This window comes from Mus caroli, unplaced genomic scaffold, assembly GCF_978045245.1.
Source record: "Mus caroli unplaced genomic scaffold, Mus_caroli_1 scaffold_2, whole genome shotgun sequence".
Lineage (NCBI taxonomy): Eukaryota > Metazoa > Chordata > Mammalia > Rodentia > Muridae > Mus > Mus caroli.
Genome location: NW_028227257.1, coordinates 153,998,881 through 154,137,415, shown reverse-complemented (window position 1 = coordinate 154,137,415; position 138,535 = coordinate 153,998,881). Strand labels below are relative to the sequence as shown.

Below are 138,535 nucleotides of genomic sequence, written 5' to 3'. Positions count from 1 at the left end.
ATTTTACTGGAAGGGTTAAGATTATGGTATCTTCCCCTAGAGGCATCATTGCCATTTACCCTGGTGATAGAATAGCTCAATTGCTCCTTTTGCCCAGCTGTCACTCTCAATTTCCAGCCAAAGATTCAGAACAGGGAGACAAGGGATTTGGCTCTACTGGGACCTCCAATATATTTTGCTCTCTAAATCTTGATACCTGGCCCCTATTGAAGCTCAGGATTGAAGGAAAAGCTATATTTGGTCTCCTAGACACTGGTGCTGATCATAGTATCATCAGTACCATAGATTGGCCCTCTGGTTGGCCTAAGCAACAGTCAGAACAAACTCTGAGAGGACTCGGGTACACTCAGATGCCCAAAATGAGTTCCCGCTTCCTATATTGGAAGGACAAGGAAAGACATTCTGGACAGTTTCAGCCATATGTGTTGGCTGTTCCAGTCTCTCTGTGGGGCCGTGATTTGATAACTCCGATGGGCTTTGTTCTGACTAATGAAGGAGGCTATGGCAGCAAGGCCTGTGACATGATGCTGGACATGGGATATATTCCCGGAAAAGGGTTAAGGCAATTTCTGCAAGGTAGAACCTCTCCAGTGCCGGTTAATCAGGCCAGACTGGGTTTTTCCTAGGGGCCACTGAGGGAGCATTACCTATTACATGGAAGACTGAGGATCCAGTATAGGTTCCTCAGTGGCCACTCCCCTCAGAAAAGTTAAAAGCCGCAAAAAAGCTGGTACAAGAACAATTGGAGTTGGGACATATTCGGCCCTCTACATCTCCCTGGAATACTCCAATATTTGTTATAAAGAAAAAAATCAGGAAAATGGAGACTTTTGCATGATTTGAGAGAAATAAATAAGCAAATGATCTTGATGGGGCCTGTACAGAGGGGACTGCCATTGCCTTCGGCCTTGCCCCAAAATTGGCCCATTATAGTTTTATATATTAAAGATTGTTTTTTCTCTTTCCCATTGCATTCAAATGATATGGTAAGATTTGCCTTTACTGTCCCCTCCCAAAATCATGCTGAACCTGATAAAAGGTTTGAGTGGACAGTTCTGCCACAAGGGATGGCGAACAGTCCCACTATGTGTCAACTCTATGTTGATGCAGCTCTGAAAGGAGTTCTAGAGTGATTTCCAAATGTGAAGTGTTATCACTATATGGATGATATACTTCTTGCCACTCCCAGGGATGCCTTGCTTGATGAAGCTTATAGCTTTGTGGTAACACAGTTGAAGGAACAGAATTTAGTAGTGGCCCCATGCAAAAGGATGTTGTAGTGAATTGTTTAGGAACAAAAATTACGCCAAAATATGTGTCCCCTCAGTTTCACACAGATGGATTATGCACCCTGAATGATTTTCAAAAGTTACTGGAAGATATTCAATGAGTCCAACCCTATCTCTCTTTGACCAATAAACAATTACAGCCATTATATGATATCTTACCAGGCAATACAGATTTAAATTCTCCCAGATATCTTACTGATGCTTCCAGGAAGGCTTTGTTGTTAGTAGAACAGCGTATTCAGAGTGCTGCTTTGAAATGCCAAGATGAGTCCAAAGAGTTTATCTTGTGCGTACTGCAAACAGAGTCGCAACCCACTGGGGTTTTATGGCAGGGAGCTCCCCTGTTATGGATACACCCAAAAATCTCCCCAGCCAAGACACTTGTTTATTATCCTGCCTCAGTAGCTCAGCTGGCTCTGATTGGTATACAGCAAAGCATGCAGTTATTTGGAATTGCACCTGAAAGACTAATAGTACTGTATAATGCTAAGCAAATTGAAGTGTTAACAGCCAGAGGATAATTGGGCTATTTTGAGGTATAGTTTTCAAGGCCTTATAGATAATCATTACCCCAAGGATCCAATATTACAGTTGGTTAAATTACATCCAGTAATCTTTCCTCGTATTACTGCTAGAGATCCATTGCCAGATGCTCCTGTTTTTACAGATGGTTCTAAAACAGGACATGGAGCCTATTTAATAACAGGATCATCCCCAGTTACCATTCAGTTTCCCCCTGCATCTCCACAAGTCATTGAGTTGAAAATTGTGATTAAAGTATTTGAATTAATTCCAGGTCCCTTTAATTTGATTTCTGATAGCCAGTATGTTGTAAATATGATGCAGTGTTTGGAGATAGTAGGCAAAATAAATTTGAGATCTATCATTGGAGAATTAGTTATTAAGTTGCAAAGAATTATTTTGAATCAGCATTCACCTTTTTTTATTCAACATATTTGTGCTCATACTAGATTTCCAGGACCCCTTGCAGAAGGGAATGATATAGTTGATAAAGCTTCCAGAAAATGCACGGCCTTTTTAATGGCCTCATCTATTGATTTGGCACATGATGTTCATGCACAATTTCATGTTAATTCAAAGACTTTGTCATCACGATTTAAAATTTCTCAAGCAGAGGCAAGAGAGATCGTGAAGGCATGCAAAACCTGTGCCCCTTTATTGCCTCAAGTCAGTGTGGGGGTTAACCCCCGGGGATTGCGCCCCCTACATTTGTGGCAAATGGATGTTACCCATTTTCTTGAATTTGGAAAATTAAAATATATTCATGTTTCCATAGATACAGCCTCTGGCATTATTTTTGCCTCCTTACAGACAGGCAAGAAAGCACGCCAGGTCATTGCTCATTGTTTTGAGGCTTGGGGTGCCTGGGGACAGCCTAAAGAACTAAAGACTGATAATGGACCAGCCTATACTTCAGCCTGTTTTGTTTCCTTTTGCAAGATGATGGGCGTCAGTCTGGTGCATGGGTTGCCATACAACCCTCAGGGCCAACGCATTATTGAACAAGCCCATTGTACTTTAAAAGAATGTTTCATTAAACAAAAGGGGGGAATTGCCCCTGCTGGGTCCACACCAAGAGAGAGATTAGCCATTGCCTTATTTACTTTGAATTTTTTGAATGAAGATAAACAAGGGCATGTTGCAGCTGAGCGACACATTAATCCTGATATTTCTCCAAAAGGCATGGTCATGTGGAAGGATGTCTTGACTGGTTGTTGGAAGGGCCCTGACCCAATGTTGGTTTGGGCAAGAGGGTCTGTTTGTGTGTTTCCCAGGATCACCAACAACTGCTGTGGGTCCCAGAATGGCTGACCAGAGCAATTCAAAACAAGCAGAACGATGAGGACGTGGATATTCCTGTGGCTGGGAATGCTCCCTCTAGTGAGAACCAAAGAGCTACGTTGGGGAATTATGTCTGTGTTCCCGAAACCCATGCCATTGACGCATTCGGCGCAAGTGTTTCCTCGATTCTTTACATTTAATGCTTCGCTACAATTGCCTTTTTTACCATGGGATGGAGAGATAGCTCCAGTGCAGGAATCTATGCAACCTCAGCTAAAGGGATTGTTGTGTTTTCAGATGATTCAAAATATTTCACAGATGAGTGATTGTGTATAATAGACTGCAGCAGGGTTTGATATGCCAGTTAAGAGTTCTAATGAGGGCTGGTGAGATGGCTCAGTGGTTAAGAGCGCCGACTGCTCTTCCAAAGGTCCTGAGTTCAAATCCCAGCAACCACATGGTGGCTCACAACCATCTGTAACAAAAATCTGATGCCCTCTTCTGGAGTGTCTGAAGACAGCTACAGTGTACACACATATAATAAATAAATAAATAAATAAATAAATCTTTAAAAAAAAAAAGAGTTCTACTGAAGCCGGGTGTGGTGGCGCACGCCTTTAATCCCAGCACTTGGGAGGCAGAGGCAGGCGGATTTCTGAGTTTAAGGCCAGCCTGGTCTACAAAGTGAGTTCCAGGACAGCCAGGGCTATACAGAGAAGCCCTGTCTCGAAAAACCAAAAAAAAAAAAAAAAAAGAGTTCTACTGAAGCTAATGCTACCTGGATTCAAGGGGTGTGGCCTGCCAGTATATCCAAGGGCAATGGCACTATACCCTCCCAATCTAGATGGGCCCCCTTTTGTAGGGGTGTTCGTGATTCCCTTCCATCTTGGAAAAGTAGCTTGGGAAGTGAAGACAGCCCATAATAGTTCCTTTTCAGGGTATAATTGGACATATCAAAAATCCAGCTCAAGTAGGAGCTAGTGTTATGTGGGGTGAATGGTAGTTGCACTGATCTTTCCCCCTTAAGCATGGTGGCGGGAGGGGCCTGGGGCAATGCAAGTTTTTATTGGAATGGTTCTAGTGTGTTTGAGTCTTCGGTATTTCAATTTACTGGAGGGAGGAATGTTTCTTTTCAGGCTACTCCTGTTTGTTTATGAGAATAATGTTGTTAATTGTAGTAGTGATATTTGTTATTATAGTATGTGCTGGAATGCATCTGAATATCATTTAGCTGTTGTTACTAGGATGCCTCGTTTTGTACCCTGGCCTGTTCAAGCTCCTTCTACTATGACTTTGTTCAGACCTAAAAGGGATTTTTGGCATCATTGCGGCCATTGTCACTGCTATAGCAATTTCTACCACCGCAGCCACAGCTGTGGCCATATCCCTTATTGAGACAATCCATCATCTATATTAATTCCATTCGTGTCGACTTGTCCATGGCTGAGGGATTGACCAGCTGGATCACCACAGCAGTCTCCCACCTGAAAGAGTGGGCTGGTATTGGTGGATTTGCCATGTGCCCAATTCTCATCGGCGTCCTGGCCTTCTGGTGCATCTGCTGCATGCAGCGTCATCAGCACAGAGCCCAAGCCTTGATGATACAGGCTTTTGCGACAGTGGAAACAGGATAATCTCCTCAAGTGTGGCTTGGCATGCTAGAGAAGTAGTCAATGATGGGTAAGACTCCCTGGGCGTGTCACCAACCTAAGACAGGGATCAAACCAACGCTGTTTGTCTCCCAATGACGGGTAAGGGGCATTGCCGCAAGGGGCAACCTAAGACAGGCATTCTCTCTGCCAATAAGTAAAGAAGGGGGAGATGTGAGGAGCGGGTGTGGCAGCAGTCCCAAAATGGCGCCTGGGACTGCAGCGAAGTCTCATGACTTGCACCTGACTTACTCATACACCCTGATTAAGCCACGTCCACTGGGTGAACTGTGCAGGTGCACCATGATGCAAGATCGGACCATATGACAAGTGATGATCCTGGCCAATGGACTGCTGTTACGTGGACTGGGCTGATGGGGCGTGGTAGAGGGGTTATATAAGGGATTGTGATTGGGGATGAGAGAGATTTTTCCTGCACGCATGTTGAAAGGTTCCTGAATAAACGGCTTTGAGAAGAACGCTGTGTCATCGCTCTTTTCTGCTGGTAGGAATCAGAGGCGACAAGAGGCAGAGGCAGAGGCAAGATCAGGAGCACAAGGCCATCATAGTAAGGCTGAAACCAGCTTGAACTACTAGAGACTGTATCAATAAAAATATAGTAGATGTAGCACTCATCAAGTTCAGTCAGTATGTGTCTCTAAGATAGAGTCTTGAGGGAATGCACCTCCGTGGTGGCGTGCCTGAGTAGCATTCACGAGACACTGGGTTCAATCCCAAATACCTCAAAACAAAAGGGGGGAAACTAAAAACTTCCTATACTTCCTAGAAATTTATTTATTCCCTAGAATGGATAGCTATATATTCCCAAATAAACAAAAAATGAGCAGAGGTTATGGGCACAGGGTGCTGATCTGCCCCAAGTAAGCTATGCCCCTCTGTGGACTGCAGGCTGACGCTTCCTGCCCTCCTGCCTGGTCCTCCGTCAGCCTCCCAGCACAGGAAGGGGCAAGCCTGAGTGAGGATGCACATGCCCCCAGTTAACTATATGACAAGAATTTTTTCATGTTCTGAAAGCTCCATTTACCATGTCACTCAGTAAAAAGAGCTTAGGGACACACAGTGGAGCTGAAGGTGGTTGCCACTCCAGGGCTCAAGTGTGTGGTAAGCCAAGTGATACTGGGCCTGCTGGACTCTGAGGTGGGACAGTGGGTGACAATTGTCTCTCAAATCCTTTCAGTTTCGTCTCAGCCCAGAGTGCCACTGGCTATCAGCCTGTCCTCTCCAATAGGAATTTAGCTATTAGTTTCTGATTGCCTGATGGTCCTTGTACACAGCCACATATCTCAGCTTCTTCATGATGGGGGGCCAGCCCAGCATGTGCTGGTCCCACAAATACTCTGGGGATAGCACCTTTGTAGGCTTATGGTAAAGCAGGTATTTGTTCAAATAGCTCTCATCATGCCACACAGGCTCAATGCCGTTGGCCTTGTCCTCCACCATAGCTTCATGGCAGGCCTTGGTGGTATGGTACACTTCTAGCACTGAGCCCCCAAAGAAGGCTCCCCCGTAGTAAAAGTCACCCTTGTCCCAGGGGATGTAGGCCTGGGACTGTGGCCGGCGCTCATAGGTAAAGGCCTCTCGGCTCTTACTGTAGAAGCCAGGGTGCAGGGTGCCAAAGAATGTTGAGAGAATCTCCACTCCCACATGGTCACTGAACTTCATGTCCACATCTGCACACACCAGGTAATCCACCTCACGGAGAAAGCGTTGCTCTGAGAAGTAGCTGATCATCTCCATCCTGTGCATGGACACATCCTGCCATCGAGTATAGTTGCGCACAGTTAGCACCACCAGTTGCCGTCCTGCACCCAGGATCACCTGTGGCACATCAGCTGGATGGTCAGTGAAGACATAGTAGATGACCTTGTGTCCCACCATGAAGTGTTGTTCTGCAGTCTCAAGGAACCGCTTAAGGAACACTACATACCTGTGAGAGAGGACAACGGGGTATGGAGAGGTTTAACACAGCTAGAACAAGACTTACCAGGGCATAGGCCCAGGTTGCAGAAACCATAGCTACCTGGAGGCTAGAGCCCTCCCCTGTCCTGGTAAGACTGCTGTCCTAACCAGTCTACAAGGCTGTACCTCACCTTACCCTCATTTGCTGCAGAAGGCTGCAACACCAGCAGCCCATCTTAGCAAGGAACACTGAGCCAGAAGCCTGGGAGCTTTCAACCAGGCAGCAGGGCTAACTCCTCAACTGGAGTTCCAGGCATATCTGCCACAGGTATCTGTTGTCTTGGCAACTCTAGCAGGCCACCTCTCCATGAGTCTGTCACATACACCCTCCAAAAAATGACAGCTTCATCCCAGTACATTCCACACTTCATATACTTGCACTGACCTGAGCAGAGCCTCTGCTCATAGAACCCCACTTTTAAACCCTAGTGGAACTGAATGGATCCTTAAGGGCCTGGAACCTGCACCCCTCCCTTGTGGCATGCTGCAGGGCCCTGTCTCAGGAAAGCAATGGGTCTCTATATCCCAGACTTCCCCCTCAGAAGACTTACAGTGTCTTGAGAAAAGGCACACAGGAACTCATGTATATTCTTAAGAGTCACCCCCCATGAACTGCCCCAGAACAAGAACTGGTCTCACAGGGTGCAGGGGTAAAAGGCACCCTAGAAACAAGGGCAAGCCTAAAACAAACCCTCAGGTCCAAGGACAAAAGCCTTAGAACCCAGGTTCTAAGTCATCTCCCAGCCCAAGATTTTACCTGATTCAGATGGCTGCCCCTCCCTGGATTACCCCCAGGGCCATGTGTCCCCACCATAGAAACAGGGCTCCCCATCACCTGGCAAATGTGCAAAGCCCCCACTTAAATGTCAGAAACAAGCAAGTGGCAGTTTTCCCTGCATAAAGGTGACCATGGGGTTCCCTGCTAGTCCCCTCAGAGGCCTTCTTTCCACAGACAAAGCAGCTACCCACACCTGGCAGGGTTCTTGCTGATGTGCCCAGCCTCACCCAAACAAGGTAGTGTTTGTGTCTTCTTACTGTAAAGTCCTTTGTCCCTAGGAGCTGCAGACATTCTCAAGGTGCCTAAGATCCCTCCAACTAAGCCCCAAACATCTCTCAAGTCTGCTTGGTTCAAAGGCCTCAGAACTATCCTTGGACCTCAGCCAGGAAGGCACAATGCTCTTCACATGTGCCAGCAGCACAGATGGCTTCTCTCAGCATTCACAGCCTTCCACACTATCATGTTACCCTGTCCTGCTTCCCACAGGCTCCCACAGGGCACATTTCTTGCCTGTGGCCTAAAGGCAGCCTGACCCAGAGTCCCAGGGCTTCACAGGTCTATTAATACCTGCTGTCCCCAGGGCTAAGGCTAAATGTTCCACTCAAACCTTGATGTCCACCTTGTCCTGCATCTGAGGGCACATCAGTGGCCACAGATGACAGCTCTGCTGGCATCCTGTTCCTTCCTGCCAGCTCTAGGGATGAAGAGACCAAGCTGAAGTGAGTGCTGACAGATGCAAATGTCACCTGGCTGAGAGCACAGTTGGAAGGGCAGCTGCCCTGAGGCTCTGGGAGAAAGCAGGGCTGGGTTCATTCACCTGTGAGCCCACCAGAGCTCAGGAAGGTAGCAGAGTGAACAAGTCCCTCCCTCAATTCAACCTAAATACAAGCATGGAGCTTGGTATGCCTGTGCCTCCACTTGATCACTGTGTGTGCATATGTGAGGGGGTGTGCACGTATATTGTATATATTCATGTTTACTTGCCTGTGTGTATGTAAAGGCCAGAAGTTGGTTTGGGGTATCTTTTATCATTCATTTTATTTGTTCTTCAGACAGGGTCCCTTCATTGACTCTAAAGCTCACAGTTTGGCTAGACTGTCCAACAAGTGGGCTGGATCCACATGCCTCTCCCCTCTACCCACGGGGTTGAGATTACAGGTCATGCCACCATTCCCAGCTTTTCCATGGGTGTTAGGAATAAAACTCATGTCTTCATGTCCCTCAAGCAAGTGTTTTACCCACTAGCCATCTCTCCAGTCCCCACTGCTTACTTTTTGATAGCAAACACAGTCAGTCCAATCGTGGTATTCCGAATCCTGAACTGCTCATTCAATATGTCGATGTTGAAGGTCCCCTCCCAGATGATGGGCGCCAGCCAAGGAGTCAAGACAAGAACATCTTCCCTACTACATGAGGAGAGAGCCACCAGCAATGCATGACCAAACATGCCTACAGGAACCCTTCTCAGATTCCCAACCTTCAGCTTCTCCCAAGGCTGGTCACCCTCCCAGAATGGGGTTCTATCAACCAGCAGCAATTCTTACTGACTATCCCCAACCCCAGCCATAAAAGCAACTGGGTTACTACAACTGTACCCTCCACATCTCTAAAACTCCCTGATGATAGAAACCAAAATAAGGAGCAGAAGCCCAAATGTGAACGAAGAGACAGAAGATGCTCTGGGCCCCAGACCTGAAGCAGACACCTCTAAAACGGTTGGTGAAGCAAGGTCAGGTCTTTGGTTTCTCCTGAGTTTAGTTTTTTCCTTAGACTAACTTGGGCTTTCAGGGTTGCTACTGAACTATTCCCCCAGGGAAGCAAATCACCCGTTAGTGCTTTAGGACTCTTACACTATACACGCAGTGACTAAATCTACTCACGTGGGTTTTAGCACCCTTGGCTGCAGATAGACATTCCTGAAAAAGAAAACACCAGAACTCAAGTTGACAGAAAAGTCATTGGATGCACATCACTGGCAGTCATGCACCAGACAAACAGACCTTCATGAGCAGTGGAAAGCAAGCCACCCTGTCTTCCCATGATCCTGGGATCCAAGGATAAACCAAAGCAGGAAGATCACAGTCTTGCTTGACACGAGACACATGCCCACACCCAGCCCTGGTTAAGACTGGGAAATCTAAGGACTACTTCAATTCACAAGCTGTCCCCACAAAAGATGCCAATCCCCAAGGGACAAGAGCCACTTCTGCTAGCAAGATGCATGCCCTATGATGGTGTGCGAACCAGAGAGCAGGGCTGGAATGACGATCGGCAGTAAGAGCCCTGGCTACTCTTGCAAAGACCCTGAGTTCAGTTCCCAATGATAGCATGGAGACCTACAACAGTCTATGACCCCAGTTCCAGAGGACCTCAGGCCCTTTTCTGACCTCTTTGGGCACTGGCATGAGTGTGGTACACAAACATAAAAGCATGCAACACACTCCTACACTTAAAACCAGAGACCTCTAGAGACATAGCCATAAAAGATGTGACTGTCTCCCAACAGAAATGAAGGTGAGTGCTTTGCAGCAGTGTAAAGCTGACACAAGAGTGAACTGGTGAGGACAGCAACAAAGAGTGCTTGGGAGGCCATGTAGTCTACTGAGAAGCACAGCATAGACAAAAAACAAGGTCAGAGCTCCAGTCCAACAGCATGCATGGCTTGTGAGGGAACACAGAGGGACCGGCTGCTGGAAAGTGTCAACAGGTTGGATCCAATCTCAGAAAGCCTCCTACCTTCTGTTCTAAAGGATTATTCGCTACTAGAAGGAAAGTAGGGTTAAGACAGACAAGCATGTAGCTGGTGCAAGGCCACAGAAGGCTCAGGAAAGCAGGCAAAGTCAGGGGATGCCTTCCCAAAAGACAGCCTAACAGGATCTGGAAACGGTAGGGATGGAGAGGGTCTCCAACTTGGGTTTGGTCATAGAAGGCCAAAGACTAATATTTCACTCAGCAGACTGCTGGAGAGGTGGGTGGGGAGCAGAAGCCATTCTTGGAGCTGCCCAGGTAGGTAGGTACATAGGGAGGATGAGGCTGAAGCCAGAGAAGAATACATATGCCCATTAAAGACAGCAGGGGGCAGCAGAAGCTGCTCTGGGCAGCATAGAGAAGGTCTAGAGTTATCCAATCAGGAGGTGGCCACAAGGCCACAAGGCAGCTTGCAGCAAAATGTCTGTTCAGACAGTAATCTACCCCCCTACACACGATCACACATATGACACATACATACAAACATGACACACCTCTCTCTCCCTCTCCCTCTCCCTCTCCCTCTCCCTCTCCCTCTCCCTCTCCCTCTCCCTCTCCCTCTCTCTCTCCCTTTCCATCTTTGTCTCTGTCTGTCTCTCAATGCCCACTCACCTAGTCACAGCTCCTGGGTGACCCAAGTTCTGGCTTCTGAAGCTCAGGAACAGGTAGCTGTAGGAAGGATGTACACAGGGGTAGCTGTTCAGGACACAGACCTGACATCAGCTATCTGTCCCTCCCTCCAAATGCACCACTGAATCCAGCACAGTGAGCTCAGATCCCAGTGGAGCTGCAGGCTCAGGTAACAGAACTAAGAATGTTCACCCCACTGGAAAAGATGGCAAAGAGGAAGTGCCCTGGGAACAAGGGCTGCATGCAGACAACTGTAGACACTGCAGACAGCCCCTACTCCATGCCAGGTACCTACAACCCAAGACTGTATCAAAGAGTATTTCCTGGCTGTGTCTACAGAAGCTCTGGTAGGCATGACAGTGTCTTGCTCTCTGGGGGCTCACAGACCATTTGCATTGAGAGAGAACTGAAATCCACCACCCCCAATCCTGCCCTCCTCTCCTTTCCCAGGCCCACCCTCACAGCTAGAGCCAAATGACTGGGTATCCAGTCCCAGCCCCCTTTTGTGGAATCAAGCAAAAGCTGTTCGTGCCTCTGCGGGTGCTGAGGCAAGAGCACCCTCATCATTGCTGTGCTAGTAAGGATGCACACAGCTCGGGCCCCAGTCGTTTCTCATCAGCCTGGGTTCTTACCCAAAGAAGACTAAGACAAACACTACGAAGGGAAGGATTCCAAGGTGAAGGAAGTTGCATTTCGGTCTTCCTGAAAAAACAGCAGCACAGGATCCAGTTACTCATTGGCTTCTTAGGCCTGACTTCCCTCCAGAACTGGCCTGAGATTCAGAGGTCATCCTGTGCCCTGCAGCCACTCTTTCACAGGCAGTCCCAAGCGGAGCTGGAGCTCCAGCCCCACTGAGCACACAGAGGGAAAAGAAGGTTGTTCTTTTCCAACTCATGACTCCAGCTGCTCCCCTAAATCTTCGGGGTCCACTTGGGCCTCACATCCTCATGCCCCTGAGCAACCCTCCTATTGTAAACTGAAATAAGTCAAAATGAATACCTTGGGCTCACTGCTGGCTCACAGGGGGCTGGGACCCGCTCCCCCTCTGGCCCCATATGCTTACATCCACAGAGACAGCAACTCATCTTTGGCAGTGAAATTTTCTCATGTGAAGGTTGAAACCCAGAGGTGATGTGTACTAGGTAAGTGTCCCACCACTGACCTATGCCCCCAATACTTCAGATGACTTTGATGTCTCTCCAAGTTATGCGTTCTCATCATCAAATCCAAATCTTCCTAAAAGACATCTGTGTAAATCGTCTCATATGCCAGCTCTGGAGAAAGCTCAGTGGGTGGTTTTTACCACAGCCATACAAGCATGAGGACCTCAGTTCATATCCCCAGAGCCTATGTAAAAACCAGACATCAGGTAATCCCATTGATGAGGTGGGAGAGGAAAATGGCAAAACTCATGAAAGCTCACAGGCCAGATAGCCTGGCATAGACAGTGAGGAGGAACAGAAGAGACCCTGCCTCAGACAAGGAAAAGGCAAAGATGGATACCCATGAATGTCCTCCGACTGTCACAAGCACACCAACACTCACATGTTTTAAGGCTTATGTCTAAAAATGCTTACCTCTCCCTGTCCCAGCCAGTAACTTGCCCTTTTCACCTACCTGATGTGGCAATTTATATTTATCATTTTATGTATTTATTTAGTTGTATGTGTGTGCACCTGTGAATGAAACAGAGCACATAAAGGTCAGAAGTCAAGTTGTGGGGGTCATATTTCTCCTTTTATGATGTGGGTTCTAGGGATTGACTCCATGCCATCACATTTGGCAACAAAGACCTTTTACCCCTGGGCCATCCCATGTCTCACTTCTTTTTTTTTTTTTTTTTGGTTTTTCGAGACAGAGTTTCTCTGTGTAGCCCTGGCTGTCCTGGAACTCACTTTGTAGACCAGGCTGGCCTCGAACTCAGAAATCTGCCTGCCTCTGCCTCCCGAGTGCTGGGATTAAAGGTGTGCACCACCACATGTCTCACTTCTTATGTTTTTTCTCCATGTCTCCAAATCTCCCCACAATGGACCAGCTGATTTCTAAAAGATGCTAGAATCATATAATGAGAAAGCAACATTTAAGCTGTATTTGTTCTCATTATGTTCTGCCCACCCCCTTGTACAGTTACTGTGTTAGCTATACAGAAATCTAACTGACAGTAGTATTAGTCCAATCTTGAAATAGTTGCTCCTTTTAATTTTTGGATTGAAGAGATGGCTCAACAGTTAAGCGCACAGACTGCTCTTCCAGAGGACAAAGGTTCAATATCCACCTGTCAGCCCACAACTATCATTACTACCAGTCCCAAGGTATCCAATGCCCTCTTCTGGCCTCCACAGGCACTAGATACACATGGTACGCAGCTATATATGCAGACAAAACATACATACACATAAAATAAAAATAAAAGATGAAAAAAAACTTTTTCCTTGGTTGAGACAGGGCTTCTCTGTCTCAAACAGATCGATCTGCCTCTGCCTCCTGAGTGCTGGGGTGGTGGGATTAAAGATGTGGGCCACCAGCAGCAGCAAAACAACAACAACAACAGCAAAACTCCTTTGGGGTATAATTTCTATCTAATAACATGTGCCCATTTTAGTTATAGTTTGATAAACTTTGAACAATCCCCTTTTGCTGTCTGTGCCTCCCTACACAGGAGGCGCAAGACACACATGCCTCTTGTCTGCCTGCTTAGATAGCATGATGCTCTGGAGACTCACCACAAGGTCATGTGAACCCTTGGAGGATCACTGGGGTTTGTTGTCTTCCAGCCTACCTGAGAAAACTGCGCCTCAGGATCAGAGACGCCCTACCTCAAGGGCATTGGTAGAGCGTGATAAAGAAGGACACCTGATGCCTTGCACTGGTACTCACAATCACGTGCACACGCGTGCACACAAACACACACACACACACACACCCGCATCCACGCATGCACTCACACTCATGCATACACACACCTTTCTTAAAAAGCCACAGACTGAAAATCCCAGCATGGGAGGTGAAGGGCTCATGAAGTCCCACCTCTATCTAAGGAGCCATTGGTCACTCACAGCTGCCAGGGAAGGAAGACAACACCTGAGAAGCTGCTCATGCCCCCATAGATGACCCTACATCCAAGCACATACAGGCAGTACTAAGTGGACTAAATGAGTTTGAAAAGAAGCACACTCGTGTGGAATCTTGTGTGGAATGTGGCTGCAGGCAGCAGGAGAAGAACAGAGGACGAGCCCCAGGGATTTGATCAAAATACGTATGTACATGTATGAAACCCTCAGACAATAAAAAGTAAATCTAAAATAAGACAAATTATTTTCTCTAAGCAATCAAGCTGATGAGACTGCTCAGCAGTTCAGAGAGCACATCGCACAGCAGAGAAGCCAAGTTCAATTCTCAACACCCCATTAGGTGGTCAACAGTCTCCCGTAATTCTAGCTCCAAGAGGGCCCACTGACCTCTGGTCTCCACAGGTACCTGCGCACATAACCACAAACAGACACATATGCATTCACATATTTTAAAATAATAAAACTAAGTCTTTAACCACTTGACTAGCATGTGGGTCTAAGACTGGACTGTGCATCCAGTCGATGGAGCTGTGGTCAACCCGACTCCAACCTGCACTGACAGCTGTGGCTGTGTAATACACCTTGGGGGTGGGAAGACCATTCCTCCAGCTGTGCTTTTGTTTTTCAAAATCTTTTGGAACCTTTGAATATCTGTCTACTTTGGAACCTTTGAATCTTCATATAAAGTTTAAAGTCCGTTTGTTGATTTCTATAAAAACTCCCCCTGGAGTCTTGCTTGGTGTTATGCATGCTCCAACCACCAGCCTAGGCAGAAGGCAGCTTAGCAACATCAGATCTTCCCACCTCTGCATGTGGTGCTAGGATTCAGTTCTGTAACCAATATTTAACTATTATAGACATTAGTGCAAATTGGGTAAGTTTGTCCCTAAAGCACTCTTGTTTCCAGATGTCACTGAAAATGACATTATTTTTATTTTGATGTTTAATGAAGTCTTAAAAGTATTATGCTAATAAAAACCAATTTAGGCATTGACTTTGGTTCATGAAACCTTGTTCCGCTGACTTTGTCGCTGAGCCTGTCACACGTAAAGAAATGAGACATGAAAACACAAGTACAAAGGATCAGGGGAAACTGAGGCCACAGCACAGAACGGGAACAGCAGCAGTCGGGAGCCTGAGGAAAAGAAACTCAGAAAATGAACAGCAGGTGTACAGTTTCACTTAAGGCAGAGGGATATTCTTTCTTGTTGATTTGAAAAAAAGTGGTGACACACTGTAACATATATAAATGTACATTCATGGCCCTGAAACCATAGATAAACATGTATGGCAAAATTAACAAAGAGGAAATAGACATAGACAAAATAAAAATGGAGGTGAGCGGCTACAGTCAAGCTAAAGGCCTGGGAGGGACAAGACTCCAGATTAAGAAAACAGAAGTCTGCAGTGAACAGCTAAGCTCCCTTCTGATGCCACCACGAACAGAAAAGGAAGAATATTATACCCAAATTGAAGGAAACACACAATAAAAATGAGAACAAACTTTAGCGAGCCAGAAAAAAAACAAAGACATAATCAAAAACCCCAACATTAATTCTTTGAAAACATTAATAAAAATCAGGAAATGGTAGCTGAAAAATGAACCAGGTAGTGGTGGCGCACACCTTTATTCCCAGCACTCAAGAGGCAGAGACAGATGGGTCTCTGAGTTCGAAGATAGCCTGGTGTATAAAGTGAGTTCCAGGACTATACAAAGAAACCTCCCTGGAATAACAAAAACAAACAAAAAAGTTTATGAAAGATAAATGACTAAACTCTAAATGTAAGAGCAGCACCAATGCCAATAGGAAATGCTCAGAAGAAAACTCAAGTCTCTGTGACAGTGATTGAAGCCAAGACATCCCAGACGTGATCCCAGATGCATAATCAGAAACGGGAGATAACTTCAATCAATAAGGGCTTTGAAGGGCTGGAGAGATGGCTCAGTGTACTCGACTGCTCTTCCAAAGGTCCAGAGTTCAAATCCCAGCAACCACATGGTGGCTCATAACCATCCGTAACGAGATCTGACTCCCTCTTCTGGAGTGTCTGAAGACAGCTACAGTGTACTTACATATAATAATAAATAAATCTTTTTTTAAAAAGATATCTAAAAAAATAAATAAATAAGGGCTTTGAACATCTAGCCTCCAGGAACAAGATATGCTAGGAGGGAAGGGGAAATTTCTTGTGATATATCTGCTTTCATCCATACTTTGTGTCCATTAAGATTATAGGAAGAGCTAGGCATGTTGGCACAGGCCTTTAATTCCAGAACTCGGGTGGCAGAAGTATAAAGATCTCTGTGAGTTTGTAGTAGCACAGAACTTAAGTTCCAGAACAGCCAGGACTACACAGTCTTGTCTCAAAGGATAGATGAAGAATTCTCAAAACTGAGGAAATACAACAGGGGAAAGCTTAATTCCTTTAAAAGGCAAAAAGAGGTTACTAGGCATTTTACCAAAGGAATACAAATGCTTACTCTTAGGAAAGCACAAATCAAAACTAGTCACAGCTGGGTGTGGGTCTCTGTGAGTTACAGATTAACAAGGGCTTTGCTGCTCTTGTGTGGTTTTCTTGAATTATTACCAAGTATCAGTCACTAATTCTGAAAGACCCACAACGTGAGGACTCCCCCACGTTCTGACTCAGGAGAGGCGACACCCCAAAATCACCCACAAGAAACGATCTTGCTGCAACTGCAAGAGGATTTTTATTCGAGAGCGTTCTCGGGCCCATGGCCATACACCACACAGGGGTAGAGGACCATGGCGCCCCGAGTAGCTGAGTAAGGGGGTATTTAAAGGAAGAAACCACAATTCATGGAGGTGGGGAGGGCGTTGTTGGAAAATACCAAAAATACCAGTTAAGAGTCACAAGGAAGTATAAAGTCACAAGTGTCAGGTTATCTCTCAAGACAGTTTCTAAGAGCCCCTAACAATCTAAGAGCCCCTAAAGATAGCACATTTGCATTGCAGGTTCCAGTAATGGTCAGGGTGCCATTCTTTGAATTGAACCCAGGAAGAGGATAGGTGGAGGAATGTCGCTATCTGTTTTATGACCAGTACCTGGAGCACTAAGCCACAAAGGCTACACTCCCAAGCCTGGGCCCAAAAGCCTCGAATTTTGTTTTTACATTGCTATACTTTTTTAATACTTCTTCATTCCCCACTTCTTCTAGTTAATAGTTCTAATCTTAGAACTAGACACTATCTTCTCCCTGACATAGTTGATCCTTTAGGGCATGGTACTGTTATCTCAAAACTAAAAGCCACACTGCATTAATTCTTGTTTTAATAAAGGTGACTTGCCTATTTAACACACATGGACCTATAATGAAAAGCAGTAGCAAAATCAAAAGGGGTCTCATAAAGGTAGAAAGTAGGGTGGTCAAGAGTACAAGATAAGGGCCTTTCCACCCGAGTCTCAAGGTTTTCTGCGTGGAGATGTCTAGCAGGTCTTCTGGAGCAGGCCTTCTGGAGCTGCTTTTTCACTCGCTGTCTCACTCACTGGAGCACCTTGAGCCTAGAGAACAAAGGCTGGGAAAGCAGCATGTCAGCACTATGTACAGAGGCTATTTTTACCAGTGGAGGGGGCCCCCTGTAGAGTAATTCATAAGGGGGTCAGTCTAAACTAACTGTCCAGGGGTGTTTCTAACTCTGAAGAGCAAAGGGTAGGAGAGCTATCCAATCATTAGCGCCAGTCTCCGCTGTCAATTTGGTAAGGGTCTCTTAATGGTTCTATTTATTCTCTCTACCTGTCCTGAGCTTTGGGCCTGCATGCACAATGTAACTTCTAACCGATCTCTAATATCTTGGCCAGTCCCTGATTTACCTGGGCAACAAAGGCAGGTCCATTACCTTGGGAAGATTTCTTTTAGGATCTTTAGTCCTGGTAGGAAAAGCTTCTATCTATCTTGAAACGGTGTCTATAAACACTAACAAGTACTTGTTGCAATATCTAGCTGGCTTAATTTCTGTAAATTCTACCTCGTCATAGCACAGGCCTTGCAGCTTTTGGCTATTTCTTCTGCCAAGTCAGAGAGTCCTGTAACATAGCAGTCAAAGGACCTAACCACACCTTTGAATTTCTTGGCCCCCAGGCGAGTCAAATACTGTCCAAACTTGATAGTGCTCAGGGGTGTATCTAAAGCTGGTCTCTCTGATGTCATAATAATCTTTAGGCTCCTTGACTGCCAGGATCATTGCTCCTTGAGTCACCTGTTTGGCAGTTAGATCTGCTATCTGATTTTCTTTAGCCACAGCATCTTAGGTCTTTCTGCAGATGTCAACAGCCCTCTTTGTCTGTATATTGCTCCGTACAGTGGCAAAAGCATACCTGCTGTCAGTGTAGACTTTTCTTTTGCCATTTATGGACCTTGTCTCAAAGTCACAAGTTCAGCTTTCTGGGCCGACGTCCCTTCAGGGAGGCTGCTGGCCTAGATCACTTGCTTTCTGTCCACCACCATACTGCTGTCCCCGCCTTCTGCTTACCTTTAACCTTGAGGCTGCTGTCATCAGTGTACCAGCTCGAACCCTCAGGCCAAGGCTGATCTGATCCTTCAGATCATTTCAAGTACCAGTTTCTCAGCACAGTGATGAGTAGGTGCAGTCTCACGCAGTGGGACAGCAGGTGGAACGAAGCGAAGGTCACTCGTTCAGTCAACAAAAAGCTCTGATGTGTCACAGGAGCGTTGGTAGTCATCCAGTCAGGGGGCTTTTGGATAATGCTTTCAAGAGCGTGGGATGCCATTACAGCTAGTTGCTGTCCCAGAGTGAGCTTATCAGCATCCTTGACAAGCAGATTACATCCTTGACAAGCAGATTATGGCAGCAATAGCTTACTGGCAAGAAAACCACCCGCTGGCAACAGGGTGTAACTTTTTGGATAGGTTAGGTAAGCCACTGGCCTTTTTCAAAGTCCCAAAGTCTGAGAAAGGACTCTTCTGGTGACCCCTGCTCTCTCTTTTACATAGAGACTTTCTGGTGATATGGGGTCCACAAAACATTTCCCCTTTCTTGGTTAGGGGGTACAACGGGCAGCTAAGGTCGCCAACCCAGGTGTCTAGAGTCAGTAGAAGCCAGCAGTACTCAAGAATTTTCTTACTTGCCTTGGCGTAGTTAGCCACTACTTCCCGTCTCGAGGGTGTATCTCAAATAAGTAACTTCAGTTTGACACAGCTGAGCCTTTTTAGCTGAGGCTCGGTCTTCAGTTGCCCAGGTTTCCTGTCTAGATCCTGTCTTTTTCTTTCTCTCCTATCAAATTTCTCTCTTGTCTAAGATCCCTCCTGTTTTCTCTTTCTTCTGCCTCCCGCCTCTCTCTCACACACACACACTTTCTCTGCCTCTTTCACTAGATCACATAACTGTCTCTCTCTTGTAATATACCTTCTAATCTCTGAAGTTTCTTCCTAGGTAAGATCAAAGGGAGTGAACTGCCTGAAGGCTTCCATAAGCCTTTCAAGGAACATTGAGGGAGGTTCAATCGGCCCCTGCATTACCTCTTACCTTAGCCAAATTAGTGAGCCTGTCTCAAGGCACCTTGGAGACCAGAGCCTGGCATTAGATTTTCAAGCTCTCCTTACCTTCAGCCATGTCGCAGTCGCAACTGGGGCGAGTCAAAAGGAATCCCATGTCAATCTCATTTTTTAGCTGTGTAGACCGCCTGTTGGCTCCCGGGCTATTTTTCTAGCCTCTAACAGAATTCTCTCTCGCTCTTCGGTTGTTAAGAGCATCTGCAACAGCTGTTGATAATCATCTCAAGTAGGCTGATGAGAAAACATAAGGAACTCTACCAACCCTGTGAGGCGTTGGGGATCCTGAGAAAGGGGGTGGTTAGTTTTTCAGTTATAAATACCAACAGAGGAAAATGACCAGTACTGAAGGGTTTAAAGTTTGGGCGGGTCCACCAGAGTCCGCCCGGACTCTGTGCTCTGCAGTTCCATGTACCCGCAGCGGTCCGCCTCTTGACACCCTGAGGGGTTTAGGGTTCCCTCGGCAGCTGGGGTTGAGGCTGTGGATAAGGGGAAGGTTGTGGACTAGGCCACTCAGGAGGCTTCATACAACCACAATTTTGAGAAGCAAAACCAAATTTAACAGTGAAAACAATCTATTTTTTCTTTAAAAATGAACTCCAAAAACATTACTTGCTACAAATTTTGGTGGCCTGTTCCTGCACACAAACACAAGAAGGTGTAGCCGCCAATATTTCAAAAAGACAATACCCTAAATCTTATCTTTTATAAATCGGATTTCTAGGATAAGAATTACATAGAATATTACTCAATTTAGGCGTATCTTTAGAGACCTGTTCCCATGGGTTGTCTCATGCTGCATGTTGTAGTTCTAAATTACTCTAACCCAGAGTTACCAGTTTTAAGTCAACTTTTTGTTGCCAATGTTACAAATTTTTAATCATAACTAATAACTTATGAGCCACTAATCTATAACCAAGACATATAAAACATATTTATACTTTTGAAACTATACAAAAATGAAATGGCTGCATACATTTGCTCATTTAAACCAAACAAAATTCTTAATTTTTCTAGCTGTAACTTCAAGAGAGGAGCACCTTGTCACCTGATGAATCTAATTATCACAAGCACAGAGATTTTTGTAGGAAAAACAGCCATTTGTTTCCTTACCATAGAACTTTAGAAGCTGCTGGTCCCTATAAGAGCAGTGTTTATAATCAGCTCCTAGCAGGGCTTCTCCAGCCACACTAGATTCCTAACTACAGGTGCAGGGCTCCAAAGACCAATTAATACTGTTTATTTTATTTTATTTTTTACCAAATTATCCCCAGATAGTCGGAGAGTACTGCTTTTCTCAAAACCCATTCTCTCACATCTCAGGTTTAAACTATCTCTAGTCAGGGTATAAAGCACCTATGAGAATTACCTTTGCTTTTCTAGATTTTCACATAGCTCTAAACACATACACAAAAACACATAAAACAGAAACCAACAGATCCAGACACATTTGACCCTTTCTTGTCCTCTACAAGCAGGCAAAAGAATTAGACGATTTTGGAGGGGGAAGCTTCCGCTTCAACAGAACTCGGTCCCTCTGACCGATCCGGAGACGGCCAGGCGTCCCTGGCTCTCCTTACCTCCCAGGGCGTCCCCTGGGGCCACAGCCTGTGGTCCTCCTAGCACGTCTGCCGACCACAGTCCTCCGGTCCTTACGGCCCAAAAGGACAGCTGCAAATACCGACCGCGCGCACATTTCAGACCCCATCACCCCATCGTCTACAAACACCAGCATCCATTTCTACCTAGACGACCAAAACCAGAGAAGCACACTTGTTCCTCACTCTGCCAGGTGTAAAACCAAGGCACGAGGTGGGACTCGAACCCACGATCTCGCAACCCGAAAACCAAGACACAAATTTAATAAACTCAGATGGATCCGAACTCAGACTTCGCCATGCTTCAGAAACATAGGACAAGACACAAACAACCCAACACAACAAGCACATGTTCCAATGTTCGTTTCAGAAAACAGACACTCAAAACAGAGACACCGGCCGGCACACACACAAGAGGGGATCCCCATACCTCCAAGTCGGTTCTCAGGTGTGAGGGGTGGTCGCGTTTCCCGGCCAACGCACCAAATGAAAGACCCACAACGTGAGGACTCCCCCACGTTCTGACTCAGGAGAGGCGACACCCCAAAATCACCCACAAGAAACGATCTTGCTGCAACTGCAAGAGGATTTTTATTCGAGAGCGTTCTCGGGCCCATGGCCATACACCACGCAGGGGCAGAGGACCATGGCGCCCCGAGTAGCTGAGTAAGGGGGTATTTAAAGGAAGAAACCACAATTCATGGAGGTGGGGAGGGCGTTGTTGGAAAATACCAAAAATACCAGTTAAGAGTCACAAGGAAGTATAAAGTCACAAGTGTCAGGTTATCTCTCAAGACAGTTTCTAAGAGCCCCTAACAATCTAAGAGCCCCTAAAGATAGCACATTTGCATTGCAGGTTCCAGTAATGGTCAGGGTGCCATTCTTTGAATTGAACCCAGGAAGAGGGTAGGTGGAGGAATGTCGCTATCTGTTTTATGACCAGTACCTGGAGCACTAAGCCACAAAGGCTACACTCCCAAGCCTGGGCCCAAAAGCCTCGAATTTTGTTTTTACATTGCTATACTTTTTTAATACTTCTTCACTTCTACATGGGATGAAGAGTTAGTAAGTGTGTTCAGCCAGGCTCTGAATAGCACATCTCCTCACGGAATGATCACTCCCAAGATGTTCAGCCAGCTACCAAGCACTAAGGAAACCCAGAGCGGAGAGGAAGACCCAACAAGCAGCCACTTTCCTGGTTGGTCCATTCCTGCTTACTCACCAGGGAGGGGAAGTATTTTAGAAAGATTAGGAAGTGTGGCCTTGTTGAAGGAAGCTTGTCACTGGGTATGGGATTTAGGGGTTCAAAATCCTATGCCAGCCCCAATCTCTTTCTCACCCTCTGCCTGATGTCTGGGGATGAGGATGTAGCACTCAGATACTGCTCAGGTGCCATGTGTACCACCATGATGATAATGGACTATAAGGCTCTGAAACAGTAAGCAAGCCCCAGTGAAATGCTTCCTTTTGTAAGCGTTGCTGTGGTCATGGTATCTCTTCTCAGCAATATAACAGTGACTAAGTTAGAAGTTGACACCAGAAAAACAGGGTATTGCTGTGACAAGCCTGACCATGCTGCTTGTTGGCTCACTGTGAACTCTATGGCTTTGGACTAGAAAAGTGGTTGAATTCTTAAAGGGGATTTAACGTGCATCTGAGTAGGTGCAGGGAAGACAGCAGCTGAGAGTGATATAAACTATGAGAGCCCAGCTCACGTTTCAGAGGGTAAGAATATTGGTGTGCAGCCTGAGGACCATTCTTGAGATATTCTGGCAAAAAATGTGGCTGCTTTGTGCCGTTGTCCGAAATACATACCTAAGGCTAAATTGAAGTGTTTTGGATTAATGGTGAGGAAGAGGAGATTTCAAGACTGCCTAGTATTGACCGGGTGGTATGACTATTAATAATCACTTATGCAGATCTATAATGAAAAGGAGCAATCTGGACAAAGAGAAATACAAACTGTCCCCTGTGAGAAGAGAAGCACCGGAAGGTGTGATGGAGCTAAGCCCAGTGCTCAAGGAGACGAAAAGTTTAAAGAAAAGCCTGATGCTCCGCGGGTAGGGGAAGATCCTCACCCGACCGGCAGAGATCCCCTCTGTCCTTCTCCCTTCCTCTGTTCTCATTATGGGTGTAACTCCCAGTCCCCTGCTGAAACCAGAAGCTTTTCCAGGAGGATGCGTGCGACTTTGCTCCCATCCGGATGGGACTAGAAAACGGAGAGAAGAGTGGAGAGGACCAGATTGGCCTGAGGCCTCAGACAATAAGCAAAGCAGATCCTGCAGCTTACCGCAGCCCTGATGGAGTCACTCACCCAACGGCAGATCTATCGTCGCTCTGGCGCACCTGCATTCCTCTGCTGCAACATCTGAGTCCAACGCCCGAAGGATGTAGGCAGGGAGGAACGCGTCCAGGAACACAAGCCCTCCGGCACCCAGAGCTTCCTACGAACCACCGTTCCGCAAATAGGACCCAGGGTAGCTGCTCCAGAAGTCCAGGTGGTGCCAAGAAACCCCGCCCCTCCCAGCCTGTGGAATCCAGACCATTGTCGTGGGACACACACGCCCATGCTCCTACCCCACTGGTCCCACTCCTGAGTGACCTGAGCAGTTCCTGCCTAGAGAATCTCAGCTCCCTGCAAGGCCATTAACACTAGCGGCTGGTTACACACCGCAACTTCAGTTCACAAGACTCAGCAGCACCCCTCTGCATCTCCAACCCCATGGTCCTGTCCCATGACCTAGACTTTGTCCTCTGTATGATAGAGCCTCTAGGCACGCAGGGACACTATACCCTACAGGGAGGAGCTAGTGCTCAAAGACCATGGTACCAGTAGGTGCCCTATTCTGGCTAGTACTTCCAAGGCTATTAGAGACCTGTTTCTTCTGCTTCTTGGCAGTGCTCTCCTCTACCACTTTCAGCAGGTGAGAACACAGAATCACCCAGAGGTGACAGGGTCAAGCAGAATGGAGTTTGGTGGCCCCACAACTTGATTAATTTTTAATCCATATTTCTTACTCTCCTGTCTTCTAATGGCTGTCAGCCGGCATACTCCCACTCCTGTTGGACGTGGGACCTAGGGCCTCAATCTTGATCTGCCTACTGTGTGCCAGAAACCTGGAGCCTTAAGGCCATAGCATATCTCACCATCAACCTTCACTTCTCTCCTAGGCAGCCACTCCTTCCCAGGCTTCTTACTGCCTGGTTGAGAGCTAGCTGGCCTGCTCACGGAGGGAACTGGATACCAGCCAAGCAAGTCGCAAGGTTCCATTCTGCCTTTTCCCATCATATGGCACATTAGGAGAAAGAGATCACAGTTTATATATAAGACATCTCAAAGCTGTCAAGATACCTGTCCATCCCAGCCTTCAATAGAGTCAACAGAGCACCATCAAAATCCTAGCAAGTTATTTTGTAAGAATCAAGACTGATTTAGAGCTGGAAAGTTGACTCAGTTGGTAGTGTGGCTTTCCTAAGATGCACAAAACTAGGTAGCACTTTGCAGGTGTACAATGGTTTGTATATGCTTGGTCCAGGGAGTGGCTCTATTAGAAGGTGTGGCCCTGTTGGAGTAGATGTGTCACTGTCGATATAAACTTTAAAACATTCATCCTAACTGCCTGGAAGCCAGTATTCTGCTAGCAGTCTTCAGATGAAGATGTAGAACTCTCAGCTCCTCCTGCACCATGCCTGCCTTGATGCTACCATGCTACTGCCTTGATGATTATGGACTGAACCTGTAAACCAGCCCTAATTAAATGTTGTCCTTATAAGAGTTGCCTTAGAGCCGGGTGTGGTGGCACACGCCTTTAATCCCAGCACTCAGGAGGCAGAGGCAGGTGGATTTCTGAGTTCAAGGCCAGCCTGGTCTACAAAGTGAATTCCAGGACAGCCAGGGCTACACAGAGAAACCCTGTCTCGAAAAACCAAAAAGAAAGAAAGAAAGAAAGAAAGAAAGAAAGAAAGAAAGAAAGAAAGAAAGAAAGAAAGAAAGAAAGAAAGAAAGAAAGAAGGAAAGAAAGAAAGAAAGAAAGAAAGAAAGAAAAGAAAAAAGAAAAAAAAGAAAAGAGTTGCCTTAGTCATGGTGTCTGTTCACAGCAGTAAAACCCTAACTAAGGCAAGGTGAATGCAGGAGAATCATGATTTCAAGGCCATCCTTGGCTACCTCGTGACTCCAAAATCAACCACAGATAAGACACTCTGTCTCAATAAAAGACTGATTTTAAATTTAATGCAGGGAAGCAAAAAGTCCCAGGACAAACAACATAGTGAAGAGGGATTAAATCCTGAGGACTCACACTACCTGAGGGAGCATGGTGTTTGAAATGCTGGACAAACAGGTCAGTGGGGCAGAATAAAGAGCCCAGAAATAGACCCAGAAATGTCAGTGCACTGACATTAAGCAAAATATTGAGGCCAATATTGTGGAGAAGTAACATATCTTGATCACTTGAACATTCACATGCAAAACAAACAAGAAAAGCACTACCCAGACTTCATACAAGTTAATTCCATACGGCTCACGGACTTACATGCAAACCAGCTACTAAAGTCACTCAGATATTCAGGAGGAAATGGGGACCATGAGAGGTTTGTTTTGTTTTTAAAATATTTATTATTTATTATTTATTTATTTAATGTATGTGAGTACACTGTTTCTGTCTTCAGACACCCCCGAAGAGGGCATCTGATCTCGTTACAGGTGGTTGTGAACCACCATGCGGTTGCTGGGATTTGAACCCAGGACCTGTGGAAGAGCAGCCAGTGCTCTTACCAGCTGAGCCATTGCTCCAGGCCAACCATGAGAGTTTTGATGATGATGCTTTAGATACAACAGGAAAGACAGGTATGTGAAAGAAATGACTAAAAGCCACCCTTCCTTAAACATATTTTTCTGCTCTAACAAAAGAGCTAAAAGACAACCCATGAACTGATTGCAAAAGACATTATCTGATGGACTCTCATCCAAAGTACACAAAGAATTCATAAAATCCAGCCACATAAAAGCTGCCAACCTGGGGCTGGTGAGATGGCTTAGTGGGTAAGAGCACCCAACTGCTCTTCTGAAGGTCCAGAGTTCAAATCCCAGCAACCACATGGTGGCTCACAACCATCCTTAACGAGATCTGGTGCCCTCTTCTGGAGTGTCTGAAGACAGCTACAGTGTACTTACATATAATAAATAAATAAATCTTTAAAAAAAAATAAAAAAAAAAAAAAAAAAAGCTGCCAACCCTGCTGGGTGTGGTAGCGCACACCTTTAATCCCAGCACTTGGGAGGCAGAGGCAGGCGGATTTTGGAGTTCGAGGCCAGCCTGGTCTACAAAGTGAGTTCCAGGACAGGACAGTCAGGACTATACAGAGAAACCCTGTCTCGAAAAACCAAAAAAAAAAAAAAAAAAAGCTACCAACCCTTCTGTGGTTGTTAAACTTAACTGTCAACATGGTGAGATCTAGAATCAACCTAGAATCAACCAAGACACATCTCTGGGAAGGCATTTCCAGGAAGTATTAACTGGGTGGACCCAAATACAGAGGGTCCAGGGAAAAGCCTCACTGCACACTTTTCTCACTTAGTTTCTTGCAGTAAGTGTGCCTGTGTTATGGCTGCCACTGCCACCAACACCACTTGTCAAGAGCCTCATCTGAGAAAGAGACCTATTTTAGTGGCTGCAGTGTGAGCATGACAAAAATTGCCTGAAACCTACCCAGACCTTCCTCGATGTTAATGGTCCTTTCAGAATCTTTTGTTGACATTCTTTTTTGGTTGCCTTACAAAGGTAGTAAGAAAAAAGACAGGGGGTGGGGGGCTGGGGCTAAAAGCACTGACTGCTCTTACAGAGGTCCTGAATTCAATTCCCAGCAATCACATGGTGACTCAAAACCATCTGTAATGAGTGTGTCTGAAGAGAGCAATGGTGTACTCATATACATCAAATAAATAAATCTTAAAAAAAAAAACAGGTGGTTGCTCAGCCAACAAAAACATTTTGTCTGTTATTGGCAAGCACTGAGACCAGGTGGGCTGATTTGCTTTAGATGTGGGAAGCCAGGCCACCCACAGAAGGACTGACTATACCTTGGCTCCCTGACAGGCTAATGGTAATTTTAATATGCCAGTTCTGCACGTGTTGGCTAATCAGTGGAGAACATGTTTGATAAAGATTGGCAGCTCCTTTCTTCTATGCCTGTGACCCCAGAAATAACTACAGTTATCAACAAGTCAGGGGCACATACAATGGACAATGTAATGTTTCATCTCTCCAAGCATCTACCTCAGGGGATGCAGGATTAGACCTGCCAGCAGCTGGAAATATGTTTCTTACAAGTGCAGTGGGCATACAAGCAATGCCTACAGAAATTTGAGGACCTATTCCCCGAGCCCAGTGGGATGACTTGGGGGGAGGTAGTATAGACTTAATGGGGTTTCCTGCTGTCACTGGTGTAGTTGATGAAGAAGTTCATAATAAGAATTCCAGGGGGTGAAAAGTGCCACGTCACGTGGTCACTGAAGCAGTAGTAGGTGAATCCACTCTAAACTTCCCAGCTGGTACACACCAGCGCCTCACTACCTGCCCAAATGTTTTGGATTCAGAAATGAAAGACACACGCACAGCCTTCTATTTTAATATGCCTTACACTGCTCAGTGGCTAGGCACTTTTAAATCTCCCCACAGTTAACACACTCACCCCTCTGATATCCCTGAATTATCACTTATTAAAATCTATATTCTATTGGCCACCACAGAGCCAGGCCTGTAGCCCTCATGGGCCACTATTCCCACTCTTATATGTTGACCGTGTCTCTGTCTCTCTGCCCTACATTTCTCAGGCAATATCCTTCTCCTTTCCCAGCAATGGTGACTCTCCAACCTTCTCCTTCCTGGTGTTCCCTTGCCCAGAAACCTGAAGTCCCACCTCTGTCTCCCTGCCAAGCCATTGGCCACTTTATTTACCAATTAGAGCCAACAGGGGCAGGAGCCCTCATCATCTTGCAGGCAGGTTCCTGTGTGATTTGGGGAGCTGAATTAATACAAATAGCATTAGAACCAACCTACAACAGATTACGGCACATTACCAGGGAACAACCCTCTTTAATTCTTTACGTAAATGATGAAACCTTGTCTGGTCTTACCGATACTGGTGCCACAAAAATGTCATATTCTGTCACAGCCCTCCACTTTGATTGGTATTGCTAATGGTATTGATATTGGGTCTCCCACTGGGTGAAAACAAGGAGTTCTGAATGCTAAAATAGAGAAGTCATAAAGGACATACAGAATCTATACAGCTGTTTGAGGCAGATATTCCTGTGGATATTATAGGTATGAGATTTGTTGTCTCAAAGACAGAAAGTTACTGTCTATTCTAATAGCATTAAGGTACCTAAGCCCCTAAGACTGGAGGGAAAAAAAGAAAGTATAGTGTTACCTCTTGAGATTTTGGGTTGAAATGCTCAGTTTGGTTTAGGATTTCCAAATTTATTGAAATGTTCACTAGTGATGTGTGCTTTTCCCTACCACAGTGTTGACTGATTCCTATTTGTGTTGATCAGTGGCCAACAAAAGAAGGATATGGAACATCTGAACATATTGCTATAGCAAGAACTGGATGTGGAACATAGAGAACCCTCAACGTTCCTTGGAATCCTCCTATTTTCACCATCCCAACAAAATCAGAAAAATGATAGTTACTACATAACTTGCATGCAGCACACGAGTCCTGTGAAACCAGGTTTGTTTGGTTTTTTTTCTCCCCCACACCCACTCCTACAGATTAGCCTCTTGTCATGAAAGATTTAAAAGAATTTTTTTTATATTCATTAGCCTAACAGGATAAAAAGATGTTTACCATTCTGTGCCTGCTCTCTCAACAACACACAACCTCTACAGGGAGATCAGTAGAAATGTCTTCCATAGGGAGTAATTAACAGCTCCAACAAAGGTCAAAGTTTCATTGCCCTCGCAGCAAAAGTACCTTCAAGTTTATGTTATATATTATATAGATAATATTCTTTTTACTTACAAAAGAAAACCTGGCTGTTCAAAGATTTCCAGTATGTTTTGAAAAGGTTGTTCTCAAAATTACACCAGAAAAATAAAATAAAATAAATACCACTCTTTCAAATAGCTGATGTATATTGTGGATGCCTGTACTCTACCTATACCCTCAAAAAGGACAGCTTCAAACCTCGTCCTTTAAAACATGAAATAATTTTCAAAAGCTATTGTGCGATATTCCACAGCTAAAGGCCACTCCCCTTTTTTTTGATGTTGCTAATGGAGATTCTGACTTAACCTCTATGTATATCCTCAGTGCTAAATCTCATGCCATTGTGTAATGATTAAGAAAGCTTTTCAAAATATTGAAATGACAAAAGCTGATTCCAACTTAACTGTATATCTTTATATTTTGAACACACTTGGATATGCTACAGGCACTCTGGTGCAATTGACCCCTGAACAAATTTGTCATCTCAATCTCAAAGATCTTTTACAGTGTATATTGATTTAATTTCATATTGCGTAAGAAAAGGGTGTAAATGATCAATTCAGTTATGAAAAACGAGAAGTTATTGTCCTTTGGGTGTCTCCCAAATTACTTCTTTATATGTTTTTAGTCTCCCATAACCAACACAATTATCCTCTTTTACAGGATAGATCTTGTATCATTAGCCAGGGAGAAGAGTCTACAACACAGCGCACCTCTTTTGTTGTTCCTATGGCTCCTTCCTCTTTCCCTCTAAGTGACGCATTCACACTGTTTACTAACTTGGGCTACAGCTCAAGAAATGCTAGGCCATTCCCTCTGCCTTGCTACATTTGCCATTGTAGTAGTTCCTCACATGAGCAAAACAATAATGAACCTGTTCTGTGGTTTTAAAAAAAGTGGCATTTCCTCTATATACCTACCCCACCCATGCCTTGCCTTTGTAGGAAAAAAAAAAAATACTGAAAAATCTGCCCAGCGCCAGAGCCCCAGCCTTTCTCCCATTTGTCCATCCTCCCTACCTGCCTCTAAACCAGCTGCCCTGGCACCTGGGCAGCTTTGATCTACTTTTCTCTTCTGTCCTCTGAGAGTTTACCCACCAACCAAGATTGACTTCCAGTCCTCCATACACCCCTGATTTTCCTGCCCAGGTCACTTCTTTGCATTATCTTTGCTCCCTTTCCCCCACAGCACCTTAGTAGATTCTTGGAGCATCCCCACCTCACACCTGCTACCCAAAAACTTGAAAGCAACTTGTTTTCTAACCCAACCTCATCCAAACGTCCATCCCAGAACTGAACCATACTGGGCCCTGCCTAGAAATTATGACAGTCTTGCTGCATTCCACACTGGACCAAGGTACTTGTCAGGCGACAGTGCCCCTCCCTGAGGTATTGGAGAGCAGCACCGAGCTTCCTCCCCCTCCAAATTCACCAGAATAGAAAGTTGTGCCGTCCTACTTAAAATGAATGTACTTAAAGATGCTGAACTTTTTACTTAAAATTGCTAAGATTGGGGCTGGTGAGATGGCTCAGTGGGTAAGAGCACCCAACTGCTCTTCCAAAGGTCCAGAGTTCAAATCCCAGCAACTACATGGTGGCTCACAACCATCTGTAACGAGATCTGACTCCCTCTTCTGGAGCGTGTGAAGACAGCTACAGTGTACTTACATATAATAAATAATAAATAAATCTTTTTAAAAAATTGCTAAGATTGGCCAATAAGATGGCATAGTAGGTAGAGCCTTCCTTCCTGCATAAGCTTGACAACCTGAACCTGAGCTCGGGAACCCAGGAGTTAGAAGAAAAGCACCTCCACAGAGTTTCCCACTGGTCCCCTCGCGCATGCCAATGTGTACACATCACACACAAAAATAAATAAGAAAACTCTATCTTCTTTGTTATGGGGAAAATGTTTCAGATGGTTATTTTGTTTTATGTATTTTTACCACAGGAAGAAAGGATGGAGAGTGAGAAGTGAGTTTGCCCTGTCTAAGGTGGTGAGCCATCAAGGGTCAATATTCCCGTGTTCATGCCTGGGGATTCTATCGTGCTCATCACCTTTGTGCTGACTAGGATTTAGACAATGGTGTCAGTCTGTAAAATCCGGGCCCACGGGTGGGGTGAGGCACAGTCACCAGTAAAGCTAGAATAGAAACTAAGTGGAGTTTGTACTCTCTTGTATTCCTCACAGGTAGCTCACACTTTTGGCAAAAAGAAATTCTCTTCCAGGATTAATTTTGCTTTGTTTTGTGTGTTTCTTTGTGTAGTACTAGGAATATTTCTTTGCTATTGAATTGACCCTGGCTTGACCAGGTGAGGGCTGGGGAGCCAACCCCACTCTTCCTCCCAATCACCCCTTCCCTCCAGCCCTGCAGGATTACTGGGCTCAGCCACCTGGAGTCTCCTGCCCTTGGCCTCCTTCCCCTTCTCTCCACAGGTGGCCTGGACTCCTAGGAGCTCCTGAAGGGCCTGATTCATGGCCACTGACCACCACCTGTGTTCTGGAATACCTGGGCATGTGGGAAGAGGATGTCCAGTAAAGGTACAGACAGACCACGTACATTCAGTGCCCTCCCTCAGCAGCTTTGCCTAGTCAGATCAGAATTTTCCACTGTGACTCTAGCCCCACTTACCTACATTTTGACAGTACTCATGAACAAACACAGATCCAGGGACACTCGGGGCTCCTGCCAGCCCAGCCTACCTGGTCCTGCCCCATCCCCATCTGAGCCTCTGACCCCAGCAGCAAAGAAGCCCGGTCCAGATGGTAGACAACCAATGGAGGGTGCCCAAAGCCAGCCCCTTATTCCTCAGCTCACCTCTGAGATTCATGTCAGAACCCAGGACAGTTCAGTGTCTGTGCAGCAAGCTGTTAGTAACAGGCCAGGTCTCAGGCACACAGGAGAACTCACCCCCAGGAGAGATAAAACACAGCTCTGAACACCTGTGGATGGGGAAGAACTCTGGCAGACTTCTGATTTGCCCAGGCATGTGTACAGGAACCTGCCACGAGCTCTGGTGGAGTCAGCTTGACAGATGAAAGTCTGGAAGCTTTCTCATGAGGAAGAGTTTCAAGGAAGCTCTCCTCCTGGAGTCTGGCAAAAGCCAGCTCTCCAGTTGGGTCATCTTGACAAGCGAAAGCTTGGAAGCTGCCCACAAGGAAAAGAGTTCCACAGAAATTCCCTCCTGGAGTTTGGCATTTCCCCTAACCCATAAAATTAATTTTCCACTCCTGCATTAGTCTAGTGTATGGATCCACGTGCCCTCTATTAAACATTATCTTATAATAAGTGCCTTTTAAGATTGAATTCTAAATTAGCTAAAGTCTCTCTCAGTGTTCCAAAATTCCAGACTACAGCAAGGAGTTTAACCTATTCAGTAACTAATTAAGCACTACAATAAATCAGAGCCATTAACTCAGTTGTCTGCAGAAAGAGCCTGGGAATCTCACTGAGATAAAAATTTTTACTACAGGTTACATTCCATACCAAGAGCTAGTTGATATACTATCCTGTTAAATGAGGATTCTCCAAACAAGATAAGATTTAACAAGGCCTAGGAATTTTAGGGGTCCGTGACACCACATTATTCTTGAGGCCTGTCAAGAGTTAAAACCCCCTGGTGCTATTAACACTAAAGTGTGAAACTCTTGCCTGGCACAGGGCTGATCCTAGGCTATCTAGGAATGCTAATCTCTATTGTAAACATTTATCTAGTTTCTGAAAATTCCGTTCCCAGTCATTCTCTTGTATCTGGAAAACTTCAATGTACCTTATCTGTTATGATTTGCAATTTATGTTACACTCTGTATTATAAAAAGTCTGAGGCTCGACCAGAGATTACATTCAGATTCAACACCTCTCCTGTGTGTGTCTGTTTGTCAATTCATCCGACTCTTTGTCCATCTGCTCGAGAGACTCGTTTCACGCAAACAAAGGGGCCCAGAGGGTCTGCGACAGGAACCAAGTGTCCTCAGACAGGTATCTCCAACCACATGTCACATCACAGGGATTGTGGGTGATTCTCCTCTGCTGTCATGCTCTAACCTGACTTTGCTATGGCCCTCAAATCTGTCCCACAGTCTTCTTCAGCTTGCTTTGTCTCTCCCTCCTCTCTCTCCCTCCCCCCTCCTTCCTCTGCCTTTCCTCTTCCTCCCCCTCATCTCTTCTGTTCTTTCCTCTATCTCTCCCCTCATCTTTTCCAGTCTTTTCTCTCACTCCATCTCTTTAGTTTTGTACCTCTCTGCAAGATGTCATGTATCCCAGGCTGGCCTAAACTTGACTATGTAAATCATGCTGTCCTTAAACTCACATAGATCTTGTCTCCACCTCTCAATCTTCTCAACTTAATCTAGAAAAATGTCATGTGAACCAAAGTTCCCTCAAAAGAAGCTAAACCTTCCAAGTACCTTCTACAAGGCTAACTGACTGATGATGGAGAAGTAAGACTGTCGCCATACCAGTCTAATTACAGTTTACCTTGGGCTAATGTCACCTTCCTTAATAGCCATTATTTGTCCACCCCTCTGTCTGAACTAATATCTTTGTAACTAACAAAAAAGTGTTAATGTATTAGCCTAACACATGATCCTTTCTGTCAATCAAAAGGCTAAGAACTGGGCTGGTGAGATGGCTCAGTGGGTAAGAGCACCCGACTGCTCTTCTGAAGGTCCAGAGTTCAAATCCCAGCAACCACATGGTGGCTCACAACCATCCGTAATGAGATATGACTCCCCTCTGCTGGTGTGTCTGAAGACAGCTACAGTGTACTTACATATAATAAATAAATAAATCAAAAAAAAAAAAGGCTAAGAACTGATTGATCTGCCCCAAGCTTTTAGATGAGGAAAAGTCAAGTCGACCACGTGTACATGAACAGTCGTCGTGCTTTTACTACTGGGCATGCCCATTGCATGATCTATGGAGCTCATGCATGCACGTGGGGGTGGGGGGCTGACAGGGAGAGAGAGAAAGAGAGACAGAGACTGAGAGAGAGTTACAGAGAAAGGCAGAGAGAGAGAGAGACAGAGACAGAGAGATTGATTCTCACTGCTGGGTAAAAGGACATTAAAAACAAGGAAAAGATTCTTGGCTCTCCTACAGGCTATTTGGCTTTCCCTACAAATTGCTGTCTTCCACTGCCAGGGTGCTGACCTGTCTGCCTAACAAATTATAAATGGTCCTAGGACCAGTGGGGCTAATTAATATTCTGATGACATACCCTGACCCAGTTCTGCCTGAGACTATGGTAAAGAAGATACACACAAGTTGATGGAGGATACCAGAAAGAATGACCAATCTCCCAAAAACCACTGGCAGGTCTCTGGTAACTGACGTTCTTCACCAGACTACTCATCTGGGGTCCACAAAACTTACTGAGTTCCTCAGACCAAAGTATGTTAGACCAAGACAGAATAGCATAGTGCAGTGTCTCAGCCACATGCTGGGTTTGTGCTCAAGTAACTCCAAAACAAAATACAGTTACCCAGAATGGGGTCCAAATAAGAAATAAACATCCTAGCAGTCTCTAGAAACGCTGTCTTCAGCAAGATCAAGATCAAAGTATTCCCCACATGAACGGAAACTGCTCAAATAGAAGCTACAACACTACAGAGGGGCTGAAGAGATGGCTCAGCGGTTAAGAGCACTGACTGCTCTTCCGAAGGTCCTGAGTTCAATTCCCAGGAATGGCATGGTGGCTCACAACCACCCGTAATGAGATCTGATACCCTCTTCTGGGGTGTCTGAAGACAGCTACAGTGTACTTAGATATAATAATAAATAAAATCTTTTTTTAAAAAATTGCTACAGAAACTGGTCCTCTGATTTGGACTCTCCCTAGCAATGAGTCCAACAACAGCCTGGCTTTCACAGACAAAATACTGTTAAACCTTTAGACACAGATTGAAAACTTTATTGTGTATACAGACATCAGAATTCCTGGCAGTCCATAGTTCTGGGAGTCTCTAAATGCACTAACCATGCTTTTTGGTTTCTCTAGTTATGCTTCTGGCTGTTCTTGTTAACTGAAGTATGTCAACCTAGAACATGGGGTTTTTCTTTGTTTGTTTGTTTGTTTGTTTTTCTCTGTTTAAAAGTGAAAGGAAATAAAACTTGAGGCCTGTGATTCATGTAATTTATGTCAAATAGCCCAAAGAGTTGTTTGTGAGCTTTGAAACCTGGGGCTGAGAACATAGCAGAACAGGCCAGAACATGCCCGGGCAGGCCCATCATTGAGACATTCCTGAGGCTGCTTGGCAATAGAGATAAAGAGAATGACATGCCGGACTGGCCCGGCGCCTCCCTATCTCCCGCCCTTCTGACCTAAGTTAAATGTTAACAGTCTGCTGATGTTTAAATGGACCAATCATGTGAAACCACGCCAATTCCTCCCCCAGCCCCACCCCTTTTCTATAAAAACCCCTAGCTTCCAAGCCTCAGGGTCAAATCTACTGTCTCCTATGTGAGATACAGTTCAACCTGGAGCTCTGCCATTATGGCTCCGCCATTAAACGGTCGACACCTCTGTCTCCTGGGTGAGACACGTGTTGGCCTGGAGCTCCGTCATTAAACTACCTCATGCTTTTACATCAAGATGGTCATCTGTTTGTGATTCTTGAGTGCACGCCGAACAGGAATTGAGTGGGGATTTTTCCACTAGGTTCTTTCAAAAGCTCACCCTGAGAAAGGCTTGGGGTTGAAAGACCCACAACGTGAGGACTCCCTCACGTTCTGACTCAGGAGAGGCGACACCCCAAAATCACCCACAAGAAACGGTCTTGCTGCAACTGCAGGAGGATTTTTATTCGAGAGCGTTCTCGGGCCCATGGTCATACACCACGCAGGGGCAGAGGACCATGGCGCCCCGAGTAGCTGAGTAAGGGGGTATTTAAAGGAAGAAACCACAATTCATGGAGGTGGGGAGGGTGTAGTTGGAAAATACCAAAAATACCAGTTAAGAGTCACAAGGAAGTATAAAGTCACAAGTGTCAGGTTATCTCTCAAGACAGTTTCTAAGAGCCCCTAACAATCTAAGAGCCCCTAAAGATAGCACATTTGCATTGCAGGTTCCAGTAATGGTCAGGGTGCCATTCTTTGAATTGAACCCAGGAAGCTGGTAGGTGGAGGAATGTCGCTATCTGTTTTATGACCAGCACCTGGAGCACTAAGCCACAAAGGCTACACTCCCAAGCCTGGGCCCAAAAGCCTTGAATTTTGTTTTACTTTTTTAATACTTCTTCATTCCCCACTTCTTCTAGTTAATAGTTCTAATCTTAGAACTAGACACTATCTTCTCCCTGACATACTTGATCCTTTAGGGCATAGTACTGTTGTCTCAAAACTAAAAGCCACACTGCGTTAATTCTTGTTTTAATAAAGGTGACTTGCCTATTTAACACACATGGACCTATAATGAAAAGCAGAAGCAAAATCAAAAGGGGTCCCATAAAGGTAGAAAGTAGGGTGGTCAAGAGTACAAGATAAGGGCCTTTCCACCCGAGTCTCAAGGTTTTCTGCGTTGAGACGTCTAGCAGGTCTTCTGGAGCAGGCCTTCTGGAGCTGCTTTTTCACTCGCTGTCTCACTCACTGGAGCACCTTGAGCCTAGCGAACAAAGGCTGGGAAAGCAGCATGTCAGCACTATGTACAGAGGCTATTTTTACCAGTGGAGGGGGCCCCCTATAGAGTAATTTATACGGGGGTCAGTCTAAACTGTCCAGGGGTGTTTCTATCCCTGAAGAGCAAAGGGTAGGAGAGGAGAGCTATCCAATCATTAGCGCCAGTCTCCGCTGTCAATTTGGTAAGGGTCTCTTAATGGTTTTATTTATTCTCTCTACCTGTCCTGAGCTTTGGGCCTGCATGCACAATGTAACTTCTAACCGATCTCTAATATCTTGGCCAGTCCCTGATTTACCTGGGCAAAAAAGGCAGGTCCATTACCTTGGGAAGATTTCTTTTAGAAATTCTACCTCATCATAGCACAGGCCTTGCAGCTTTTGGCTATTTCTTCTGCCAAGTCAAAGAGTCCTGTAACATAGCAGTCAAAGGACCTAACCACACCTTTTAATTTCTTGGCCCCCAGGCAAGTCAAATACTGTCCAAACTTGATAGTGCTCAGGGGTGTATCTAAAGCTGGTCTCTCTGATGTCATAATAATCTTTAGGCTCCTTGACTGCCAGGATCATTGCTCCTTGAGTCACCTGTTTGGCAGTTAGATCTGCTATCTGATTTTCTTTAGCCACAGCATCTTAGGTCTTTCTCTGCAGATGTCAACAGCCCTCTTTGTCTGTATATTGTTCCGTACAGTGGCAAAAGCATACCTGCTGTCAGTGTAGACTTTTCTTTTGCCATTTATGGACCTTGTCTCAAAGTCACAAGTTCAGCTTTCTGGGCCGACGTCCCTTCAGGGAGGCTGCTGGCCTAGATCACTTGCTTTCTGTCCACCACCATACTGCTGTCCCCGCCTTCTGCTTACCTTTAACCTCGAGGCTACTGTCATCAGTGTACCAGCTCGAACCCTCAGGCCAAGGCTGATCTGATCCTTCAGATCATTTCAAGAACCAGTTTCTTCTGCCAGAATGTCAGCGCAGTGATGAGTAGGTGCAGTCTCATGCAGTAGTGTAGTGAGATTGAGGACAGCAGGTGGAAAGAAGCGAAGATCACTCGTTCAGTCAACAAAAAGCTCTGATGTGTCACAGGAGCGTTGGTAGTCATCCAGTCAGGGGGCTTTTGGATAATGCTTTCAAGAGCGTGGGATGCCATTACAGCTAGTTACTGTCCCAGAGTGAGCTTATCAGCATCCTTGACAAGCAGATTATGGCAGCAATAGCTTTCAGGCAAGAAAATCACCCGCTGGCAACAGGGTGTAACTTCTTGAATAGGTAAGCCACTGGCCTTTTTCAAAGTCCCAAAGTCTGAGAAAGGACTCCTCTGGTGACCCCTGATCTCTCTTCCACATAAAGAGTGAAAGGCTTGGTTAGGTCAGGCAAAGGCTGGCCATCAGTAGGGCCTGTTTTATTTCTCTAAAGGCTTTCAGGTGATCTGGGATCCACACAAACACTTCCCCTTCCTTGGTTAGGAGGTACAATGGGAAGCTAAGGTCGCCAACCCAGGTGTCTAGAGTCTGTAGAAGCCAGCAGTACCCAAGAATTTTCTTACTTGCCTTGGTGTAGTTAGCCACTACTTAAGTAACTTCAGTCTGATACAGCTGAGCCTTTTTAGCTGAGGCTCGGTCTTCAGTTGCCCAGGTTTCCTGTCTAGATCCTGTCTTTTTCTTTCTCTCCTATCACTGCGGCCAAGATTCTAGTCAAAATTCTCTCTTGTCTAAGATCCCTCCTGTTTTCTCTTTCTTCTGCCTCCCGCCTCTCTCTCTCACACACACACTTTCTCTGCCTCTTTCACTAGATCACATAACTGTCTCTCTCTTGTAATACACCTTCTAATCTCTGAATATTCTTCCTAGGTAAGATCAAAGGGAGTGAACCGCCTGAAGGCTTCCATAAGCCTTTCAAGGAACATTGAGGGAGGTTCGATTGGCCCCTGCATTACCTCTTACCTTAGCCAAATTAGTGGGCCCGTCTCGAGGCACCTTGGAGACCAGAGCCTGGCGTTAGATTTTCAAGCTCTCCTTACCTTCAGCCATGTCGCAGTCGCAACTGGGGCGAGTCAAAAGGAATCCCATGTCAATCTCATTTTGTAGCTGTGTAGACCGCCGTTGGCTTCCGGGCCATTTTTCTAGCCTCTAACAGAATTCTCTCTTGCTCTTCGGTTGTTAAGAGCATCTGCAACAGCTGTTGACAATTATCTCAAGTAGGCTGATGAGAAAACATAAGGAACTCTACCAACCCTGTGAGGCTTTGGGGATCCTGAGAAAGGGGGTGGTTAGTTTTTCAGTTATAAATACCAACAGAGGAAAATGACCAGTACTGAAGGGTTTAAAGTTTGGGCCGGTCCACCAGAGTCCGCCTGGACTCTGTGCTCTGCAGTTCCATGTACCCGCAGCGGTCTGTCTCTCAACACCCCGAGGGGTTTGGGGTTCCCTCCGCGGCTGGGGTTGAGGCTGTGGATAAGGGGAAGGTTGTGGACTAGGCCACTCAGGAGGCTTCATACAACCACAATTTTGAGAAGCAAAACCAAATTTTAAACAATCTATTTTTTTTTTTAAATGAACTCTAAAAACATTACTTGCTACAAAGTTTGGCTGTCCGTTCCTGCACACAAACACAAGAAGGTGTAGCCGCCAATATATCTGTTACAAATCGGGTTTCTAGGATAAGAATTAAAACATATTTATACTTTTGAAACTATTTAGAAACAAAAATGAAATGGCCGTATACATTTGCTCATTAAACCAAACAAAATTCTTAATTTTTCTAGCTGTAATTTCAAGAGAGGAGCACCTTGTCACCTGATGAATCCAATAATCACAAGCACAGAGATTTTTGTAGGAAAAACAGCCATTTGTTCCCTTACCATAGAACTTAAGAACTTGAGAAGCTGGTGGTCCCTATAAGAGCAGCATTTATAATCAGCTCCTAGCAGGGCTTCTCTAGCCACACTAGATTCCTAACTACAGGTGCAGGGCTCCAAAGACCAATTAATACTGTTTATTTTATTTTATTTTTTACCAAATTATCCCCAGATAGTCGGAGAGTACTGCTTTTCTCAAAACCCATTCTCTCACATCTCAGGTTTAAACTATCTCTAGTCAGGGTATAAAGCACCTATGAGAATTACCTTTGCTTTTCTAGATTTTCACATAGCTCTAAACACATACACAAAAACACATAAAACAGAAACCAACAGATCCAGACACATTTGACCCTTTCTTGTCCTCTACAAGCAGGCAAAAGAATTAGACGATTTTGGAGGGGGAAGCTTCCGCTTCAACAGAACTCGGTCCCTCTGACCGATCCGGAGACGGCCAGGCGTCCCTGGCTCTCCTTACCTCCCAGGGCGTCCCCCGGGGCCACAGCCTGTGGTCCTCCTAGCACGTCTGCCGACCACAGTCCTCCGGTCCTTACGGCCCAAAAGGACAGCTGCAAATACCGACCGCGCGCACATTTCAGACCCCATCACCCCATCGTCTACAAACACCAGCATCCATTTCTACCTAGACGACCAAAACCAGAGAAGCACACTTGTTCCTCACTCTGCCAGGTGTAAAACCAAGGCACGAGGTGGGACTCGAACCCACGATCTCGCAACCCGAAAACCAAGACACAAATTTAATAAACTCAGATGGATCCGAACTCAGACTTCTCCATGCTTCAGAAACATAGGACAAGACACAAACAACCCAACACAACAAGCACATGTTCCAATGTTCGTTTCAGAAAACAGACACTCAAAACAGAGACACCGGCCGGCACACACACAAGAGGGGATCCCCATACCTCCAAGTCGGTTCTTGGGTGTGAGGGGTGGTCGCGTTTCCCGGCCAACGCACCAAATGAAAGACCCACAACGTGAGGACTCCCTCACGTTCTGACTCAGGAGAGGCGACACCCCAAAATCACCCACAAGAAACGGTCTTGCTGCAACTGCAAGAGGATTTTTATTCGAGAGCATTCTCGGGCCCATGGTCATACACCACGCAGGGGCAGAGGACCATGGCGCCCCGAGTAGCTGAGTAAGGGGGTATTTAAAGGAAGAAACCACAATTCATGGAGGTGGGGAGGGTGTTGTTGGAAAATACCAAAAATACCAGTTAAGAGTCACAAGGAAGTATAAAGTCACAAGTGTCAGGTTATCTCTCAAGACAGTTTCTAAGAGCCCCTAACAATCTAAGAGCCCCTAAAGATAGCACATTTGCATTGCAGGTTCCAGTAATGGTCAGGGTGCCATTCTTTGAATTGAACCCAGGAAGCTGGTAGGTGGAGGAATGTCGCTATCTGTTTTATGACCAGCACCTGGAGCACTAAGCCACAAAGGCTACACTCCCAAGCCTGGGCCCAAAAGCCTTGAATTTTGTTTTACTTTTTTAATACTTCTTCAGGGTTACACCGGGATCCTGAACACTAAATGTAGTTGCTTGTTGGCTAATAAAGTTTTTCTATTGCTCTAAACCCATGTCTGAGCAGTCTACGCTGGTGAGTACCACACAACAGTATGTACAACATCCATGCTAGATGCCCAAGGAGGTCAGAAGGCTTGTAGGTTTGGAGATAAAATCCAGTGTCCTCTACAAGAGCAACCCTTGCTCTCCACCACTGCAGCAACTCTCCAGCCCCTAGCCATTTTTCATTACTTCTGATTTCTTTTTTAATTTTTACCTCATTTTGGTTGCTTGTTTTTCTTTTAAGGGGGTTGATTGTTTGTCTGTGTTTACATATTGGTGTTTTGCCAGCATGTTTTTCCACGAACCATGTGCATGCCTATTGCCAGGAAAAACAGAAGAGGGCATCAGACCCCTGGAATTGAATTACGGTCAGTTGTGAACTGCCCTGGAGTGCTTGGTATTCAACCCAGGTCCTCTGGAAGAGTAGCCAATGCTGTTACGCAGTTGACCACCTACCTAGCTCCCTCCCTGCCCTCTGTGAAGTGTGTGTGTGTGTGTGTGTGTGTGTGTGTGTGTTAGAGAGAGAGATAGAAAGACAGAGGCACAGAGGTTTGTGTACATGAGAACAATGCTCTCATGGGTGTCAACAAAAGGAGTTAGATCTCCTAATGTTGGAGTTACAATCAGTTTTGGGTTCTAGGAACCAAACTCAGCTCCTCTGCAAGAGTACTAAGAGCTCTTAACCACGGAGCCTTGTCTCCACCCATTTCTTTTTTTTAAGAGTTATTTATTTTATGTATATGAGTACACTGTAGCTGTCTTCAGACACACCAGAAGAGGGCATCAGATCCCATTACAGATGGTTGTGAGCCACCATGTGGTTGCTGGGAATTGAACTCAGGACCTCTGGAAGAGCAGTCAGTGCTCTTAACCACTGAGCCATCTCCCCAGCCCCACCCATTTCTTTATATGTGTGACTATCTGTGAAGGTCCTTAAGAGTTTAGGGAACAAGGTCACATGTGTAAGATTTTTTTTTTCTAAAAAGATGCAACACATGTATGCTACTTACCCCAGGAGGGGAAACATGCAGTGATTAAGACTGAAGTAATGAATCCAGGCATGGTGGTGCATGCCTTTAATCCCAGCACTCGGGAGGCAGAGGCAGGCAGATTTCTGAGTTCGAGGCCAGCCTGGTCTACAAAGTGAGTTCCAGGACAGGCAGGGCTACACAGAGAAACCCTGTCTCGAAAAAACCAAAACACCAAAAAACCAAAACAAACAAACAAAAAAAGATGTAATGACTGCAGCAAAGACCAACTAGGTGCTAACCAGAGCATGTATGATGTATGAGGCCATATTCCCCTAGGGTGAACTTCAAAAGCCTTCTCTCTTCCCTCATCACAGCATGAGCACCAGGGGCCAGAGCAGAGTACTCACTGTCAAGATAAACTGATTCACCTTTCCCACAGTAACGCGCTAGTTAAAGTGAAGGGTTTATAGGGAGATGCGCTCTTACGGAAGGGGAGAGGAGAACACAGGTATATGAATGAACAATATAAGGAGATTGATGGAGAGGGCGTTAAGTGAGGAGATGGAGGGGAGGGTGTGGCCTCATAAAGTTGCTCAGCTGTGATTCCAAACTGTATTTTTTTAATAAATCTCTTTTAAAGCATTTCATGTGTGTGGGTGTTCTGTTTGCATGTAATCTCAGCACTGCTCATGTACCTGGTATCCACAGAAAAGAATCTAGAATTAGAGTTACAGATGGTTGTATCCTACCATGTGAGTGCCGGAAAGTAAACCCTGGGTCTTCTGTAGGAACAACATGTGATCAGCACTGCTGATTCAGTCTCCAGCCTTGAGACCAAACTTTAAAATCCAAATTCAGCACAGCCTAGATGTTTCTAAAATGTATCAAGTTATCTTTTCATTTGGAGGTTTCTGTAGTAAGTTTTGTCAATTTCATACAAACCTAGATCTGCCTGGCTAGAGGGAACCTCAACTGAGGAAGCTGCTTCATCGATTGACCTATGGGCATGTCTGAGGACAGTTCTTGATGGCTGAGTGATGTGAGAGGACGCAGACTAATGTGGATGGTGTCATCCCTAGGCAGGTGGGCCTGGAACATATAATAAAAGTGCCTGGGCAAGCTAGCAGACACAAGCCAGTAAGCAGCATTCATCTATGGTCACTGCCCCACTGCTTCAGCTTCTGCCTAAGGTCCCTACATTGGCTTCCCTTAATTATGGGCTGTAAGCCAAATAAATCGATTCATCATAGGCAGGGAGCTGTCAGACCAAAGGAACAATTGCACCCAAGTCCCACTTCATGAACCAATGAGATTTTATTGGCAGGAGAGTAGCTGAGGGGTTACAGAAAAGAGCAGGAAAGGCTCAAAAGCAGCTGCATTGTGGTAAAATTAATACACTCAATACAGGCAAAGAGTGCAACCCTGGAGCTGTCTGCATAGACTGAAGGCAGCTCAAAGCTTCTAGAATGTCCTCCGTGAAGCTCAAGAGCTCAAAGTTCACTCCCTTAGCTGTAGTCTTTTGCTCCTATGACCATGAGGAGAGGCTCCCTTTTATTCGGAGTCTCAGGAGCCTCCTCCTCCTCCCTCCTGAAAGAAATGTTTCCATTTGGAGGAAATTGTCATACAAGAGAGCTCTTTTCTTTCTGTGAGTGCACTGGTTACTTTTGGGCAACTTGACTCAATCTGGAGTCATTGGAGAAGAGGGAACCTCAATTGAGAAGATGCCTCCACCATACTGCCTGTAGGCAAGGCTGTAGGGCATTTTCTTCATCAACAATAGATGTTGAAAGGTCTCGCCCACTTTGGGCACTGCCATCAGTAGGTATGTGTCCTGTATTGTACAGGAAGACAGGCTGAGGAAGCCACAATGAGCAAGCATCTTTTTATTAGAATTACTAACAAGGCAAACACATGGAGATACATTGTCATAAGATCATCTGGGGGAGGATTAACAGCAGGAGGAGGAGGAGGAGGATGAAGGGGGAGGAGGAGGAGACTCCCCTACTGACGAAGTACCTGAAGCCAGTTATCTGAGTATGGATGAGGAGTTATCTATACATGAGCAGGGAAGACTCAAAAGCAGTCACACCACCAAAAAGCCTATCCCAACATCAGTGACAACTCAAGAAAGCTGCAGTCTTGATGCTCCCTGCACAGCTTCAGACATCTCTTCATCCTAATAATGTCCTCTCTCTATGGATTGGTTGCTCAGAGAACCTCCTAAAAACACCTGTTTATTCCTTTTATAAAGCTAGGGAGGAGACTTCCAGAATCTTCTAAGTTTCCATTTCCCAGACTTAGGACCTTGTTTGTCTTCTGAGCTTATTACAACCTCCCAGAGGGAGTTGTTCAATTCAAAGTAAACTGCCGAACAGCAAATACCACCTGCTCCTGTGTAGAATTATATAGGAGGTGTGGGAGGCGCGGACAAGATTTCAGGTAAAAATCCCACCCCTTCTTTCCATGAAGGACCATCAGCCTGATCCTGGGATTCTCTTACAAAAATTACAGCTGCTCTGATGACGATGACAGCTGTCATACACAGAGGACAGAGTTCTATGACACTGGGTGAAAGAGTGACAGCATTGTCTTCATTCTTCCTTAATGTTAGTCTTTCTTTGCCTTGGGAGGATCTAGGTTCTTCATTCTCGCTGACTCTTAGGATTGAAGTGTGGGGTTGTGAGCTGTGCACAGATAGCCTGGTCCCCATCGAGCACAGGCCTTGAACCCCAGTGATCTGGTGGGCAGTGACTTCCACCTGCATGGGACGGCAGGTGTTCAGCCATGCCTCCTGGGCCCCTGGCCACAGCCTCCCACAGCACCTCGCACCCCTGGTATTCCGTCTAGACTCCACCCCCACAGTTACCTGGCAACAGGCAAGTATGCTCCTCCCCACAATTACCAGGCAACAGCCAGGTAGGCCGGGTTCCTCCCTCTCTTACCTCTTCCTCTCTTGCTCCTGCCTCTCTTGCTCTTGTCCTCTTGCTCCCCCTTTTCCCCTAATACCATGTGACCTCAAATTCCTACATCTAGGAATTCACCTTTATAGACTGTACACACCAACCATGAGCCAAAATGAAGCATCTTTTTTCTTTCACCAGGTATGTTACCATAGCAACAACAAAAGAAACTAAGACACCCCTCAATCTAGTACACAAAATGCACCAAGTCTATCACATGGCAATAGAGTCTCAGGAAAGAACACTATTGTAACCACATTCCTTTTGAAAAAGATACTAAAATTCAGTGTCAGTGGCACACACCTTTAACCCCAACACTTGAGAGGCAGGAGCAGGTGGAGCTCTGAAGTGAAAACTTCTAGTTTCTTTGGAAAGTTAGTTATGTCATATGATATTTTGCTGGGACACACAGGTGAAAGGATGTCTTGCTAAAGCAGACACATAAAGGAATGTTTTTCTGAAGCAGACACAGAGGAAAGGGTGTTTTCCTGAAGCAGACGCAGTAAGACTATGTTTTGATATAGCAAACATGTAAAAGGATTTGTGAAAGGACCCATGGTGGAGTATAGATGTGGCCCCACAGACAGTGGGAGAGGAGCACTGAGCATTGTCTTGGTTTGCTCTGTCTCGCTTGTCTTCCTTCACAAACAGCACACGTGTATTGGTTTGTCTTACAGAGCATTGTTGAGCTCAACTTCTGGTGATAGGACCACTGAGAGAACCTCACCCAAGAACTGCTTGTGAGGTTCCTGCAGCTTCTTGCTGCTTCTACAGCCTTACCTCAAGCAAGTTGGTGAACCTGGTGGCTTCTTCAGGATTGATCAAGAGCTGCCAGTCCATGCCTGGTGTCAGCTTGATGAAAGGGCTAGGCTAGCTACTGTTCATGTGTGGTGTCTGCCTGCCTAGAGGACTGGACTGCAGCTGCTGAGTCCTATTTGGTGTTTGCAATGGGACTGAATTGCTGAGAAAGAAGACTGAGCTTGCCTCCAAAGAGCTATTGCTAAGTGTAGCCTCCCCCAGCCTTGAAGCAGGCTGACCTTGCTGCCACTGAGAATTAGACCTGGGGTGGAGCCTTCCTGCCTAGAAGGCTCTATTATTCAGCCACTGCCACTGCTCTCTCCAAGACACTGCTACCTGCTGAGAGGCCCCTGAGATATTCTGGAGACTACACCCTATCCTGCACATCATCACCTGCAGCTGGTTCCAGGCACCAAGAATGGATTAGCGGGGGATAGGCTCCCCCCCCCCTTTATAAGCACAGTTTGCTATTAAACATTTGAGATTTGATCCGGAACCTTGTCTTGGCTTCCGTTTTTCTCTCAACTGCCTAGTTTTGAACAGGATTTGTAATAATAAAATAAAATAGAGGAAAATGGATTTTGAAACTCTTCCAGAGACAGAGAGAAATTGGGGGACGCCCTGCTCTATTCTCTCTGGCTCTATAGCAGAAGTTCTCTGCCCTCTTTGTGTTGTCTAATGTCTGGTGCACCAGTCCTTTCACATGTCAATCCATGTGTGTTTATGTTTAGCTGTCTGAATGACTGAATGTTCTGTGTTTCAATTTGGAAAATAAAGATGGCTAAAACTTTATCTGCTGGTTCAGCAAAGCCGAGAGTGGACACACGCGTTAGCCAAGGATCAGGCACAGCAGGGGAGCCACTGCTGGAAAAGCTGCTCTCAAAGAAAGGGAGTCTGCAGCCTCTTAGTTTTGGGGCAAAAAAAGCTGATAGATGTTTTTTTCCTGGAGGGTTCTCTGCAATTGTGATTATTGCATTTAGCTAGGACAAGGTGCTTTTTGTCTTATAATTATATCTAGAAAAATTGAAATTCTTTGATTGGCCTAAATTTATAAGACTCATGTAGCCGGGCTTGGTGGCGCACGCCTTTAATCCCAGCACTTGGGAGGCAGAGGCAGGCGGATTTCTGAGTTCGAGGCCAGCCTGGTCTACAAAGTGAGTGCCAGGACAGCCAAGGCTACACAGAGAAACCCTGTCTTGAAAAACAAAAAAACAAAAAAACAAAAAAACAAAAAAACAAAAACAAAAAAAGACTCATGTAGCCGCTTCATTTGGTTTTTTACTAGTCTTAGAGGTGTATTATGCTCTGTGTGTCTTCATCGTAGAGTATTAGCTTATAAGTTATTGGGTATGGTCATATAGGTGTAACACTGGTTACTAGTAAGTTAGCTTTAAATTGGTCACTCAGGTTTGCAGTCTTTCCAACACGTGGCATAAGGCAGGCCAAGAGGCTGGGCCTCTAAGGATACTTCTAGTTGAGATAATATTTAATGTGATTCTTATCCTAGAAAGTAGAATTAAAGGTAAGATTTAAAGCAATGTCTCTTTAATGAAGCATTAAAATTTGCACTGTTATGCATTCATAGGTATAAATTAGCAGCCAAACTTCGTAACATGATAGTAATGCCTCTAACATTTATTCTAAGGTGATAAATTGTTTTGAAATTGGGTTTTGCTTTCCCAAAGTTGTAGTTATAGTCTAATATTGCAAAAGAAATTTAAAAATTCTAGAATCTGTCCTCACAGCAAGGGGAACAAAGCTCAGAGCAGCCTCTGCAGGCCTTGTGTGATTTTCTTTTGTCTTGCAAACGGTGCCTAAGGAAGCTCTTGAAACGTGCCTCTCCTTGCCTTCAGGGAAAATTCCTTTTAGCTAAAAGAACACTGTTGCAGATCTGTCCAGATGTTCTTCCAAATAAAGTTCAATTTCAAAGTTTATAAAAGGGTCAATCAGACTGTAGAACTTATAAAGGCATTACAATCTGGCTTGCCTACTTCATGTAAAGTTATTATAGGTTTAAAAGTTTGTTTTTTCCTTTGAATCTGATAATTGTAAAGAATTTTGCTTCTAGTGAACTGGTAATCACTAGAAAATTTTGCCTCTGGGTTCGACTAATATAGCTTTGAAGAAGTATTAAAAAAGTATAGCAAAGTAAAAACAAAATTCGAGGCTTTTGGGCCCAGGCTTGGGAGTGTAGCCTTTGTGGCTTAGTGCTCCAGGTACTGGTCATAAAACAGATAGCGACATTCCTCCACCTATCCGCTTCCTGGGTTCAATTCAAAGAATGGCACCCTGACCATTACTGGAACCTACAATGCAAATGTGCTATCTTTAGGGGCTCTTAGATTGTTAGGGGCTCTTAGAAACTGTCTTGAGAGATAACCTGACACTTGTGACTTTATACTTCCTTGTGACTCTTAACTGGTATTTTTGGTATTTTCCAACAACGCCCTCCCCACCTCCATGAATTGTGGTTTCTTCCTTTAAATACCCCCTTACTCAGCTACTCGGGGCACCATGGTCCTCTACCCCTTCGTGGTGTATGACCATGGGCCCGAGAACGCTCTCGAATAAAAATCCTCTTGCAGTTGCAGCAAGATTGTTTCTTGTGGGTGATTTTGGGGTGTCGCCTCTCCTGAGTCAGAACGTGAGGGAGTCCTCACGTTGTGGGTCTTTCATTTGGTGCATTGGCCGGGAAACGCGACCACCCCTCACACCCGAGAACGGACTTGGAGGTATGGGGATCCCCTTTTGTGTGTGTGCCGGCCGGTGTCTCTGTTTTGAGTGTCTGTTTTCTGAAACGAACATTGGAACATGTGCTTGTTGTGTTGGGTTGTTTGTGTCTTGTCCTATGTTTCTGAAGCATGGCGAAATCTGAGTTCAGATCCATCTGAGTTTATTGAATTTGTGTCTTGGTTTTCGGGTTGCGAGATCGTGGGTTCGAGTCCCACCTCGTGCCTTGGTTTTACACCTGGCAGAGTGAGGAACAAGTGTGCTTCTCTGGTTTTGGTCGTCTAGGTAGAAATGGATGCTGGTGTTTGTAGACGATGGGGTGATGGGGTCTGAAATGCGCGCGTGGTCGGTATTTGCAGCTGTCCTTTTGGGCCGTAAGGACCGGAGGACTGTGGTCGGCAGACGTGCTAGGAGGACCACAGGCTGTGGCCCTGGGGGACGCCCTGGGAGGTAAGGAGAGCCAGGGACGCCTGGCCGTCTCCGGATCGGTCAGAGGGACCGAGTTCTGTTGAAGCGGAAGCTTCCCCCTCCAAAATCGTCTAATTCTTTTGCCTGCTTGTGGAGGACAAGAAAGGGTCGAATGTGTCTGGATCTGTTGGTTTCTGTTTTATGTGTTTTTGTGTATGTGTTTAGAGCTATGTAAAAATCTAGAAAAACAAAGGTAATTCTCATAGGTGCTTTATACCCTGACTAGAGATAGTTTAAACCTGAGATGTGAGAGAATGGGTTTTGAGAAAAGCAGTACTCTCCGACTATCTGGGGATAATTTGGTAAAAAAATAAAATAAACAGTTTTAATTGGTCTTTGGAGCCCTGCACCTGTAGTTAGGAATCTAGTGTGGCTAGAGAAGCCCTGCTAGGAGCTGATTATAAACGCTGCTATTATAGGGACCAGCAGCTTCTAAAGTTCTATGGTAAGGAAACAAATGGCTGTTTTTCCTACAAAAATCTCTGTGCTTGTAAAAATTGGATTCATCAGGTGACAAGGTGCTCCTCTCTTGAAGTTACAGCTAGAAAAATTAAGAATTTTGGTTGGTTTAAATGAGCAAATGTATGCAGCCATTTCATTTTTGTATAGTTTCAAAAGTATAAATATGTTTTATATGTCTTGGTTGTAGATTAGTGGCTCTTAAGTTATTAGTTATGATTAAAAATTTGTAACATTGGTAACAAAAAGTTGACTGAAAACTGGTAACTCTGGGTTAGAGTAATTTAGAACTACAACATGCAGCATGAGACAATCCATGGGAACAGGTCTCTAAAGATACGCCTAAATTGAGTAATATTCTATGTAATTCTTATCCTAGAAATCCGATTTATAAAAGATAAGATTTAGGGTATTGTCTTTTTGAAATATTGGCGGCTACACCTTCTTGTGTTTGTGTGCAGGAACAGGCCACCAAAATTTGTAGCAAGTAATGTTTTTGGAGTTCATTTTTAAAGAAAAAATAGATTGTTTTCACTGTTAAATTTGGTTTTGCTTCTCAAAATTGTGGTTGTATGAAGCCTCCTGAGTGGCCTAGTCCACAACCTTCCCCTTATCCACAGCCTCAACCCCAGCCGCGGAGGGAACCCTAAACCCCTCGGGGTGTCGAGAGGCGGACCGCTGCGGGTACATGGAACTGCAGAGCACAGAGTCCGGACCGCTGCGGGTACATGGAACTGCAGAGCACAGAGTCCGGGCGGACTCTGGTGGACCCGCCCAAACTTTAACCCTTCAGTACTGGTCATTTTCCTCTGTTGGTATTTATAACTGAAAAACTAACCACCCCCTTTCTCAGGATCCCCAACGCCTCACAGGGTTTGTAGAGTTCCTTATGTTCTCTCATCAGCCTACTTGAGATGATTGTCAACAGCTGTTGCAGATGCTCTTAACAACCAAAGAGCAAGAAAGAATTCTGTTAGAGGCTAGAAAAATAGCCCGGGAGCCAACGGGCGGTCTACACAGCTACAAAATGAGATCTACATGGGATTCCTTTTGACTCGCCCCAGTTGCGACTGCGACATGGCTGAAGGTAAGGAGAGCTTGAAAATCTAACGCCAGGCTCTGGTCTCCAAGGTGCCTCGAGACAGGCCCACTAATTTGGCTAAGGTAAGAGGTAATGCAGGGGCCGATCGAACCTCCCTCAATGTTCCTTGAAAGGCTTATGGAAGCCTTCAGGCAGTTCACTCCCTTTGATCTTACGTAGGAAGCCCAGAAGGCCTCAGTGGCCTGGCGGGCCTTCATAAGGCAGTTGGCTCCCGATATCAGAAAGAAACTTCAGAGATTAGAAGGTGTATTATGAGAGGGAGACAGTTATGTGATTAGTGAAAGAGGCAGAGAAAGTGTGTGTGAGAGAGAGAGAGGCGGGAGGCAGAAGAAAGAGAAAACAGGAGGGATCTTAGACAAGAGAGAAATTTGATAGGAGAGAAAGAAAAAGACAGGATCTAGACAGGAAACCTGGGCAACTGAAGACCGAGCCTCAGCTAAAAAGACTCAGCTGTGTCAGACTGAAGTTACTTCCTTGAGATACACCCTTCGAGACGGGAAGTAGTGGCTAACTACGCCAAGGCAAGTAAGAAAATTCTTGGGTACTTGCTGGCTTCTACAGACTCTAGACACCTGGGTTGGCGACCTTAGCTTCCCATTTTACCTCCTAACCAAGGAAGGGGAAGTGTTTGTGTGGATCCCAGATCACCTGAAAGCCTTTAGAGAAATAAAACAGGCCCTACTGATGGCCAGCCTTTGTCTGACCTAACCAAGCCTTTCACTCTTTATGTGGAAGAGAGATCAGGGGTCACCAGAGGAGTCCTTTCTCAGACTTTGGGACTTTGAAAAAGGCCAGTGGCTTACCTATCCAAGAAGTTACACCCTGTTGCCAGCGGGTGATTTTCTTGCCTGAAAGCTATTGCTGCCATAATCTGCTTGTCAAGGATGCTGATAAGCTCACTCTGGGACAGTAACTAGCTGTAATGGCATCCCACGCTCTTGAAAGCATTATCCAAAAGCCCCCTGACTGATGGATGACTACCAACGCTCCTGTGACACATCAAAACTTTTTGTTGACTGAACGAGTGACCTTTGCTTCATTCCACCTGCTGTCCCACTGTGTGAGACTGCACCTACTCACCACTGCGCTGAAATGATCTGAAGGATCAGATCAGCCTTGGCCTGAGGGTTCGAGCTGGTACACTGATGACAGTAGCCTCGAGGTTAAAGGTAAGCAGAAGGCGGGGACAGCAGTATGGTGGTGGACAGAAAGCAAGTGATCTAGGCCAGCAGCCTCCCTGAAGGGACGTCGGCCCAGAAAGCTGAACTTGTGACTTTGAGACAAGGTCCATAAATGGCAAAAGAAAATTCTAACTGACAGCAGGTATGCTTTTGCCACTGTACGGAGCAATATACAGACAGAGAGGGCTGTTGACATCTGCAGAGAAAGACCTAAGATGCTGTGGCTAAAGAAAATCAGATAGCAGATCTAACTGCCAAACAGGTGACTCAAGGAGCAATGATCCTGGCAGTCAAGGAGCCTAAAGATTATTATGACATCAGAGAGACCAGCTTTAGATACACCCCTGAGCACTATCAAGTTTGGACAGTATTTGACTTGGCCTGGGGGCCAAGAAATTCAAAGGTGTGGTTAGGTCCTTTCACTACTATGTTATAGGACTCTTTGACTTGGCAGAAGAAATAGCCAAAAGCTGCAAGGCCTGTGCTATGACGAGGTAGAATTTACAGAAATTAAGCCAGCTAGATATTGCAACAAGTACTTGTTAGTGTTTATAGACACCGTTTCACGATAGATAGAAGCTTTTCCTACCAGGACTAAAGATCCTAAAAGAAATCTTCCCAAGGTAATGGACCTGCCTTTGTTGCCCAGGTAAATCAGGGACTGGCCAAGATATTAGAGATTAGTTAAAAGTTACATTGTACATGCAGGCCCCAAAGCTCAAGACAGGTAGAGAAAATAAATAAAACCATTAAGAGACCCTTACCAAATTGACAGCGGAGACTGGCGCTAATGATTGGATAGCTCTCCTCTCCTACCCTTTGCTCTTCAGGGATAGAAACACCCCTGGACAGTTTAGACTGACCCCCGTATAAATTACTCTATAGGGGGCCCCCTCCACTGGTAAAAATAGCCTCTGTACATAGTGCTGACATGCTGCTTTCCCAGCCTTTGTTCTCTAGGCTCAAGGTACTCCAGTGAGTGAGACAGCGAGCAAAAAGGCAGCTCCAGAAGGCCTGCTCCAGAAGACCTGCTAGACATCTCCACGCAGAAAACCTTGAGACTCGGGTGGAAAGGCCCTTATCTTGTACTCTTGACCACCCTACTTTCTACCTTTATGGGACCCCTTTTGATTTTGCTTCTGCTTTTAATTATAGGTCCATGTGTGTTAAATAGGCAAGTCACCTTTATTAAAACAAGAATTAATGCAGTGTGGCTTTTAGTTTTGAGATAACAGTACCATGCCCTAAAGGATCAACTATGTCAGGGAGAAGATAGTGTCTAGTTCTAAGATTAGAACTATTAACTAGAAGAAGTGGGGAATGAAGAAGTATTAAAAAAGTATAGCAAAGTAAAAACAAAATTCGAGGCTTTTGGGCCCAGGCTTGGGAGTGTAGCCTTTGTGGCTTAGTGCTCCAGGTACTGGTCATAAAACAGATAGCGACATTCCTCCACCTATCCGCTTCCTGGGTTCAATTCAAAGAATGGCACCCTGACCATTACTGGAACCTACAATGCAAATGTGCTATCTTTAGGGGCTCTTAGATTGTTAGGGGCTCTTAGAAACTGTCTTGAGAGATAACCTGACACTTGTGACTTTATACTTCCTTGTGACTCTTAACTGGTATTTTTGGTATTTTCCAACAACGCCCTCCCCACCTCCTTGAGTTGTGGTTTCTTCCTTTAAATACCCCCTTACTCAGCTACTCGGGGCGCCATGGTCCTCTACCCCTGCGTGGTGTATGACCATGGGCCCGAGAACGCTCTCGAATAAAAATCCTCTTGCAGTTGCAGCAAGATCGTTTCTTGTGGGTGATTTTGGGGTGTCGCCTCTCCTGAGTCAGAACGTGAGGGAGTCCTCACGTTGTGGGTCTTTCAGCTTTATCTCAATACAAGAAGCTAAAAGTTTTAATCTTTCAGTGTATATTGTTTCCTAAGTGAAAAGTATTTTATTAGCTAATACTTTTAAGGGGAAGTTTACTTTAAATCTTTGCTCTCACACAAGGAGCTTTTAAGTTCTGGGAAGTAGCTGTTGCTCCAGAAAAAATTCAGAGGCAATATCTTTTTAATACTTAGGGTTTTAGCTATACTATAAAATTGTGGTACAGAAAAATCTAAGAACGAAAAATTGATTTGCTTCAAAATTTTATTTTCAAAAGCTTCCGGGAGATGTTAATTGGCTAAGATCTCACCTTAAACTTACCACAGGAGAACTTAAGCCTTTGTTAGGTGCTATTAAGTGAGACACAAATTAACTGGCAAAGAACAAAAGACTTTGCAGAAAATAAAGAAAGCTTTTATAATTGTTATCAATTATAATCAATGGTAATTAAATACTAGCTGCCTATTTTAGTTGTGATTATTAAATGTACCCACAGCAATTCTTTGGCAAGAGAAAACATTATTGTAAAGTCATCTTTCTTCTCCTCCCAGCCGACCGTTGGCCTACATGGAGCCAGCAGGCTGCTGGCTGCTGCGGGATGGGACCATGGGGTACGCTGCTTTCCATGAGTGGTGGTGGCACAGGAGGCCACCAGAAAGCAGGCACGTTTGTAGTGAGCTCAAGGGAGGGCCTGAAGCACCGATTGCGCGCCATTGCCCCCATGGGCATCCGCCTGTCCCCTCCTGGGGTGGCCGAATTTTTCCTGCTAGGACTTGGGGTGCTCTGCCGCCCTTGCCCGGGCTTCCTGGCCTATAACAGATTCTGCGGCTTCAGCCTCTATGGCCTGGGAGGAGGGCCGGAGGCGGGCGACGCCAAGGTGTTGTTCACCTCAAAGCACAGTTTTAACATCCTATTAAGGCTGCTGTGGTGCTAATAAAGAATTGTAAGATAAATTCATATATTTTAGAAAACCTATAATAAAAATTGTATCTTAAAAACCTGACTAAGTGTCTGTGCCTTGTTCCAAACAGCAATTAATTTGGTTATTACAGAATATTGATATTTGGCCTATTGCATACCATCATTTTAAGTAAAATTGATAATTATCCTAAAGATAAGTTAAAAATTGTTTTTATGCATGCTTTTGTACCTTCTATAAATTCATGCATGCATCCCAATTACTGTGTTTAAAAACAGCCCTTTTATGGGAGAAAAGTATATGTGAATTGATTCACACGCTTATATTTTTGAGTTTCCTCCTGCTTCAGCACAGATAATTAAATTGTGTGCTGTAGATGGTGTTTTAAAATGTTGAATAATCAAGCTTTAATTTGTATATTTATCACTATATATCTCAGAGCTTACAATTGCTTAAAATTGTTCATCCCTCAGATACTATAAATTCTCAAATTTGCAATTGTTTATGCATACACAACTCATAAGAAAAAAATGCTGTTCCTTTAAGAAGACTGTTTTGGGGCAGTTAAGAATTTGTCCTGGGTTGCCTAGAAAAGACCCCCAGGATTTGCTTTTGTGTTATAGAGATTTACAAAAAGCTTTAGCTGATAAAGGATTACAGATAGCTCCTGAAAAGATACAAACTCAGGATCCTTATAATTATTTGGGTTTTAGACTTACAAATCAAGATGTTTTCCCCCAGAAGATAGTTATTTGCAGAGACAACATAAGGACTTTGAATGATTTTCAAAAATTTTTAGGTGATATTAATTGGCTTCGCCCCTATTTAAAGCTTACTACAGGGGAACTGAAACCTTTATTTGATATTCTTAAAGGGAGTTCTGATCCTACCCACTCTCGATCTTTAACCTCAGAAGGATTGCTGGCCTTTCAACTAGTGGAAAAAGCTATTGAAGAAAAAATTGTCACTTATATAGATTACTCTTTGCCTTTACATCTGTTAATTTTTAATACGATTCATATGCCTACAGGATTGTTATGGCAAAGTCTCCTCTAATGTAGATACATTCGAGGATTTCTCCTAAACATAATATCTTGCCATACTATGAAGCAGTAGCTCAGACGATTAGCCTTGGAAGGAAGCAGGCACTAACTTATTTTGGCAGAGCCAGATATCATTGTTCAGTCTTACAGCGTAGGTCAAGATACTTGGCTGAAACAGCACAGTACAGATTGGTTGCTTGCTCAAATAGGGTTTAAAGGAACTATAAACAACCACTACCCTCAAGATAGGTTGATAACATTTTTAAAAGTACATGAGGTGATATTTCCTAATATGACCTCTTTACAACCCTTACACAATGTTCTTCTGGTGTTTACAGATGGCTCCTCTAAAGGGCAAACTGGATATCTTATTAATAATCAACAGGTAATCATAAAGACTCCTGGTCTCTCAGCTCAATTAGTAGAATTAACAGCAGTACTGAATGTCTTTCAGTCTGTGAATGAGGCTTTTAATATTTTTACTGATAGTTTATATGTTGCACAATTGGTACCGGTACTGGAGACTTGTGGTACATTTAACCTTAATATGCCAGCAGGGTCCCAGTTTTCACAATTACAAAACATCATTCTTGCCCAAAAACATCCGTTCCATATTGGCCACATACAATCTCATTCTGGTCTTCCTGGATCTTTAGCAGCAGGCAATGATTACATTGAGAGCTCTAACAGGAAAGGCCTTAATTTCAGAACCTGTTGCTTTGGCCAAACGTGATCATGAAAAATTTCATCTCTCTAGCCATACCTTAAGGCTCTGACATAAGATCACTAAAGAACAGGCAAAAATGATTGTAAAACAATGTCCTAAATGTGTTACATTATCTCCAGTGCCACATTTATGAGTTAGTCCATGAGGTCTTATGCCTAATCCTATTTGGCAAATGGATGTAACTCATTATGCAGAATTTGGAAAATTAAAATATAACATGTTTGTATTGACACTTGTTCAGGATTTCTTTTTGCTTCTCTACATACTAGAAAAGCCTCTAAAAATGTAATTGATCATTGCCTACAAGCCTTTAATGCTATAGGATTGCCTAAACTTATTAAGACAGACAATGGGCCATCTTATTCTAGCAAAAAATTTACTTCATTTTGTAAGGAATTTTGTATCAAACATAAAACTGGAATTCCTTATAACCCCATGGGACAAGGGATAGTTGTGTGCTCATCGCACTTTTAAAAACAAAACAGGGGCAGTTATATCCCCCAAGGGCACCAAAGGCACATCTTGCTTTTGCTTTATTTGTTCTAAATTTTTTGCAAACTGATGTTAAAGGTCAGTCTGCAGTAGATCTCCACCATGCCTGCCTGCTGCTATGCTATACATAATGGTCATGGACTTTCTGACAATCCTCTGTAAATTGCCTTGCACATACTGTTTTGCCACAGCAATAATAACGAAGACAGCCTCTGTCTCTTATCCTGAGTACAGGTGATGACTGTGTCTCTTCCCATTGGTGAAAGAATGACTTTATAATCTGACAAGTCTGGCTAAGTGGTGAGAAGGGGCTTGGGGCAGTTAAGTCAATATGGGCCTTTGTTAACTACCTTTGATAGAAAAACTGTTTCTTATACAAGGAAGAGGAGTTTATGCCTCTTGTGGTAACAAGATGAAGAAAATCCAGTAACCAGGCAGAAACACAGAAGGTGTCATTGGGATCTCACTCAGGCCTCCTCTGGGTTCTCCATATTGGAGTCTCCACTGAAGTGACTCAAGGCACACAGCACACTGTGACAGACAGTCTACTGCAGAGTAAACAAAAGCACACACCTTGGGGTGAAATGGACAAAGGACAAAGGGACCATTGTGCCATTCTTCATTTTTGGCAGACTTGACACTATCTAAAGTCTTTAGGACAAGCAGCTTCCCCTTGGGAACTTAGGACAAGCAGCTTCCCCTTGGGAAGGACATGGGACTTCGTGCTACCCAGACACCTGTCAGTCCTGTTGGATTTCCGTCCTGCAGCAGAGGTAGCACATGTGTCTGTTCTTCACCACACTTCCTGCTATACGGGAGGCTTAAAGTGTTTAGGTTTCCACAAACCAGACTTTAATAGTTCTCTCCAATGACTTCCACGAAGGTCTTAATGTTCTGTCTCTGCCCAAGACCAGTGAGATAACTCAGGTCTCATTTCTCTGAACAGCAATTACAGTCCTGCACTTCTGGGATAAACTTGCTTTCTTATACCACCAGATCCCTAGTGGACTGGGCCTACCACATCCATCATTAATCAAGAAAATGCCCTACAGATTAGCCTACAGCTCAATGTGGTAACATCTTCTCAATTAAGCTTCCCTCTTCCCAATTGATGCCAATTTGTGTCAAAATGACAAAGGCTAACCTACACAGACACAAATAAAAATAAAATATTTTTAAAAGAATAACTAAGGGAGGGCATTATTTCCAGGTTTAAGAAGGCATAGTTGTAGGGAGAGATTCCCTAATTGTTTGGTTGGGTAAATAAAGATGGCAGAAGCCAATCGCTGAGCAAAGATATAGAGGCTGGTTTTCTGGGTCCCAGGAGGAAGCAGAGGAGAGAAGATTGAGAAAGGGCCTTTTGGCCAGGCTATGGAACAGAGAAAACAGACACAGTGTAGACCTGGGTGCCGGAGACGGACCTCACCTGGGTCCTCGATCCACAGGCGAAACTCGGGTTCCAGTTACAACTGAAATCTGGGCAAGGAGTTGGCACAGATGACAAACAAATACGAACACAAGTGAGGGTGGTATCTGAATGTAATTTGGCAAATTGAGCATCAAACTTTTAATACAGAAGAAAATAGGGAAGATAGGTGACACATCAGCAAGGAACAATGAGGTTACCGGATGCTTAATGACTCTTACTCCAGTGCTGGGATTACAGCAGTTGGCCAACACTTCTATCTAGATCTGTTGTTTGTTATTGTTTTCTTACACAGGTCTCTACGTAGGCCTGGCTGGCCTCAAACTGAAGAGATCCACCTGCCTATGCCTCCTGAGAAATGGGACTAAAGGTGTGTGCCACCACACACAACAAGCACTTCTTAATTCTGTTCAGCCTTTAGTAATTACAAATAACTCCAGCCCCACCAGCCCACCCCTGCACCCAAGCTCTGGCCGGGGAACGTGGCTCTGCACCTATGTCAGGCCATTCTGCTCACCTAGTTAAAAGTAGCCCTATCCCCACTCACAACCTCAGCCTAGCCAGCATCCCGGGAGCCACTCTGTCCTGCCTCCTTTCCTCCAAAAGCACAGACTTATCTTTGGGTTTCTATTGCTGTGATAAAACAAAACAACATGACCAAAAACAACTTGAGGGAGAGAAGGGTTTTCTTCCTGTTACATTTCCAGGGAACAGTACATCACCAAGGGGAGCTAGGACAAGAACCTAGAGGCAGGAACTAAAGCAAAAGCCAGAGGAGTGCTACTTAATGGCTCACTCCCCACAGCTATCTTGGCCTACTTTCTTAAACAACCCAGGACCACCAGTCCGGGGATGGCACTGTCCACAAAGTACTGCTCCCTACTACATCTTTAAAAAGCACACCACAGGCTTGCCCACAGACCAAGGTAGTGGAGCTCACAGTTGAGGCCTCTCTTCTCTGACAACTCCAGCTTGTGTCAAACTGACATAAAACTAGGCAACATACAACCCCAAGTCTCAGCCACCAATTGGCTCACAGGTGACCAAACACATCCTGTGGACTCAGGAAGGACTTCAGGTTTTCAGCTGGATGCCAACACAAAGACAGCCCGGAACGCTGGCACAGAGACATAACTGACTGGATCAGATTCTCCCACCAACTCCCTGGGCTCTCTTCTGTCCCCAGGGACTAGTAAATACAGAACAGGCAGCCAAGGCTTTGTGCACTCACAGCCACTGGAAATGCAGGTGGGCAGGAAAGGGTCGGTGAGGGTGCCTCACTCTAACCTCTATCCTGACTCTGGAGAGTTCAGAACACACAGATACACACAGACATACAGACACGTAGACACACCTCTCCAGACTCGGGCACAGATCCCCTCTATCCCTCTCAGGAACTGGAGGACATGGTCCTCCTTAAAGATGCTGATGAAACAACCTGGCACATGGTCAGAGATCTCACTGTGGTTGTGGGTGCAAGAACTGTGTTGACCTCACACAGGAGACCCAGTCTGTTGCCTAGACCTGCACTAGCACCACGTACCACCCCAACCCTCAAGGATGGAGATGGAGGGAAGGGGCTGAGCCAGGAACTTGGCAGGTGCAAACTGCTCAGGAGAGGCCTGCACGCTCCAGGTCCTGGGGAAGCACCCGGCCCTTCTTGTGGGCCTTCTGTAGCCGTCTCTCAGCACGAGCTGCCTTCTTCTTGCGCAGGTTCTGACGCCGCTTGTCTTGTCGCTGCTGCATCTTTTCCACCACATGCTCTGAACGCTTCTCCCACTTACGCTGCCGCTGTGCCCGGCGCTTCTCTTTGCGCTTTAGGGCTTCCTGCAGCAGGTGTTCATCATCCCTGATCTTCACACCCTCAGCCTTGTACAGCAAGTTGGTCCACTTCATCTTGGCCTCCAGCTCCTGGGCCTTGGCTGCATCCTGATCACGAAGCTCGTCCAGGCGGCCCTGCCGTGCCTGCAGACGGTCCAGCAGCTGCCTGTAGTTCCTGCCTGTGAGTGGTGTCAGGTTCCCTTTCACCTTCTGCCTCTTCTCCTTCTTTCGCTGGGCCTTGCTGGCTGGCTCCTCTTCAGTCACTTCCACCTACAGGAAAGAGGCACATCAATATACCCCATCTCACTAGTGTCAAAGGCCAAAAGCTTCTGTCCCCTTAGCCGGGAGTCTCCAGCACGAACCTAGACCATCAGCAAGGGGCCAAAGGCACTCAGCCTAGACCACTCTCACCTTGTTAAAGATCAGCCCTGATTCAGGCAGCTCCTTGCAGGCCATTTTTGGGGTCACCTTGACTGGCTCCTCCTTTTTCTCCGCCTCTGCAACCTGCTGCTTTGCTAGGCGCTCCTTCCGTTTCCTCTTCTTGCGTTCCCTCTCCTGCTTTCTCCGCTGCCTTTTTTCGAGAGTGGCAGCAGACAATTCCTTGGTGCTACCCTGTGGGTAAAAGATAAAAGGTGGAGGGTCCACTCCTTAGGGTTTTTCTGAGCTCAAAGTCCCTTATCTGAACCGTGGCTGAGAGGAGATGAAAACCTCATGCAAGCCACAAGTCCACGGTGGCACCATCTCACCAATATGTGACCTGTCACCCAGATGAAACAGCACTGTTGAGGAACCCCGAGTTAGAAATCCTGGCAACACAAGGAAGACACTCTTCCATTGCTGGTAGGAGTACAAACTTGCACAACCACTCTGGAAATCAATTTGGGAATTTCTCAGAAAACCGAGAATAGTTCTACCTCAAGACTCAACTTATACCACTCCTGAGTATACACACGCAGAAGATGCTCCACCATCTGACAAGAACACTTGTTCACCTATGTTCATAGCAGCTTTATGCAAATAATAGCCAGAAACTGGAAACAATTCAGATGTCCCTTGACTGAAGAATAAAGAAAATGTGGTTCCTTTACACAGTGGAATATGACTCAGCTATTACAAACAAGGACATCATGAATTTTGCAGTCAAACAGAACTAAAAAGATCATCCTGAGTGAGGTAACCCAGACCCAAAAGGACATACATAGTATGTACTAACTTATAACTGGGTATGAGCCATAAAATATGGCCTTCCATATATGTGGTCTCCCTTTCCCCCAGCCTGGAACCTGCCTGCTCTAGGGTGGAGCTACCGGCTCATTCGTCCTGCCACGCCTACCTACTGCTGGACCTAAGTGAACCAGCGCTCAGGCTTAACGCTGTCTCAGCTTAGCCCATACCTTCTCCGGTATGAATTTCCTTTATCCTTTAACTATTCCATGGAGCTCCAAACCAGCAGTGTCTCTTCCAAAAATCCTTGTTTGCTTTTTTTTTTTTTTTTTTTAGGTGGGAGGCAGTGAAGGGCCTGCTCTTACAACAGCAAGGTCTCCAATCTCTCTCCCCCCTATTAATTAAGTTTAAATAGGCAATGTTTAACAGAGGTGATCAAATGATTTTCTCATCCGTAGATGAGTGGGCCTTTAACCTTGACTTGGGTGGACATTGACCTGATTCCTCCCTGAGTATTGTAACAACTCACATCTGTGGCTCTTGGTATCTTTTGGGGAGGGGAGGCAGAGCCATAAGTATTTTTGGTTTTTAGCTGGAGTCAGATACCAACCTCCTTCAAATCAGGTGTGTCGCACAGAGAACTCAGAAACGGTCAAACGAGTGGAAGCTCTCAAAAAACACTGTTTCCTCTGAGCCAATTCCCCTACAGGAGGCCAGAGATAAATTTTAGCTTTACAATTTGCATCTAAATAAAGTACCTTGACTTCTCCGAACAGAAAATTTACATTACTACACTCTCATTGCTTAAAATTCTTCCTTCTCTCAAGCAGGTCAATCTACATTCTCCGGTTCTCCGCCCCTACGAGCAAACAGGTGGTTCTGCTAATCTCCCTTCCAGGGACATCCCAGCATGTGGCTTTTCAGTCTAAGATAGGATTTGGATTTAACAGGAGAGCTAGGGAAGTAGAAATTTCATATATATTTACAAAGATTAGTTCTTATTTTGATAGATATAGGCTTAGTCCCTTAACTGGCCTCTGGCTTTTCACCCTTGCTGTTACTGCAAGGTGTCCTTAGTTCCTCAGGCTACTGGGAATAACAGAGATGAAGAGGAAAGACTTTCAGCTCCTATTTTAACCAAAATTAACGGTGTTAATACTGACGTAATTCTTGTCTAGGCCTTGCTAAATCTGAGGTTGACAAGTCTCACATAGAGGCCTCGCAATAACTCAGAATTGCGATACTGATTCATAATCATATGAATACGGTATGGGTACCGCTTGGCGCAGGAGATTACTGCGGAGGGAAGGTCCAGTTTGACCGTTTCTGAGTTCCCTGTGCGACACACCTGATTTGAAGGAGGTTGGTATCTGACTCCAGCTAAAAACCAAAAATACTTATGGCTCTGCCTCCCCTCCCCAAAAGATACCAAGAGCCACAGATGTGAGTTGTTACAATACTCAGGGAGGAATCAGGTCAATGTCCACCCAAGTCAAGGTTAAAGGCCCACTCATCTACGGATGAGAAAATCATTTGATCACCTCTGTTAAACATTGCCTATTTAAACTTAATTAATAGGGGGGAGAGAGATTGGAGACCTTGCTGTTGTAAGAGCAGGCCCTTCACTGCCTCCCACCCAAATAATAAAAAAGCCAATTGGCCTTATACTAAAGAGCTGGTCTTAACCCCTTCTCACTGTTCCCCTGCCTTTCACCCAAAATTGTGGATAATTATCAGCTCAGTGTTATTCCAAAAATCGTTTAGTTAAACCCAGCCAGGGTTCCAACGCCCTACTTAAAATGTAAACAGGTAGCTACCTATTCAGCACTAATTAGCATTATAAAGTCAGAGCCTACAGCCCAGTGCTGGAATCCCACGGATACAAGTTTTTTCTTTAGCCCTAAGAACTCAGACAAAACTATTGAACATAGATAATTTTTCTGCCACAGGCCACCCCCTTTTTATTTTTTGTTTTGTTATCTAATGGGGGGAAATGTGGTCTCCCTTCCCCCCAGCCTGGAACCTGCCTGCTCTAGGGTGGAGCTACCGGCTCATTCGTCCTGCCACGCCTACCTACTGCTGGAACCTGCCTTTGCCGTCTGGAGGCACACACGTGTTCGTCCTGCTACTGGACCCTGAGTTACTTGGCGGGAAATTGGGTTCCCTCCCCCTTCCTTTATAAACTGGGTGTCTGGAAATATTAAATTGAGCCTCGATCAGAATCTGTTTGTCCTGGCTTCATTCTTTTCTCTCGCCGCCTAGCCCCTCTTCTCTTCCAGGTTTCCAAAATGCCTTTCCAGGCTAGAACCCAGGCTGTGATCTGCTGGCCGGACACAACACATATATATGGATTACCAAGGTACAATCCACAAACCCAAAGAAGCCAACACTCGAGGGCCCAAGAGAGGATGCTTGACTCTTTCTCTGAAGGGGTAATAAAATAGACACTGGAAGTGGATGGGTGGGGAAACAGGAGGGAGAAGACATCGAGGGGATGGGAAAGAACAGGGGAGAGAACGGAAATCAGCAGTGGGCAGGTGACTCTAGGACTTGCCAGAGACCTGGAGCAGGGGGTGACTCTAGCTAAGACTCTTTAGCAGTGGGAGACATGGAGCCTGAAGTAGTCACTTCCTGTAGCCAAGAGGACTCACAGTGGAGGGATAAGGACACCAACTGTGATGGTTTGAATATGCTTGGCTCAGGGAGTATTAATGCACACTCCAGTGAAGTCTGCTTGGCAGGCTGTGAGGCCTGGAAGCACTCAGGAAGCAGGGAGTTTCATGGAAACTCAATTTCCTGAAACTGTGACATCCCATAGCACATATGCTCCAATTTTGTCCTTGTGAATGGATCTGTGTGCTTCCTTTCAGTATTGTTTTGTTCTAGGTGCCTCCAAGCAAGCACTTGCCAAATAGTTAAGCCACATCGATCTCTGCTTCCTGGCCTTCACCAATGCCCTAGGTAGTCCTTGAGCCGACCCTGGGCTTGGATTTCATTACTGAATGTTGCCTATCCAGTGACATTCAGAATTGCCTCTAGTATTGTAAGAGAGATAGTGAAAGACATCAGCCTTTACTACCTACTACATACAGTTAGAAATCTCAAGGCAAGCTTTGCAATGTAACTTTAGAATTATTATAGTTATATATGGCAGACTACATTACTTATTAGTAGAAAGTGTCCCCACAATATCACTTAGAATAAAAGCTGAGTCGCTCCCATATACAGGAATTTACAATGGTTTAGGAAGTAGATCCAGCTGTGGTTTTAGAGTATTGCATTATTCATTGGATGGTTAGCTAGAGCAGAACTCCCTAATTAGATCCATGACTTGGGTGTGAAAGCCCTTACCCTAGGAGTGTAAAGACCTCACACCTGGCTTCTAAGACAATAGCTGGCCTTATCTCAGCTGTTTTATTGCCCAGTTCCTGCCAGTCTTTGTGTTTACATTCCTCTGTTTTGTGTAAGAGTCATTAAGCATCCGGTAACCTCATTTGTACCTTGCTGATGTGTCACCTAACTTCCCTATTTTCTTCTGTATAAAAAGTTTGATGCTCAATTTGACAAATTACACTTAGACTCTACACACTCTCTCTTGTTGCTTCTGTTTGTCATTCGCTGACTCCCTGTCCACCTGCAACTAGAGACACATTCTATGCAGACAGGGACCAAAAGGGTCTGCGGCATTGTTGTAAGCAGTGTCACTGTTGGGGTGGGCAATGAGACCCTCCTCCTAACCACATGGCTGTCAGTCTTTTCCTGTCTGCCTTCGGATGAAGATGTAGAACTTTCAACTCCTCCAGTCCCATGTCTGTCTGGACACTGCCATGTTCCTGCCTTGATAATGGACTGAACCTCTAAACCAGTAAGACAGCCCCAATTAAATGTTACCTTTATAAGAGTTGCTTTGGTTAAGGTGTCTCTTCAAAGCAATGGAACCCCTAACTAAGACAGAAGTTGGTACCAAGGACTGGAGTATTGTTGTGATAGGACTGACCATGTTGTCTCTGGATTTGGGGATTTTTGATTTGGAAAGACATGGAATTCTTTTAGTGGGGATTAATGGGCCACTCTATTAGGACTATGGAAGACAGGGGTGCTAAGGGTGTTTTGAACTGAATAGGCCTGCTGGCCCAAGAGGTTTCAATGAAGAAGTAAGCAACCTGACTGTTCTTGTGGGATTTTGGTGGAGAACATGGCTGCTTTATGCCATTGTCCAAAGAATCTGTCTGAGGCTAAAGTGAAGAGATTTAGATTAATCGCTTTGACAGATGAAGTCTCAAGACAGTCTGTTATAAGTTCTGTTGTGAGCCGGGCATGGTGGCGCACGCCTTTAATCCCAGCACTCGGGAGGCAGAGGCAGGTGGATTTCTGAGTTCGAGGCCAGCCTGGTCTACAAAGTGAGTTCCAGGACAGCCCGGGCTACACAGAGAAACCCTGTCTCGAAAAAAAAAAAAAAAAAAGTTCTGTTGTGTAGTTTCTGAAGTTCACTCTTTTAAAGAGTGTTTTAATGAAAAGGGGCAAGTTGAAAAAAGGACAAATATAAAATGCATTATGGGCTGGTGAGATGGCTCAGTGGGTAAGAGGACTGACTACTCTTCCAAAGGTACTAAGTTCAAATCCCAGCAACCACATGGTGGCTCACAAACCACCCATGAGTTTCTTTGATAATGAGATCTGATGCCCTCTTCTGGTGCGTTTGAAAACAGCTACAGTGAACTTATAATAAATAGATCTTTGGGCTGGAGCAAGTGGGGTTGGCCAGAGCAAGCAGAGGTCCTAAGTTCAATTCCCAACAATCACAAGAAGGCTCACAACCATCTGTACAACTACAGTGTGTACTCATATAAATATAATAAATAAACCTTAAAAAATGCATTTTAATAAAGGGCACCAAAAAGTGAAATGGAGCTGAACCCTATGTTCAGGGAGATAAAGGGAGTGGTGACTTTTGGGGCAAGATCCCACCCAGCTAAGGTTAGGTCCAAACCTTTAATCCCAGGAGAGATGGGCAAGCAGATCTCTTGAGTTCAAGGTCTATCTACAGAGCAAATTCCAAAACAGCCAAGCTTAGGCAAGTGAAGGAATTGGAAAATAGAAAGCTGATGATAATGTGGTGTGCCAGGTTTCAGGCCCAGCAAGCAGCAGAACTTAGCAGCTTCAGCCATGTGGCTCTGGCTTTATAGTCAGGAATGGAAGGGACTACTGGGACAATTGATGCTGGTTAGCTAGAGCTAAGAAATTAGCAGTGATTAAGAGACCAGCATCGCTAAGGTAAAATCTTCTGGGAAGTGTTTTCTGAGAGCACAAAGAAGCTGTGTTCCAGAGAGCCAAGGTTGTACCTCATACTGCAGCGAGTCTCCGTAATGTGTAAAAAAAAATCACCCAGGTGACACTGGTTTTGAAGGCATGAAGGGCAAGCCGGGCATGGTGGTGCACGCCTTTAATCCCAGGACTTGGGAGGCAGAGGCAGGCAGATTTCTGAGTTGGAGGCCAGCCTGGTCTACAGAATGAGTTCCAGGACAGCCAGGGCTACACAGAGAAACCCTGTCTCGAAAAAAAACAAAACAAACAAACAAAATGAAGGCATGAAGGGGTCATGGACAGTAGCTGAGCTTGCCACCGTGAGAGGTCAGGGAAGGACATTGGTGAAGCTGCAACCTCAGTTGCAGTTGAAGGCCCAGGACTGAAAGGGTTTGCAAAGTTGAGTCTTGGTACCATAGAGAGCCTACTGGTGAAGCCTAGTCCCAGTGGAAGACCCCAGCGTACTGGAGATGCCAGTAACCATGGGATGATCACCAAGAACAGCAGTAGTAGTGAAGTCCACCTGAGCCTAGAGTGTGACAGAGAGCAGAGCTGGATAAGTGACAAAAGCCCTTTGGAGGAAGACATAAGATTGTGTATGGATTCTAAACATTGAAACAAGAAGCTGTGAAGCTGAAGTTGACTTGGGGATCCCAAGATGTTAAAGATGCCAGAGCCATAGGCTACCTGCTGAGTAAAGCTGCTAACAGGGAGTAGAACCAGCCAAGGAGAAAGAAGTTTGTTACAGTCAACAAAGATGACATGGAGTTGGAGATTGAAGACTGCTTTGACATCAGACAGAGATGCAGAGTTGAGTTTGCCCAGCTGGTTTCCTGTGTTATTTTAGGGATTACAGTTAAGTGATTGGATGAATCTCAGAAGAGACTTTGAACTTTTAACTGCTGAGACTACTATAGATTATGGGAACTTTGGAGGCCACACTAAATGTATTTTTTTCTTATGCTATGCTATAGACTCATGTGTTTGAAAAAGCCTATGGGGACCAGGGAGTGGGATGTGGTGGTGTGAATATGGTTGGCCCAAGGAGCTGCACTATTAGGTGTGGCCCTATTGGAGAAAGTGTGTCACTGTGGGGGTGGGCAATGAGACCCTCCTCCTAACCACACAGGAGTCAGTCTTCTGTCTGCCTTTAAATGAAGATGCAGAACTTTTGGCTCCTCTAGCCCCATGGACGATGCTATGCTCCCACATTGATGGTAATGGACTGAACCTCCTTTACCTGTCCTTTATAAGAGTTGCTTTGATCATGGTGTCTCGTCACAGCAATGGAAATCCTAACTAAGACACCAACCTACCCACAAAACCTTCAACCGAAAATGTGTCCTGCCTATAAAATGCACAGGGACAAAGATGGAGCAGAGACTGAGAGCTCGGCCAACCAATGACTGGCCCAAATTGAGACGCATCCCGCAGGCAAGCATCAATCCCTGACACTATTAATGATACTCTATTATGCTTGCAGAAGCCTATCATAATTCTGAGAGGTTCCATCTAGCAGCTGATGGAAACAGATGAAGAGACCGATAGCCAAAACATTAGATGGAGCTCAGGAAGTTTTATAGAAGAGGTGGGGGAAGGACTAAAGGACCTGGAGGGGATAGGAACCCCACACAAAGACCAACAGAGTTAACTAACATAGACCTATGGGAGCTCCCAGAGACGGAACCACCAACCGAAGAGGTGGACCTAGGCTCCTGCACACGTAGCAACTGTGCAGCTTGATCTTCATGCAGGTCTCCTAACAACTGGAGTGGGGACCGACTGTCTCTGATCACTGTTGCCTGCCTATGGATCTGATTCCCCCATCTCTACCATTTGTCTGGCCTTAGTGGGAGAGGGTGCACTTAGTCCTGGCAGTGGCTTGATGGCCAGGGCGGGGAGACATCCTATAGGGGCCTCTTTCTTCTCAGAGGAGAAAGGGAGCGGGAATCAGGAAAGGAACTGGGGGCACTCGAATTGGGATGTAAGGTAAATTAAAAAAAAAAAAAAAATTCAGGGCTCCGGCATATCAGAACACTTCATCTTTCACTGTCCTAGAGTTCAGAACTTAGGCTGGGTTTCTATAGTAGAGTGGCTGTGCTAACCACTAATATCTTCGACTCATGAAACACACAGGTTGAGCTCTCCCTGCATCCCTTCTGGCGCCACAGCCAGACAGCAACTGCTGCGCTGCAGGATGAATGAGGGCCTTTGAGCCTTGATCCCCACCTCTTAGTAACCTGGAGACAGTGACAGGGAGGGTGAGAAGCTAAAGCTCAAGAAAAGAGCTAAGAAAGGGGGACAGGGAAGCCAGCACCATGCCGCGGAGCCAAGGCTAGTCAGGCCACCTCACCTCTTCTGGACACTGACCTTTAGAGGGACAATTCAGGCTGTGCTCCCCAAAGGAGGGAAGCCATGCTTCTGAGGGACACAGCTTCCAAGGGGCAGATGATACTGGGGACTGAGGTACTCCAAGGAAAGAACTACACCTGCTACCTCAACCAAGAGGTGGTCCGCACGCCACAGTAGCACAGACGTGGGGAGGGAAAATATTCTACAAGCCTACCCCAGGTGTTCAGGAAGACTCCTCGTTTACCTGGCCTCGGGCCAGCTGGATCTTTTCATGCAGCCGCTGTCGCAGAAAATCCAGTGCAAAGACAGACTCCGGTGCTGTGCCTTGGCTATCTGCAGGGAGGGAAGCTGAGCTGAAAGGAAGTTGCCCTCCCGCCACTTCTCCCTACCTCCCTCAGGGCTACCTGGGGATTTACAGGCCACCAATAAGAAGTTCTGCCCAAGCTCCTTTAAAACACATCACTTGCAGCTGCATTATGCGATTGGTTCCTATGACACAGAAAGACAAGTAGTGCCTTGTCACCTGGTTGTCATGCAGAACAGGACAAACTCCGGGTAGCACTGTGGAGCAGTGGGGACATTTGTGTCTAGGCCCATCCCAGCCCTGACCATGCACATCCTGGAGCCACTTACCTTTAGGGGACCCCAGGGAGCTGAAGTTCTTCTCTTGTTTGGATACCATTGGGTTCTTGGGCCTAGAAGAGGTGGGAGACTTCTTGCCCAGGGGTTTAGTCTTGTGATCCATAGCTTTCTGTTCCTGCTCCGGAGACTTCTTTTGTGTTTTCTTCCTTTTCTTTTTGGGGAGGCCAGCAGCTTCTGAGCCTTTTGTTCTGACACCTGAAATGTAAACCAAGCAGAATCCCTTCTCACCAATTCAGTAAAGAAAGATAATGCAAAGAACCAGGTAGCTAGGCCAGCACCACCTATCCAGAGCTTACAACCACCACCTGCCAGGGCAGCAGGTGGCTATGTAGCTATAACCCCTTAGTACTTGGAGGCTAAGGCACTAGAATTCCTGAGAGTTTGATGTCAGGCTGGGCTACATAATGAGATCCTGTCTCCAAAGAGCAAAAATAAATTATTATTTTTTAAATGCAAAACATACTCACCCACTTGACAGGGCAGTTATGCACATGAGGAATAGAATACCAAATATGGCTTCAGGGTGGTCACCACCCGAATATCTACACATAACCACCTCTTCTAGGAATAAATGACAGTACTGCCACACACTTTCTCCTCACTGCCCAAAACTCAACACTAGGCTCATGGATAACAATTTCCTCCTAAATAAAACCTGCCAGCAGGGTGTGGTAGAGCACGCCTTTAATCCCAGCACTCAGGAGACAAAGGCAGGTGGATCTCAGTGAGTTCAAAGCCAGTCAAAACCGGAGAGGGAGAAAGGAAGCAACCAAGTATACCAGCCTTCCACCTTGGAGGCGCGCCCCTTAAACTCAGGAACCAAACACCAAGGCTTAGAAGTCCCTGAAACTGACCAGATTCACTAGGTCCCCTCTTCCCCAAGCATATATAAGAAGGCAGAGTATCACTTAATCAAACAGAAGTACATGAAATAAATACTCTCCAACTTCTGAGCTGCCTGCAAGTTGTGCAGTGCACTTCAGGTTTCCAGCTTTTGTGATCCATCACCCATGCTGGGGTAAAGCTGTGTTTGAATCATTTCCACTCCTGTAAGTCACCCCATAAGGCTCGATTCATTTGCCTCTCTGGACTTCAGCAGTATTCTGCCTTTGGTTCTGCCAATGAGATTTCCTGGAAAGAAGCTGTCTGCAAACTGACTCCTCCATGTGACTAATAGATAACAAACGTTTTGGAATATATTCACTTAGCAGACCAACCTAAAAATTAAGAAGCTATCAGCACCAGGCACGCCTTTAATCCCAACACCCCACTTCAGAGGCAGATGCAGACCGATCTCTGTAAATTCAAGGCCAGCCTGGTCTACAGGGTCCAGGACATTACAAGCTACACAGAGAAGCCCTGTTTGGGGGGTGGGAGGAACTGCCATCAGCATCTAGTCCTAAAGAAAGCCGTCATTTTGCTATACGACCTGGTATACACTCTAAATGTATTTTAAACCTGCCTTGACCTTCTTCGTCTGTCAAACTTCAAGAAACTACTTCCAGGAATATTTTCCCTTGGAAAATGGGACTTGGGGAAACCTAAATCCATGTTTACAGGCCACCATCATTCCAAATGGGCTCCAAACCAAACTCTTCACTGTGCTCACGTGCAGCGTGGGTGTGTGTCCTGGCTGAGCAGGTGCTCATGTGTCTTCCTACATGATACCACACAACAGCTCTCACACACATTAGACAAGTATTCCAACACTAAATCATACTTCCAAACCTCCTTTTTCTTTTGGTAAATTTATTACATTTTAATCATGTGCACCATAAATGAGGGTGTCTGTGGAGTCCAAAAAGGGGTGGTGCTGGGAACAATCTGGTCCCTACCAACCAGGCCCAGAGGCAACTTAACATTTTATGATTTAAGACTTGCTTCCAGCCGGGCGTGGTGGCGCACGCCTTTAATCCCAGCACTTGGGAGGCAGAGGCAGGCGGATTTCTGAGTTCGAGGCCAGCCTGGTCTACAAAGTGAGTTCCAGGACAGCCAGGTCTATACAGAGAAACCCTGTCTCGAAAAACCAAAAAAAAAAAAAAAAAAAAGACTTGCTTCCACTTCCAATGATAAGAAAATGTTAGCGCTTTAAACTAAACAGCCAAGAATGGAGTGTGCGTTCTTTCAACACAAGAAACACATTCACAGACAAGGGCTGAAAAACACACACGCCAGTAAGAAAACTCTTCACACTTGTAGTAGCAAGCCCGATTTTCTTCCCGTTCGAGTCTGGTAATTTCCTAACTCCCTCCTACTCCTTCAGGGCCCAGAGCTCAAGCTTTTGCTGTCCCCGCGAGTACCCACCCGCTCGAACTCATATCCCTTGCGGGGGGTCCGGCCCCGACCTAGGACAGCGGGCTCCTTACTGACGGCGTCCGCTCCCAAAGGCTGCTCGGGCCGGATGCCTTACCCCACGTGCTCCTCTGCCGCTCAGGGCCAGGCTGCGCGCAGATCTTCTTGGCCAAGTCCTGCAGATAGGTATCCTTGGCCAGGAGAGAAGCCATGCTGCCAACCAAGACTGGGGACCAGAATCGGAAGCTCCGGCGGTCGAGCCCCGCCGGAAGCTCCGTACACGCAGGTACCACCAATAGAGCGGCGTGACCCCGCCGGAAGTATCTTATGCGCAGGCGCAGCCTGGGAGCACCGGAAGCCACCCCCAAGGATTAGCCGTAATCTAAACTCCAGGTTAGCAAACCAGCCAGCCAGCCCCGGAAGCCACAGAGTAAATCCGCTAGCAACTGCTTTCCTCTCGGAGCTCAAATAGCCATGCCTGGCGGGCGGGCTACTCCTCAATCTGGAGATCTGAAAATGGAGCCTGTAACCTGAGAGGGCTGGGCTCCCACCGAGCTTGATGGTCCCGGCAGACCTGGGCTACTATATAGCTCTTTCCCTACAACTGAACTGAAGGTCAGAACCCCGCCTGCAGGGGATGCCCAGCATCCTACTGCCAGTCCCGCCACACAGAGCAAAACGCAGTCAGGTATAAAAAGACGTGGCCGGGCGTGGTGGCGCGCGCCTTTAATCCCAGCACTCGGGAGGCAGAGGCAGGCGGATTTCTGAGTTCGAGGCCAGCCTGGTCTACAAAGTGAGTTCCAGGACAGCCAGGACTATACAGAGAAACCCTGTCTCGAAAAAACCAAAAAAAAAAAAAAAAAAAAAAAAAGACGTGGGCCACAACTGGAGACCTGAGTATGGCGTGGATCCTAGATTACATGCGGTAGCAATGAATCTCAATGGTGGTGAGCCCTTAGGAATAAGAAACTACTTGCAGATGGCATTGAAGCTACTTATGAGAAAATGAAGAGAAAGGCAAGCCCAAAGAAGAGCCTGCCTGGTAGTTTTTTGGGTGTGTCCCAGCAACTCAGAAGTTCATGAAAAAAGGTGACACACAATTTACATCACTTGTGACTCTGAATTTCTAGAACACTAAATCCCCAAGCAGTATCTCCAGGGAGCTCTGGCCCTGGCCACACAAGCAGAGGAAAGACAATGGTGCCCTTTAAGTGAGAAGTTTCGCTTTTAAATGTGAACGACAGAATTGACTAAACAATAAAACACTGTCTTTCACTAAAGGTTTTGGAATACCTTCTGAACTGTTGCTTTTGGTGTTTTCCCCAGCTCTTCCACCCCGTGGCTAAGCTTTCTCCAGGGCACTTACAAGCTCTTCCAACAGTTAACACTGCTTTGACATCACTGCTGGAAAACTCCCACACTGGGGCAGTGACTTGCCCCTAACTACACATTCGAGTGCAATGTTCTGTCTGGCTATTGTAGGTGCTGGGTCACCTGGTGACCAGCCTGTGTTCCTTATGGACCCAGGACTACAACCATGGATGAGGCATGCTGATGGTAGTCAGGAGTGACAGGCTGAATGCACACACCTGCCCTAGAACCATGGTTTCTGTATGTCAGCCGTGAGCCTGATACTGAGGGGCAATGGGGTCTGAGCTCCCAGTTTCTAAGATCTTCACTTCCGAGCAAGACACCTCACCCTTTCCGAGCCCATGGCCAGTCCCTCTAAGATGCAGGCATGATAGCTCTAAGTAGGATGGCAAAAATAGGTGGCATCAAAGGTACAGGTGCCGCAGTCATATAGCTTGCAGTACTAGCGGATTCTTCATCCATTTATTGTATGTCACACTGTCTTTGCATCTCTGAGTCTCTCACCCATGTGTGCAGGTGTGAATGGTTGTGTATATGTATGCCTGTATGTGGTGGACATGTGTGATGAAGTGCAGGCCTAGGCCTCACTCTCCCATCTCCCCCTCACTCCCTCTTCCCACCAATGTAGTATTCCCTGCCCTGAGCACAGTGGCTTAGGTGACTCAGCCACACTGTGGATTTGGTTGGCCAGGTTTCAGGTCACAGTTTTCTTGGCTGTGGGATGATGCTAGTGTCTACTTGAAGATCCTCCAGCCACATGAGAGATGTGACAGGGTGGTGACTCAGTGGCTGCTTCCCTACCTCTCAGGGCTCTTCTTCCACCCCAGAGGCAGGGTAGGGCAACTAGAAGCCCCTATCTGGACTCTTTATTCCCATTATAACAGTGTTCAGCCCTGATTTTGACACCTGTTATTACAGAGACATCTTTGGGCCTGCACCTGGCCCACAGCCCACACTACCTGTGATCAGGGGTTGTTTACCCCTGCCCAGCCCCATCTCAGAGCAGCCCCGCACTGGAGTCCAAGTGGCTAAACTGAGCCCCTGAAGGGGAAGTGACCAGAGCAGAGGACACTACTAGACTTGGAACTTCTGTGCTGGCTACCTGGGGTTCTCTGGGCTGAGCGGGCCAGGGCCCCCAGTCTTACCTGGTACCTGTTTACCCTGACTGTTTACCCACTTTCTGTTGTTCAACTACAGCCTCTGAACTGAGAATTTGGGACTTATTTTTCTGATTGTAAAAATAAAAAGTGCCATGCCATTTTTATAACAAAGAAAAAAAAAAAAAAAAAAAAAAAAGGAGGGGCTGTTACTCAAGGAACCCAAGGGCAATCTTGGACTAATCAAGAAAGACAGACAACAGCACAGAAAGCTAATGTTTTATTCAACGGTCTCATCTCAAAAGTAGCAGAAGGAAATGGTGGGAGAATCCAGGAAGACGCCCTGGCTAGCTACCTCTCACACAATCTTGGACAGTCAGCTGTGACACAGACATTTATGCTCCAGGCAGCAGGCAGTGGACAGGGCTCTCTATAGAACCTGAACCTAAGGATGGGTAACTGGACTTGACTAAGGTCCACTGAATACCTCACAATTCTAAACAAACTGAGGCTGTCTTCCTATCACCAACCACCCTCCCTATTCAAGGTCTTCAATGGGACAAACTTCCACCTGGCAGTCAGAAGGGAGCCACTTGCCTGTAAATAACTGGACAGCATTCCCCAACTATCACGGGGAACTGGCCCTGGCCTGGACAGGTTCCTGAGGCTACAGTGGCTCCTGATCCCAAAGTCCCCAAGGGAGCTAAAACTGAAAAAAGCTAAGCTGTGGTGGGTATCCACAGCACTTCCTTTCTGATAAACTAGGGCCCTAGGGAGGGCTACCCTGCGATGGTACCCCAAGAGGCTCAGGTGTGTTCTGTAGGGCCAGGGCCACCACCATGGGAGTGGACAGGGGCTGTAGACTGTAAGGGACCAGCACCAGTCTCCGGGGACGCCAGAAGAGGGACTGAGAGGCCATCAGCAGAATCTGCGTCGAGGTCCAGCCTCCAGTAAGCTTCACACAGAGGCAGGTCATTAGCTTCGCAGAGACTTGAGCTTTGCCACCACAAGAAACCCCCAGGAGTGACAGGAGCAGGCAGAGGAAAGCCAGGGAGGGGAAAGCAAGACAGATGCAGAGTTAAGAAATGAACATCACCTGACTGCCTCCCCTTCTTCTCCTCTGTGCTGGCCCCTCTGCTAAGCGGTTCTGGCCACTCTTGCATCCAAAGAAAGGTGGTGTCAACAGGCCATGTGACTTAGGCAAGCTCTCCCCATAGGTCCTTCCTGACACATAGGACTCTCCTTGTTCCTATCAGTCTCTACCTGTTACCCATCCCTTACCAGTAGGGTAGTGATGAGACTTTACAAAGAGCTCCTGGTGGCAGACCTGTTTCCATCCTTACAGGGTCCTGGCCTAACTGGGTAACAGTCAGCAATACAGGTCTGGGCATTTCTCTATATACCACTACTCTAGCTCTACAGTTCTAAGCCCCAGACTTTACACATTCCATTTCCTTACATTACACAGGGAAAGCCAGAGACAGGAGGAGGCAAGCACAATGCCTCAGTGGTCATAGCAGTGGCTACCTGGACCACATCTGTTTCTACAGCTGTCTGATATGCACAAGGCCCTAGCTTTCTCCCATGCCTGCCCCCAACAGTCTCTCGCAGAACTACCCAAGACAAAGGGAGTAGCATCCCCAGGAGAATGGAGGGAAGGCAAAGCCAGAAAGAGCAAGCAGTTCATATACAGGCAAGAGTAGCCATGCAGAGGGGACGCTGGGCAACTGGTGGTGGTGTGGGCATGAGGCTGATAGGGGCAGACAAAACCTACTGCTTCACCTACCGAAGAACTCTGCCATTTAAGGAAATTCCTAGGCATGGGGCAGCTTCTTTACCATGAGGAATATGAGAGAGGTGACTGCCTAAAGAGGACACAGATCATCCCAGAAACTTATGCACGTGATGCAGAGGGGCTGAGGCTTTGGAAACCCGGCACTCTGGGTTCCTATCTGAGCAATTTATCCCCTCAACCCTTGTACAGGACTGAGTCACTGCCCCAGTACTCATCCACCCAAGTGTCCTTGAAGTACTACAAGGTAGTGACAGGAGATGTGAAGGAACCCACCCTGGGTTGGTGTAAGTCTCTGCCACTTTGGGGTACTTTGGAGAACTTTAGAACTACTGAAGCTTGGCAGTGACACTGAGTCTAAGATGGGAACAAGCCCTAGAGCACGAACCACTGCAGCACTGGAGATCTGTAGTTGACTGCAGCTTCTGTGCAGCAGCTGCAGCAGCAAACCTACCACCAGGGGGAGTCAGGCAGGGCTGAATGGAACCTTAACTTCAAGCTAATGGGGTGAGGCAAGGCCTCCATTCTCCAGCCTGTTTCCGAGGACATATTTTACACTGGACTCTTGATTTCTCAAGGCCTCTCTGGATCAGAAAGTTTCAGGTTATCAACATTCTAAGTGGCCCTGTAGAGAGCTAGGTGACAGATCCTGCCTGCTGCTATCCTCTGAGACTAACATAGGTCTGACACCAAGGAGACTCCAGCTCCGTGAATAAGGCCGAGCTGACATCCAGGTATCTTGGGCCCAGGAGTCAAAGCCGCCCTGCTTGAGTTCCTTACCCCTCCCCCACCACCCCTCTCCAATGTGAGTCTGATGACATTCACATGGATCTGAATCTCTGAGCAAGCAGTAGGCAGGGCTGTCTCAGGAAGTGACCTGGAAGGCCACAAGGGACCAATTCAGCCTTGACTGAACTGTCTAGACAGACAAGAGATTTAAAGCAGTAAGGCAGAGACTGTGTTGCCCTGGAGGGCTTCCTCGCCCCCTGGGGGATACCCTTTTCTGGCCACGGCCGCTGACACACAACCAAGTCCTGTGTTTTCATCCCTCTTCATTGAGGGGAAGGCCTGGGCCCCCGCTGGTGGCTGGCTATGACTGTCCATCAAACGAGCCAGTCAGGGGTTCTGCTGCCAAGGAGAACTTGGAAAAACACAAGGCCATTGCAGGCCCTAGCTGGTCTGGGCAGGCAGCAGGCAGCACCTGCATGGCAGTCCAGCCCTATTTGTACCTGGACGAGTAGTACTCCTCCTCCAGCTCATACAGGTCAATGGAGACCTCATCCCGCAGGGTGATGAGCTTGCGATCACACTCCTCCTGCAGGGCTCGAAGCTGCTGGTTACGCTGGTCGATGGCTTCATTCACAGATGGGAAGTCATTGAGGATCAGAAACTGCTTGAGATCGGATACCAGCTTCATCAGTGACTCACCAGCTCGAACCTGCACCATCGTAATCAGGGTAAAATATGAAAGGAGGCAGAGACAGTGGCCCTGCTCTGTGTAAGTGCTGCTGAGCCACCAGTGCAACCTGGAAATCTGGTTTATGTTCTGCAAAGAAAACTACTGCCCTGTACAGAGGTATCTGTGAGGACTGAGGCACGGCCAGGGAGACAAAATCAGTACCCTCCATGACCAAGTGGGCTAAGTTTGCTCACTTAAAGGAGTTTTCCTTCCCCAACCACACCACTCACACCATGTACACATCCCGCGTATTCCACTCAGAGCCAACAGAAAGCCATGCCGACTTTCCTCCTGACTCCTTCTTTCCCAGATATGGCACAACTGCAGGTTGGGCAGTCATGGGCATCTGTGCCCCACACAGCTGCTGATACCCACTGCATAGACACTGCCTACTGGGCTTTCTCTGCCAGATCAACAGGCTCACATTTCACACAGGACTCATTCCACCATTTCCTTTTCCATTCGCAAGCAGCCTTGGGAAACCTTCATGTCAACAGGAACAGCTGCCTTCCTTCTCATCACCACCACAGAACGGACAAGGCCCTCCTCCCAGTGCCATGAGGGGCAATCCCCAACACATGCTCTGCCCACCCCATTGCTCCCTTGTTTTCCTCTGCTACTCTGGACTCCACCTACAACCCCTCCATGGTGTCTTCTATCCCACGCACTCACGATGTTGGCTGCTCGAACGTGCATCTCGTAGTTGTCCTGTTCGCCCTGAGTAGCCCGAGACACCTGTGTCTCGTCCTCAATCTGAGGGCAAATAAGAAAAGCCTAGAATCAACACAGGGAGCGGCCACCTGGCTTAGCCACCAGCACCACCCCCCTTCATGTCTTTACCATAGCCTATCAGGCCTTCCCCCAGATCCAGAACCTACTTCCTATCTAGACAACTGGCAATGTCTCCAACCCCTTCTTGTTCTCTGGGTGACGATAGATTACTTCATCTCAAAAGGACACTGCCCAGTCTTTGTGACAGTTTATAAGAAATAAAATGTTCGATTCCCGGCAACCACAAGGTAGGTCACAACCAACTGCAATAGGGTCTGATGTCCTCCCTCTTCTGTCTGATGTTCTCTTCTGTCTTGCAGGTATAGATGCAAAGAGAGTGCTCATATACATTAAATAAATCAATCTTTTAAAAAAACATTGACTTATTTAATGTATATGAGTACACTGTTGCTGTCTTCAGATACACCAGAAGAGGGCATCAGATCCCATTACAGATGGTTGTGAGCCACCATGGGGTTGCTGGGAATTGAACTCAGGAACTCTGGAAGGGCAGTCAGTGCTCTTAACTGAGCCATTTCTCCAGTCCTTAAATAAATAAATCTTAAAAAGAAAGAAAAGGGCCGGGCGTGGTGGCACACGCCTTTAATCCCAGCACTTGGGAGGCAGAGGCAGGCGGATTTCTGAGTTCGAGGCCAGCCTGGTCTACAAAGTGAGTGCCAGGACAGCCAGGGCTACACAGAGAAACCCTGTCTCGAAAAACTAAAAAAAAAAAAAAAAAAAAAGAAAGAAAGAAAAGATGTTCAATAAAGGATTAAAAAGACACACTTGGGCTGGTGAGATGGCTCAGTGGGTAAGAGCACCCGACTGCTCTTCCTAAGGTCCAGAGTTCAAATCCCAGCAACCACATAGTGGCTCACAACCATCCGTAATGAGATCTGGCGGCGCCCTCTTCTGGTCTGTCTGAAGACAGCTACAGTGTACTTACATATAATAATAATAAATAAATAAATCTTTTAAAAAAAAAAAAAAGACCCACTTTCTGATCTCTGAGTTTAAGGCAGGATCTCACGTAACCCAGGCTGGCCTGAACCATGTAGTTAAGGACGGGATGGCCCTGAACTTCTGATCCTCTGTCTGCACTTCCTAAGTCCCGGCATTAAATGGCTGTGCAAACATCCAGTTTGTTCAGTGCTAGGGAACTCGGGGTTTTGTGACTGCTAGGCAACAAGCACTTTATCATCTCAACAACATCCCAACCAGAAAGTGGCTTTTGAAGTGATTCCTCCTGGGCAGGCACCATGTTGAGCAGTTGCCTAAGCAAAAGCAAGGCTTCCTCACAAAACCTGAACTGCTGGTCTTAGCTTACAGGTGGACCAGCTGGAGCCTGACACAGACCTCAGTGAGCTTGAGGCTTCTCAGAAATTATTTAAATAGAACAGCATTTCTCAACCTGTGGATCGCCTTTCACAGGGGCTAAGACCATCGGAAAACACTGGCATTTACGACTCAAAGGGTAACAATAGTTCTGTAGTTGTAACAAAAATAATTTTATGGCTGGAGGTCACCACAACATGAGGGTTGTGGTGTTAAAGGGTTAAACTCACCAGTCATCACAAGAATCTATGGCAAGGGTAAACCTCAGCCCAGGTGGCTAGTGCCCAATAGCTAACGTAGAGCCCTGGCAAACGGGCCAGAGTTCTCCTCTCTGCTCTATCTGTGCTTGTCACTATTTGGCTCTTCTATTTACCTGCTGTCCCATTACTTTTAACGCCTCCTCGATCCCACCCGCACCGGTCAGGTGAGTCACATTCCCTCTGCTACCCCAGGCAAAACCAGTCCCTGCCTTCTCCCATGGCTTCGGAACAGCTACCACGCACCTTGGCGGTCTTGATGATCTCGGTGAAGTTGTCCATGATGGACTTGATGTCGTCTTTGAGCCGCTTGTTGTATGACTGCAGCAGCGTCTCCTTGCTCTGGGGCAGGGCTCTCTGCTGGGCCATGGCGGGCCCTGGACGAGAACCAGTCTGGTCCGGCCCGAACCGAGTACGCAGGGCTGGGGACCGGGGTTTCCGCTACAACAGCTCTGTCCACGAACACACGCCCGGCAGCAGGCCCTTACGGCGAGGGAACAAAACGCCCGCACGCTCCTTCCCGTGGCTTCTGTTCGCTCTTGGGACCTCCCGCCGCCTCTCCCAGCCTGCAGTCGGGCGCCAGGGCCCGCCCACCTGGACGAACGCGCAGCCGCGGGCCGACACGCCCCCGCTCAGGCTCCGCCCCCTCTGGCAGAGTCCGAAGTGGGTCCTTGTCGCTTTAAATCCGAAATCCCGCGCAGGCGCCTGCTCTCGCGATATCTGCGGCCGCTTACTTATCCCCCACAATTCTCTCTTCTTTCTCTCTCCAGCAGCCGAGCAAGATGGTGAGTGACTGTAGGCTCCCGTGCTATCCGCCTCCATCCGCCGCCCGCCGCCCGTCAGCGGCGTTCTCGGCCGTCCCTGTCTCCTCGGGGTCCCTCGCGGAAAGGGAACGGCAGCGACCGACGCACAGGCAATGACTTCGCTGCCCGATGGCACGGGTTTCTCTCTTCCGTACAGCCCAAAGGGAAGAAGGCCAAGGGGAAGAAGGTGGCCCCGGCCCCCGCCGTCGTCAAGAAGCAGGAGGCCAAGAAGGTGGTCAACCCTCTGTTCGAGAAGAGGCCCAAGAACTTCGGCATTGGTAAGGAGTGGCGACGGCGTGTCGCCGAGGGCAAGGCGCCTTGACGGGCGATGAACTGAGCCGGGCACCGTCCCGAGCAGCCCACACTGCGCATGCTCGGCTGGTGTGTGTTAGGGGAATGGTGGTCGTGTGCAGATGATGTGACCGAATATTTGCTATCAGATGAGTGGTGATGACACTAGAACCACCAAGATCGCTGATGCACCGACGCCCTCCTGCCCTGGGTGCTGCCTCGGCTGCAGGCCGGCCCGAGGAGAGGCCTCGGTCGCAGTGTCCCTCTTAACTTCCCAGGACAGGACATCCAGCCCAAACGAGATTTAACGCGCTTCGTCAAATGGCCCCGCTACATCAGGCTGCAACGGCAAAGAGCCATCCTCTACAAGCGGCTCAAAGTCCCTCCTGCCATTAACCAGTTCACCCAGGCGCTGGACAGGCAGACAGGTGAGGTTCGGGGCCCCAGAGCCAGAAACTGGCCCCGAGTTTGCCCTTACTGCAGTGCTGGCCACACTAATAACAGCTATGAAGAGATAGAGGTGGAAGGGGGTCCCCAGTCCCTCCATTTGGAACGGGCGGAGTTCAGTGAGGAAGCAGTTGAGGAAGGTTCCCCGTGTTGACCTTCTCAACTGTGTACCACAGTAGGGTGGTTTTGTTGGGGGATTAGGGTCTCTACTTGTGGAGCTCAGCATTGCTGCCTGTTCCCTGGGTGCTGGGATTAATGGCTAGGAAGTCAGACATAACTTTTTAGTGACAGGTTAGGACTGGGTGTGAGATTGCTTGCCAAGTAGCTCCAGCGCCTTTAAAGGGATTCAGGCTTAGAGTCCAATTGAATGTTTTTTCCAGCTACTCAGCTGCTTAAGCTTGCCCACAAGTACAGGCCAGAGACAAAGCAAGAGAAGAAGCAAAGGCTACTGGCCCGTGCCGAGAAGAAAGCTGCTGGCAAAGGCGACGTCCCAACTAAGAGACCACCTGTCCTCCGAGCAGGTCAGTGCTTCCCCGTCCCCCGGGAAAGGGAGGATGGTAAGGCAGGCTGTGCAGTGATGTGTGAATTTCTTCACCTGAAAACACTGAAGAGTAAACCGAGCTTTTTAACCCTGAGTAGCAGCTTAGTGAAGCTGCTTTTTTGTGACTGCAGCAGCCGGAGCACTCTGGCAAAGTGGTTGTGTTGTATGTTCCAGGAGTCAATACAGTCACCACCTTGGTGGAGAACAAGAAGGCTCAGCTGGTGGTGATTGCCCATGACGTAGACCCCATTGAGGTAGGTGTGGGAGGTTTTGTGTGGCTTCTGGCTGGGTGTGAAGAGCTGGGGAAAAGATTGCTGTGGCTCTTGCAATGATGTCAACCTTTGACTGAAGTGACCTTGAAGTGCAATTACTGAGCTTTTTAACCCTGAGCAATTGCCACAAAGTATCTGTGCAGCTAGCTATTGCTTCTGCCAAAACAACCTACAGCTCATGTTTGCTTCCTCTAGCTGGTGGTTTTCCTACCTGCCCTGTGTCGAAAGATGGGGGTGCCCTACTGCATCATCAAGGGAAAGGCCAGGCTGGGGCACCTGGTCCACAGGAAGACCTGCACCACTGTTGCCTTCACACAGGTTAACTCGTGAGTATTTATGCACCCACACCTTACCCTCACAGCTTTGGACCATTTGCCAGTGATGGTTAAGAATTTCTTCACCTGAATCAACTATGTGGTCACACTGTTGTCTGAGGCAAAAAGGCAGGGAGGGAAGGGTTTATTACTCCTGCTTCTTAAAACAGTAACAAGACCTTCCTCATTGCCTTTCCAGGGAAGACAAGGGTGCTCTGGCTAAGCTGGTGGAAGCTATTAGGACCAATTATAATGACAGATATGATGAGGTGAGTATACAGGCCACAGGCTTGATTTTGATTGATATATATTGATCTATACCTTAAAGGGTAAGAGGGCAGGCTAATGACTACTGCTTCTGTCATTTCAGATCCGTCGCCACTGGGGAGGCAATGTCCTGGGTCCTAAGTCTGTGGCTCGCATTGCCAAGCTGGAAAAAGCAAAGGCTAAAGAACTCGCCACTAAATTGGGTTAAATGTACACTAAATTTTCTGTACCTAAATATAATTACAAAACTATCTTGACTGCCCTTGGTTATTTGGGTTGGTGCGAGTGTGTGCTCTAATTGGTGCTGTCCCCTGTAAAATGGTTTCAGACTGAGCCATGGCTTTTACATAGCAAGATCTTTATTTTATGGTTGTTGGGAACAGGCTCCTTCACACAATGGGTGTCCGACGTACAAATTTTTGGAACCACAAATATGATGTGGCCACACACAGTCCATACCTGTGGTTGAAAGAGATGATTAGCCTGTGCAGTCAGTGGGGGGGTGGAGGGGGTAGCAGGCAGCAAGACTGACCAGGTAAGGATGTACTGCATGTGCTCATTGCGCAGAGTCACTCTCGTCTGTCCTCCGATGGGCCCACCGGGGGCTGTGCTGTCTGTAGAGACAGGAGTCAACTCTGTCAGACCCCTAAGTGCAACCAGAGAAAGTCTCTGCTGGGCTGTTTTGAGACTTTGTCAATGCAATTAATGTTTCTTTGCCTTAGCCTCAGGAAGAATTCAGACAAAAGCAAAAGGTAGCCACATTCTTCACCAAAAACAGTCTCCACACCACATACTAAGATTCTCCTCTAAATAGTGCATGCTCTCCCGAAGCAGGCTGAGCATAACATACGGAAGTCTGCATCAATGAAAATGGGGTCCGCTCCTGTTATCTTGGCCATAGCTTCCAGGTCTCGATAATACCAGTGGTTCCTTTCTGGGCTGTTCTCTGGAACAAAGGGCTTCCTGTTCTCTGTGAGCCTCACTATGCCAACTAGATCTACTTCTCCCAGAACCTACAAGAGAAGGCAGGGTTGCTTTTTACTTACCTGTACGGAGGCAAGGTGACTATCTACATTTCTCGGGCTGAAGAGCCATATGCCTTACCTGGCCTTTCTGCCTGGTCTCAGGATTCACTTTCTTCCTGGGAACAAACCCTCTGTTAACCAGGATGGTGACTCTGGAGCAATAATAAAAGAGGAAGAGTTCCAATACAGATGTCACTAATGGTTACTTCAGCATTTATCTACTGGGCATATAAGTGGTTTATTCTGTGGATTCAGCCTTCACTGCTAAGCCTTAGTGATTCAAACTGGCTAAGAAAATCGCTTAATGGGATCAGCAGTTAAGAGCACTGACTGCTCTTCCAGAGGTCCTGAGTTCAATTCCCAGCAACCACATGGTGGCTCACAACCATCTGTAATGGGATCCGATGCCCTCTTCTGGTGTGTCTGATGACAGCTACTGTGTACTCAAAATCTTAAAAAAAAAGGGCTGCTTAATGTTGGAGCCATTGGAAATTACCAGGCAGTGTTGGCTCTCGGATTCCCTAGGGTCTTAAGGTTGACTGAGCACAATGAGGGAAGCTGACAGGCTCAGCCATGCACTACTCACCCCAAGTCAGAGCAATGGAAAGGAGTAACGACATGGGCCCCACTTTCAGTTGAGGATAGTCTGCCAGCATCTCGGGCCTCTCGGACAGGATCCACCATGGTCCGAGGCATTATGTACAACTCTTTGGAGTGGTCAAAGTGGCCCCTGACCTTCACTGGCCTGTACTCCAAATTTTTCAGTTCCATTGGGCTATAAGGAGAAAAGGAAGGGCTGTGGGTAAGCCAGGCTTGTCAGAATCAATCCTTTAAGCAGAAAGGCTCAGTGAGGATCATCAGACAGGTTACGTCTTCCATAGGGGTGATCAGCAACCTTTGATGCCAAATGGTAATAGAAGATAACCAGTAATAACCAGAGCCAGGTTTTCAAGGAAAGTGTGGGTTTCTGTATGGCTACTGTATATATACATTAACAAAATGTGAGTCCAAACTCCACTTGTTCCCAACCCTGAAGGACAAAACTTTAAAATTCAAGAGGGCAATACAATAAACTTTAAAGACCATCACCCACCAGGGCCACAATGAACTGTCACCGCTTTGGAGGATCCACTGAGACCTGAAAAGGGAAATCTGACACCGAAGATAAATCTTTTCTATTTATGTTCTGTGTCCAATTTCATAAAGGCAGTCAGCAGGCAGTTTAGCGGGAAACAGGGTTCTCGCCAAAGGACAGCAAATTACACCAAACAGAAGCAAGGGCCTCACCGCCGCCCTGTAAGTGGAATGGATCTTTATCCACACTCACTCTGCTGGTAGAGGGATGGGCTCAGCCATGACTCGAGACTCCAATTCTGCAATAAGTTTCAGCTTCCATTTCCGACGTTGGACCTATAGAAACAGCATGAGCTAAGCTATCAGTGGAGTCCAAGCCTCGGAGCAACCCAAATTCGACCCCCATCTTCACCTGCCAAGTCCCCAGGCCAAAAGCAGTAGCAGGGATTAAAAGCAGGAGCCACTGGAGAAAAGAGTCGTCCTCTGCTTTAGCGGCGGCTGTTTCAGCAGTAGAACTGCAACACCTACGTGGCCTACAGACCATCCCTGGAGGAAGTTTTACAACACTGGCATGGGGTCAGAAGCCCTAAAACAAACAGAACTGGGTGGCCAATTCCTCGAGAGGACCGGTTATACCCCAGAGAATGTATGGCAAAGGTGGCAATTAACAGCACATGTGCCCAACCCTCTCCCAGTACAATGCACGCAGTAAACCACTGTGGGCTGAAAAGAAAGGTGCATCAACCGCACCCAGGTCTGAGCCCTTCTCACCTGAGCGGACAGAAAACCCAAAGACGCTCCTCCTGACAGCGCAGAACGGGGCCTGCGGGGACCAGACAGGCCGAGGGGCTAAATCCAGAGAACTGCAAGCACCTGACACGGTCCAACCCAGCCCCACTCAACTTCGAGCTATGTCTTCCTGGGCAGGGTCCTCCCTGGCACCGCTCCACCCAGGGCTAAGTCCTCTTGGGCTGGGTCCTCCTCAGCCCCACTCCACTCCGGGCCCCGCCCTCCAGATCCCTCTTCTTGAGCAGGATCCTCTCTGAACTCCCGCTTACCGGTCCCGCGTAGGCCCACCGCGTCATCCGTCGCGGCAGCACAGCCAAAGCCATCACAGCAGCCATCTTTGATCACTTCCGGGACCAAGAAATCTGCTTCCTTCCGGGACGGCGCTCTGCCTCACGTGGTGGCTACGGCGTCAGATGGGCATCTCCGATCATGGACGAACTACCCTCTGATGTGCTTGCATTCTTGCGCCAGCACCCCAGCTTGAGACTACTGCCCAACACCCACAAGGTCAGAAGAGAACCGTGACCGGAAGAGTAGGGCCAGGAAGGAACGGGATCTGGGAGGAGCGGAACCTCGGAGGACCGACAGTGACCAGAAAGGAGGGGGGACCCGGGAGTTTTGTGCCTGGAAAGCGTGGGACCTGGGAGGACAGTGCAGGGAAGGGGCGGAGCTGGCAAGAACCACCTTCTGACCAGAGGCTCATCCGCAGGTTCGCTGCTCCCTAACTGGCCATGAGCTGCCCTGCCGTCTGCCGGAGCTCCAGGTCTACACCCGCGGCAAGAAGTACCAGCGGCTGTCAAGTGCCTTCTCTAACTTCGATTACGCAGCTTTCGAGCCACACATTGTGCCCAGCACAAAGAATCGGTACGTAGTTTGGCCGGCCAGCGCCTAGGAGCAGAGCCTGTGCCCCCTGTTCTGAGCATGTAGGAGCCTCCCACTGTGACACTTTTATCAGGACAGAGCTTGTGGCCCTTGCATGTAGTTCCCTGAAGCCAGGCTGGGCAGTGCCAGTTTCACTGTTTGGGGATCCTGTCTTGGTTGTGTGGTTGATATATCCTCATATACCACTCCTTGAGCTGTCTGACCGCCAAGCATGCAGTGTGAAACTGCAATTTCTTGGATAACAATCTGGGTCCTTGATCCCAGATACTGAGTGGAATTGTTTGTAAGCCTGTGTAGCTGGGTTGGCCTGGAACTCACTATGTAGACCAGGCTGACCTTAAAGCCTGCCTCTGCCTCCTGAATGCTGGAATTAAAGGCCACCATGCCTTTTTCAAAAATCCAGACACTGAGACTAAATGCAGAGCATCCCAGCCGATGGATCATTTGTTTGCAGCATGCAGCCATGGTGGAACCCACAAGTCTGGGCCCTTGGTGTGCACTGCCCCTCCATACCCAACTGTTTGCCTTTTAGGCACCAACTGTTCTGCAAACTCACCCTGAGGCACATCAATAAGTCCCCAGAACATGTGCTGAGGCACACCCAGGGCCGGAGGTATCAGAGAGCACTTCATCAATGTAAGTCAACACCCCCAGAAGCTCAGGCCTTTGGATGCATGTGCCCTGCCCCCAAAAAGCCAGAAAGGTGCCTTGGCCATCACTGATCCTTTATTGATGGATGCACTTGCCTGATCTTGCACAGTGAGAAGGCAGTGGCTGCTGACCTCCCCACTGCAAAGCCAGAAAGTAGTAGGTGGGAAGGAGTGCGGTGGAGGTCTGATATTCCATAGTAGGGACAATCCTAGGGTAGCTCCCAGGCGGAGGCTGCAGTACTCTAGTTATAGGACAGGTCCATAGTCATCTGATACTGCAAGAGAGCCTTGAAGACTGTTCTCAGGAGCAGGATTGGTGCACCTGTAGGCTCCAGAGCATGAGGGGTACAGCTAAAGGGTTGGTGGCTTGAGCAGGAAAGGGGATTTGCGGACAGCCCCCAGTATTGTTGGGTATAGCCAGGGGTGGTAAGGCATCCCAAGTGATTGAGAGTAGAGATTCCTGGGGTTAGGGAGGGAGGATGGGGCCAGCTTGAGCATGAGGGAGGTGAAAACCTCCCATCCATGCTACCACAGGAAGATGAGGGTAAGAAAGGGACTGAGACTAGGTAACTTGGATGGAGGAATGAAGCAGGAGAATGGAGGGTTGGGGTTTGCAGAGGCTGGGGATGAGTGGGAGGCTTCAGGGACTGCATTGCCTGTCCTGCCCTAACAGGCAGACTTCAGTCAGAGGGTGGGAAGGTAAAGAATCTGTCTGTTGTCTGCTGGTGCAGCACAGCCAGATCCCCCCACACATGCAGGAGCTTCCAGAGTTGGCACCTGGGCTGCACTGACCAGTGGCAAGCTAAGGTTTGGATGTGCCTTTGTTAGTTTTGTCATCTGCTACATTTTGACAGGGAGGGCTGTACAGGAATTCTCATGAGAGAATTATAAAGACGTATCAAAGAGCTGAGACAGAGCCAAAATGCAGTTTAGGGTGGCAGGCTGGTTCCTGTAGCTAACTGGCCTGCTGAGAGCACCAGGAGGAGACCACAGGTGGTCCTAGAAATAGATGTCAAAGATGAAGTAGGGAAGATTGGAGATAGCAGAGCAGTTAGTTCTATCAGATGCCCAGTCCCAATTAGACTGTCACTCATGAGCAATGATGGTTAGAGCTGGTATCCCTCACCTGTGGAGATGGTGCTGACCCAAGTAGTTCAGACTCCTCAGTACCTGAGGACAGCAGTGGTGACCCTAGTAAGTGCTTCCCTGAAGCCTCATTCCCGAACCAAGTTGAAGTGAAGCCAGGCAGTTTCCCCTGAGGTCCACAGCCTTTGGCTGCCCACCCTTATCTGGTAGGATAAAGGAACAGAACCGTGTGGCACAACCCATAGCTTAGCTGTGCACCAAGAGGGTACCAGTGTAATGAGCTTGCTAGTCTCCTAGATGAAGAGTGTCAGAAACAAGGTGTGGAGTACGTCCCTGCCTGCCTTCTACACAAGAGGAAGAAGAGGGAGGACCAGACGAACAGTGATGAACTCCCAGGCCAGAGAACAGGTTTCTGGGAGCCAGCTTCCAGTGACGAGGAAGGCGCCTTGAGTGACGACAGCATGACAGACCTATACCCACGTAAGCAGGCCCAGTCCAATCCCTGCCCCTGTCTCCTGCTAGGTACCTTGTGATCCTGCTGTGAACCACTTTTCCTAAGAAAGGGAGGGAAGCTTTTACCTGTGACTGCAGCTCAGCCAAGTGTTTGTTCCTTCCAGCTGAGCTGTTCACAAAGAGAGAACTAGGCAAGCCTGAGAACGGTGACACTCCTGAAGACTTTCTGACAGACCAACAGGATGAGAAGCCGGAGCATTCAGAAGAGAAGAGCTTTAGAGAGAGGGGAGAGGCCGGAGTGGGCCACAAGAGGGGGAGGAAGGTGAGTGGGGGCTGCAGAGTGCTGAGGGTAGGGCTACTCAGCAAATTCTGCAAGTGCACTTGTCGGGTAGCAGCCTAAAATATGGAAGCCAAGGCCACTTTAGAAGGTCTGCAGGAGTAAGTCCTGACTGCTCAGGAACTTCGCTGCTGGGCACCACTCCCTCTCTATGGGGCAGGACTGAGTATTCTGTCAGAGAGGAGCAAGGTAGACAAAGTCTCTAGTCACCTGTGCTGCCCTCTCCCAGGCCCCACACTGACCCAGCAATAGAAGTGTTGAGAAAGCAGACTTAAGGCTCTTCCGCCTTAGACACACAGTGTCTTCCCTGTGAACCTGCAGTGGCCCTGGTCAGCATTTTCTGCTTTCACAGAAGCAGCTCACCTCCTTGACCAAGAAGTTCAAGAGCCATCATCACAAGCCCAAGAATTTCAGTTCCTTTAAGCAGCTGGGGAGATGAAGCCTGCAAGAAAAGCCTTTGGATGTCCTTGGAACTGGCCACTGATGTCCTGACATTGGCTGTTGTCCAGAGTGGGCCTAGAGGTTCTGTTCAGAAGATGGCAGTGGCGGGGACTTGAAGATTCCTCTCCATGCATGGCTTTCTCTGCAGTGTTGAGTGACTCTTGCTGTTAGCTCACTGTAGCATCCCGAAGCCTAGCCAGGCTCCCGGCTCTGGCTGCTCACCATATAGGACCACACTATATACCACAAATGCCATTATTTATTTTGATGTTTCCAAAGATCAAAACATTTTCAAACACAACTAAGATATAAAATACAGCATAAAAATGAGGTTTATACCTATTCCCACATAAAGCTAAAGCATCTTCAGAAAACTTTTGCCAAACCAATATGTATACCATTGTTTTCTCCCGTCCCAGGCACACCCCACAGGAGGCTGGTCAATGGGCCAAGTACCCTTGGGATGAGGGTTCCCATCCCAGGCAGAACCCACAGGAGGCTGGTCAAAGGGCTAAGTACCCCTGGGACGAGGGCTTCTGCTGCACGGCATGCACTTGCCTCCCAGGGTCTGCCCCACTCCACAGACTGGAATGTCATGGGGCTGCCACTGCAAGTGGCTGTGCACTGAGGCAGCTCTGTGGTAAAGAACCAGCATGGCCTGAGCCAGTGCTGGAACTCACTTGGGAGGAATAGGCAGGCCTAAGGCTGCAGGAAAACATGGGCTAGGTGTTGAGAAGGTGAATTCAGCCTGCAGAGCCAGCGAGGCAAGGGACTGACCCAAGGTGACTCAGAGAACAAAGTCCTGCCTACCCAGCTGATGCCAGAAAGGAGGACCTCCAAGACTCTGTACCCAAGGGTGAGGTAAGCTGCCAGCTTCCCTCCAGGGGTTCGAAGTCTGTCTGATCTCTCCAACAGACCTGGGAGAGATCCAGGAGGAACCCAACTACCCTCATGGCACTACCATGCAGATGAGCAAGACCACAGCATTAGACACCCCACCCCTCCCCCAAAAAGAGAAACACGGTGTAAGGCAATGTTAGAAAACTTTAAATACAGGACTGAGATCAAATTGGTAAGGCATCACAAATTGTAAAAAGTATCTTGGCTGCATACAGCAGAGCAAGTTGACAAAAATCTGAGCAAGCAACAGCCTCAGGGGAATGGTGGTATCAGGGCTGTTGATGGGGTTGGCTCAGCCTGGAACAGGGAGTTAAGCTGGGGGTTGGGGGACCACAACCTGTGAAGTTCAGGCCTTGCTCTGAGAAGGTCAAGTGTGAGGTAACTGGGTTGAGCCTGGGTGTCTTGAGTACTGGGACTCCTCACTTCTGGGCCCCATGGCATCGCTGTTCCCCAGGCTGGTTCCATGGTGGTTGTGTGGACCATCCTGTGAGCAGCCTGCTCTCCTGCCCTTTCCACCACCAAGCTTGAGGGGTAGCAGCTTTCTAAGAACTTCCTGCTGCTTACCCCATCCCATCCCTGCTTGGAGCCAGGAAAACTCCCAAGGTACCTTTCACCCAGTAAACAGCATCCAGCTAGCTAACATCAAGGACTTGGGCCAGCAGTAACACCCACCTTTCCAATACTGTACTGTTCTCTTGACTTGGTTTCTCTAACATCTTCAATGATCCTATAAAATACAGGGGCAGAAGCAATGCTGGGGCCACTGGTAGAATTCTGAACTGGAGGTTTAACCGTTTGGTGTTTGGCTGGACTATCCTAAGTCATTTAGTAGTTTGAGCTAAGGATGTAAACTCAAAACTAAGAAGGGAAACTGCTTTGAACGACTTCCCCAAAAGGAACTCAGAGACAGGAGGAATGAGGCCACAGCCCAGCACGCTGTCTCCTCCAAGCCTTGGCTAAGGAGTGACCATCCAGCTCGCCAGCCCTGGACAGTCAGACTCCAGACTATTTCCAAAGATTTTATCTCCAATTTTCAGGTGTCTGCAAATAAAGTTCTCAAAACATCTGTGCCTTTACCAAGGGAGGGGAAGGGGAAAGGACACATAAACGCTGGCAGCTTGTTGACTCTGCCCTGAACCAGTCCAGGGCCTTGTGCCTCAGCCGGGAGGGGAGGGATCTGTATGTTACCACTCTTTCTTCTTCTCATCCATGGAGACACCCCCTGGGCCAAGAGCCACCACAAGGAGCAGGCCTCCAATCACTGACATGGTCTGGAAGAAGTCGTATTTCAGGAAGTCATGCATGGGTTTATATACCGGGATTGTCCAGAAGGCGTTGAAATACACGTTGATGGCAAACAGCCAGACGACGAGAGTCAAAGCTGCTAGCTTGGTTTTAAAACCAATGGCTACTAAGATCATCAGAGCTGTGCCCACAATGTTCTGGATGATCTGCACAGATTCAAAAAGAAATGACATTCAGACTAAAGGTCAAACACTGGGCACACTTGTATCTGAGCCAGGCTCACATAACCAGGACTTAGTGAGAGCTGGAACACACAAACCCTAAAACAATACAGAATATTGGACTTACAAAGAGTTCTGTATTAAAAGTGCTATGGCCTTACATGCACTCTCCCGAATGCCATATGTTGGAAAAATCCCCTAAATCCTATCAGTGGTGTTTGCCAGGTAAAACTTTGATGAGTGACTAGCCCATAAAAGGAAGCTTGCTTCCCAGACTCACCATGGGATACCGAGTGTTCTCTTGGTAATCTACAGAGTCCTTACCACAAGACCCACCAGATGTGACCTCTTGACCTTGGGATTCCCTGCCTCCGGAAGCATCAGCTGAGTAAAGTATCATTCTATGTATTTACCCTTCTGGGGTGTTCAGTTACAGCAACAGAACATGAGCTAAGAAAACTGATGTCAAGAATCAAGAAGTATGACTGCATTGGAGAGATGGCTTGGTAGTTAAGAGCACTGACTGTTCTTTCTAGAGGACCCAGGTTCGAATCTGAGCACCCATATGGCAGCTCACAACTGTAACTCCAAGATCTGATTGACACCCTCACATATACATACAGGCAAAACAACAATGCACATAAAAATAATTTTTAAAATTGTGTCTATTGCTAAAGAAGCACCTGACTAGAATGGAATAATTGTCAGACTCTGAGGCATCTAGAGAAGCATTGTCAGGAGTGGAGCAGTGAAGGCCACTCTGGGAAGAGCTGAGAAGGAAAGACAGGGACTTCACTAGTGGTGTTTAGTGGTCCTGGCCACCATCCTGTTACAGTATAAACAGTAAACATGAGTTAGGGATTTATAAAGCAGAACAAAGGCCATTCTTGTTAGAAAACTGCAATGAAGGCCAGCCTAGCACATGCTTTTAATCTCAAACTCTGAGTTCAAGACCAGCCTGGTCTATAGACTGAGTTCCAGTACAGCCAAGGTCTTGAAAAAGAAAGAAAAAAGAAAAAAAGGAAGAAAGCTGCAGTGGCCTCGTCTTCACTGAGTCCATACCCTGGGACCTTGCAGAATACAGAACATCTATCTGGCAGAAGAAACTTATCAGCAGCAAAGCATTCAGGTTGACATGTAGCTACTTTGGATTCTGACTGCTAATAGTGAAACAAGGGTGCAAAGACTGAATTCATAACAAGGGAAAATGTGAAAACAGGTAAAAAGTTCTCTGGCCAGAAAATCAAAGATGGCTTCTCAGGGTCTATGTAACTCAGACTGACCTTGAATTTAAAATCTTATCATGCCTCCTGGGCACAGGTCTTTGCCACATCTGGCCAACCCACAATAAAAAAATAAAAATGAGTAAATAAGTTTGTGTTTGTGTGGGAGGGCGGAGGCCAGAACAGAGTACTGGATAGCCTCTTATCACTCTCCAGATAGTCCTTTTTGAAGTAGGATCTCTTCTGAAACTAGAGCTCATCTCAGGTAGGATGGAAGCAGCAATCCAAATAATCCTCCTGCCTCTGCTCCTCTCAAAGGCCATTTTACAGGCATTTACTGGATGGCTGACAAGTTACTCTCATGCTTAAGTTTGATGTATGGTCCCTCCCCATGACTGCAGAGAAATCACTCTTCGCCAGTGAGCCACCTCTCAGCCTCCCAACACTGTATTTCAGTGTAAAAGATCTGTGGGAGATTAGTAACAGCTGCGGTGCTATCCTGGTAGGTCTCTATCCCATAATGAGCTCAGTTCATCTGCACCCACCTACCTACTCATGCTGGGTATGCTTCCCAACAATGCCTGTTTGCCAGCTCTGCTTCTCCATGTGATATATAAAAATCAGAATGTACCGGGCGGTGGTGGCGCACGCCTTTAATCCCAGCACTTGGGAGGCAGAGGCAGGTGGATTTCTGACTGAGTTCGAGGCCAGCCTGGTCTACAAAATGAGTGCCAGGACAGCCAGGGCTATACAGAGAAACCCTGTCTCGAAAAAACAAACAAACACCAGAATGTACTGGCCCACAGTGTGAATTGAACTCTGAAGAAGAAAAGTGAGAAGTCTGCAGAGAGGGCACTGGCCTCTCATTTATAAGCATGAGCTTGTCTCCTCAGGCTGTGCTGAGCCACAGCTATGCCAACAGGTAGCACATGGTTTGGGTACTCACAGAAAAGAAGCTGGTATCTAAGTGAAGGAGGGTCATGAACATCAGGACCAGCAGGACCCTTCCTCCAAGCTGCATGTACTGCTTGGGGGAGCTCTCACGCATGGTTGGGACACCAGCAAACATGCTCTTCCCTTCTGAGCGGGATTCTGCCAAGAGCAGCAGCAAACCTCCTCCTAAAGCCAGGTTCCTGAGGAACAGAAACGTCAGCTACAATCACCAGGTGTCCGTCCTCAACTGAGGCCCACCCTTGCCTTTCTCCAAAACAAACCACCATTCAATGGGACCAGACCAAGCTGAGTACAAAGGACCAACCTCAAATTGAACCAACAGGAGGCTCCTTGGATGTACACGGAACCAAGCCCTGGTCTCTGCCCACTTCCACTCAGACCCTCAGTCCACACACCCATGTAATACAGGGCCAGAAGACAGGACCCCTCGCTATTAAGCCAAGATTCCAGCTGAGGGGGAATACTCTGCTGTGCCCTCAGAACCCTGCTTCTCAGAGGGTAGCACTCGCCAACAGGTGCACAGGAGAGGGCCAAGGACTTTATTGTTACCACCCAAAATGCACCTACCTCATGAGAAACTTCAAGTCCCACAAAATGCTATAGGCAATTGTCTAAAGGAACAGAGAAAAAAATGAATCAGCATTTCACATCAATATCTATGGATATCACAACAGCATGAGACAGACTGTTCAAACAGGTAAGAACATAAGATACACAAAACTATTTGAGACACAGAGGCCAGATCAGTAGGACCACTTGGCTCAGTATGCCGAACAGAGCAGTGTGCCCACTAGGCCTGTCTGACTATCAGAGTTGTGCTGTGATGTCCTGGAGCACAAAGCAAGGGCAAGGCCACCAGTGCAGATCACTCTCCTTAACTCTGCCATGCTGAGGAAGTAGACATTCTTATTTGTCAAATGCCAGGACTCCCGGCTCACACACAGCCATGGCCTACACCTCTGCCTAGGAAGTTCAGGGAAAAGGGACTGACGGCTCAGTACCCATGGCTCCTGCTTGGGGCCATCTGCTCCTAAACCCTACGTAGGAAAGAAGAGTGGCCACTTCTCCAAAAAGAGAAATAGCTCTAGACAGCCAGATACACAGGAGGCTGAAGGGGTAAGATGCTGGACCCAATACATAGCTCCACCAAAGCAAAGCAAAGTGAGACCTACCCCATACCCCTTGTACCCAAAGTGAGAACCACTAAGTGACTGTATACCTGCAGTGCGATGATTCCAAACAGCCCAAAGCAGGCATACTGCACGAAGTTCCTGCTCAGCACCAAAACACAGCCAGCTAGAAAGAGGACAGAATTAGGGGCTACTATGTGTCCAAGACAACAAAACACCTTTATTCCAATGCTGCTGAGCTCTGCACCCCAAGCAAAGCACCTTCCCAGAGCTTTAACGGCAGGGGGCCCTGTGCCCTGAAGCCTGCCCAGCTTCTGAAGAACACTAGTCCAGACCATACTCTGCTGTGGAGAGCTACAGCTCCTTGTGCCAGTGACTACAAGTGTGGGGCTGACTGCTCCACTACGGAGCACACCCAACAATGCTTGAAAGTACAAGTCCTTTCTCACCTCCTAACATGCAAGGGCAAGAAAACTGTCACCAGGTTGGGTGGTGGTGGCACACACCTTTAATCTCAGCACTTGGGAGGCAGAGGCAAGTGGATTTCTGAGTTTGAGGCTAGCCTGGTCTACAGAATGAGTTCCAGGACAGCCAGGACTACACAGAGAAACCCTGTCTCCAAAAAGAGAGAGAGAGAGAGAGAGAGAGAGAAAGAAAGAAAGAAAGAAAGAAAGAAAGAAAGAAAGAAAGAAAGAAAGAAAAGGAAAGAAAGGAAAGAAAGAGAGAAAGAGAGAAAGAGAGAAAGAGAGAAAGAGAGAGAGAGAGAGAGAGAGCAAGTAAGCTGTCACCAGATGATATGTTGTCAGAAAACCAATGTGAGCCCAAATGTGAGCCCTGGTTCTGTGCTGACTGAAACTTTTGTCCTTTCCAGATACCATCTGACTGACTTAACTGCCCAGGCTCTAGCATCTCCTCTTGCATTTAGAAGCAAAGACTGTGTCCAACTTCTTTTTTGTTCGTTTATAGACAGTCTCACTATATAGACCCAGCTGCCCTGGAACTTCTTTTATTATATAGGCCAAGTTGGTCTTGAACTCAAAAAGAAAACCTCTACCTGCCTCTACCTCCCAAATGCTGTCGTTAAAGGTGTGAGTCACCACAGCAGCCTTCTGTCCAATCTCTAGAGCAAGTTTAAAGAAATGCGTGCAAGGGAGCTGAGTATGGACCATCCACCCAAAAGCTCAGAACCAAACCATGGCTGGCATATTTCAACGCCCAGAGCTGTAATCTCAGCTGAGAAGCTCTTAAGTTTGTCACATCAGCCTTCAGCCCAGGAAGGGGTACCCAGACCTCAAGTTTACACATAGCTTCTCAATGGCCAACAACAATGAATGGGGAGTATCATTCAAGGGAACAGGATGCTCCAGAAGTATACTAGAGAGGCTAGAGAGCCACTTACTCAACTGTCCCAGCAGGTTGAGGAACACAAAGGATGAGGCCAACAGGTAGCCACAGCTCCAGGTGGTGTCGATATAGTCACGCTGCTCACTCCACTGGAACCACATGCGGATGCCATCCTCCAGGAAGGTGCTGATCAGGCAGAGGCGCGCCACATGAGGCAGGTACTGCTTGGTGACTCGAAGGAACTGTAGGACCACAGAACACACTGGTGAGGTGGCTTCAACCTCATCATGACAACAGGTCAGAGGAGACAAGCCAGCTCTCTGGAAGACAGAGAGGCCCTCAGCAGGTCCAGTGCCTTGCCAGGGCAGACTGCAGGCAGGAATCAACACCTGCTTTAGATGCTCCCATCGTAAGTCTAGACACATAATGATCAACACTTAGTCCCAGAGACAAAGACAGCGTCACACACATCTGGCACAGGACCATAAGGCACTGTCTAATACTATCTACCAGCTTTGCTCCACCCTCCAAAGCTATCAAAGGAGAAATACCGCAAGACACACAGTTCCTATGACAAATGTGAGGCACACTAACAAGTGGGAGACACAGAAACCATCTGATGGGCTCTCAGGATATCTCCAGTCTAGGGATTCTCACACCTCAGCCCCCTCCCATCCAGAACCATCCTCAGCACTGGTGGAGAGCATCAGCAGAACACCCCGAACCCCTACCTTTGAGATGCCACAGCAGCATTTCCAACTGTGGCAGCAAAATAAATCCCTCTATTTTTCTACCCTTTCCCACCCCATCAAAATCTTTCTGGAAAGTTTAATGTCCTATGGGATAACTGTGGTACAGACAAACAGCTGTGCTATGGGCTGGAAAGAAAGCACTGAGATGTTCTCACAGTCTGTATGATCTAAAGCAAGGTAAAAACTGCCAAATATGAGAGACCAACAATGACTGCAGTGAAACTCAAGTGTGCCAATCGCCAGCAAAGGACAGTTCTGTACATCCACGGCTCCCTTCTGTCCCTGTGCAGATGGCAGTTGATGGGCTCATTAGACCAGCACACCCTACTGAAGCTAGGTGCAAATGCCATGCAGGTGGACTCCATACTTTTCTCATACCACCCTTAAGAGCTGAGCGGCAAGGTGAAAGATATCATGGAGGCCTAGAAGAAAGAACAAAGAGCTGCCCATGGACTGACGTGTCAAGAAGAGTCTAAAGTGCAGAGTCTGACCCCACCAGGGCAGCGGGGAGAACATGAGCTGTGCAGGCCTTCCCAAGGCTGACTAAACCTCCTGTTGGACTAGGTGAGGATGTACATAAGGGGTATGCCCAAACTCTCAGCACGTTACAGAGCTACTTCAAAGCCCAAGACACTGCTAAAGCTACCATCTCAGCTGCAGAGCACTGGGCATCCCACGGAGGGTGTCCAGGCTTGGCTTGGTCGGCACTGCAGAAAGGCTCAATCTGGGGCAGGGAACAGAAAGTCATAACGCTGAAGCCCAAATCCTTCAGACACACAGCCTGTGGCCCTGGTGTGTATCTGCATGTGCTTACTCAGCCCTACTGGAGAGATGGCAGAAGCCACACTGACATCATCACAGAGACTAGCCAGCAGCTCTGAAGTCAGAGCACAGGCACTCAGGCCACATGTCTTCATCCTGTCCGTCCTTGTCTAACCCCAGCCAGCAATGGGCTCAAGGCATGGTGATCCAGTTACTTTTAGGGGTGGGAGAGGTTGCTACCCTCCAACAAGTAAAGACCATGCAATTACTGGCTGCTAAGAGTCCTTCCTAACTTGCAGAGTCAAAAGAAATCTGTAATATAAAAAGAAAACAAGAAAAATAGGCATGATGACACAATGCTTGTGATGTCAGCTTCTTGGGAGGCTGAGGCAGGAAGTTCACTTGAACCTAATATTTCAAGACCATGTTTAGCAGCACAATAAACACAAAAGGAAAGGAGGTCCAAATATGCTTAAGTTTTAGGGCCCTGGTAGAGAATACACATACTAAAACATTCTGTTAGCTGGGGGAACAAGTGACACCACTCACCATCCCCGTTTCTACTTCATGGTCCTAATGTCCTAGAAATAGCCAGCAGTGATGTAATCACCAATAATCTATGAGAGTAAAGAACACCACCATGGATCTCAGAGCACTCCCAAGAAATGGCCCTCATATTGTCAAGTACCCAAACTAAGTAGTGTAGACCACAGGAGGGTGTGGACTGTCAGGCAGCCACAGACGCTGGAGATGTTCTGACTTGCTTCCAAATGAGAACTGTTCCCCAACACAATTACACTGAGGCTTCACCCACTGGATGAACAAACCTGCCCAGCCTTGCTGCAGTCTGCTCCTCCTTCAAAGAACCTTACCACAGATGCTCAATTGCTACCAACACAACCTAGCACAATCCACTAGATGTAGTTAAAACATCCCGACAAGTCTGCTACTCTTAATTGGAGTGTCTGGGTCAAGAGGATTAAAGAGTAGAAAACAGTAATGGAGGGAGAGACAAGTCACACCTCCCTCCCTTCCACACCAGCAAGGCTGCAAGACTGATGCAGTACAGTATATACTGCACTAAGCACATCTGCTGGGCTCTGTCTTCCAAAGACAAGTATCTATCAAGTGGGCACAGGGCACCAGTCAACAGCCTTTGATGGGCATCTCAACACAGGAAAAAAGCCAAGTTTAACAACAACGACAAATCCTTCACAAGCATCTTGGTCACAGCTCCTGGCTCACATCACGCCACTGAAAAGGGTTCCTACAGCCACATCCCCTCTGTGCTTGCAGGCCACTGCCCATAACCTGGCTCATGCTGGCCGTGAATACCAAGAAATTCCATAACCATGGTTCTCATTGCAGAGCCTGGAAAAACCAGTGGTGGATGCTACTGAGGAAAGCTTGTGGAAAAGTCAGTCAAGTCAAGCCATTGAAAAACAGGCTTCTCAGCCGGGCGGAAGGCAGAGGCAGGTGGATTTCTGAGTTCGAAGCTAGCCTGGTCTACAGAGTGAGTTCCAGGACAGCCAGGGCTATACAGAGAAACCCTGTCTCAAAAAAACAAAACAAAACAAAAAAAAAACCAAAACCACGCTTCTCATGATAGGCAGTGAAGCATCCCAGTAGTGTAAGAAATGAGAAGAGGGGCTAAAGAAATGGCTCAGCAGTGAAGAGCTCAGAGGACCCAAGTTTGGTTCCCAGGACCCATATGTTAGCTCACAATCATCTGGAACTCCAATTCCTGGGATCTGATGCCCTCTTCTGGCATCTCTGGGCATCAGGTATGCAAGAGGTACACAGACATACATGTGGGCAGAATGAGGAAGGCTCAAGTCTATCTCAAAGGGTTATCATCTGCAAGGACTGAGGGGATTTAGGATATAATCCTATCTGTCCTTAGATAGCACCCATGAAACAAGTAAGGATCACACAAGGAATGCTACTGCCAACATGCAGAGCAGAAATACCAACCACCTCTTTGTGTTCAGGACAAAAATGGATCCATGGTAGCTTAGTCTAAGAAAATGGCAGGTTAGATTTCCTGACTGGTGGACCCTGTTCAAAGACCCACAGCTCAGGAATTGAGAGCAGCAACAGGCAGGCAGGGTCTGCTCAACAGTGTGGTGGCTAATCTGACTCTAGAACCCTCAGTAAGTATATATCAAACACCTTGGATACATCTCCAATGCATCATGGGTGTAAGACCTGCAAGACTACCCTTCCTTTTCTAAAACTCAAGTACTGAATAGAAGCCACAGTCTGTGAGGACTAGCCCTCATCGTACAGATACTAACCAATCTCCAGTGTCTCTACCTCACTTTTCCAGAAGGGGGCACTGTCCAACCTCCAGTCAAGACTAGCAAGCAGAGAAGTGAGTCAGCTTCCCAATCCTTAAGGTAGAGGTACAAGATGACAAAGCACTGAAGAGGGGAAGGCTCAGGGCCCCAGGACAACAGGCCCTACCCAGGCCACATCAAGCCCACTCTGGCACTACTTCCACAAAGGCCTCAACACTCCTGGGTCTACTTCTGCCACTCTTCTTTTCTCTTGGTTTTTCCAAACAATATTGTTCTGTGTGGCCTGGCTGTCCTGGAACTTACTCTAGACCAGGCTGGCCTCGAACTCAGAAATACACCTGCCTCGCAAGTGCTAAAAGTCTTGCACCACCACTGCCTGTAGTTCTGCCAGGACATCACACCAAAGTAAGGCCCCCTGCAGCCTTCCTGTCACCCTGGTAACAGCCATCAGGCAGAATCCATTAAGCCCTAATGTTCCTGGTTCCTGATGTGAATTCACTTGGAAGCTACTCTGCAATCTGTTTAGCTTGAATTAAGTAGCAGCCACAGGACATAGGCATGACTTTGAGTTCCTGGCTCTTTCCCACTTGGTTTCTGATGGCTTCTGAAGGTCTACTTCCTGTATATCAGCACTTTCTTCAGAGCCTGGGTTCCTGGGAGCAAAAGGACCTCATCCTTGACTGCCCAAGGGCATGAAGCTTGATGCCAGGTCAGAGATGTAGCTCACTGGAACCTGCCAGCAGGATCCCAGCAGGATCTATCCAACAGCACCAACATGGGGGGAATGCTGGATCTGGGTAACAAGCCCAGGACTGTGCAGATCATGACAAACTTCTCTGTAGCCCTGGGAAGATGGAGCCTTGATGGTCAGCCTCACAGGAAGGTAGGTGTCCAGTTAACAGCTCAGTGTTCTCATCACCATCAAAAACACTTTTCCAGGTCTCATATGAGAAGCCCAACTTTCCAGGCAAATCTGATTTGCAAACTCAGTTCTACTTTTGTTTTCTAAAGACATGGATCTGTGACACTATCTGACAACACCTTAGAGTAACACTCCACTTTCTAACACTTTGATCCTTTCACTTAGAAAGTTGGACTGTCAGCACCTTCCTCATTGACAAATTTGTTTTCAAGGGTGCAGCTGAACATCCAACACAAAAGCTCCCAGGACTGGCCACACTGAGGCCACTGGAAGGCTCCCTGATGCCTAGCACTGGATCAGAAGAGCAGGAGTCACATCTCAGAAGCTCCTGTGGTATCCTCTGCTAACTTCCAGGTGGACTCTGAGGCTAATCCCTTAAGAAGGAACCTTCATTGGGAATTTTGGTTTTAAGCAGCAGGCCGTCTACAGTAAGGGCATCTTTCCACTGATGTGTAGCTGAAATCTGACTCCAGACCTGAGATGCCCTGGACACCAAGCAGTAGGAGACCCAGGGTTTCCTCCTGGGTGGTGGACACTGGCAAGTCCAGGAGCCCAAACCAGTTACTTAGTGGGAGTGGATACTGTATTCCCCACAAAAGCCTGTCCAGTCCCAAGATTTGGCTTCTTTCATTTAAATCAAAACAAAGTACACGGAGGACTTCATAAAAGATGAACTCTTCCTCCAGTTGAAATCTATCATTAGATAGTTGGCAGCTTCTTGGAGATATTTCATCTGATCTGGGTTGTGAAATCCACTTGCAAAATGGTGGGTTTTCCAGCTGAAGATCCTGAGGTGAGCGGCTCACAAACTTGTCTTGGCTATGAAGCCATCTTCTTAGAGAGCTGCTACTCAGGAAGATAAAACTGGGTCACTGAGAATTATGTCAACGAAACCCATCTCAAGAGGAAGACCTTGGTCCTTGAGAACGTTTATGTCTTTGTGACAGATACAATTTTAAAATTATGTATTTAATGCAAAATCGTGACATTAGAAACTTTTCCAAAAGGGGTAGAAATGCCTTTAAGATCAGCTCACAGGAAAATGGTTCAACAGAACTGAAGGAGAACATGGGGAGGTGACACCCCTCAAAAGGAGGGGTAGAGAAGCTCATCTGAAGATGCTCACACACACCCAACCTTCGAGTACTCTAGGCCACAAAATGCCTCCTCGCATCACCGACAGCCACGAACACACTAAGTGAACCAAAACTGGCTGGCGGGTGGGCCCCGGCACCATTCAGCCTACAGGGCTAGTTCAGGTTATATTAATACTTCGCAGATCTAACGGGACAATTTCAGAAGTCAAAGCGTCACACTCACACAACTCCCACCCCATCCGTGTCGAACTTAATTGTAAAAAGTGGTGCTACCTGCGCCTCTCTCCGGCTCTAACCCTGCCCAGCTAGTAGCTCGGGCCCAGACTCATCCCAGGCCTTCCCTGCGGTTCACAAGCCACCTGTACACTAGGGAAGGCGAGCCAAGGGGCAGGCTCCTCTCCTTCGGCAGCGTGGACCCAGATCGGGCAACCGGAGCAGAGTCCACGCAAAGGAGGGAGGGCCAGGACGGTCCTGGACAAGGGCGGAGGGGCCACGCAACGGGGCGCACAGAGTACCCCCTTCCCCGGAGGTCCCCAAGGAGCCGCCGCGGTTCAGAGGGCAGAGGGCACAGAGCAGCACCGCGGGCCCCGGGAGCCTCCCTGACCGCCACCCCCCACCCCCGCCCAGCCTCCCCTCGGATTTCTCCGTAGAGCTAGGCAGGACGGCGAGGACGGACGTCCGTGGGGCCGTGACGGCCAGCGGGCTGTGGGGCAGGCCGCACCTGGTCGGCGAAGTCCTCGGCCGTGCCCATCAGGTCGTTCTGTCCCATGGCGGCGGCGGAAGGCTCAGCTGGCAGGTCCTGGGCGCTCGCGCCTACTGCGGCCTCCACAGGAAGTACCGGGCGGCCGGCCTCGCTGAGCCGCGGCTGCTCTAGCGGCTGCCACGTAGGCCAAGCCTTAAAGGGACCGCGCCTCCCGCCGCGCCCCGCCCCGCCTGCCGCGCGCCCTCACGCTCCAGGCCCCGCCCGCCACGCTCGAGGAGCCTGGCGCCGGCGCACCGCCCTTCACGAACAGGCCCCGCCTCCGCCGCGCGCCCTTCACAGGTAGACCCCGCCCCCACGCCCCAGGCTCCGCCCCTCCAGCCCCTACGGACCACCCCTAGCCCTTCACCCTCTAGAACCCGAAGCGCTGACCACTTTTCACCCTCACCAAGCAGCAGGTCCCGCCCACCGTGCTGGTAGACTTCCTGCCACCTGTGTCTCCCGCCCGTAGTACTTGCGGCCCCGTCTGCCGCGTCGTCAGTCTCTGCCCCGCCCTCCACCCTACCCAACACACCGGGCCCCGCCCTTCGTCCGATACACGGCTCCCTATTCTCTGTGGCTTCTTTAAGGGGCATAGTACGAGTACGCCATGTACGAGCCAAAGTGCTAAGCAGACACGCCCCGGGTTGAGGGTTATGGAAGTCAGGTGGAGGGGCTGAGGAGGTGGGGTGGGCACACGGAGCAGTCACTACCGAGCATGCTCAAACGAGGGTTCCACTACCGGCCTGGCTCGAGGACTTAGCCCGGTAGTGGGACAGTGAGGCAGTGTCTCCACGAGATACCATGGAAAAATATCAGGTGCTGAGATGCCCCCACAACCAAGGTCCAGGGTCCGTGGGCAGCGGGACAGGTCCGAGGGCCACACAGCCAGGCCCAGCCTCCATCACAGGGTGACCCTATGATCCCCGCATGTTTCCTCCTCGAGTTCTCCTTTGAGTCCTCCCAGGGCCTCAGTTTCCCTCTAAAATGATGACCAACCCCCAAGTCTGACCACTGGTTAGAGAATGGTGCACATGCCCTTCCCCTTCCCTCCATGTATGGGGTCTTTAAAGGCAGAACCTGAGTGGTTGTTTTTTTAATCGCTTTTTCCCCTCACATCTCAGCCTCATTAATTGTTAGACTCGGCTTATAAAAGCTTCAGTTTCGCTCATTTGCTTTTCCTCTTTTCCAGTAGTCTCTGAGAGAAGGCTTACATGCGTTAGCCAAGCAAATGCACTTCTGATGGCCAGAAATGTTTAGAGAAAAACAAAAAACAAACCACTGCTCACTAGCCTGGGCTGAGCTCCAACGACACCCTGTATTCCCTGTATGCTATCCTTCCCGTACTGCCTACATATCTTGTCCCCTACCCCACGCTGACAGTGGCCTCTGTACTCAAGCCTCAGCCACCTTCCTGACAGCATTGTTCTTGTAGAGTTCTGGCTTACAGACCAGTTCTGAAGGTGTGGCTTCAAAGATGAGCTCTGGCTCAGACCCCAGAGTCCCACAGCCACAGGCAAGGATCTTGCTCCTAGGCCCCAGTATCTATCTCTCAAGTGAATTGTAGGCAGCAGCACCAGTGCAGGTTACAGGGGATGGCTGGGAAGCACTTCCTTCAGTATTGTGCCCTAGCGGAAGCTAAGACTGCACCAGTTACACAAATCACAGGCCTTGTTTGGATGATCATCTTGACGAAGGGTACTAGATGGGGTATCACTAGGGTTAAGAGCCACTTCTGCCCCCAGCCCCCACCACCACCGTCTCTTACTTATAAGGCTGCCCCTGTAGGCTTGGGGAAGGCCATAAGGCTATAAAATAAGGGTTCCAGAATGGGTTTCGAGGGAAATTGTATTGGCCCCACCCTGGAAGGCTTCTCAATCCATCACCTAAGGCCATTTCCTCTACAACAAAATTGAGAGAAGAAGCCATACTTGGGGGTGGAGTGTGGAACCATCACATGTAGGAAATAGAGAATAATGTGACGTTCTCAAAGTCTCTCTCTTCCTTGAGGATAGCTATTGCAAATGCTGAATCCTGGGGCCTTAGGGGTGAACCTGGTGGTGGAAGAACTGGAAACTGAAACCAAGTTCTTGATAAAGCAGGTAAGGTGCAGAGCCCCTTGATCTCAGGTTACAGAGGTCTCTCAGACTCCAGAAATCCCCAGACAAGCCCCGTTGAGGCAAGTTGTAGCCTGAGACTTCTGGAGTTCTCTCTTATTCCTCTCACTCTGGTGCTAACCACACACTAACCACAATGCTCACCCACATGCCTGTGGTCATCTCACTGAACCCATCAACCCTGCCAACCCAGAACAAAAACCCCAATCTCACAACCAAAGATGGTGAGACTCAGGAGTCCCATCCTCACCCAGGTTGCAGTTTCCCAGAGGATTGGAATTTGATACGGGGTACAAGTCTGTCTTTCTCTCTTTCTTCCTTTCTTTCTTTTCTTTTCTTTCTTTCTTTCTTTCTTTCTTTCTTTCTTTCTTTCTTTCTTTCTTTCTTTCTTTCTTTCTTTCTTTCTTTTTGGGTTTTTCGAGACACGGTTTCTCTGTATAGTCCTGGCTGTCCTGGAACTCACTCTGTAGACCAGGCTGGCCTCGAACTCAGAAATCTGCCTGCCTCTGCCTCCCAAGTGCTGGGATTAAAGGTGTGCACCACCACTGCCCGGCAAGGGGTACAAGTCTTACCAAACGGGAAACGGGCAGAGAGGGTCCCAGAGGCTGAGCACCAGACACACAACTAGCACAGCTGGGGTGGGTGCAGGCCCACAAAAGTACCCTAGAAAGGAGTACTGCTGTACTAGTCCCTGTGCACCTTCCTCTGCGGTGCTGACAGGGACCTTGGGGATGGGGTCTGACCTCCCAGCAGCCTCAGCCCAGGGGACTTGGGTCTGGAGTGTTTTATCCACCTCTATTGCCAGTTAGCTGTGGGGTCAGCTCTCTTATGTCACAGGCCAGCAGCCAAAGTGGCTGCCTGTCTTTTGAACAGTTAAAGAAGGGGTTGTGGTGGTGATGGTGGTAGTGGTGGTATTTTGTTGTTTAAAGCTAGCCACACCAGACATGTACTCAGCATTTGGGAGAAAGGTAAGGAAAGCTGAAATTCAAGGCCAGCTTGGGCTACACAGTAAAACCCTTGTCTCAACAAGCAAACACAAGCAAAATTAGACATCTGGGTTTTCTAAATAACAATTAGGTGAGGGGTTATAGGCAGGAGCCTGTGGCTTTCCAGTCTCTTGTGTCTGTAAGAATGGTACTGAGGCCGGGCGTGGTGGCGCATGCCTTTAATCCCAGCACTCGGGAGGCAGAGGCAGGCGGATTTCTGAGTTCGAGGCCAGCCTGGTCTACAAAGTGAGTTCCAGGGCAGCCAGGGCTACACAGAGAAACCCTGTCTCAAAAAAACCAAAAATAAATAAATAAATAAAATAAGAATGGTACTGAGGTTGACGACACTGACATTGTCTCCTGTTGTCACCACAGCTTCCTCCTCTCCTATCTGACAGCTGTGTCTCCTCCAACTGCTTCCTGTGCTGCAGTTGGCCCAACCTGTCCAATCATGGGGTTTTAGCTCAATTTGTCTTTCACCAGCATAAGCAACTGTGATACATATCTTTAGAGATCTTTACAGGGTCTTCCTCCCCTTGAGCATATATCACTTCCTTAGTAAGAAAATCCATGGAGTAGGACTTCAGAAGATATTGAAAGAATTTTCTTCTGTTTGTTTGTTTGTTTGTTTTGAGGACCTCTCTATGTAGCCCTGACTGTCCTAGAACTCAGTATGTAGACCAGACTGACTTCACACTCAGAGCTCCATCTGCCTGCCTCTTCCTCCAGGGTGCTGGGCTTAAAAGCACTATTATACCACTGAGCTACATCCTGTCCCCAACATTACTGGTTCAACTTACTCCCCCACACACACCTTTGTTTGTTTGTTTGTTTGTTTGTTTGATGTTTGGAGGCATGGTTTCTTTGTGTAGTAGCCCTGGCTGTCCTGGAACTTACTCTGTAGACAAGGCTGGCCTCAAAATCAGAGATCTACCTGCCTCTGGCTCTTTAGTGCTGGGATTAAAGGCATGGACCACCACCACCCAGCCAATTTATTCTTTATGTTATTTTAGAATAAGCGCTTTGGATCTGTTTGGTTTTTTTAAGATTTATTTAGTTAGTTATGTAAGGTATATGAGTACACTGTAGCTGTACTGATGGTTGTGAACCATCATTTGGTTGCTGGAAATTTGAATTCAGGACCCTGCTCACTCTGGCCTAAAGATTTATTTATTATTATATCTAAGTACACCGTAGCTGTCTTCAGACACACCAGAAGAGGGCATCAGATCTCATTATTGATGGTTGTGAGCCACCATGTGCTTGCTGGAGTTTGAACTCAGGACCTCTGGAAGAGCAGTCAGGGCTCTTAACTGCTAAGCCATCTCCCCAGCCCTGGTTTTGGTTTTTTGAGACAAGGTTACACTAGCTTTTTATAAGTCCAGGGAGGCCTCAAGCTCACAGAGATCTTCCTAGCTCTACCTGCTTAGCACTGGGATTATAAACACAAGCCACCAGGCCCAGTAAAGGATTTTTCTACAGTTGACTGACTTTCCTACAAATGGTGTATGGTGTCAATGATGATACTGGTGTTGGAGGTGACACCTGATGTGGTGGTAGTGGTGCTAGTGCTTGTGATGTTGTGGTGATGGTGGTGGTGGTGGTGGTGGTGGTAGTGATAATGACAGCGATAGAGATCATGACAGCAGAGGAAGTAGGAGCTATGTTCACGACACATTTTCTAATTGAGCTGTCTTCCTGGGACCTACAGGTGGAGTGTATTGATGAGCACCATGCCAACAAGGCCCTGGAGGAGGTAATGCTCACTGGGTCCCCTGGGACGATCAGTACTCAGCAAACACAGGAACTGAGTTTTGTGCCCACGTCCTGAGTAACTGGGCGAAGGAAAACATGCAGTGCTCATAAGGGGAGTCCATGCTCACTCAGGACAGCCACATCTTTCCCTAGTGGCTACTCTACCACTAACCATCTTTTAAGTTTTTATTTATTTTTTATTATTGTTGGAGGGGGACCCAAAATCACATCGCACCGCTGTGTATCCATGTCAGAGGACAACTTTGTGGGGTCAGTTCTCTCTTCCCACCTTTATGTGGGTTCTGGGGGTCCAATCCAGACTGTCATGTTTTCTTCTCTTTTCCTTATTTATTTATCGAAACAGGACGCCACTATATAGCTCTTGCTGGAACGCACTTTTGTATTCCAGGCTGGCCTCCAACTCAGAGATCCCCCTGCCTCTGCTTCCTCCTGAGCGCTAGGATCAAAGGCGTGCGCCCCCACACCTCACTTGACTGTCAAGTTTTCAAAGGAAGCATTTTAAGCCCCTAAGCCATCTTGTGCACCCCCAATAACCATCTTTTTAAAAACAGATCTTTTTTTCCTTACATTTGTTTAGTGTGTACGTACATGTCCACACATGGCCCATGGCACATGCAGGGAAGGCAAGCTTTGTGGAGATAGTTTGCTCCTTGTGCCTTTACTCACGGGCCCAGCTCACATTTTTTGAATATGTTTTTCTTCAGACTTGGGGCTGTTCTTCAGTGGTGGGGCATGTACCTCGATTGCCCAGAGCCTTGGGTTCCATCTCCAGCACTGGAAAGAAAATATTTTTCTTCTAGTTATAAAAAAAAAGAACAGTGCAAAGCTAGGGAGACACAGAGAAAATGTAAATTAGTTAGTTGAGTGTGCTAGTGCTCACTCGCAGTCCCAGCATTGACTGGATCTTGAGTCTGAGGCCAGCCTGGATGGCATTGTGAGGTTCTGACTCAAGAGTCGAAGGACTGAGATGTGGCTCTGTGGTAAAGCACCAGCCTCAAATACACAGGCCCTGGACTTGGTTCTCAGCATAGGAGCAAGGAGGAAGGAAGAACAGGAGAGAAGAGAGTTGGGAAGGGTGAGAGAGTTGAAAATGGCCTTCACAGAACTACAAGTGACTGCAGTTACCAGCTTGATGGATAGCAGCTAGGAACCATTTCTTTGGGCCTCTCTAGAAATCTCACTGGAGTGAAAGGTGACTTCTCCTCCATAATGGTCCCTTGTGGGTTAGCTTCTTTCTGGAGTTGCCGGCCCTTGTACATCGCCGGTCAACATGTCTTGAGTCACACACAGTGTCACTGGAGCAGAGGTAGACCAAGTCATAGTCTGACCGATGGAAAAAGCATGGGCAGGTTCACCATCACACAGCCATGTTGACCATCCCCATTCACATCTGACGGGCCGGGCGGGTCCCACCCAGCTTCCAATCAAAGCGAAGGCCCATCTGGCCATGGTGTTCAGGTGGCTATTTCTACTACCTGATTGGATTTGTTTCCTAAGTACTTCACTGTGCCTTTGGGCACAACATCTTGTCCAGCCCAGCCTGTCTCCTAGCACCCCCTGGGTCTGCACCTGTTCACTGAGGGGGCTGGAGGTTGTGCTGGGTATCAAATTCAGGGCTCTATGCATGCTAGAAAAGGGCTCTATCCTTGAACTTATTATACTCCAGCGTGTTACCATTTTTATATGTGCTTGTGAGGCTCAGAAAGGTTGAAGAACAAGTCTTGGTCACACAGCACAATCACCCCATGCTGGAGACCCACACCAGCCTCCTGGCCTCTCTCCAGCAGGCTGCACAGCCTCCTTAGAGCCATGATCTCATCTCTTGGGTGGGATGTGTAGCCGAGACGTACTAGCTGAGACACTGTTCCCTCTCTGTGCAGCTGATGCCCCTGCTGAAGCTCCAGCACCCCAATCTCTCTCTGTACCATGAGATGTTCATCATGTGGAACAATGAGGTGGGTCGGAGCGCCCACACCCCAGCAGCTGACAGCTGGCACGGAACACTCTGAGAGGCACGCATTTCCTGGGTCCTGTGCATGATCTCTAATGATCCACAAACAACCTCATCATATGAGGCCTAACTGCCCATTTCACAAAGGAGCCACCACTTCTGGGGCTCATTAGCTCTAATACAGCTGAAGCAAGAGGCCAGGTGTAGGCTCCAGACTACACCTTTAACGATGAGGTTTTGGCTTCTGTAGAAGGGGGCTGATACCGAGAGGCTGCCTTCCTGGCCTCCCCTCTTGTCTCAAAGCTGTCCACCCCTTACTCCCATGGCAATAGGTGGGAACATTGTTTTCATTTCATGGTAGGGTCTAAGGCTACAGTGCCTCACAATTAGTGGATCCTGAGTCGGGCTTCCCAGGCTGCGTTCTCTTGGCAACAGGACTTCTTGCCTTTGAATTGAATACAGCTTTCCTAAGTCACACCTCCAGAGGGGACTGAGGGGAAGGACGCTGAGCAGGCTGAGGGGCCTCCACTGTGTTCCATCTCCACATCAGTTTCCCTGCTGAGCTGACAGCTCAGGGCGAGGGAGGGCCCTCACTGCATGTACCCCAGCTTTCCCAGCACCCTGATGTTTTCGCAGACAATGTTTCATTGGAAGAAACAGAACCAGCCACTGACTGGGGTGGCATCCTCAGAGGAGCTCCCAGAGTCTGAAGAGACTGTCCCGAAATTGAGGGGTAAAGACAATTCCATAAATGGTTCTGCATGTGCAGAGGCCAGGAACAACTGCAATTTCCAGGAAGGCCACCTAACAACAAGACCTGGTGTGGTAGGGCATAGGAATGGGGACAAGAGAGTAAAGGGGTCCCCATTAGGTATTGTTACCATTGCCACCACAGTGATATCCTGGAGCAGGTGATCCTATGAGCCCTGAGACCCAATCTTTGAGGCCTTGTGTTCTGACAGATCTCCTCTCTATTCCTCTGCCTGGTGATGGATTATTACTCCCAAGGAACCTTCCAGAATATCATGGAGAATAAGAGGAAGTTAAAAGCAGTTGTTGACACTGAGGTAAGAGATACTCTGGAGCCGGGTGTGGTAGTACAAACCTTTGGTCCCAGCACTCAGGAGGCAGAAGCAGGCAGATCTCTGTGAGTTCGAGGCTAGCCTGATCTACAAAAATGAGTCCAGGACAGCCAGAGCTGGTTACACTGAGACCCTGTCTGGAAAAACCAGAGAGAGAGAGACAGAGACAGAGAGAGACTAATCTATACCCATGAAGACCCCTGCAGTAAGAGACAAGAGGAACTTTGGGTCTGGCCTTTGGCTTCTCTTACCTGTGTTAAGCCCTTACACTGCTTTGCACACTTATCTCAGATGCATAGCTTGAGACACTACAAGTGTGCATATACCAGCCCTAGCCACCACCCTGCACTAAGTGTTAGGCATTCTCAGGACCAAACTCAGAAGTTTCCAAGGGTCCTAAGCAACTGATGGGGTTCTGCTTCCAGAGACTGTGATGCACTCCCTGAAATTCATCCAGATGAGTTCAGTGTATGTGGCTCAACTCTGAACTCGCACTGTCCAATCAGCCTATGCCTTGATGCTTTTCCTGTGGTCAGCTAGCTGCCCTTGCTCATGACAAGGAAGTGCTCAGTGGGTCTGCCTCTCCTATGCTGAGGAGCCCTTGATCACCCCCTAGTGCAGGGCTGTAGAGTACAGCTGCCAGGAGCATTGGCAGAAGGGCTACTCTTTCTTACCTAATCATGCAGGACTAGGTGTTTTGCTGGGTCAGAGAGTATGGGGTGTGGCTTCAGTAGGCATTCTAACAGAAGCTGGTTTACCAGGGTTTACTCTCCCTAGAAACAAAGAGGGCTTCCCTTCCATATGGCTCTTTGGCCTGTCTTTGAATTATTGAGCCTAGCTTTTCCCTGTCAAGTGTTTAAAGGGTGGTGACATTTTGTTATAACTTTAATTTGCATCTACATATCAGTAGTCCTAACAAGCACATTTGGATATGTGTTTTTGTTATGTTGTGTTTTATTTTATTTTATTTTATTTTATTTTATTTTATTTTATTTTGAGGTGACCATGAACTTATTAGCTAAGGATGACCTTGAACTGATACTCCTGTCTGTGTCTCCTCAGTCCTGGGATTATAGGACTCTATAACCATAATCAGCAACATTTTGGCCATTTGGAGCTCTTCTGTGCCCCTTTAACTCCTCTTCCCATTCAAATTATTTTCTTATTGATTTATAAACATTCTTTACATATGGCAGACATTAGTGTTCATATATCTCTACCCAGTCTGGGACTTGCCAGTTCACTTGTTTGATACCACCTTGTAATAGGCAGTCCTTGCTGTAATGGAAGCCAGTCCTCCCTGTGGCCAGGGTATTTTGGACCTGGCTTAGGCAGCCTTCCCTACTTCAAGGTCACAGGGCTCTCCTTAGTTTTCTTCTAGAAGTTTATAAACTTTCACTTTTACCTTTGGGACCAGCAGTACCTCCCAAGATCTGAGGATGATTTCCTCTGAGGATTTCTGAGCTCCTGTGGTCCAGGGTCCATCACCCTAAGAGGCTCAGAGGAGGCATGTAGCTCATTCCATTGCCCATGCCTCTGGGGCAGGCTCTGGAGTGGGCTTACACCTCTGTCTCAGAAGCCATGAAATGAGCTCCTCTATAAGGGCCATAGTAGGAGAATATGTGTCTCCTGCGACCCAGCCAGTCTCTGGCACTTCAGGGTGTCTTTTAATCCTGATATGAGATTCAGGAGTCCTAGGCAAATAATTTGAAAATGGCAGCCGGGAACACTAGGTTGCCACTTTGTTGCCTCTCATGTTGTTGTCTCACAGGCTCTTTTCACTCTGATGGTATAAAGCCCTATAGGCACTTCAGGGGCTTCAGCATTAGTAGTGCCCATAGGGGCCACCTTCCCATAGCATCATGGCCCACAGAGAGTGACCACTGGTGGCCCCAGCTTGTCACTGTTCCACTGAATGCTTTGGGTATTCATATGCAGCTTTGCAGAGATGCTCTTAGGAAATTCCTAGACCTCTTCCAATGTCACATCTCCTGCTTCTTCCTCAGTGGATGCATATCATGCTAAGCCAGATATTGGATGCCATCGAGTACCTACATAAGTCGAACATCGTTCACAGGTGATGGAGCCTCCTCTGCAGGTTGGCCAAAACCCCTAGGCCTAGATGCCCAGGCCCAGGGACCAGATTTGGGCAGGATGGGGCATCTTCTGTGAACTCCCCTTCTTGGCTAAGAGAACAGGGAACTTCCTTATGAAGCCCCTGAGTGCCTGACTCACCCCAAAGGCACAGGGCTGTGAGAGTGCGGGGGCCGAACAGGGTGGTTCTAAAGGGCGAGGAAACAGAGATAAGATGCCAAGGAAGAGAGGTGAGGTTGCCTGTCGTGATACAGACTCTGGACAGGCCAATAAGATTTGCTGCAATCCAAGCCTAGTCTTTGACCCTTGCACCCAGCTTCAGCCCCAAGATCTGCAGTGGGAAGAATCTGGGAAATGGCTTCCATCAACATGAGCCATATGAGCAAAGAGAATAGAGTGCCCATGCTAATGCCAGCAGAAATACAGAATGATGGATGCCTTCTCTAATGAGGGACCTTGGTGTTTGTGCTTACAATGGGGTCTTCCCTAATATACAGAAACAGAGTGGATGTCATGCTCTAGGAAACAATTATTTAATAAGCAGGCTGAGCGGAGCATTTTCTTGAGGAGTGGAAAGAGCTGGAACTGGGTTGGAAGAGCAGGCTTAAGGCTCAGGCATGTGTTAGCCCTATCCCAGGCAGCTGCATGGTACCAGGGGGCCCTGTTCTTGGTTGCAGGAACCTCAAGCCTTCCAACATCGTCCTTGTTAACAGTGGCTACTGTAAACTGCAGGATATGAGCTCCCAGGCACTGATGACCCACGAAGCTAAGTGGAATGTCCGAGCAGAAGAAGGTGTCTGGGGAAGACTGGGGATGAGTGGCAAAGGAGGTGGTGGCTCTTGGTATCCAGAGGGCAGTGGTTACTTTTGGGGCTGGGCTTTTTAACTCGGAAGGTCTAGAGATCTCCAACCTAGGGAATAACACATTAGATGTGCCACTGTGGGAAGGTGCAGGGTCCAAAGGACTCCAACACATGTAAAAGAGAGCCTTGGGGAACAAAGCAATGGTTGTGGTCCCCTTAAGATGTTAATTCTTAGCCGGGCGTTGTGGCGCACGCCTTTAATCCCAGCACTCGGGAGGCAGAGGCAGGTGGATTTCTGAGTTCGAGGCCAGCCTGGTCTACAAAGTGAGTGCCAGGACAGCCAGGGCTACACAGAGAAACCCTGTCTCGAAAAACCAAAAAAAAAAAAAAAAAAGATGTTAATTCTTGTGGGGGAAGAAAGACCCAAAAAGGACAGAAGCTACAAACAGGAGTACAGAAGTCCTCTGGGATGTAGGCACTGACTATGCATGTTAGACAGAGACCTGAAATAGTCCAGGAGATGGAAAGATGTTAGAGTAAAAGGGGTGGAGTATATCAAGCCTGTAACAGCTGTCACAACAGACAGAGCAACCTGGGAAGAGACCTCAGAGTCCTGTGGTGGCAATGGTTGTCCTTGGCACACAGAGGATAGGTGGGCAAGTGGATCGATGGGTGGACAGGTGGTTGGGTTGATGAGTAAGTGGGTACAAGAAAGGGTTATATGGGGCTGGAGGGATGGCTCAGCAGTTAAGAGCACTGATTGCTCTTCCAGAGGTCCTGAGTTCAAATCCCAGCAACCACATGGTGGCTCACAACCATCTGTAATGGGACCTGATGCCCTCTTCTGGTGTGTCTGCAGACAGCTACAGTGTACTCCTCATATACATTAAATAAATCAATCTGAAAGAGAGAGAGAGAGAGAGAGAGAGAGAGAGAGAGAGAGAGAGAGAGAGAGAGAGAGAGAAACTTTAAAGAAAAAAGAAAGGGTTATATGGAGGTATTGATGGGGTGTGTCCTTGGAGTCCCATCCTTCGCTGTTTGGCTGGGGATTGGAGGTTTAGAAATGGAGTGACTATCTGAGTCCAGTTAGAACAGGGTAAGGGTACTACACTGGTGGCTCTTTCTGCATGGTTTAGGAATAAGGAAATGCAGCCAGAACTTTGCCCTAAGCTCCTAACATTTAGAGGGGATGAGCTGTTCAAAGAGGGCTACACTTTGGCTTTTCTGGAACATGCCTCTCATCTCCTGCCTGTTGTCATACAGACAGACAGAAACCTACCCAGATGGACAAGCCTCCCTGGTGGAGATTAAGGTCTGTCAGGACAGTGGCCTCACTGCCTCAGCTTGCACTTTTCATCCCACCCAAAGAGGGTGACTAAAGGACTTCTGTCTGAAGCCCTTGCCAAAGACCACTGAAACCAGGACAGTGTAGCTGAGTCCAGTGGGGCAAGGCTGTAGTCTCAGCACTGGGAGGTGGAGGCACATCTGGGATACAGGTGACCCCCTCTCAAAACAACTAAAAGAGGAGTGGTAATGCTGGGGGTCAGGCTGGCTCTGTCCTGCCCCTTGTCCCCAGAGAACATAGCACTCAGTGGTCCTTCCACCTTGATCCTGTCCGCAGACCCCTGCCAGAAGTCCTGGATGGCTCCTGAAGCTCTCAAATTCTCCTTCTCCACCAAATCCGACATCTGGTCTCTGGGCTGCATCATTCTAGACATGGCCACTTGCTCCTTCCTGAACGTGAGCTTCCCGTGGTGGGGCTGCCTGCTTTCATCCTACCTACCATGCCTCCCTGTCCCTTTCTCTGGTCCATGGAGGCTATACTATGCTTACTTTCCTCAGGCCCCTGCCTCAGTCTTGCTGGGCCTGATGAGGGAGCACTGATAGCAGCAGTTACCTTCCTGGCTGAGAAAAGCCCAGGTGATGCCCTCTTTCCTTGAAGGACACAGAAGCCATGCAACTGCGGAAGGCCATCCGCCATCATCCAGGCAGCCTGAAGCCCATCCTGAAAACCATGGAGGAGAAGCAAATCCCTGGTACAGACATCTACTATTTGCTTCTGCCCTTCATGCTGCATATCAACCCCTCCGACCGACTGGCAATCAAGTGAGCTTAGAGCTGGGTCTTCTTTTAACCTATCTGGGTACCTTTCAGCATCTTCCCATCTTAACATACAGAGCTGTCCTGATTGCCCCACACGTATCCCTCAACTACATGACAGCCACTAATCTTAAATATATGGTGGGTTTTTTTTTTGTTTTGTTTTGTTTTGTTTTGTTTTTAGATTAGGTCTATGTCCCAGGCTAGCTGTGAATCTAAAGTGATCCTCCTGCCTCAGCTTCCCGACTGCTGGAATTACAGGTGTATTTATATGGCTTGAATACATGTCTCTTCAAAAAAGATGCAGGCAGCCCTACTTTCCCACTGGGTGCAGGGACTTAACCTTAAGGACACATGTATCACTTTCAGAAGACCAGAAAAAGTTTCCATTCTAATAATGTCAATCAGAAAACCTGTTCATATGTTTTTAAGGAAGACGGGGTATGAAGGCAAGAAGTGCTGGACCCAGGACCATCTTTGGGGGCCCTGCCATGGAGGGAGTCCTGTGATTTCAGAGTAGAGTAGGTGGAACTACAAAGCTAGTTACTAGGTACACATGGAACACTGAGAGCCCACCCACCCACCAGGAAGCCTGTGTTCAGTGTCTGCTGTTATAGGTCACCCACAGCTCATGGCTATGAGGGATGGTCCTATGGGAAGCCACTGGTATTCTCTGCCCCTTTGCCAGGGATGTGATGCAAGTCACCTTCATGAGCAACTCCTTCAAAAGCTCTTCTGTTGCGCTGAATATGCAGCGGCAGAAGGTCCCCATCTTCATCACTGACGTGCTGCTTGAAGGCAACATGGCCAACATCTTAGGTGATGGTGGGGATGCCCTGGATAGTGCTGGGAGGTGTGGGGGCCGGCCTTGGCACTAGTTTCAGATGCTTGGTGTCTCTCTCCCACAACTTGGTCCTAGACCTGGTGTTTATGCATGATTAGTGAGTGGGAACAGTTTCCAGGTCCACCCCCCCTCCCCCCGTACATAATGTATACCCTTGCTTCCAGTAGCCTGGTTCTGCCAATTTTCCCTGTTCTCATTGGTCATATCCCCTGTGTAGTTAAGACAGTTAAGACCTGCTCACTGCCCATGTTCTCCAGAGTCCTGTGCCCTTTGACTGCACCCCCTAGGCAGCCGGCTGTGTGCTTCCTTTGTGAACGACAGCAGGCACTGTGACTCAGGGATTGGCTCGCAGAGACTTGGGTTTGATTTTCGGTCAGTCTCTTGGCCAGAGCACCCTCTGAAAGGTGAAGCTGAGAGCACAGACTTTGTGGCCTGATTGCTGCAAGGCTAGGTTCTGCTCCTCCACGGCTTGGTCCTCAGTTGGGCTCTCCATTCCTTCTCCCTGCAGATGTCATGCAGAATTTCTCCAGTCGACCAGAGGTCCAGCTCAGAGCCATTAACAAGTTGCTGACAATGCCAGAGGACCAGCTAGGTAAAGGTCCTATGCCTTCCCCAGACTCCCAGGAAAGGCTGGGAGGTGGCGACTGCCAACCTTTTACTACAGACTTTTCTGGCCAGGACTACTAACTGGGACTGACTGATTCTGTGCTTACTAGCAGAGGAGGGTGGGAGAGAGGCTGGCTACTCTGCATGGTTTCAACAGGTCAACAGGAAATCCATCTAGCATCAGGGAGGCCAAGGCAAGAAGATTGAGAGCTAGCCAGCCTGATCTACAGGGAGTTAAGGCCTTGGGTTTTTGTTTTGTTAAACAAACAAACAAAAAACAAAAAGAGTCTTTTGGGGGGGACATGGTGGTACGAGGGATGGATCCTAGGACCTTGTGCAATGCTGGTTAACTGAGCTACCTCCCCAGCTCTTGTTTGTGTGTAGTTTGAGAAAGTCTAAATTGCCTATGCTAGTAGTCTCAAACTCAAAAAGTCCTTGAACTTGTGACCCTTCCGCCTCAGAAGTACCTGCAACTACAAGCATGCACCATCACACCTGCCCCATCATCTCTGTAGTGGGCATCTGAGTTGCTTGTTTTCTACTTTTATAAACAGCATTATGACTGATCACCTGGCATACCAGCCACTTGGCATTCTGCCTGTATGTGCTTGTCAGATGTACATTTGGATATCAGAGTGTGAACACTACATACCATCTGTTGTAGGGTTTCCATTGCTGTAAAGACACACCATGATCAAAGCAACTCTGATAAAGGACATTTAATTGGGGCTGGCTTACAGGTTCTGAGGTTCAGCCCATTATCATCATGGGAGGAAGCATGGCAGTATCCAAGCAGGCATGGTGCTGGAGGAGCTGAGAGTTCCACTTCTTGTTCTAAAGGCAAACAGAAGACTCTCTTCCAGACAGCCAGGAGGAGGGTCTCAAAGCCCATCCCCAGTGACACACGTCTTCCAATAAGGCCACACCTCCTAATAGTGCACTTCCTGGGCCAACCATATTTAAACCACCACACCAGCCTTCATAGGCATACCAACCTGGCCCCTACCAGACTGCTTGAGAACAGCTCTTTCCCAGCATTGCTTTTGATGGGTATTAAGCTTCTTGGGAAATTCTGCAAACGTGCTTTCCTGTCTCTCCTGCTCAAATATCACACCTGTATGGCACCCATATACTCTTTCCTTCCTGAAACCTTTCATCTCTTCACCCACTCACCTTACCCGTACCTGCCCAATTATGTACCTATTCATACAGAAAACACATCCAAAGGGCATCAAAGATCTGTCCCGGTGGCGAGGGCAGTGGAGATTACTAGGAGACTGAGTTGACCCCTAGCAAGTTAACAGGTCCCTCATATTGGCCATTACTCTCCCGAAGTCCCTTTTATAGCTGAACTGTGACAAAGATAAAATCCAGGACAAGGTAGATTTGCCTTTTGGGGAAATGGGCAATAATGCCCAACAGCTGGCCTCACCCACCACCCAGAGCTGCCTCTTGCTCAGCCTCATCAGAGTGGGTTTGCTGTAGCTGTTTCCTGGGAACCAGTAAGATCCTTAGCACAATCCAAGTCTCAGCTCAGTCGCAGCCACAGGCCCTGGAGTCACACAGTCAGGCTGAGTTTACAGGGCTCTGCAATGCCTAATGCTCATCCCTCCCTTTCAGCGTTGTTCTGAAAGTGAGGGCTGAAAAGAGAGACCTGTTTCATGAGGCTGCTCCAAGTAAATGCCTTGGCAGAGCTGGGCACGGTGTCATGTACCTGTGGTCTGTTACTCTGGAGGCTGAGGCGCAGGAACTCCAAATGAGCCTGGACAACCCAGAAGGTGGACCTTGGCAGATGATCAACTGCTCGTATTCTATGAACATGTGTGCTGGTCACCCTTCTCTGCCCTTGTGTTCACCCACCTGGATCCTCTGGGTACCATGTCTGGGTCACACAGTCCAGCTCCTCCTGTGCTTCCCCTATGCTGTGTACTCCACAGGCCTGCCATGGCCCACAGAGCTGGTGGAGGAGGTGATCACCATCGTAACGCAGCATGGGCGGATCCTGGATATTCTGCTCAGCACCTGCTCCCTTCTGCTGCGTGTTCTTGGCCAAGGTGGGCAGGGTAGAGGAGCTCTTCCCTCCCAGACCCTCTGTCTCTTCAGTTCCTTCAACTTCCCATCCATCCCTAGCATCTGCCTCTCCAGTCTGTTGTTCCCTTTTGTGCCTATGTGACTCCACCTCAGAGTGAGAGAGGGCATAGTTGAGTCTGTATACACTGGGTCTACATGGGGCCCGATGCAGCCTGCTGGGACCCTGGACAAGTTCCCCAGCTATGACACAGGAGTTAGATAGGTTGGTCTTCTGGGCTTTCTTGACCAGGAGAGGTTTGGAGGATGTGACTGCCAGCAGGGGACAGCACTACACTGAAGAACTTACCTAGTGCCATCTTTAAGCCTGGAGCATCTCGTTACCCTTTTACCTTTCCAGTCTTAATACTGAGGGCCTAACCTCCACACAGACTGGGTCTTTTTCTCAGGGCTTGTGTGTCAAAACCAGGTCCTCTTGCATGCCAGGCAATCACTGTACCACTGGGCAAGAGCCCATAAACACTTTGATTCAAAGAGGTGATGCTATCCCCAGTGAGGGAGGTCACCTTTCCATCTTAGAGCCCTAGCTGTGGGTTGACTGATGTTCTTTCCTTGGCCCAATCAGCACTGGCAAAGGACCCAGAAGCTGAGATCCCAAGGAGCAGTTTGATCATCTCCTTCCTGATGGATACCTTGCGGAGCCATCCTAACTCTGAAAGGCTTGTTAATGTGGTCTACAACGTGCTCGCCATTATTTCCAGCCAAGGTGTGCTGGCCTTTTGCTGTTTCTGCTCTAAAAATTCAGGGACAGAATAGAGGCCTTGGGAGATGGGCAGGAGAGGGGCCCATGCCCAAGATGGATAGTCATGCTGTTCTCTGTTTTGAGTGGCAGCCATGGGCACTGCTTGGAAACTTGGGACAGGTGCTCGCTTCGGCAGCACATATACTAAAATTGGAACGATACAGAGAAGATTAGCATGGCCCCTGTGCAAGGATGACACGGAAACTCGGGACAGTGGCCAAGAATTGAATGGCTGGCTAGTTGGTCAAGTCAAGGCTAGGCACTGGGCCACTCAGACTTCTTACCCATCCACACTAAGCCCACTTGGGTGAGAGGGATATTAGGCTTAGGCATTAAAGTAGACCAGCCAGGCAGACTAGGTATTGGCATCAGCCCACTGGGAAAAGGTAGTGCTGGGGAAGGCTTCTTGGAAACTTCCCCTCCAAGTGTTTATGGCTGCCTACAGGACAGATCTCAGAAGAGCTGGAAGAGGAGGGGTTGTTTCAGCTTGCCCAAGAGCACCTGGAGCACTTCCAAGAGGACAGGGACATCTGCCTCTCTATCCTGAGCCTGCTCTGGTCCCTCCTGGTAGATGGTGAGGCCCTCCTGCATAAGCCCTACTACATGAGATCTACTAGAGCAGTTTTCAACCTGTGGATCTTGACCCCACAGGCATAACCCTTTTATAGGGGCTGCCTAAGACTATCAGGAAACACAGATATTTACATTATAGTCCATAATAGTAGCGAAATTACAGTTATGAAGTAGCAACAAAAATAATTTTATGGTTGGGGGTCACTACAACATGAAGTGTAGTGACCAGCTGTCGTGAAGAACAGGTTAAGAACTGCAGCTACTCTATCTTGTTCCTTAAGCATAGGAGGGCAATCCCAGGCCCCATGGCTCAAAGAGGGCACAGTGACACTAGTGGGCTAAGTTAGAACACCTTGTCCAATGAGTAGGCTGCCCCTGGCTCCAGAGGTCACTAGAGCATTTGAGGCCCTATCCTGGTTTGGGTTTTGAATGGGGGTTTCTAGGCCTGACCTTCTCTTCTAGATACTATTTTGCCAAGGAAAGAGCTCCAAGCCATGCCAACCCCAAAATACCACAGAGATCCTGCTAATGCCACTAATGCTGAAAGTCCCCGTCTCTATTGATGACTCTACTGCAAACACTGGCAGTGGAAAGCCCCATTTTCCATCTCTGAGGACATTTCCCTCATGTCCACTTGATTCTCTGTTGTTCTGGTGGGAGGGAACAGTGTAGAGGGGCACACAGACAGCTGGTGCTGCTGTTCATACCTGGCCTGGTGTCCCCATCTTTGTCCTGGGTCTAGTTGTCACTGTGGACAAAGAGCCCTTGGAGCAGCTCTCAGGCATGGTCACCTGGGTGCTGGCTACTCATCCGGAGGACGTGGAAGTAGCGGAGGCTGGCTGTGCGGTGCTCTGGCTGCTGTCCTTGTTGGGTGAGCAGCCCGAGGCCTTGGTAACAGGGAGGGTGACCCTGGACACACAGACAACAAGGCTTGTTCTTTGTAGGCTGCATAAAGGAGAGTCAGTTTGAGCAGGTGGTAGTGCTGCTTCTGAGAAGCATCCAGCTGTGCCCTGGCAGAGTACTGCTGGTGAACAATGCATTCCGTGGCTTGGCCAGCCTCGCAAAGGTGTCAGGTAAGTCTGGGACAAGTCAAGTTGCCAGCTGGGGGTGGAACAAAAGCCAGCTCCCTCCAATGATGACCCCACACTAGAACAGGAAGAAATAGCTTCCAGGAAACACCACTGGGACTTGTCCATGTTTGGTATCTTATGTCTACCCCCCATCCCCACTATATACACATCCTATAGCCACATGAGTCTCCTACATATAGGTCCATCTCCAAGTCCAAGCTTATGCCAGGTCTCATACTAAGCACTGGCAGTCTTTCTTTGTAGGGAACCCTGGGCCCAGGGACAGGCCATGGTCCCGAGCAGCATATGGTAGGAATGCTCCCACCCCACCCGGGTCCTTCAGGGCTCCAAGGGCTGTCTCCTTGCTTTCACTCCTGCTCATTTCTACTCATGACAGTCGACTGGGCTACTCAAACTGGTGGGGCCTCCTGAAGGGCACTTGGGAATCTTATTTCCTCTTGACACCCTTAAACAAAGTACCTTGTAAGGGAAGTTTCAGCCCCTTTTAGGTGCAGTTAACTGCTGCAGGGTGAGAGGGCCACCTGCACAGGAGCCCCTTCTACACAGCACCACACCAAGGCCTCCATTCCATTTCTTGCAGGGAAGAGGAACATAAGCACTGTATTTCCCTTGGGCATGGCGCTCATTGCCAACAAGTGCAGAGCTGAAGAGAAGCCAAGTGTTGCAAACACCTCTTACCATTTACAGAGCAGGGGACAGCCCTGACTTAGGAGCTTCCTTTACAGAAAGCTAGGGCTCCTGGCAGAAGAGCTCTCCCAGCAACCCTACGCCCAGTCATGCTACTTCCCAGGGACAATGAGGACAGGGAACTGAGAAATAAGGGTGGCTGCAAAGGAGCTATACTGGACTATATTATACACACAAATCTCCTTGCCTCCCTACTCCAGAACTGGTGGCCTTCCGAATAGTAGTACTGGAAGAGGGCAGCAGCGGCCTCCACCTCATCCAAGATATCTACAAGCTCTACAAGGATGACCCTGAGGTGGTGGAGAACCTCTGCATGCTGTTGGCCCATCTGACCTCCTACAGTGAGGACCCTTACCTTGTCCTCTCTGTGGCAGGAAGGGAAGGAGCCCCAGAGCCTGGTCTCAAACCCCTATACCTTGCCACTTATCCACTCTGAGTCAGTGGCACCATAACTGGCTGGTGAGCGGGTTTCCTGAGCCTCACCATCTTCTCCATCTTCTCTGCTCCCCTGCAGAGGAGATCCTGCCAGAGATGGAGTCTGGAGGCATCAAAGACCTAGTCCAGGTGATCCGGGGGCGCTTTACCTCCAGCCTGGTAAGTGATGATGACTCCTTGTATTGAGCCAGAACCCTTGCACTGCACTGACTCATAGCTCCACATGATGCCTTTCCCTGTGACTGGGCTGAATCCAATCCCAAATGGGAAGTGCAGCCAGACCACCTGAAAGATCCCATCAGTAGGAGTTATGTTGTCAAAGTAATTGCTCCTGGATCCTGAGGCCACTGTAGCAAATGGTTCTCTTGTTTCCTCCTTCCAGGAGCTGATTTCTTACGCTGATGAGATACTCCAGGTACTGGAAGCAAATGCACACCCTGGCCTCCAGGAGGATCAGCTTGAGCCTCCTGCAGGGCAGGAAGCCCCACTGCAGGGAGAGCCCCTCTTCAGGCCCTGACATGCTGCCCTTCTGGTCCTGTGGTAAGGGAAAGAATCACTAGGTCCAGTATTAATTTTGTACCCCATGGTGACTAATAAAAGAAGCCCTAGGCTGTTTCTGGCATGCCTGGCCTGCTGTCAGTGGTCCTGCCTTGATGATGGGAAAAAAACCTGAACTTCCACACACTCCATTTGATCCATCCATTTATTTCTGACAGTTCTAGGGAAGGATTCCAGGGTCTTACACTTAGTGAACAAGTGTCCTCTGAGCCACACCTCAGTCCACAGCTGCATTAAAGGCAGACATCTGTCATCATATGCATGGGTGCACGTGTTCTAGGAGTTGTCAGCTAAGTCCATAAAGTTCACTGGTCACTCTGTGATTGCTGCTAGCCAGAACAGCTGCTGGCAGGACAGTGGGAAGATGGCCTTTCTGCTTACACTGTTCCACATGGTAGGATCTCAGAACTCAGAGTGTACCTGTGCCCCAAGGCTCACCCCAAGGACTCTCTGGGGAAAACATGAAAACATGACAGGGCATTGGCATCTTAGGCCAAGCAAAGGACAAAGGAGTGGGAAAGGACCTCCAGCCCAGTAGCTTTAAGAAAGTCCTCAATGGGTGGTTGCTGTGCTGGCCAGATTGGTTTGCAGCAGACTGAATGCCCTTAGCCTGGATCCTTTAGATCCAGCAGAGCTTATCCCCTTACCTGACAGAGAAGACGCTTCTTGCTCCTTAAGGGAAGGTGCTGAGTACCCTGGCTGAGACCAGCTATGCTCATTGTTAAGTGGTAGCTCAGATGGTCAGCAGACATAGACTCTGCAGCACTCTCATCCATTCCAATGATGTTCTCCTCCCTCTGAACCTACACCCCTGACTTCTGCCCTGTATCTGACCAGTCTACCTCAACACACAGGTGCGGGATTAGGCCCTGGATGTTCAAGAGGCCGTTCCAGCAGCTCACATGCCACAGGCCTGCAGCCATGGCTCTGAGAAAGCTCACCAGAGACAGAGTCCCTGCTGTGCATAGACCTAACAGGCCTCATAACCCCATCCCAACTGCCACTGGATTGAGAAGTCACTGACGGACAGGGTGGTGGCGACAGCAGTAGGATGGTGCTAAGAGTTCTTGATGCAGCGCTGTAGAGTGGCAGCTGGGGCACGCCGGTCTGCAGTAATGCTCTCCCATTCCCGTTTCACCATGATGTAAAGCCTCATTGCTGCCTGGGCATCCTGGATCTGGGTGACAGACGGTAATGTTCAACCAGCCAGCTAGTGAGAACACATGACTACAGGCCACAGAAGTAACCCTACAACTACTGAGTCTTCATGATAGCCACACTACTGGGGCTGCAAAGCCAACACACACACACACACACACCTCTCCCTGGGTGACTATGGAAGGGCAGAGATCAGGGCACCACTTTTAGCAGAATCTGAATCTAACTTCCTGTGCTTCAAACTCAGCCACTCTGTTTATAGGGGCAGAAAGGGAGGCCCCACAGCAGGAGGAAGCTGGAGCTTCACAGCAGACACAGCTGAGACAGGCAAAAGGGTTCAAAGAGTCAGAGGCTACACCACAGGGGAACCTGTTCTCCTGAAGCAAACTGCCTGGCCAGGAGGACCTGTTAGGACTGAGAACCTCAAATCACAAAGTCCTAAAGCACCTTTGCTAGGGTTTGGAAAGGTTCTACCCCTCACGCAGGAGCCTAGTGTGGCAGTGTAGGGGTAGTGGGACCTTTCAGAGCTGGGTCTAGTGGGAGGTCAAATGGCACCAGTCAGTTCTGCCAAGAGTGACCTGTTTCTCCTTCCTCCTTGGCATCTCTCCAATCAGCTAAGCCTCATCACCATGAAGTCCTCACCTCAGGTATTATTAGTCAATAACTGGAAGTATACAAACAGCCTTCAATTAGACTGGTGAATTTTGTTCCAAATCCTTACTCTATATTATTCTTTGTATTGAGTTCAAGTGAAATGTAAATATGTAAGATATAACAACATTCTGTAAGCCTGCTCTGCCTAGAGTCCTTTCCTGTTTCTATGGTCAAATGAACCACCCCTAGGTGTTAAAAAGTCAGGGGCTGTAACCCAATGATACTCACTGAGCAGTGCTCTGCCTGTTGGACCCTGATCCCCAGAATTTTCTCAGAAAGCCGTTTCAGAGACGGTCGTCCACTCTGTAGAGAAAAGAATTCCACTGAATGTGTTGCTTCCACAGGTTGTGCCCACAGAGGACACAGCTGGCGCCTGAGCACATCGAGTGACCCGCACTTTCCCTTTCACCAGGAGTATGTGGCACTTACAACTGCAACCATCAGCCTGCTATGGCTTATGACATTGCTCATCAGCCAGTAGAGGAAGAGCTGGGGCTGGCAATATTCCAAGTGGTAGAGTGCTTTTAATTATTTTAGTTTTTTTAAAGATAGGGTTTCTCCTTGTAGACTAGGCTGGCTTCAAACTCAAGAGATCTGCCTATCTTTACCTCCTTAGTGCTGGGATTAAAGGTGTGAGCCGCTACACTTGGCTTAATTTTTTTTTTAAAAGTTCTTTTTAGTTATATATAGGTATGTCTGGCTGCATGTTGGCATGTGCACATAATTGCAGGGCCTGAGAAGGCCAGAGATGTCAGGGTTCCTGGTACTGGAGTTACAGGGATTTCGAGTAACCTGACGTGAGTGCTGAGAATTGAACTCAGGTCCTTTGCAAGAGTGCCGAGTACTCTTAACCACTGAGCCATATCTGAGGACAACCTCTCCTGCCTTCATGGGAGTTCCAGGGATCAAAATCAGGTTGCCAGACTTCAGTGACAAGTACTCTTAAAGGTTAAAGTGAGAAACCAAAACAAACTAAATCCCTTTAGCCAGAGGGGTCAGTGCCAGGGGCTACTCACGGCCCAAGACTCATTCATTCCGTACCTTTACTCGACTCCTGAATGGTTTGAATTTCTGAGTGTCCCTGATTTTCTTTTTTGGATGGTCAAGGAACAAAACCTACAAGAAAATGACAAGTATTTCCATTCAGTTTGCAGCAATGCATCGCACAGGGCTACACCGCAGGGTGCTAACACTCAGGAAAAAGCAGTTTCTCAAGGTCATTTCCCTGACTTAAGGTGATGCCCAACATTCAGAACCATGTTAATAAAAATAAAATCTTGGCCAGGCATGCTGCATACTTTTAATCCTAGCACTCTGGAGATAGATGCAGGTAGATCTCTTGTGAGTTCAAGGCAAGCCAGGACTATATAGTGAGACCCTGTCTCAAGAAAAATAGGGGCTGGTGAGATGGCTCAGTGGTCTAGAGCACTGTCTGCTCTTCCAGAGGTCCTGAGTTCAATTCCCAGCAACCACATGGTGGCTCACAACCATCTATAATGAGATCTGATGCCCTCTTCTGGTGTGTCTGAAGACAGCTACAGTGCACTTAATTATAATAAATAAATAAAGAAAAGAAAAATAAATAAAATCTTGACATCAATGATGTTGCGAAAAAGTCAACCTGCAACTGACTTCTCTGAGCTGGTTGTTCACATGGGGAAGCAAGACATGAAATTTAACAGCTCACCCCGCAATGTAACAGACTTCTAGACTCATATGGTCCAAAAAAGTGAGCCACTAGAGGAGGCAGGTGTGGCCCTGGTGGCAGTCTTTTCCAAGGTGACTCATCATATCAGTGAGCAGTTGACTTTGGTTAATTTTTAATTGTTGGAACATTTGTTATTTTCTTTTTTTGGTGCTGGGATGAAACCGTGGGCCTTTACACATGAAGCATGCATTCTGCCACTGAGCTACATACATCTCTAGCCCCAAATATTTGAATGAGAATTAAACTCCCATCTAGAGGTTCCTGAAACACGTGAATACAGTGGCACTACAGATCACATCCAGGAAGGACAAGGTCCACTGTCTAATCGGCAGGAATCTAAAAGGGTAGAAGCTAGATGTCACATGCCCTAGCACTCGGTAGAGTCCTCTGAGCTCAGTCACCTAATTGGCTGGCTGTATGGTTGGCCTGTAAAGGAGGTGACTAGCTGGAATGACACCCTGAGGAAACACATGCCCATTCAGTTCCTTTCCTATAGGGATAGCTGAAGCGGCAGCAACATTCAACTCAGAAACTTGGGATGCTGAGGAGCCGTGGAGAAGTCACCTGAATGCATATCCACTGCTTCCCTGGAATCTGCTCCCAACCCCCTAACACTTAGCTCTGCTACCCACAAAAGTCTATTCCTCAAAGGATTAAACAAGATCTGTTTACATTGTCTAACTCCTGGTGTACCTGGCAAGGCTCTGATGTCTGGCATTAGAATCTCTGGGGCTGGAGAGATGGCTTAGCAGTTGAGAGCACTGGATGCTCTGGATCCCTTCCAGAGGATCTGGGTTCAATGTCCTGAATTCATATGGGAGCTCACAACTGTCTACAACACCAGTCCCAGGAGATCTGGCACTGTCACATAGGGTAGGCAAAGCATCAATGCACAGAAAAATAAGTAATCTTTAATCCCAGAACTCAGGAGGCAGAGAGGCAGGTGGATCCCTTGCATTCCAGGCCAGCCTGTTCTACTTAGTGAGTTCTAGGACAGCAGGGCTACAAAGAAACCTTGTCTCTGGAGTCTACCACACCAGGTGACAACAGAGGTGTCCCTTTTGCCAAGTCGACTATGCTCCCATTTTCCTGCTGCACCCTCAAATGGATTAGGCAGCAGGTTGCTTGTGAACTTAAAGTGATCCATTTAATAAACCCAGGTAGGTGGGCTTCCAGCATCGCAGCAATGCCCAGATATAAACTGGACACATAACAAGAACCCTAGGACTCTGACAGGGTGCATAGATTTGTCTCTGGCCCTGGAGCACACAGCTAACACCAGGCCATCTGCCATGTCAGGTAGGTGACATTCAAAACCCCCCTACTTTGAGTTGTCAATACTCTGGCACTGAAATCCCCAATGTAGTCGGGACTCCAAAAAGTACCTAATGTGGTCTCTTGAACACAGCCAGACATCAGGTACCTGACACTATTCCTAGAGAAATCCCAAGTCGAGATAAAAAATCAAAATGAAAAAGCCTCCAGAGTAGTGCTTTTGGAGACAGGGATGTAAGGCTTGTGTGGCTCACATGGAAGAGCCCAGCACCTTTAAATCATTGTGTAGCGCATGCCCCACCAGGATTCTGCCCTTCAACATCTCTGCCACTTCCTTCTTCACAACTTCAAACTCTTCTCCTGAAAACCAAATGAAGAAATGATTAACACCACATAACTCACTAAGATTCTAAGGGAAGTTCCTTCCATTCCTGGCCCAACTGGTAACAACAGGTCAGGCCCTTCATGATACGCAAAGCTATGGTGGGAGGTAGGTCCCTAGAAGTGTCCATTTTTCCAGGGAAGTGGAAAGGCGAGGAGGCACCCCACTGTGCCTTGTGCTCTGCTCCCACTTCTGGAGACAGTTGAAAAAAAGACAAGAACTCCACTCTAAGCCAATCACAGTCAGTGGACTGCTACTAGTTAGCAAACTACTGCTAACCTAGAAGTCCAGGAACATTTAGACTATCTCAGGGACACTTGGCAACAGGCTTCCCATTCTCATACTTATGACTTCCTAAGTAGACTCAGATTGGATTTCCGAACCAGACAGTGCAAGGGAGACTGCACAGACCCTAGGGTCTCTTTCTATCTCAGAAGAGAGGCTGGCCAGCCTACGGTTTATGGAACAACAAAGACACTATGTTGGCCATGGGTACCAGGAGAAGCAAACAGGCAATGGGTGGTAAGGAACGGGGAAAAAAAAAACACAGTTGCATCCCTAGTGGTCTCCAGGTCTCCCTAGGAGGCAGGCTCAAGAATCCTAGATGTCCTCGCCTATTACAAATCAGACCCAGCCTCCCTCTGCTATGTTGGCTCATTTCTTCCAGCTACCTCCCTACCTAGCTCCTGCCTCAGAACCAGTCTTCTGACCCCCTACCCTGTTCTCAATGTCATGACCACAAGGATCCTGCTGGAGGCCTCTCTGCCATTACTGCACTCATTTCCCAAAGAGACCCTGTGATCTGTCCTCCCAGCTCCTACCATGTAGCCTACTCACTCTTCAAGATTTCCCTCCTGGTCCCTAACATGCTCCAGTTTATTCCCTACTGCCACAAGACAGAAAATAATCCAAGAGCCCAGGACACAAACAGCACAACAGCCAGGAAAGGTATCTTTCCTTTTGTATCTGAAAAGTCTGCTACTCTGGGGAAGAGCTAAGCAGTGTCAGGACCCCTGCCATGCCATGTTCTGGAACACAGAAGGGGAAGTTGAAGAGAAATGAGTCCTGCTACCATCTCCACCACTACACTCAAATCTTACGGACATCAGTCATACCCTGCTTCAGGTTCTCAGGCCGGATCCCACTGACGGCTGTCCTGTAGTCAGTCACTGGCTCAGTTGGCTTGACGTACTTGTCATAAACACACTTCCCATACTGGTTCACGATGGACACACGGGCTGCGATGCTCTCTTCCCCTTTGGGACCCACGCCTACCATCTCACAATCCAGGGCCAAGGCTTTTGTCAGGCTAGGGGAACCAAAGGCCCCAGTGTAATAGATATCATGGGCTGGGATTCTTGGCCAGTGAGCCAAGCCTCATTCTGCACCTCCATGACTGCTGGGTAGTCATGGCTCAGTGCTTCCCATGATCCCAGCCCCAGAAGGAGTAACATTGCCAGCAGCTATGGCCCGAGCCCAGCTTACCCGCCAAAGGCTTGTTCCTTCACCAGGGAGATGGTCCTCTTCTTCTGCCCCAGCCTCTTCCGTACCAGCATGGCTGCCTCTGGGCCTATGGCATCCTCAATATCATCTGGATCCACATCATCAAACCAGATGTCTTCCCTATGAGACAAAGATGAGAATGCCTGGCTGTGAAAAGACCCAGGACACTTGGATGCCTCGCAACAGGACCTCTGCCTACCAGGTAGGGTGTGAGGAGCAGCACCATAAAGGCTGGCAGGATGGCTCCCCCTCTACACTCCACACTCAGTCCAGCTGAATCTGTTCTCACACATTCCTTTACTATTTGTATCCTGTTTTGCCTGCATGCACCCATGCACTGTATTTATCACTTGCATGCCTGGCGCCTGATGGCCAGAAGAGGGCATGCATCATCGGATCTCTGGCACTGGAGACTTAACTCAGGTCTCTATTAACTCAGGTCTCTAGAGGAGCAGCCAGCGCTCTTAACCCCTAAGCCACCTTTCCAGCCCTCACTACTGTTCTTTTAATTTGCAAATATGTCTATGATCCAAGACTTAGGAGAACTACAGATAAGACACAGAGTGTGAAACAGAAGCATGTAACCTACTTCAGTATAACGACCAGACATTTTCCAATTACACAGTAGGTTTGCTACTGGTCAAGAAACACAAGCAGGAGGAGTGCATGGCAGAAAGGGACCTGTGAGCCAGGCACACGCCTTTAATTCCAGCACTAGGGAGGCAGAGGCAGGCGGATTTCTGAGTTCAAGGCCAGCCTGGTCTACAAAATTAGTTCCAGGACAGCAAAGGCTACACAGAGAAACCCTGTCTCGAAAACCAAAAAAAAAATAAAAAAATTTAAAAAAAAAAGAAAGGGACCTGTGCTTTGTACCCTGTTCACACTTTGGAAGAATGAGAGAGAGTTGATACTGGGTGTTTCATGGCTATCTGGTGAATTCCAGACATTCAGTATCTTTACTCAAAAAGGTTCAACTGATGGGCCGCATGCTTCCTGATCATTTGCTTTCTTCACTAGGATACCCTGACACCTCCTCCTGCCACACACACAAATGCTAAAGTAAAATGCCTGTGTGTCTTTCCTGCTTATATCAGCCTTAGGAGGGAAGGGTCTTATAGTCTCTCCAATCCAGCCTGTTTATATAACTCAGCAGAAGCAGTTAAACTCATGTCCCTTTACCCTTCAGCAGCTGAATCTTGTAGCCTGTCATGGGCTCACTTAGCTTGACCTGACACAACTCTCATAAACACACTTCTCATACCAGTTCCCAAAGAAATGTTCTCCTTCCCCTTTGCCCGCACCCTCCACTGTATAATCCCAGACCAAGGTTTTCTTTAGGTTTAAGGGAAGGCAGGAAAATCCTAGGCAGCAGGAAGCCAACCTGCCTTATAAGCATATCCCATCCAGGTTAGGTGTTATCACAGCGCTCATTAAGCAGGCAAAAGACACTAAGCAACACATAGTGCACTTCAGTCCCCCTAACCATACAGATGACAATCACACCGAGGAAAAAAGGATGCAAGAAACCTATTCAAAGCCATCAACTGGCAAAAAGGCAGGACTGGGTTTCACAGGAGTCCTTCTGGGTCCAGCACACACTATGAAAAAGTTTTTGTTGGCTCTTACCTTATGCCAAGCTCTACACTGGGGCCCAAAGACACAGTATTATCTGTATAATAGGGTCTGCCTTTAGCAGCCCACACTCTAGGAGAAACAAGGGACGAACAAGCAAATATCATAGGGTTGGGTAGAAGACTGTACCAGGGCCGTACGGTGGTGAAGACAGTGGATCACCTCTTTCTGTGGATGTTCCAGGCACCACAGCAGAGTTGATACTTACTCAGTGGGTGTGGGCTGATTCAAGATAACAGCTGCCTCCGTAGCTTTCCACTTAGGCTTGAGATCCCCTTGATGAGAAGAGATGTCACTATATGTCCTCTTCTTGGCTCCTTTCTTCTGCTCTGTTACAGAGGTATCTGTGGGAGGTACTAGTATCTTCCTGTCCGTAGGTGCAGATGTAACAGAACCACTAGTGCTCTTGGCCTTTTCTGTCCTCTGCTTGTCTCCCTTTGATTTATCTGAGGCCTTTTTTCTGTTCTGCTGGATTATTTGGGGGTGCATTTTGTCATCCATCTGAGAGACAAGAGGTTTTTCTGGGGCCTGGGACTTTTGTTTCAGTAGCTAATGGAATGAAAATTAAATATAAGCCACATTTATTATTTTTTTAAAGCCACATTTAATTTTGAACTGACATACCACAGGTTCAAGAAACTTGTGTGTACATGTATTCTATCATCCATGCACTTCCCATCACCACTAATGGTGCTTTTCACTTCTTTATTTGGAGTTTCACTTAGGGACTTCCATGGTCAACACTGTGGGACACAGTGATCAATTCCTTTATCTCTGGAGGTGGCTACAGCTCAGAACCTGAGGAAGACCTGGAGGAAGGGAGTTCAATGGAAAGAAAGAAGTCCTGTGAAACCAGATACGGCTGATCCAGGTAGAGGAGAGGTCCAGGAGACCAATTTCTTCCTTGTGTTCAAATCTCCAGTTAAGACCACAACAAGATAAGAGATGTTGAAGTGAGTTTCTACTTATTCACTCCCCTAATACTTAAAAGGCCTGAAGGATTTAGATTCTTGTAGAAGCCAGAGCCAAATCCAAGTTTCCTATAGTAAACATGTCCTCCCTGCACACTTTACTTTTTTGGGAGAAAGAACAAGAACCAGCATACACAGCCCTGACTGTCCACAGGGTTTGGCTGCTCCTGGGTGTCCTGTTGGAAGATCCACACTAAGGAACAAGGTGGAGTGTTGTTATGGAGGCCAAGAAATTCCTTATTGTCTTTCTTACTAACGGAGGCTCCATGACATACACTCCTCAAGACTCCCTAGAAGACAACAGTGAAGGCATATTCAGCATCCCAGTTCTGCTGTTTACACGGTATGTGACCTACTTTCAACTCAAACCCTGTAAGTTATGTGTCACAATTTCTCTGTCTAAGAAACAAGGGCAGTAAAAGCATCTAACTAAGCCGGGCGGTGGTGACACACGCCTTTAATTCCAGCACTTGGGAGGCAGAGACAGCCGGATTTCTGAGTTCGAGGCCAGCCTGGTCTACAGAGTGAGTTCCAGGACAGCCAGGGCTACACAGAGAAACTCTGTCTCGAAAAAACAAAAACAAAAAAAGCATCTAACTAGTATGGAAGAATTTATGAATGGGGGTGGGTATAGAGGCTCAGGACTAGGGAGGCTACCTAATGTAGGAGGACAACCACTAGTGTGGGTATACCCTGAGCTACATGAGTTCCAGAGCCACTGGGCCAGAGTTCTGGGACATAGTTTAAGACGTTGGCAGGGTGGCAACCTAGATACGTGATTTATAATTGAGAAAAAGAATTTGAATGAAGCAGAGGGCAACATCCCTTCCTCCTTCGCGGTCTGTGGCTACCTGACAGAAAGTTCGGGATGAAGGTGGCCTGTCGCCGGTCTCACCTCTTGCAGCGCTTTCCAATTTTGAGAAAAGTTCTCGGGGGCCTTCGGCGGTCGGCCTGCCACAGCCGCCGGGCGGCTTCCCGGAGCCCCACTTCCTGCCAGAGCTTTGCTCTTCCTGAACTTCTTCTTGGCTTTCTTCCTAGCGAGCTTCCTGATAGGCCCAGGTTGGGGCACCGGCGCGGTGGCCTTCGTCTTCATCTCCCCGCTCTCCGCCGATCGAACCACCAGGGAAGAGACCGCGACTCCAGCGACCGCGCAAGCACACATTTCCCAGGGGGCAAGCGTGCCTCCACTGCGCATGCGGGAACCCGGGTTGCTGTTCTCTTCGCGACCTGTTAGAAACCGAGACTGCATCTTTGGTTCCGCACGTATGCGGACTCCGCGACTAGCCCGCTAGTTAACACTGGGGGCTGACCGCCCTGGCTAGCAGCGCTGCGGTTGGATACCCAGAGTTTGACAGAAGGGAGCCCAGACCTTCACAAAGATCTGGTGTCCCGGAAGGGCGCAAATGAGGAGACTCTGGGACACCGGAAAAGGCTGGGGGACTACTCTCGGTGTGGCACTCACGGGGGTACGGAAGAGGCAGAGGCGGGTCTTGTGTAGGTTGCCCTATGCACAACCACACACTGCGAATACCGAGGCCTTCCCCACGTCTCTGGTTTGCTGACTGCAAAGGCACGCCAGCAGTGTCCGATATTAATGATAAGCAAAATTTAATTGTGATTATATACGTATACATATACATTCTTAATCGCAGTGTTAATGACCCGCAATCTATTCTTGATCCTGATAATGCAATACAGATGGGGCGGTCACAGTTGAATCGTTTGCCCTCGGGTTTCTCTGACTAGAGATAAGCGGCAAAGCCAACAGACCACGTAAGAAGGTTTGGGAGACTTGATTGTGGCTGTTAGGAAAAATATCCAATCAGGACACCCCCTCCCCGGCGCCCCCCAAGACCAAGTTCTGAGCACAGAGGCTAGGCAGATTCCGCAACACACTTCAAATTGGCAGTGAAAGAGACTAGGCCTAAGGAAGGTATGGGCAAGTCCAAGCAACTCGATTACTAGTAGAAAGAAAAAAAAAAAAAAAAAAAAAAAAAAATCCAGGCTCTAGCCTTCGCACCTGTTGGTATTCTGTCTGGACTCCACCCCCACAGAAACCTGGCAACAGCCAGATATGCTCCTCCGCACAGTTACCTGGTAGCAGCTAGGTAGGACTGACCCTATAAAAGGGGCTGCTTGCCCCCTCCTCCCTCTCTCTTTCTCTCTCACGCTTTTGCCTCTTGCCCCCTTGTTCCCCCCTTTCCCCATTCCCTTCCCTCCTCTCTCCATATGCTCATGGCCAGCCTCCAATTCTCTCCTCTCCTCTCTGCCTTTGTCTCTACTACCCTCTTAACTCCCCTCCCCATGCCCCGAATAAACTATTCTATACTATACCGTCATGTGGGTGCTCTCTCAGGAGGAAGGGATGCTGAGGCATGGGCCCACTGAGGCACACCCTTCCCCCACACCCTGCCAGAACAGATCTTAGTAGCTCTTTCTCTTTTTATGATCACAACAGCACTCAGATAATGGTTCTGGAATGCCTAGAGATAGAATAAGATAAAGCCCATCTACCCCAGAACTCCAGTGCGCTTTAAATTGAGCCTTCAAGCTCACTTGTTGGTCTCTCTATCTTAGTAATGGGAGACCCCAGCATGCTGGACTTCTGCAGAATAAAACACTCTTTGCGGTTACATACTATTTGAGTCCAGGGTGCCAGTTTTTGGGGACCCTTACAAAAGGAGATTTATTTGCCCCAGAGGGCAGGAAATAAGAGACATAGATGAGAGAGAGAGAGAGAGAGAGAGAGAGAGAGAGAAAACAAAGTAGAGGGAGGAGGCTATTTGCCCTGGGGGGTGGTACCTCTGCCTACTGATGAAACAGGAGTGGCACATAGGAAATTGGCAGTTTATGAAGATGCAAAGGACGAGGTGTTTAATTTTTGTTTTTGTTTTTTGTTTTGTTTTTTTTTTTGTTTTTTCGAGACAGGGTTTCTCTGTGTAGCCCTGGCTGTCCTGGAACTCACTCTGTAGACCAGGCTGGCTTCGAACTCAGAAATCTGCCTGTCTCTGCCTCCCGAGTGCTGGGATTAAAGGCATGCGCCACCACCACCCGGCCGGTGTTTAATTTTTAATTGGACATGTTAATTATGTGAGTCAAAGGGGGCTTTTCCTTGCTAGACCTCAGTGCTTTTATAGCTGGACTTTGGTAATCAGCCTCAAAAGGAAGAAGAGACCAGATAAGGGAATGCACCTTGGTGGCTAGCCTTAGGAATGTAATCTGATGGTTTTTAGCAAGGCAGAGGGAATGGGGAAAGGGCAAGGCCTGCCAGAACCAGGCTCACCATCTCAAGTTGGCCAGAGTCCCTTTAGTGGTAGTCATGATGCTGGTGGGGTACGTGCCAAACACCCTTGGCACCCCTCTCCCTCTTAAGTTAAAGACCCAGGGAATTCAGATGAGTTCAATGACTAGGAGAGAAACGAAATTTTGTAAATTGCAAATTTAGCATTTGTTTAGTTTTCTGTAGTAGTTTGAGGTCTAGAATCTTCTGTCATGGGACATCAAGGTTGTTTCCAGCTTCTGGCTATCACAAATTTATTTATTTTCATTTTTCTGTTGGTGCTATCAAACCTAAGGCTTCACACATACTATACAAGTACTCTCTCTACATCTATACTTCCAGCCTAGGAACTGGGATTTAACTCATTTGGTTTTTTTTTTTTTTTTTTTTTTTTGGTTTTTCGAGACAGGGTTTCTCTATATTGCCCTGGCTGTCCTGGAACTCACTCTGTAGATCAGGCTGGCCTCGAACTCAGAAATCCACCTGCCTCTGCCTCCCGAGTGCTGGGATTAAAGGCGTGCGCCACCACACCCGGCTTAACTCATTTGTTGATTATTCCTGTGGCCTATAATGTCAATAGTCATCTTATTTTCATTTTTAAAAATTTTGTTTGTTTGCAGAGAAATATGGTGCTTTTTTATTTAATGTATGAGTGCTCTGCTGCATATACATTCACCTGCCAGAAAAGGGCATCAGATCCTCTATAGATGGTTGTCAGCCACCATTTGGGTGCCAGGAATTGAACTCAGAACCTCTGGAAGAGCAGACAGTGTTCTTTTTTGTTTGGTTGGTTTGGTTTTGGGTTGGTTTTTTTGTTTGTTTGTTTGTTTTTCGAGACAGGGTTTCTCTGTGTAGCCCTGGCTGTCCTGGAACTCACTCTGTAGACCAGGCTGGCCTCGAACTCAGGAATCTGCCTGCCTCTGCCTCCTGAGTGCTGGGATTAAAGGCGTGCGCCACCACGCCTGGCTCAGCCAGTGCTCTTAACGACTGAATTTTTTTCATGTAATACAATTTGATGATGTTTTCCCCTCCCCCATCTCCCCCAGATTCTGCCCACCTCAGTCCCACCCAACCTCATGTTCTTTCTCCCTCCCTTCCCCCCACACCCTCCAAACCCCCAAAATCTTAATAAATACAAATACTAAAATACAAATCCCACATGAAGTCTGGTGTTGTCTTGGTCAACTACTCCTGGACCTTGGGCCTATCCTGGAGTGTGGCTAATAAACCCAACAACATTCCACTGGAAAAAAACTTACTTTCTGTTTCCCAACAGGCTATCAATTGATTAGGGGTGGGGCTTTGTGTCTACTTCCCCTTTCTCATTGCTGGAGTTTTGTCTGGCTTGACCAATACAGGCCCTGTGATGTTGCCACAGTCACTGCGAGTTTAAATGTGCATCAGTCCTAGGGTGGCTGAAAGACACCTTCAACTCTGACTCTTACCATCTTTCCACTCCTCATCCAAATAAGTCCCTGAGCCTTGAGGAGAGGGTTCTGATGACCCATTTAGGGCTGAGTGCTCCGCAGTCTGTCTGTCTGTCTGTCTGTCTCTCTTTTTATATATATATATATATATATATATATATATACTGTCCAGTTGTGGGTCTCTATGTTAACTCCCATCTACTGCAAGAAGTGTCTCTAGTGAAGAATGAGGGATGCACTGATGTACAGGTATATCGATGTCATTAGGCGTCATTTTATTGCCATGCTCCTTTGGCAGAATAATAGTAGTCGTTTTTCCCCTAGGCCTATGACACGTGTAGTCTCAGGTTCTAGCAGCTTTACCAGTGTCTGTATGGCTCCCACTCATGGAGTAGGCCTTAAATCCAATCTGAGGGTGGTTGGTTACTCTCTAACTACGGGTTGCAGACCTAGTTTAGTCTATTTCCTCTTTATTTAACTATGGTAGATTATTTTAAGAAATTCATCAGTTTCTTTTAGGTTTTCCAGTTTGGTGGACTATGTTTTTAATTACTCTGTTTCCATGGTGTCTGTTGTCTCTCTTTTCATCTCTAATTTTATCAACTTGGATCTTCTCTCTGAATTTTAATTTGGTTGAAAGTTTATTGATTATCTCAAAGACCTAACTCTTCATTTTATGAGTCTTTGTATTGTTTGTTTTGTTGATTTCAACCTGAGTTCGATTATTTCTTCCTATCTGCTTTTTTCTTCCTATCTTCTTTTTTTCATTATTTCTTTTTTGTTTTCGTGCTTGTTCGTTTGTTTGTTTGTT

At 47.5% G+C, this 138,535-nt stretch overlaps 9 protein-coding genes and 5 non-coding genes across 21 annotated transcripts; 8 read left to right on the top strand and 6 right to left on the bottom strand.

The window, feature by feature from the left end:
• Positions 1-3,662: 3,662 nt before the first annotated feature.
• On the bottom strand, positions 3,663-32,214 carry LOC110289771 (histo-blood group ABO system transferase). 4 transcript variants are annotated; one of them, XM_085835090.1, is made up of 7 exons: positions 31,890-31,968; positions 19,533-19,715; positions 11,510-11,579; positions 10,860-10,916; positions 9,380-9,415; positions 8,771-8,905; positions 3,663-6,689 (listed from the first exon to the last, which is right to left on the bottom strand). In XM_085835090.1, the coding sequence occupies exons 2-7, from the start codon at positions 19,579-19,581 to the stop codon at positions 6,002-6,004; spliced, it is 1,035 nt and encodes a 344-aa protein (XP_085691216.1). In that variant the 5' UTR covers positions 19,582-19,715; positions 31,890-31,968; the 3' UTR covers positions 3,663-6,001. The 4 variants fall into 4 exon arrangements, with proteins under 4 accessions (XP_085691216.1, XP_029324932.1, XP_029324935.1 ...); XM_029469072.2 differs by lacking the exons at positions 19,533-19,715; positions 31,890-31,968 and adding exons at positions 23,158-23,288; positions 23,394-24,939; XM_029469075.2 differs by lacking the exons at positions 19,533-19,715; positions 31,890-31,968 and adding an exon at positions 31,983-32,214.
• Positions 32,215-58,379: 26,165 nt separating this feature from the next.
• Positions 58,380-72,166, bottom strand: Surf6 (surfeit 6). Of its 2 annotated transcripts, none has more exons than XM_021154356.3 (5): positions 71,978-72,166; positions 69,559-69,762; positions 69,170-69,258; positions 60,517-60,717; positions 58,380-60,375 (listed from the first exon to the last, which is right to left on the bottom strand). In XM_021154356.3, the coding sequence occupies exons 1-5, from the start codon at positions 72,069-72,071 to the stop codon at positions 59,896-59,898; spliced, it is 1,068 nt and encodes a 355-aa protein (XP_021010015.1). In that variant the 5' UTR covers positions 72,072-72,166; the 3' UTR covers positions 58,380-59,895. The 2 variants fall into 2 exon arrangements, with proteins under 2 accessions (XP_021010015.1, XP_029330454.1); XM_029474594.2 differs by having other exon boundaries at positions 71,872-72,060.
• Positions 72,167-74,594: 2,428 nt separating this feature from the next.
• On the bottom strand, positions 74,595-80,541 carry Med22 (mediator complex subunit 22). The gene is made up of 4 exons (XM_021156514.2): positions 80,188-80,541; positions 78,251-78,331; positions 77,349-77,557; positions 74,595-75,323 (listed from the first exon to the last, which is right to left on the bottom strand). Exons 1-4 carry the CDS (start codon positions 80,308-80,310, stop codon positions 75,134-75,136), a joined length of 603 nt encoding a protein of 200 aa, XP_021012173.1. The 5' UTR covers positions 80,311-80,541; the 3' UTR covers positions 74,595-75,133.
• A 100-nt stretch (positions 80,542-80,641) lies between these two features.
• Rpl7a (ribosomal protein L7a) lies at positions 80,642-83,133 on the top strand. The gene is made up of 8 exons (XM_085835089.1): positions 80,642-80,726; positions 80,902-81,022; positions 81,314-81,463; positions 81,863-82,003; positions 82,198-82,277; positions 82,491-82,621; positions 82,809-82,878; positions 82,980-83,133. The coding sequence occupies exons 1-8, from the start codon at positions 80,724-80,726 to the stop codon at positions 83,082-83,084; spliced, it is 801 nt and encodes a 266-aa protein (XP_085691215.1). The 5' UTR covers positions 80,642-80,723; the 3' UTR covers positions 83,085-83,133.
• Positions 81,153-81,226, top strand: LOC147005959 (small nucleolar RNA SNORD24). The gene has a single exon (XR_015046583.1). It is a non-coding gene; the product is annotated as a small nucleolar RNA SNORD24 (small nucleolar RNA).
• On the top strand, positions 82,052-82,122 carry LOC115030441 (small nucleolar RNA SNORD36). The gene has a single exon (XR_003836039.1). It is a non-coding gene; the product is annotated as a small nucleolar RNA SNORD36 (small nucleolar RNA).
• LOC115030440 (small nucleolar RNA SNORD36) lies at positions 82,347-82,417 on the top strand. The gene has a single exon (XR_003836038.1). It is a non-coding gene; the product is annotated as a small nucleolar RNA SNORD36 (small nucleolar RNA).
• Positions 82,668-82,735, top strand: LOC115030442 (small nucleolar RNA SNORD36). The gene has a single exon (XR_003836040.1). It is a non-coding gene; the product is annotated as a small nucleolar RNA SNORD36 (small nucleolar RNA).
• An 84-nt stretch (positions 83,134-83,217) lies between the features above and the next one.
• Positions 83,218-86,303, bottom strand: Surf1 (SURF1 cytochrome c oxidase assembly factor). Of its 3 annotated transcripts, none has more exons than XM_021155524.3 (9): positions 86,034-86,303; positions 85,747-85,798; positions 85,388-85,521; positions 85,229-85,311; positions 84,488-84,676; positions 83,981-84,053; positions 83,727-83,889; positions 83,409-83,490; positions 83,218-83,335 (listed from the first exon to the last, which is right to left on the bottom strand). In XM_021155524.3, the coding sequence occupies exons 1-9, from the start codon at positions 86,097-86,099 to the stop codon at positions 83,266-83,268; spliced, it is 912 nt and encodes a 303-aa protein (XP_021011183.1). In that variant the 5' UTR covers positions 86,100-86,303; the 3' UTR covers positions 83,218-83,265. The 3 variants fall into 3 exon arrangements, with proteins under 3 accessions (XP_021011183.1, XP_021011185.1, XP_021011184.1); XM_021155526.3 differs by having other exon boundaries at positions 85,388-85,541; positions 86,034-86,246; XM_021155525.3 differs by having other exon boundaries at positions 85,388-85,561; positions 86,034-86,173.
• Positions 86,149-91,964, top strand: Surf2 (surfeit 2). The gene is made up of 6 exons (XM_021155529.2): positions 86,149-86,271; positions 86,474-86,628; positions 87,179-87,282; positions 88,680-88,862; positions 89,000-89,157; positions 89,525-91,964. The coding sequence occupies exons 1-6, from the start codon at positions 86,194-86,196 to the stop codon at positions 89,609-89,611; spliced, it is 765 nt and encodes a 254-aa protein (XP_021011188.1). The 5' UTR covers positions 86,149-86,193; the 3' UTR covers positions 89,612-91,964.
• Surf4 (surfeit 4) lies at positions 90,640-103,389 on the bottom strand. Its single transcript, XM_021155528.3, has 6 exons — positions 103,185-103,389; positions 96,686-96,872; positions 95,376-95,452; positions 94,724-94,767; positions 94,149-94,335; positions 90,640-91,964 (listed from the first exon to the last, which is right to left on the bottom strand). Exons 1-6 carry the CDS (start codon positions 103,230-103,232, stop codon positions 91,698-91,700), a joined length of 810 nt encoding a protein of 269 aa, XP_021011187.1. The 5' UTR covers positions 103,233-103,389; the 3' UTR covers positions 90,640-91,697.
• A 175-nt stretch (positions 103,390-103,564) lies between these two features.
• On the top strand, positions 103,565-123,790 carry Stkld1 (serine/threonine kinase like domain containing 1). 2 transcript variants are annotated; one of them, XM_021155523.3, is made up of 19 exons: positions 103,565-104,021; positions 105,218-105,304; positions 108,017-108,061; positions 109,962-110,036; positions 110,995-111,099; positions 113,121-113,191; positions 113,886-114,001; positions 115,632-115,750; positions 115,953-116,116; positions 116,799-116,929; positions 117,463-117,546; positions 119,498-119,614; positions 120,214-120,354; positions 120,836-120,964; positions 121,706-121,834; positions 121,908-122,036; positions 122,942-123,082; positions 123,256-123,335; positions 123,559-123,790. In XM_021155523.3, exons 1-19 carry the CDS (start codon positions 104,007-104,009, stop codon positions 123,691-123,693), a joined length of 2,013 nt encoding a protein of 670 aa, XP_021011182.1. In that variant the 5' UTR covers positions 103,565-104,006; the 3' UTR covers positions 123,694-123,790. The 2 variants fall into 2 exon arrangements, with proteins under 2 accessions (XP_021011182.1, XP_085691214.1); XM_085835088.1 differs by lacking the exons at positions 120,836-120,964; positions 121,706-121,834.
• Positions 120,511-120,617, top strand: LOC115030411 (U6 spliceosomal RNA). Its single transcript, XR_003836017.1, has one exon. It is a non-coding gene; the product is annotated as a U6 spliceosomal RNA (small nuclear RNA).
• A 75-nt stretch (positions 123,791-123,865) lies between the features above and the next one.
• On the bottom strand, positions 123,866-134,243 carry Rexo4 (RNA exonuclease 4). Its single transcript, XM_021150956.3, has 8 exons — positions 133,913-134,243; positions 132,255-132,595; positions 130,397-130,534; positions 130,027-130,220; positions 128,801-128,889; positions 126,588-126,662; positions 125,775-125,849; positions 123,866-124,911 (listed from the first exon to the last, which is right to left on the bottom strand). Exons 1-8 carry the CDS (start codon positions 134,210-134,212, stop codon positions 124,792-124,794), a joined length of 1,332 nt encoding a protein of 443 aa, XP_021006615.1. The 5' UTR covers positions 134,213-134,243; the 3' UTR covers positions 123,866-124,791.
• Positions 134,244-138,535: the final 4,292 nt, after the last annotated feature.

Coding starts and splice junctions, on each gene's coding strand:
- LOC110289771 (XM_029469072.2), bottom strand. CDS start 23,431: ATGCAGGTGCGCCAGAGCGACGATAGATCTGCCGTTGG. Junction 11,580..23,157: donor AGGGGATCTCTGCCGGTCGG/GTGAGGATCTTC, acceptor CTGTTTTTTCAG/GAAGACCGAAATGCAACTTC. Junction 6,690..8,770: donor ACTGTGTTTGCTATCAAAAA/GTAAGCAGTGGG, acceptor CCTCTCTCACAG/GTATGTAGTGTTCCTTAAGC.
- Surf6 (XM_021154356.3), bottom strand. CDS start 72,071: ATGGCTTCTCTCCTGGCCAAGGATACCTATCTGCAGGACTTGGCCAAG. Junction 69,259..69,558: donor CTCCCTGGGGTCCCCTAAAG/GTAAGTGGCTCC, acceptor CCCTCCCTGCAG/ATAGCCAAGGCACAGCACCG. Junction 60,376..60,516: donor CAGGGCTGATCTTTAACAAG/GTGAGAGTGGTC, acceptor TCTTTCCTGTAG/GTGGAAGTGACTGAAGAGGA.
- Med22 (XM_021156514.2), bottom strand. CDS start 80,310: ATGGCCCAGCAGAGAGCCCTGCCCCAGAGCAAGGAGACGCTGCTGCAG. Junction 78,332..80,187: donor AGATCATCAAGACCGCCAAG/GTGCGTGGTAGC, acceptor ATTTGCCCTCAG/ATTGAGGACGAGACACAGGT. Junction 77,558..78,250: donor ACGTTCGAGCAGCCAACATC/GTGAGTGCGTGG, acceptor ACGATGGTGCAG/GTTCGAGCTGGTGAGTCACT.
- Rpl7a (XM_085835089.1), top strand. Junction 81,464..81,862: donor GGCGCTGGACAGGCAGACAG/GTGAGGTTCGGG, acceptor TGTTTTTTCCAG/CTACTCAGCTGCTTAAGCTT. Junction 82,879..82,979: donor ATAATGACAGATATGATGAG/GTGAGTATACAG, acceptor CTGTCATTTCAG/ATCCGTCGCCACTGGGGAGG.
- Surf1 (XM_021155524.3), bottom strand. CDS start 86,099: ATGGCTGCTGTGATGGCTTTGGCTGTGCTGCCGCGACGGATGACGCGG. Junction 85,522..85,746: donor TGGGTTTTCTGTCCGCTCAG/GTGAGAAGGGCT, acceptor AACTTCCTCCAG/GGATGGTCTGTAGGCCACGT. Junction 83,336..83,408: donor ATGCAGTACATCCTTACCTG/GTCAGTCTTGCT, acceptor TTTCAACCACAG/GTATGGACTGTGTGTGGCCA.
- Surf2 (XM_021155529.2), top strand. CDS start 86,194: ATGGACGAACTACCCTCTGATGTGCTTGCATTCTTGCGCCAGCACCCC. Junction 86,272..86,473: donor TACTGCCCAACACCCACAAG/GTCAGAAGAGAA, acceptor GCTCATCCGCAG/GTTCGCTGCTCCCTAACTGG. Junction 87,283..88,679: donor TCAGAGAGCACTTCATCAAT/GTAAGTCAACAC, acceptor CTAGTCTCCTAG/ATGAAGAGTGTCAGAAACAA.
- Surf4 (XM_021155528.3), bottom strand. CDS start 103,232: ATGGGACAGAACGACCTGATGGGCACGGCCGAGGACTTCGCCGACCAG. Junction 96,873..103,184: donor CCGAGGACTTCGCCGACCAG/GTGCGGCCTGCC, acceptor GTGGTCCTACAG/TTCCTTCGAGTCACCAAGCA. Junction 94,768..95,375: donor TTGGAATCATCGCACTGCAG/GTATACAGTCAC, acceptor CTGTTCCTTTAG/ACAATTGCCTATAGCATTTT.
- Stkld1 (XM_021155523.3), top strand. Junction 105,305..108,016: donor CCAAGTTCTTGATAAAGCAG/GTAAGGTGCAGA, acceptor TGGGACCTACAG/GTGGAGTGTATTGATGAGCA. Junction 108,062..109,961: donor CCAACAAGGCCCTGGAGGAG/GTAATGCTCACT, acceptor CTCTCTGTGCAG/CTGATGCCCCTGCTGAAGCT.
- Rexo4 (XM_021150956.3), bottom strand. CDS start 134,212: ATGCGCAGTGGAGGCACGCTTGCCCCCTGGGAAATGTGTGCTTGCGCG. Junction 132,596..133,912: donor ATTGGAAAGCGCTGCAAGAG/GTGAGACCGGCG, acceptor TCATTCCATTAG/CTACTGAAACAAAAGTCCCA. Junction 130,535..132,254: donor AATCAGCCCACACCCACTGA/GTAAGTATCAAC, acceptor TTTGTCTCATAG/GGAAGACATCTGGTTTGATG.